The sequence below is a fragment of the Camelus ferus genome, chromosome 16 (assembly GCF_009834535.1).
Source record: "Camelus ferus isolate YT-003-E chromosome 16, BCGSAC_Cfer_1.0, whole genome shotgun sequence".
In the NCBI taxonomy this organism is placed as follows: Eukaryota; Metazoa; Chordata; class Mammalia; order Artiodactyla; family Camelidae; genus Camelus; species Camelus ferus.
The window spans coordinates 16,592,192-16,735,240 of NC_045711.1; the positions used below are offsets into that span (position 1 = coordinate 16,592,192).

The 143,049-nt window shown below is 49.0% G+C and overlaps 1 protein-coding gene and 2 long non-coding RNA genes across 3 annotated transcripts; 2 read left to right on the forward strand and 1 right to left on the reverse strand.

The window, feature by feature from the left end:
- Positions 1-966: 966 nt before the first annotated feature.
- LOC116669329 lies at positions 967-2,338 on the reverse strand. The gene is made up of 3 exons (XR_004326695.1): positions 2,273-2,338; positions 1,858-1,948; positions 967-1,422 (listed from the first exon to the last, which is right to left on the reverse strand). It is a non-coding gene; the product is annotated as an uncharacterized LOC116669329 (long non-coding RNA).
- Positions 2,339-13,412: 11,074 nt separating this feature from the next.
- Positions 13,413-54,008, forward strand: LOC116669330 (heparan sulfate glucosamine 3-O-sulfotransferase 3B1). The gene is made up of 2 exons (XM_032498838.1): positions 13,413-14,841; positions 50,207-54,008. The coding sequence occupies exons 1-2, from the start codon at positions 13,724-13,726 to the stop codon at positions 50,823-50,825; spliced, it is 1,737 nt and encodes a 578-aa protein (XP_032354729.1). The 5' UTR covers positions 13,413-13,723; the 3' UTR covers positions 50,826-54,008.
- A 45,540-nt stretch (positions 54,009-99,548) lies between these two features.
- Positions 99,549-127,884, forward strand: LOC116669331. The gene is made up of 3 exons (XR_004326696.1): positions 99,549-99,559; positions 113,580-113,588; positions 127,814-127,884. It is a non-coding gene; the product is annotated as an uncharacterized LOC116669331 (long non-coding RNA).
- The last annotated feature ends 15,165 nt before the right edge of the window (positions 127,885-143,049 follow it).

Sequence of the window (143,049 nt, forward strand, 5' to 3'; positions counted from 1 at the left end):
GAGTCCCAGGGACATTGGGAGGGGAGGGTGTAGCTTAGTGGTGCGATGTGTGCTTAGCATGCACGAGGTCCTGGGTTCAATCCCCAGCACTACCATTAAATAAGTAAATAAATAATAACAATAATAATAATAAATAAACCTAAATACCTTCCTGCCCCCCCCCCAAAAAAACCAAGGATAAACTACTGGGCTTTTAAAAAAAAGACCTTAAAAAGGACACAATGAAACATGAGAAATGAGTAACAGAATTAAAAAGGTTTCATTACAAAATCTAAATTTCTGAATACATCTATAACATGTGTAGGTTCATGGCAATACTGTGCAAATGTCTGACTTTATTTCATGCTTGGACCTACACTCTTGTCTTCCAAGTGTTTCATTCATAGAATTATCCTTTTTTTCTTTTTCTGTTTGTTGGCCCGTCTCCTCGTTTGGTAAAAACTTTATTTTTTGCTGAAATTTATTCCTTCCTTAAGAGAGGTATCGGTTTCCAATTGTTGGGATCTGAGTTTGCACCTAAGCCCTGTCTCGTGTCGTGAAGCCCTCTCCCAGCTGTGTGCCCCGGACACACTGTCACCTGTCCTCCGGCAGACATTGCAAAGTCCTGCGGGGCCTGTGGGCTCCATCCTGCGTCTTCTAGGCCCTCGGCCTCTTCCCCTCCAATGCAGAGTGCCTCAAAATAAGAAACCAGCTCTTGGAGCAAATCACCGTTGTCTGTCCACTCCATCAAGCCATCAGTAACGTTGCTGACTGGAAGGAAGGCTGGTGCACATCAACCAGGTGAGACCAGACTGTCAGTCAGGTATTTTATCTTTCGCGGCAGACTTGCCTCGTGGCCAATCAGTCATGCTGGGGAAATGCTCGTGGCCGCAACGTCTGCAGCAGAGGTGCTGACGGGGAAAGTTGCGGAACCCCCAGCCCAGGTCTTACCTCCAGGCCGCAGGGCCCGCCTAGGGCCGCCTGGCTCGCTCACAGCTGCCCTCGCGGCATCTTCTTCTTGATCCTGGTTCCCATGCCTCTTGCTTTGGCTCAGGCCCTCCCATGCCCCACATACCCCTCTTCTCTTTATGGGACAGTCTGGTGTCAGCGCATCACCTCAGCCGTGTTCCCGTGTCCAGAGGAAAGAGCTCAGGGTGGGCCGCCGGCCGTGAGGCCAGATGTGGGGGTGGGAGCAGAGCGGAGCGGGAGCCTCGGGTCAGAGGCCCGAGGGGCGTGGCGTGGCGGTGGCGGGGCTGTGCGGGCAGGGGAGGTCTGGAGCGGAGACTGAAGAAGCCAAGGGACCGGACGGAGCCCACTTCACAGGTGCCGGGACTTCATCCTCAGGGAGTGGGGGCCCCGAGGAGTCACTCAGGGCAGGAACACAGTAGGGAGAAGGCTCAGGCCACAGCATGAAAGGTAGTTGGGAGACTCGGGGAGACGAGGCTGGAAGGGCAGAAGCAGGGCAGAGGGAGGCCAAACGTGGGCTATTCTGGGGTCCTGGCGTGGGAGGCAAGGTGGTGCCTTCCCTGAGGGGCCTCTTCCATGGTTCACATCCCTTCCCCTCCTCTGCCTGTGGTCACTGGATGGCCACTCTCACCTCCTGTGGGGGACCCAACAGCCTCAGCCTGTCCCCCAGCCCCTTGTACACGCACAACCCGGCCCCCCAATACAGGCAGCCCACTGACCCCTGAGCTAGATAGGGTGGGCTGGGGTCTGGTGCCTCTGCCCGGACGTTTCCAGAGCGGGAACTATGCCCTCCTTCCCTGCTTCTCCCCACCTACTGAGTCTCTCCAGTCTGAATAATCCACCTGCCTCTTCACCCAGATCATCTAAATTAACTTTCCAAATAAGAATGGGATTGTTCACCCTAAAACCTACCTAAATTGTGGCTGAGTTTCATCCAGGCCTCTCTGACTGCCAATTGGCATTTGTTCACTTCCAAAATATGGATGATCTACAGAGAACCAGACTGGGAGAAAAATTCACAGTTAATTTCATGGCACAGTGCGTCCTCATTAGTTAACCATTAACCAGCCTTCCTGTACCAGTTTGGGTTCGTAACTGCAAGTGACAGGAAACCCAGGTGAAACTGGCTTATGAGAAGAAATGTATGGGTTCCTATAGTTGAAAGGTCCAGAAGCATCTGGCTTCAGGCACAGTTTGATCCAGGAGGCAGAGTGTTTTCTCCACTTGTTGTTGGCACCACTCTTGGCAAACTCTCTCCCCTTAAGAAGCAGACAACCCTTAAACAATGACTCATTCCTTTATTCACAAATATTTCATTACTACTCACCTTGGGCCAGGCGCCAGGGGTGCAGCAGTGAACAAGGAGTCGAACCTCCCATGCCTTCGTAGCTCTAGAAGAAAACACAAAGACCCTGAAACAGTGGTTGTCTCTGGGTGCGGGAGGGGTGACTGGAGACAGCTTGTGTTCAAACCTAGGGGGAGAGGAAGGCTTGGAACTGGGGTGCTGGCCCTGGTTGGCCTGACTTAGGGTTTGTGCTTGTTCTTAATGCAGCCAGCCTGCTTCAAGTCAGAGCCTGTGTGCAGGGGACAGCCATCCCCTCCCACAATGAAGGCTTGAGAAACTTGGTAAGAGGGCTGGATGAAGGGGAGACACCTTGTAGTTTGGTATTTCAGAGAGGCCTTGGGGTCAGGGCTTGAGGGCGTGGGCCCCGGGAGAGGGCTCCCAGCAAAGACAGCCCCCAGCTGCTGTGCAGACCCTCAGACACTGCTGCCCATAACCAGGATGGCAAGCCTGTCCCGACCATATGACACCTGTGGTCCCCGACTCGTTGTGAAGAAAGATCTCCTTTATATACAGGCCCTGATTGAGGTCAGTTCATTGCAAGGCCACTAACAAGGTGAAAACCCAGAACGTTTTACTGCCAAGGCAGCCGCACCCCGGGACTTCCCAGGCCGGCGCCCTCTTCAGGGAGGGCAGCTCCTCCCGCAGAGCCCTTGCATCCGCACCCGCCAACCCAGCGCTTTCTTCTCCAGAGAAAGTGCTTCTCGGAAGACACTTCCTCTGGAATCGATTAGGGAAAACTCCTTTGGATTAAAGACCCAGGAATGGGCCAGGCAGGTCCGTTTTCCATGGGACCCCAACCCTACGCTCCGGTGGGCCACGGGGGCCAGGCGTCTCCCCACCAGCCGGGGTCTCCGTGCCCCCTGGCCCACAGCCCGCAGCCCGGCTCCTGCCCAGACACCGAGGGACAGGGAAACAGCCGCACACGGGGCGCCCGCTCCAGGGCAGTGGTCCTCTCCCTGGAATTGTCCGTGCTCCCTCATCTAGAAAGGGACACTTGGCTTCCTCCGAGAGGCATTTTAATGCTAATTTGTTGAGTCAAAAAGAGGAGCCCAAACAGATGTGGGCCATTTGGTGGGGATGTAGTTCATTTGTCAGCCTGAGCGAAAGGCTCCTTGGCAGGATATTAAATATTACCCCGGCTACTCACGAACACTTCGTATTTCAAGAAAGGAAGGGAGGCTAAGGCTGCGTCCTATAAATCAGCCTTTCAAAGAGGCAGAAAGAGGCAAACATTTGATAAATCTACGTCACTGTGCTCAGAGATCAAAGGCACTAACATATGTATTCGCGCCCCCGGCGTCCCGGCAGACAGCTGTGACACACCGAGCCTGGGACGGCTCGGGAAGAAGGAATTAGCCGGTTCTGATCTGCGATTAGCCGGGTCTCGGGGGGGTAGGATGGTGTCAGTGGCTGAGTTCTCTGCGGCCACGGGAGAAGCAGAGGGCCACCCCCTTTGGGCCCTCAGTTGTGACCCTGGTCCATCTGCTCCCTGAGCCTGCTTCACTAGGAAACAAATGTGACCAGTGATGGACTCAAAGCCCCCAACATCGAAAAGGTGAAAATTAATTGGCTGTTGGGTACAGCAGGGAACCAGGGGGGCACCCCCCAACCTGTCCCCCTCTGTGGGGGTTCCCAAGCCAGCCCCAGACTCCCCGGGTTTCATGCTGCCCCCGCCACCCCAGGCCCCAAGTCCTCTCCTGTTTTCCACCTCTCCCACAGTCCTGCTCCCCCCAGGGTCACAGGTAGGGGCTACGGGAGACCCTGACAAGAGGCCACAGGTGACCCCAACCAGAGCCGTGGGTGACCCTGGCACCCATACCGACAGACTGGTCATCACCCTGAATGTAGCCGATTACGGTGGCAAAGAGAGAGGCCTAGAAGGTCTCCCGCCAGCACTCAGATGCTCCAGCTCACAAATCTCTCACCTTGTGTCCAGAATGTTCCACGGGGGGACCAGCCCTCACCGCCTGCTCTCTCTGAGGGCAACGCTGACAGAGTTGGGGGACAGCACCCCTGATGTCCACAGGAAGCCCTTTACTGCGATGTCGCAACTGGGAGCTTGTCAATGAAAGAAATTCGAGAAGTTCAAAGAGGCTGCCTGAAGGGCATTTAGTGTTGATCAGAGAAGAATTACAGAGCTCTGGTCTGCAGGGGCCCGACTTCAAGGCAAGATATTCAAGATTGGGACTAGATTATTCAGTGATTGGTAATAATAAAAAATTAATAAAGGACAACGAATTGCACATAAATGTGCTCCTTCATGAGGGTTACTGTTTTTCATTTGTGTTTGCACCACAAATGTGAAAACTTTTAGCTGCCAAAGTCCCTTGCTACGTAGTTTCCCTCATAAACTCTCCTGCCCCTGAAGAAGGTGGTGGGTACCTGGAATGGACCACAAACGACAGCCCCTCAAATGCAGAGTTGCCTGAACCAAAGCGAGCAGGGGTCCCTCCATCTCTGGCTGGGGCGTCGGAAGACTTCATTACATTATAGTGTAATGGCTGGTCAGGTGTCACCTTTGGTGTCTTGGAACTCAGCCCACAGGATTACGAGAGCTCAGCGTTTGGGCTACTTTCCAAAGACTTGCTGGACAGACAAAAACGAAGTTGCTTTTAACTCTGTTGGTCTTAAACATTCCGCCTATGCTCTCCCTTGAGGAAGCTCTTTAATAGATCACTACCAAGAGAAATGCCTGCTCAGCCCCACCCTTGTGGCTTGTCCTGAGCTGGTTCTTTATTTATAACCAACGATGGCTGCAATCCCACTGTGATCCCAACTCGCAGATGGTCTCGGACAGGACTTAGCAACAGTCCGGACCTGCTGTGACACCAGGGAGGGCAACTTCTCCTGGCAAGGGTCAGCGAGCACCCTCTGCTAACTGCGTACAGTGGTCACCAGGCAGACACCCTGCATCTGTTCTGCTCCAGGTGACTGGGCTCCCAAGCTGACCAGCGTAATCCCATTTCACTCGCAAGGAGTCAGTGTAGGGGTGAGCACGCGACTTGATCCTGACCAGTAAAACGTGAGGAAACCTGCAGTCTTCTGCATAGGTCTGCAGGACCTCTGGGCTTACTGTTATTGAAATAATTGTTGCCTATTGTTTAAAACAATCTGAGCACTGAGGTGCATGTGCCTTTTTGAATTAGAGCTTCCTCCAGGTATATGCCTGGGAGTGGGATTGCTGGGTCATGGGGTAAGTCTATTTTTAGTTTTTTAATGGAGTTTAGTTCTCCATATGGTTTTCCATAATGGCTGCACCAAAATACCTATAATGAAAGGAATATGACAAGGAATATATGCATGTACATGTATGACTGAAACATTATGCTGTCCACCAGAAATTGATACAATATTGTAAACAGACTATACTCCAATTAAAAAAAATAGATACAATTTATAAAATATTCTGCATATAGTAAACACTCAATAAAACTAGTAATTATTAAAAAACAATCTGAGTCAGGCTTTCAGTCATCTGCACTCAATAGCATCCCAGTTGACAACATGAGGGAAATCTCACGGTCCTTTGCCTGCCTTCCTGCGATGCACATCATTGGCACAGGGGTACCACTGGGAGCCCCAAGGGATGTGCTTCAGAAGCTCTGACCCTGGTGCCCATGTGGACAAAAGGACAGTCAGTGGAGACGGGTGGGCACCTTCGTCCAAACACTGCAGATGGAGTTGATGGGAATTGCTGAGCCACCTGGCCGGTTGTCACCCAGAGCACAGGCCGCTGCTCACCGTCTGGCGTGTTAACTGTTGCCCATAATCTAGAGTTATAGAACTTTCCCACTGAACTACTTTGGACCTAACACGGTCCCTTCAATGATTATAATTCCTGATTCACAGATGGAGGGGCTGGAAGGTTGGCTCCAGCCCCAGAAGAGGTAAAGGAAGCAGGGATGCCTCGGGGGCCTCTTACCCATCTTTAGGGGCCAACAGGTTTCTTAAGCTTCAGGAGCAGGAGTGTTCCCAGCAGAACTGGACAGAAATCTTTTTCTCCCTTTGGATGAGGCAGGTCACAGATCCCATGGCTGCATTCTAGGTCTTAGAACAGAGTTTCTCATCTTCAGCACCACTGACGTTTTGGGTCAAGTAATTCTTTTTTGGGGTATGGAGTGGTGTCTTATAAAATCCTAGGATCTCAGCAGCACCCCTGGCCTCCAGCCACTAGATGCCAGTAGCATCTCCCAGTTGTGAAAACCAGAAACGTTCCCACAAATTGCCAGTGTCCACCTGCGACAAAATCACACCCCAGTGAGAACCGCCATCTTAGAATTACTCTCAAATACGCACAGATTAAAAATCCGTGTAGTGGACACCTTGTTATTTTTGACATGAAGCCAACTGTTCACCTTTATTCCTTTAATGGCACCCTGATTCCCCGTGCAGGACCCCCTCTTCTGCACTCAGCCCACAGGGTTTGGATGGGGCCGACTCTAACCAGGTACTACAGGTGACACCTTACCTGGGCTTGATCAGGGCAAGGGCTGCATCCTTTGGGCCAGGACGGGTCCAGTGGTCCAACGCATAATCCTGAGCATCAGGTCTTGGACTTGGAATTGAACTCTTGGACTTGCCCTTATAGGGACATAAGCGCGGGATGGCTGGCTGCCGTCTTATCACCCCGAGGACGGCCTCTCTGAGAAACTGGCCACCGCAGGGGAAGGCAGAGCAAAGAGCGGGGAGAGGCCAGTTCCCGGCGGCTCTGTCTAAGCCCCTGACTGTAGCAGCGCCTGAGGCTGCCTGGACTTCCCACTTACGTGAGCCAGTCGATACTCTGGGCTCAAGTCGCTTTGTGCTGTGTCTTCTCTCATCTGCAAAGACTCTTCACTGCTGTATTTGATGAGGTCTGACCTGCTTGTGATCTGCAGTCCTGCACCCACTTCGCAGTAGCCGTGGCCTTTTTTCTGCCCGAGGGTCATAGACTACCCGGAGGATCGCACTTTGCCCTTTGCTGGTGTCATTGCCAAATCCAGGGTCATGAAATTTTTCCCCTCTGTCTTCTTCTAAGGATTTGATCGTTTTGAGGGGATGGTATATAGCTCAGTGGTAGAGTGTGTTCTTAGCATGCAGCAGGTCCTGGGCTCAATCCCCAGTTCCTCCATTAGAGTCAATCAATCTAATTACCTCCTCCACCAGAAAAAAAAAAAAGAATTTGATAATTTTAGCTCTTAAATTTAGGTCTTTAATCTACTTTGAGTTAATTTCTGTATATGATGTCAGGTAAGGACCCAGCGTCATTCTTTCATGGTTGTCATTTTCCCCAGAACTATTTGCTGAAAAGACTGTCCTTTCCATTGAACAGTATGGGACCCATGTTGAAAATGTATGACCACATATAAGAAGGTGGGCTCCCTGTCTGGGCTCTGTTTGATTCTCTTGGTCTGTTTGTCTGTCTTTATGCCTGTACCACATTGTTTGGATCACTGTAGCTTTCCAGTAAGTTTTGAAATCAGGCAGTTTTACATTTAAGGGGTGGGCAGACGACTATGGAGACAAAGCCGGCTTTTCAGTAACAGAACTAATTTTCGTGGGTGGCTGATGAAAGTCATCATCATTATTTTATACTCACGCCTTTAACTTCACAAAAAGTACCAAGTGTTCCTATTTCAGACAGGTTTCCCAAAAGCTCAAAGTTAAGATGTTACTTAAGTGCTGATGGAAGGCAACAGGAACCATCTTCCTTGTAGGGCCATGTTTTCCATACTGCACTTAGCAAAGCAAGGGGCGGGGCAGTGATTAGGATGCCGGGAAATTCACTTATCTGTTACTTCAGCCTGTTTGGTGACTACTGGGGACTGAAAATGAGGAATAGGTTACAAAGGTGATTTCCCAGAGAGAGGAAGAGTGGAAAGTGGAAAAGAATGGACAGAAATGAGAGGGGCGAAAGCATCAACAGTGAAGTGAATGTGGAGTCACGTAAGTGGTGAGAATAAAGGACAGCGGAGCAGAGCATGGAAACTTCTGGAACTTGCAGCCTTTGGGATGCGGAACAGATTAAGGAATAGTGTGCCTCTGCAGTTATTAAAAGCAGGTTGGAGAACCTGGTGACTATTCTCAAAAACAGGCACCTGGCTGTAGGCAAAATTCCAGGGTGAATGTGTCTCAAGATTTAGAAGGGTGGCAAGTTATATTTCAACTGGTTTGCTTTGAGAAAAATCCCCATGTGACTTTAGCCAGTCTGGGGCTGTCGGTCTGCACGATACTATGTCCAGTTTCTTCCTGCCCCTTTAAGAGGAATCAATTTGAAATATCTGCTAACTGTATACAGACCTTTGGGAGATAAGTTATAAGAGCCACTGGTGCCCACCCCCAGGTACCTGTGAAGATTGTCTCTTCGATTTAAAAAAGATTCCTCTTTAGCCAGTAAGTAAGTAGAACCTGGTTCGAAGGCTCTCAGACTGCCACCTGCTACTTCAAAATCTCCTTCAATTCCCTGGACAATTGACAGTAGGGCACCTGCACTCCTGGGTGTGGTTCTACCCGTTCCCGGCCCTGCTCTCTCTGCACGAGGGAAGAAGCAGTCTTAGAAGCCGAGTTTCAGTATAGACCCGTCCCTGTGGGTGTTTGTCAGCCCTTATGGCTGGTGGAAATGGGGCAGGGGAGGTCCCATTGTGATGGCAGACAGATACAAGTAGGTCAGGATTTTAAGGGCATTGATAGGGAATCTGGATTTTGGTTCGATTTTTAAAAGTAAATATTGAAGTGATGGAAGATGCCCCATCTGTGTTGCTGCAGGTGAGTCTGCCATCCTGTAAACTGGGCCAATAAACATGCACGTTTATAACAACTTTGTTCATAGTTGCCAAAACTTGGAAGCAAGAAAGATGTCCTTCAGTGGGTGAATGGATAAACTGTGATACACCCAGATGACAGAATATTAGTCAGCAATAAAAAGGACTGAACTACCAAGCCAGGAAAAGACATGGAGGAACCTTTCACGTATGTTGCGGGATTCAGTTTAAAATGGCAAAATACTGTGTGAGTCCAACTGCGTGACATTCTGGAAAAGGACAAAGCTCTGGAGACAGTTAAAAGATCAGCAGTTGCCGGGGGCTTGCGGGGAGGGAGCGATACGTAGAATACACTGAGGGCAGTGGAACTATTCTGTCTGGTACTGGAGGGTGAATACGCATCATTATACCTTTGTCAGAACTCGCGGACTGTGTAACGCAAAGACTGAACCCTAATGTAAACTGTGGGCTGTAGTTAATAATAACGTGTTAATATTGGCTCATCAGTAGTAACAAATGTACCACAGCAATGACATGTTAATAATGAGGGAATCTGTGGGAATGGGAGCGAGGGCATCTCGGAAAGTCTCTATATTTTCCCCAGTTTTTCTGTAAACCCCAAACTGCTCTAAAAAATAAATAAAGCCTATGAATTAAATAAAAAATGGGTAGTAAGAATAATAATTGTCTAAACTCTCAAAGAATTACGACTAATACAGTCCTTCTGAAAAACAAATGAGGACAAAGACAAGCTTACTGAATTTCCCGCAGCAGTGGTTGGGAACCAGATCAGGGGAAATAACGCAGCCCTGGAGTCAGGGGCCTGGCAGGAAACACATGGCGCACTCCCGCTGGGTGATGAGCCGAGAGTGCAATTAAAGGAGCTGCTCACAGGGATGCTGGAGGGAGAACACAGGGACAGCACGCGCCTTGGCGCCGGTAAGGGGAGGCGTCCTCACTACCCTAGGCCTGGGAGACAGCCATTCCAGAACCTGGTGACAGCGAGGCTGTGTGGAGAGGACTTCCTACAGGAGCTGTGTCTTGCCGTTGGTGACCCAGCCAAGAGGGAGCCAGAGGCGTCAATCCCTGTCCGCAGTCTTCCCACGACGCCCGCCCCCGTTGGCCAGCGGGCAAGGGAAGCTTCGGGTCCAGAGCAGTGGGCTACGTGGGCGGGCGAGGGCGTTGGAACCAGCGCACGACCTTGACTCCTGGGGAGTCAAGCCACCAAACCAGTCTGGGCACCAGACTTATTTATCCGTAAAACAAGAGCAGGCACCCCTCTTTGGGGACGCGGGAGCGCTCCTGCGACGTCGCGCTGCCCGGAGCCCCAGCGTCGGGCGGCGGGTCCAACCCTGGGCGGGTGGGTGCCCCGTCCCACGGTGAGGAGCAGCTGGAGCACGGCCTGGGAAGCGGTTTCCACGCGGTGGAGCCCTCCGCCCACTCCTACAAGGAATTTCTGATTTGGGTCTGCTGCCGCCCTGGGGCGCGCAGGAGGCAGGTCCCCTTCTCTGGGTGCTGGGACCCCCGCGACCCCACCCCACCCCCGCAGCCGTCGGGGCGCCCCCCTGCGGCCGGGCATCTGGGCGCCGCGGGGCTCAGGGCAGAGCCAGCCTGCAGCTGACAACCCAGGGGCTGCCTTGCAGGGGCACCTGGCGGGTGTTGGGGGGGGTGGGGCCTGGGTTCCGGTGACAGGAACGGAGGCTCTGGGGCCACTTCAGGTAGCCCGGGAAGGGCGGTCTTTGCAGGAACAGCTGTGGGCCTGGCCCTGGGGAGCCGGAGGGCGGCAGGGCCTCGAGCCCAGAACCAGAGAAACTTAAGGGGTGAAAGATCGCGGAGATTTTTTGGTTCAAGTGCCCTACTATACAGATGAGGGAATTTTAGGGCCAGAGAGTGACCCGACTGGGGTCGCACAGCGGGTCACTGGCAGCGGGACCTGGGGGAAAAGGGACAGGAGATGGCTCCTGAGGCGGCTTGTCCCTTGCCTGCCAGGTTAGAAGCCTCACAGGTCTTAGCCAAGCACCCCATTAGGTGAGCGCAACCAAAGTAAAACAAACCTTGCAAGTGTGCCGACATTCAATTCTCTTCTACCAAGGTTTCCTGAGGACAAAACTTTTGAATAAGTTTATCGAAGGGAAACCTTTCTTCCGGTCTGGGTGGCCGTGTTTTGCTGACGGCCAGGTTCGCGCGTGGGGGACCCCGCACTGCTGAGCAAAGGTTAAGGGCAGAGGCTCAAACTGTGTTCACGGTCAGACTCTCCAGCAGCTCCGTGCAGATTGGCCTCGGGTTCCGCATCCGCAGAATGGGACGATGGGGGAGATGGCATTGGCCGAGGGCGAAGCCTGCAGCGCCCGCCGCTCGTGGAGGTTTCGCGGCGCATCATGGGGCTCCAGAGCCCAGCGGGTGGAAGGGCCAAAGTGCCAGGTCATGGGCATGGCCCGCTCCGCCCCGCTGAACGGCCCACCGAGAGCTGCTTAGGTCCGGGTCACTGCGGACCTCCTACTGCAGAGCCCCGCGCCGCGCTCTGCTCGGTGCTCCTGACCCAGTACGCTCGGGTGGATTCGTCGGCGATTTGGCCCGGGGGCGCTGGGCTTGGGGAACTCCCCAGGCAATTCCTGATGCCCACGTCTTTGCTTCCACTCTCTCCCTCCTTTCACCCCGGAAAAATAAAAGTCCTAAATACATCCAGCAGACTCGCTCACTGTATTTCCCTTTACACTGAACTTTGCTAACCCTCAGGACAGGGGCCATTTTTACTAGAATCATCAAAACCCTTTTAAAAACAAGTGTAACAGTCACACCCAACCAGGCCTGAAGTCAGCCACGTGGGAGGTGCAGTTCGCCTGAACACGCGCAAATCGTGCGCCACTGCCACCCTCCCCCCAAGTCCACAGAAGTCAGCAAACCTGAAGCCGCCTCAAGACTGGAGACAGTGACTTCATTTCCCCCAGAAATAATACGAATTTGAAGAAACCCTTCGGAGACACTAACGTTTTCCCTCTCACTTTTCCAGAGTTGGGGGGGGGGGGGAGTCGGGCTAAGCTAATGGGCAGAAATGTATTCTCATGTTCTAGAAGTTTAAAATAAACTAACAATAAATTAATCTCACTAGAAACTAAGGGTGAACAAGTCGCTTCCAAGGGAGGGCCGGGGAAAGAGCTGGAAAGAAATTCTCCCCGCGAATGCAAATGGGGAGGAAGTTCTCTCCCTAAATTACTTCCCCCTCAGCCGTTCTGTAGAAAAGGTCTTGGGCTCAAGAGTTACCAGGAGCACAGCTGCGCACGGGGACCCCGTGGGGGCTGCAGGGTCACCCAAACCCCGCCGGATGGCCGCCGCCGCTCTCGGGCACATTTTCGAACCCGAGGCGCTCACGGCCGCCCGGCTTTCTCGGTGTGCTGCCCACGGAGGGGAACTGGACTCCCGGGACGGAGCTGCGAGACTCCGGACGCTTCCTCGGGAGGAGAGCGAGGCGCGCGGGCACAGCGCGGCAGGGGAACGGGGCTCCCCAGTTCCGCCGCCCGCCCGCGCGGACCGGGAGGGCAGCGGGGGCCGTGCTCCGTCCGGGGCCAGGCGCGGGGTCGGGATCGGAAGGAACGCTCTGTCCCGGAACCGCGCGGGGCCGGACGTGGGAGGCCCGCTGTCCCCGCCGGGGCCGGGTCGCAGGCATCCAGAACTTCCTGAGCGCCACCGGGGTGAACACCCGCGCTTCCAACCGGAACGCGGGGCAGGAACGCAGCAGCGCGGCCCCCGCCCCGCCCGGGCGGGTCACTTTGCAGAGACCCTGGGGGAGAGGCTCGGAGTGGACTTTGTTAAGTGCAACTCAGGGATCGATTTGCGAGCTGATGTTTGACTTAGGGGAAAAAATCAGTGGGAAAAAACGATACTTAATTCGCGTAACAGGTCAGCAAACCAAACCGTCTCCTAAATGAAGGTGAGTGTATTGGCTTCGATATTTATTCAGGGGAAAGGGAAGAGAACATTGTCTTCACCTAACGTCCCCGACAAACTCATAACCGGCCAAAACTTTCTGTACGTGACTTTCACAGTCACTTTTCGACCGAGAAACTTTCCCTTAGCTTTTATCTCCCCGTTACATTCTCCTTCTTTCCCCCGAACTTTCTTTCCTCGGGCAGTTTGGGAAGCGACGGAAGAACTTTTCCTGAGGATAGTTTACGCTGACCCCAGTTAACCGGCAGCCCGAGAGAGATCAACTCCTACAAAGACTGAGAAGGAAAGATTTTAAACGTTAAAAAAAAAAAAAAAAGTTGACAGCGTTTTCTACTTCCTAAAGAGGTGCCAGTCCCTGAAGGCGTGGGGTGGGCGGGCATCTCCGGCCTGACTCTCCTCCACCCCCTCCCTACTTCTGACAAAAACCCACCAGGATCCCGCCTGCGAAACATCTGGATGGGGACTCGCGTCCCCACACAAGGCCGGCTCCTGGGGAGCGAGTGCGGAAGTGCGCGCGGGCGCCGGAGCGCAGCACTCGCGGGTCGGTCCTCTCCCAGCGCTGGGTCTCTCCAGCATCCTTCCTACCAGCTGCTCCTGTCACCGACCCCGGGCTTAGTCCCTCTGAGCCCGCCCCTTGCCTCTCAGCCAATAGCAACCCCAGACTGCTCTCCACCGCCCCAAACCCTTTCCACACCCCCACATTCCGGGACCCGGTTGGCTGCCGAACCCTCAGCAAAGCGGCTGGAATTGCATGGCCCTCCGGGTTTCTGGTAGGTGGAGCGGACTGTCACTCCCGGTGTCCGAGCCCGCCCACTCAGCCTCGGCCTTCGGCTCTCTTCCTGCGCAGCTTTCCTTCGCAGCCTCCGCGGGGAAGCGCCGGGGCTGCGCTCAGCGCTCAGTTCGCAGGACCGCGGGGAGGCAGCCCCGGCGAGCGGCCGCGCGGTGCACACCGTCTGGAGGAGCCAGGACTCGGGAGTGCGGCTCTCTGCTGGCCCTAAGCGCGGCGTCGCGCCGCAGGAGCAGCCCCTGGCCGGCATTTGCCACCACCCGACTTTCGTTCCAGTTGCGGCTCCTCCGGGCATCATGTCAAAAGCCGCCGCCGCTACAGCTGCCGCCGCCACCTGGGGAAGAGCAGCAGCAGCAGCAGCAGCGGCAGCAGCAGCAGCAGCAGCAGCGGCGGCAGCAGCGGCCACGGGCGCGCGAGGGCAATAAACTGCACCTCCCGCGGTCCAGGGAACTCTCTCCGCGCTCACTGCTCCGGAGGGACCTGCGCCATGTGCTGAGCCATGTCCCTCGCCGCGCCCGCGGGCAGCGCATGGGGCAGCGCCTGAGCGGCGGCCGATCCTGCCTCGATGTCCCCGGCCGGCTCCTGCCGCAGCCGCCGCCACCCCCGCCACTGGTGAGGAGGAAGCTCGCGCTGCTTTTCGCCATGCTCTGCATCTGGCTCTACATGTTCCTGTACTCGTGCGCCGGCTCGTGCGCCGCGGCGCCCGGGCTGCTGCTGCTGGGCTCGGGGTCCCGCACCGCCCACGCCCCGCCAGCCCTGGCCGCGGGTCCCGAAGGGCCTCCTTCCAGGCTGCCGTTCCGGGCGGCGCCAGCCACTCCGTTGGCTGCCGGCAGGGAGACGGCGGTGGGCGCCGGGAGCCAGGAGGAGAAGAGTCCCGAGGCGCCGGACTCCCCCAGCCCCATCTCCAGCTTCTTCAGTGGGTCCGGGAGCAAGCAGCTGCCGCAGGCCATCATCATCGGCGTGAAGAAGGGCGGCACGCGGGCGCTGCTGGAGTTCCTGCGCGTGCACCCTGACGTGCGCGCCGTGGGCGCCGAGCCCCACTTCTTCGACCGCAGCTACCACAAGGGCCTCGCCTGGTACCGGTGAGTTTCCCCGGCAGGGCCAGAGCCAGAGGCGCCAGCCGCGATCCCGACGGGGAGAGGAGGGAGACGTGGCCTGTGCTGGGGGAGTGACGGGAGCACAGCTTCGGGCCACCGGAGCGGGGAGGGTCCGAGCAAGGACCGCGCGGTACGGGGTGCGCTGGGCTCTGCTTTCGCCACAGCCCAGGGAAACTTCTCGAGGAGCCCTGGCGGCTCAGTGGCCCTCGATGCCCTATAATTAATCAGGCAATCTCTCCCCAAAGAAGTGGGGCAGCGACTGGGACGGCGCTCAGGGAACCGCGCAACCCTCTGTGGCCGTGCCCCAAACCAATCAAGCCAGCGTTGCTCTTTTTTTCATTTTCCCTCTCGGATCCAGGGCGGTCTGCGCCTCGCCGGTCGCCCTCTCTGCTCCAGACCAACTTCTATAGCAGCTTCTGCTGCCCGAATGGAGATGGGGTGGGAGCGATGCCGTCCTGCGGAGCCCGGTGGAGGCTGTTCACTTTTCTAAGAGGGTCAGACCCGCTTCACGGGCGAGCAGCCTGGGCTAGGGAGGGTGAGCCGGCGGGCGGGCGGCGGGCGGCGCGCGGCGCGTGGAACAGTGCTGGTCCCTGTCGGGCAAAGGCGCGCACTGCAGCCGGCGGGAGCGGCGCGCGGCCTTGAAGGCTTCTCTGCGCCCGGGGCTCGGCCTGCCGGTTTCCGCCTCCCGGCCGGGGTACACAAACAGCCAGGGCAGGGGCGCGTGTCTCTGAGCGTACTTGACACTTCGGGGTTCAAAGAATAGTCGGGACCAGTTGATTGAGAAATGCGGGTTGCGCAGAGGTCCGGGCTTCTGGAAACTCAGTTCTCGTGTTGGGTGATGGGTCCGGTTCCAAAGGGACAGCAGCCCCTCGGGGTCATAATCACGACCTCTGCCCAGTACTTCCTGCTGTCTTTGGGCTGAGCTGTCGGTTGACCGAGTTGCTGGTAAGTTTTGCAGGTGGGCAGGGGGTGCAGATACCGGCCTTCGGAAATCTCATCGCCGATCGGCCCCTGCCCCTTGTCCCCGGCCACCACCTCCAATCCCCACAGTCATGACTCTCTGGAGTCCCGGGAACCCCTCCAGGCCAGTTAGCCTGCAGGATGCTGGAGACTTCGGAAAACAAAAGGTGAGGCTCCACCCGAACCCCATTCCCTGCCCCTATCCCCTCTTTGGGGACGGGGACGGTTGAAAGATAAAAGGGGTCCGAAGGAGTGGATTAAAACCGCTCTCTTCCCAGCCTCTCCCTCCCCTTCCCCTTTGTCCTAATGTTTTTATTATTGTCAGGAGTTGCCCAAGTCTTGAGGTTTAGCCAGCCGTGACAGTCACCCTGCCCACCGTCCCGGGGCCCTGGACTCCGGCTGATGCGAATGAGGGCTCTGGGGCCAGACGCCTGGATCCGCGTCCCAGCCCTGGCAGCTCGCTGGTCGCGTGGGCCTCAGTGCTCTCATCTGCGCAGTGGGCAGCATGTTCTCCGCGGCGCAGCCAGGTGCCCGGCGGGCAGATGCGGGCCTCTCTAAGTGGCAGCTGTTGTCATGGATTGTATTGTTGCCATGACTTCTGCCACCGCTCCTCCTCCTGGGGTGATGATTCCGGAGGCCCGGATGGTAGCCTGTAACTAGCGCGCTTCCAGGTAGAACCCACCAGAGGCCGGGATTGTCTGAGATCGGGCGCACTGGGAGCCGGGCTGGGAGGAACTGGCAGGAAAATCAGTTAATCCTGAGTGTCAGGCGGTTTTAGAAGCACCTGGGGCAGGCTGCGGAAATCCCCACAGGAAGATTCACGCCATTTCTTAGACGGCCGCCCTCCACCTGCCACGTTCCTCTTGATTGACTCAAAAACGTTGAATAAAGAACGAAGTCGCACTGGCAACGCTGGCCGCGCGCCTGCAGCCGGGAGCGAGCCCCGGAGCTTCGGGTGGGCCCGGCGCCTGGGGCTGGGATGCGCGCAGCTGGGCTTGGGGGACGCGGGGGCTTTGCCGGGCGGCGGGAGGCGGGAAGTTCGTCCTCCTCCCGAGCCACCTCCCTCCACTGATGAGCCGGACTGTCCGGCCCGGAGGCCCAGGGCCCGCGGCGGTGACGGCGCGGAGCGCCGGCGGAAAGAGCGAACTGCAGACACGGCCGCTCGCCCCAGAAACTGCGTTCCCGTGGCCACAGGGTTAAAGGATTTTTTTTTTCAAAGAAAAAAATCTTTTAAATACCATCTGCTTAATTAAAACTTTTAATTAACTTAGAATATTCTGAATGTCTAGGCGAATGTGTGGACTTAATTATTTTGAAGGCAGCCGTTTTAACTTGAAAAGCAGACCACACTGGGAGCAGAAGCCTGACCCTGAAGGCTTTTCCTAAAATCCGGTGTCCACCCCCCCACCCCCCACGCCCGTCTCCCCGAGTTCTGTCCGCCAGCCCAGAGGTGCGCTCCCTGGCATCTCCCGCTCCGTCTGTGCAATCAGGCAGCAGATTGCAGAAAAGCATAAACAATAATTAGCCAGAACTGCAGTTCAGAAACAAGTGGTTAAAACAAATCCTCAAAGCTAGAAAAGAGGAGAGGGGAGACATTCTGAAGGCATTTAAACATTCTGAGGGCGTTAAACAGCACAGGCACGGATGGTTGAATCCGAGGATCGTCATCGGAGTCGGTCGGAGGAAAGAGAGATTGGTTCTGTCCGAAAGAGTTGTTGTTGGGTTTCATCGACTGATACACGGCCCTGCCAGGGGCCTAACCAGTAACCCGGAGCCTGGGCGGATTTACACGTTTCCCAAGTTAATTGTAGTTCCTTCCACGTGGAGTAAGGGGAAGCCATCAGCCCCCACGGGAGGGACCCTGCAGGGATGGAGCTCACTGTGGTGGTGGCTCTGCCCAGCTGACCTCACTACCGGCCAGAGGGCAGGTTTGCCGCTCCCCTAAGGGCTGTGAAAATCAAATGGCTGGGCAGCGCGTCTGCTCTGGAACCCAAGTTTGTTTTAGTCTGGGATTAAAACTCTTCTGGATTTATTTTTCTGGTTCATTATCCAGCTCCCTCTTGAATCAGGCCTCCCCAACTTAGCAAGTGCTTGTGAGGACCCCATGGATGCCTGATCAGGACTTCTGGTGAAAGTAGCCCTTACTGTCTGTTGCACTGGGGTGATGGTGTCTGAGAAACAGGGGGAAGTGGTCCAGGAGAATTTCACACATGCCAGCCTCACCCGACCTGCACATGTAGGCTTTCAACGTGATTTAAACTTTGAATGATCAAAAATGAAGTACATAGATTCTTTAATAAGTTTCTCTTTTTGATTTAGTTTAAGTCTGGTACATTTTCACAAATTTTAATGACCTCAGTTTGGGATTTAAGTTAGGCAAATATTGTGTAATTACTATTTTTTATATAGAAATATTCCTTAGACTTTACAGTGTCAGAAACTCCTTCCCCACCTTGACTCTTCTTTCCATTTTTGGTTGTGCAAACTAAGCTGACACTTTAGTGCTGTGGCCACATGAAAAAAAAAAGTGCTCTTTGTGTGTGTGTGTGCGTGTGTGTATGTGTGTGTGTGTGTGTGTGTGTGTGTGGTTTAATAATGTTGGTAGCTAACACTTACCGAATGTTTTCCCTATGTGCCAGGCACTGTTTCCAGTTTTACAGGATTAGCAAATTTAATCCTCATTACCATCCTCTGAAGTAGGTACTTTTACAGATGAGGAAACACAGGCCCAGAGAGGTTAAGCAACCAGTCCAATGTCTCACAGCTAGAAAATGGCAAAGCTGATTTACCAACTCAGGCATGCCTCCTCCAGAGGTCACTCTGTGCCATTCTCACTCACTTAAGTGACAAAAACATGTTGTTGGTCTTATATGATGAGTTCAAAACTGAGTTTGTTTTTTAAGTTGGAGTGGCCTCAGTGAGGGTTTCACTCTTCGTCATTCACTTTAAAAGAAAACCCGCTTCAGAACAGGAGAGTTCGGACATCCGCAGTTGGTGATAACTAGTTGGGGCTGACTACATCACCAGGGCATCTTTCTTTCTCTGCCTGCACAGGACAGTTAGAATCAATGGAGTCATTAAAATGACAAAAATATCCTGAAGTACAAAGGCTGAGAAAACACAGCGAGGGCCCCCACTGAGACCAGATTTATTCTCTCCCATTTGTCCTTTTTAAGGCTGGGCGATGTGGGAGAACTTAGGGTTAAATAAGATGTTCTTAAAGCTCTTGGAGTGAACTTAGTCATTTAAAAAAGTACAGTGCTTCAAATCAAGACTGAAAACTTGTGCTTATTAACCAGAAGACAATTATAACTAACACTTTGAGTCGATGTTTTTTAGAATTAGAATCTAAAACCCAGTAACTCCATAAATCTCCTCCTTGAAAGCTAGCAGCAAGTTCTCCTACATTTTAAATTTAACAAATGCTGAGAAAACTAACTTCCCTCCTATTTCCCTACTCTATTTCTAAAAACTTGGTGGCAAATACTGTGTCTGTCTTCCCTAAGGGAAATTTAAGATAAGATCTGATAGGGGATAATCCTTTTTGAAGTAATTGCATTTTCTCAGTCCAGGAGTTTATACCAAGTATGCAGCTCACTTCAGGCTGCTGGGTGAAGATCAAAAATTACATTTATATGCAACAATTTGAAATACAAACCATCATGTTACAAAGCTGTCAAGATTTATTAGCAAGACAGTGTAGCATGTGTTGAGCTCTGTTTTCAATTAGGCACCTAAATTACACCATAAAATGGTTGATTAATCTTTTACAAGTTGAGGGGAAAATATAACATAAATTAACCTAATCATAAGTGTTTTCCCAGATGCTCTGAGTTAATAAAATAGTCAATTTTTAATAGCAACCTATTTGCTTTAGGTAAATAAAATGCTGAAATGCATGAATTAAATTACACTTATTATCTTCCAAATGATGTGCTATTATTATTGGACAGGTCTCTAAAAATTAGGTTGCAGCCCATGTCTTCAAAAATATTTATCAAAATAGAATACTATAATTTGACTAAACTACTAAACTAGATTTTGCTTTTTTAATGGAGCCTGATTATTGAAAATTTACAATTTAATATAGACTAATACTTATAAAAAGACATTCTTCCCAGCTAAAGTTATATTATTTGAAATTTTAAATGGACGTGTCACAGCTTCTGTTTTTATTTTCTAGTTTGATGTTTTTATTTTCGTCTGAAGAAAAAGCTTTAGATACTTTGAAAAATCAGTATGTCCCCCAACCCCATTCCAAATATGTATGCTGATCTACCTTGTTGTTTAAAACATGTTGTAGGATATCAGGTTTTCTGATTATAGAAGATGACCCTTTGTATCACTAAAAGTATTTAGAATTAAAGGCACACCAGGACTTAAAAAAAAAAAAATCAGCAGTCAGCTAGTGTCATGAATCAGGGAAGTAGCATTTATTTAAAGCTTTGGGACTGAAATACATGACCAAGGCTGCCTGCCCAGCGTTTTCTATGTCAGTGGTTTTTGAATACTTTATGCTCTCAACTCTATGAACATGGAAATGAAGTTGATTGACAGAAACACAAAATGTCCACTCCAAAGGCACAGCATAATGAACATTTCTTTTGCTGTGAATAGACTTAGTTTCCAAATAGGGAGCTACCTCTCTCATTTAGCAGTCAGTGATTTCAGACAGTAAGGGATATTTCAGCGCCAGCCTGTCGGAATAGTCAGGCATCCCAGCAAAATGAACTCCCCAGGTCGGTGGCGTATTTTCACGGGTAATGAATACAAGATGCTGTCTACCTCCAGTGGAAACATTTACCACGACTGGAAAGAAATGAGACACTGATATCTTTGAAAACTTCTCATGAGTGGAGCATGAAACTTTTTTTTTTTTAATATTTAAAAGATCTCCTTGTTGGAACTCTCCTATTCATCTCAAACTATACCAAAATAAAACTTAACATCACATAAAACTTAACATCACATAAAACTGATGTTAGGGTGTGTTGCTTTCTCTTTGTGATTTCAGATTTGGGGAAAAGTTTAGGAGGTAAGGAGCAATGACCACCTTACTAATATGATAATAAATAATTGTCATTGTAGCCCAGAGACTGTGTTAAAAGTACTGCCAGCGCTGATAAACCCCCTCCATTAATTTCCTCTGCACGTAGATAAGGGTGACATTGGTTTCTTTTAGAATATAGCTGAAATTCTTCCTTTAAATACACATTTCTGTGACTTGAAAAATATTAACAATTGCCTCAGTTTCTGGGGCAATAAAAAAAATGTGCTTCATTGTGTTGTGGATGAAATGTTTGTAAACAGCAAATCTGAAATGCAGACTGTTGCCTCCCGAAGAGAGAGGCTTTTACAAATCGAGTGCAAGAACTTTGGAGAGGGAGCTGGTTACAGAGCACTTCCAGCGAGGAATTTATGTTTTCTACCTGCATTTAAAAAGTATATATTGTGTATACACACATATATTCACTGTGACTTTAAGTTGATACATTTGTTACAAAACAGATAAATTTCTGGAATAAAATATATTTCTTCTAAATATAGCAAATGTGTTAAAAAATAAGACTCTGGTTTTGTAGATTGTATTTCAGCACAAGCTAGACTATTTTTTGCCAAGGGGTCACTTCTCTTAAACCCCTTTGACTAGATTGTGAATGAGTCCATGTGCGTTCATCAAGCAGCTTGGGGGCATATCATTCACAATCCCTGTTTTTTCCCAAATCTTTACCCCCTAATACTTAACATGGTTACACTTGCGTAGAAACCCACAAAATGCTGAAAGATTGTTCTGGACAAATGGGAGGCTTGTGGCAGCAAATGGAGAGCCGGGGGTGGGGAGGAAACCACTTCGGGAAGAGAAGCGAGAAGCAGCAGAATTTTCACCACGCACCCTCTTGATTCACTGAGTGCGGGTCAGGAGGGAAGGGCTGGTGACAGACGTGCCCAACATGGCCCCCGCAGGCCCCACGTGCCACGTGTCTGGCTCTCTGGCAGCTGGAGGGGCGTCGGCGCGGACCCCCGGTCTGGAAGGGTGGCCGCCGCGCAGCCAAGCGCACGGAAAGTGGCCCCGCGGCCGGCCGGCCTCGGGGACCAGGCAGCACGACCCCTGGGTCGCGTGGGATCCCCGCATCTGGTCGGAGGAGGCAGATGGCGGCGCCGCCTCGTGTCGAGGGCGGGGCCAGGGCCCGGCCCGGCTGCCCCTCCGCCCCGCGGGTCGCCGGCCGCGGCCACGTGACCAGTAGAGCGCCGAGCTCCCGCCTCACCTGTTGGGCTCAGCCGGACCGAGAGATGCGGGCTCGCCGTGGGTGGTGCCGGCGGGCCCCAGCCCCGCGCTGATTGGCCCGAGCGGCTGCCGGAAGACCAATGGCAGCTCGCCTGCGCGATGGCCCCGGCCAGAAGGGCGGGCGGAAGGGCGCGCCCCGCCTGAGCCTAGTCAGGCTTCCCAGCTGCTGCGCATCCTTTCTGGGAGGGGCGCGGGTCCTGAGCCGCTTTCCCAGCCCGATTATCTGCTCATCTCTGTCTCTTGTCGGAACGTTTGCCTCTGTTAAGTGGAGCAATGAGGATGGAGTCAGACTCCCTTCCCTGCATCCGTGGCGTCGGACGTGGGTTTGAATTAATTCTTCAGAGCCTTACGTGGAAACAGCCTTTTTAGGGCCTTATTTTGCGCGGGGAAGAGTGGAGTGTTTTCAAACATCACGTCTCTTTTCTTTCTCCTCCTGCTCCTCACCGCCCCCCCCCCCCATCCTTTTCTCTTTGACGGAAAGGAATATTTAATCCTTAGTTCACCCACTTCTGTAAATGCGATTCAGCAAATTCAGTAGATAAGCAAAAATAGCTTCTTGCCCATCATGTGACTGGTCAAGTGACGGGATGAAGAGAAAAAGTGAGAAAGACTCCGACAGAGAGGTGAGGAGGGAGAGGAAAAGCAAATCTCAGCCCTCTTCTGACTCCAGAATCTCCGCTGGGCTGAGACCAGGGGGCCGGTCCCCTCTCCAGCCCATCCCCGCTGCTCCCCTGCTGCCCTCGAGGACACTCACTCCCGGGGCGCCCTCCTTCCCTCTGCCCCCGTGCCCACTGTCTGCAGCTGCCCCTACCCAGAGGCAACCTGGAAGCCGCCCTTCTGCTCCTCCAGCCTGTGTGGGGAGGGGTCACTGACAAGCCGCCTCCCCTAGCGCTGCTCAGGCGGAATCCCAGGCCGAAGAAGCCTCCTCTTGGGGTGCGCTACACGGTGGCCCTGAGTTCTGTTGTGGGTTTGGATGAGGCAGCCTTGTCTTCTGGAAGTTTTTGCAGAGATGAAGGAGGTGACCTGTCTTTAAAGGGCAGGGAGCTCACTTAGGACATTGCTTATCGCTGCAGGAGGCGTTGAAGAAATGCAAGATTTGGCCGACGGGTCTATTAAAGTAGTCTCCCTGGGGGAGACGACACACCCAGCCAACAATTAGAGAACAGTAATTTACCCTCAGATCCCTCCTGGTGCCCTCCCCCGCCCCCTCAACAGCTGAGATGTCCCTCTCCCCCTCCCCTCCTCTCTGGCTGGAAACTCGTCCTGGCTCAGCCCAGCCACTCTCGCCCTGTGCTGTTGGGTCCCTGGTGTCCTCCCATCTGATTGTTCCAGTCTCCAGGCACTTAGCATATGCTAGTGCTGCCAGTTAACACAGATACCCGGAGAATAAACATCCTGTTACAGGGGAGAGCTCTTACAGATGCCCACTCGCGCGCGGGAATGGGTGGGAGGGGAAGGTAGGGGGTCTGACCATCACTTTGTCATTGGTTTGAAATACTTAATAGAGGGAGGAAAAGGTGACCATTTAAAGTCTTTTTCTAAGAGGGGAGGGTGTAGCTCAGTGGTAGAGTGCTTGCTTAGCATGCAGGAGGTCCTAGATTGAATCCCCAGTACCTCTGTTAAAAAAAAATGAGTAAGTAAAACTAAACCTAATTACCACCCAAAAGACAATGTAAACTAAATAACTATTTAAAGAAAAGAAACCCTCTACTTCATCTTAAAAAAAAGTCTTTTTCTATAGTCAATGAATAATACATTCTTATACATTGTGCTGACCTTTTTTTAACCTAACTAGCAAAGATTTGCCGAGCACTTACTTTTAAAATATATATATATATATAGACTTGACTTTTTAGAGCATTTTTAAATTCATAGCAAAATTGAGTGAAAAGATAGGGTTCCCATATATGCCCTGCCCTCACACAGACACAGCCTCCCCGACTGTCAACGTGTGGCCTCAGAGCAATGCTCCTGGTGAACCTACATCAACTCATCACTGTGGTCCAAAACCCAGTTTGCATGAGCGCTCACTCTTGCTGTTACACATGTTATGGCTTTGACAACTGTATAGTGACACATGTCCATTATTACAGTATCTTATGGAACAGTGTCACCGCCCTAAAAATGCCCTGTTTGAGCATTCATTTTTATCAGGTGCTCTTCCAGGCAGCGCTTGAGGTCCTGAGGAAGTGTAAGAGACACGCACTTGTCTTTGAGGGGCCCGTGTTAGTCAGGGGACTAACATCCACAGGCTCAGTGAGGTCTCAAAGCAATTTAAGCACTAGTTAAAAAAAGAAAATCATCAGTCCCGCCGAGCCACTTGCAAATCTAAAAGCCATTTTAAGGAGAAGAGGGAGTGTGTGATAAAATAGTAAAAATTAAGAAATGTGATTTTGCAGACATAGAAAACAAACTCATGGTTACCAGAGGGGAAGGGGTGAGGGAGGGATAAATGAGGAGTTTGGGATTAGCAGATACACACTACTACACATCAAGCAGATAAAACAGTAAGGCACTACTGTATAGTCCAAGAAACTACACTCAGTATCTTATAATAGCCTATAATGGAAAAGAATCTGAAAAAGAATATATATATGCATATAACTGAATCACCATGCTGCACATCAGAGACTAGCACATTGTACATCGACTGTACTTCCATGAAAAAAAAGTTTTTTCATGTGATTTCATATTTTACTTTTCCAGGACTATTCCAGGGAGAGCTAAGGAGAAGGAGAGGGAAGGCCAGTTACCAGGGGTACGATAGGAAAAAACCAGCTCCACCTTCGTGAGTGGGCCTGCTGTGTGTGTGTGGGCGAGAGGCTGCTGATTATTCAGTCTTTGCAGTGATATTTCCTGTGTGATTTCCCCCATTTTGCAGAGGAGGAAAGGGAGAGTTCACAGAGATGGCCTCACGTCCTCCAGCTGGATCTGTAGGGGGCCTGACCGCTTGAACCCAGTGCCTCCCTGAGGGCCCTCCAAACTCCACAACTTGGAGCACCTCTATGTGGCTGAAAATCGACATGCTATTCCTTCTGGACCAGTTTAAGCCATGTCTTTTATTGTTTCCTTCCCCCCACCCTCACCCCCCAAACACAGACTTTTCCACCTAAAAGTATCCCCAAGATTATATTTTTCCTCTCTTTTTCTGTCCCGACTTTCCCTTTTGCTCCCCCACTCGCTCGTCAGCCCCATCTCTGTTGCAAAGTCGTCTGCATTGATGGTGGTTGTTCTCATTCATGTCGCCCGTGGATGGACCCATCCCTCTGGTGTCATCCCTGGAGCCCCATCTCTGGTGATAAGATCTGTACGTTTGATGCCCCCACTTGCCGCCCACCTCTTCTCCCTCACCTGCTCCTCGAAGCCGCGCGCCGTGACCGGGACACTCAGAGTCTTAGTTCTTAAGATTATACCACGACATCTGTAAGAACTCCACTCGCTCACCTGTGTCTCAGCGTGGCCTGCATTTCTGCTTCACCCAAGACTTCCCTCTATCGGTTCCAGGAAGTGTGTTCTCTCTTGCCCTTGATTATTTGAAGCCAATCCAGATATATTATTTTATCTATACATCTGGCCTCTGTGTTTTTTAGTAAAACTTTTATTCATAGACCTATAAAAAAAGGTGTACAAATCAGGAGTGTGCAGCCTGAGGAATTTTTAGAAGGTCAGCATAACCCCATGCAACAGCAGGTCTCCAGTCCCCGGAGCCACACTCATGCTCCCTTCCGGGCCCTGTCCCTGTCCCAGGGATACTCACTGCCCTACCTTTTACTACCACAGATTGCTTTGCCTGTTGTTGGACTTAATAGAAATGAAATCCTTGAGTGAATATTTGTAGGGTTTGAAAAACTTGTAGACTCATTGCTAATATTGTCATATTTGGAGATTCCACATGCAAATGCAGACTTTCTGACAGATCTGACAGGCTGAGGCCTGTCTTTCTTGCATTAGCAGCTGCTGGAGCTGGAAAGCAGCTGCATCTGTGAATCAGGCCATCGTCCCTCCCGTTGGACAGACTCCCCACCACTCCCTATTGTCTCACTTTGGACCTGCTTCACTCCCTTGTCACCTGCCCAGTCCTGGGTCAGGGTCAATGCCAGTGAGAGGCTACAACCTGTTCCTCCTTCTTTCGGGTGTGTGCTGTTTCAGGATTGAATTTCCTTTTTAACGTTGTTGTCAGATTTGGGCATTTGCTTTTTTCCCCTATTTGACTTAGTTTTCATTTTACGCCTCTGGAGGGATCCCGGGAGAGGATGCATGGAGTCTGCTGGCTGGGTGCCATTTACAGTCAGAATCACCATCATCATAGCATTAACCATGGTATGCTTCTCCAATTAAAAAAAATTTTTTTTAGTTCTTTAAGACATTCTTCTTCCATGTCACCCCTGATGGCAACTCTTGGGGTCAGCTCTTTGCTGTGGACACTTTGTAACCTTGAGCAGGTCACTTTATCTCTTTGCTGTCAATACCCACTCTGGTCTGTCCTCTGCCCAGTGAGTTCATTGATCACGGCCTTGCATCGGATGACTTACTATAGCTTTAAACACTTAATCTCAGGTCATATCTTTATCTCCTTGAGGACAGTTTGTGGGTCGTCTGCACATCACACCTTGAGAAGCATTGTCTCAAGTTCCTTTGGTGAACAGAAAGTTCTGGAAAGATTAATGGGTGATATGTAGAAAAAAATGGTTCCAAGTCAGCACATTAAAGGCTGTGATAAGTACCGTAACCAAAGGAAAAACCCAAATCTGTTTAACAGTACTGAACCCCACATTTCCCCTGCGTACAGAATCCTCTTTTCATTCAACACCTGCTGATAATTTGAGGGGGGGTTGGTTAGTCAGAGGCCCACGGGGGGCCCATTATCAGAGCAGGTCTCCAGAGGCGCTTGAGGTTCGAGAGTTTGAGCCCTGGCCCCGTGCTCTGTCTGTCCACCTTTACCCCTTACTGAGAATTAGGCCCCACCCTTCTCCCACTGGGACATAGGCTCAGACCTATAGTGTCTGTACCTCCTCTGCTCCTGGGATGACCGCTGCAGAAAGTAAGTAAAGAACGGGAAGCGGAGTCGCAGGGAGTCAGGGACCCCGGGCGGTGTCGCTGAGGCTGAGGCCGGGGCAGCGGAGCAGATGGTGAGGAGTTCGAGCCCGGTGTTGCTGGAAGCTGCTTTAGCCGTCTCCCACTGCTGCTGTTCTCCCAGCAGGCTGATTGCCGGTTCAGCTTTCCAAGAAGCTTAGGCCTGCTTTCAAAGGTAAGTGCTCCGTCTCCATGCTGTTTACCAAGCACGGCCCCTGATGGTGCTGGGGAAAGGGGGTGACGCTGCTTTCCACCCCGCCCGCCCGGGTCGCCCCAGGGTCTTCGCCGTTATCCTCACACCGGGATGCCGGCGCCCCCGGGGCGGAATCCTGAGGTCTCGGAAGTAACAGCAGGGCCGCGTGTAGACACTGGCAGCCCCGAGCGGCAAACAGAGCCAATCGCTTTTTAAAAAAAAAACATGCATTTTTTCCCCTCTTTGTCTCGGAGCCAAGGGGGAACACTTAAGAGTGTTCTTTGGTCATACGGCACCGGAAACGGAGGACACTTTCAGATTAGGTGTCGCTGGGAAAGGAGGTGAGTGGAACCTTTCACAGGGAGAGATGGGGGATCAGTTTACCTGTTTGTACAAAACTTAAGTTGCACGCGCGCCTGGGTTGCTCCATTGGTCTGTTACCTCCGGACACATTTGCCTCGTATTTGGCGAAACCTGAACGCCTGTGGGGAGGCATCCGGCTTGGGCGTTTCCCACGGTCTGGAGGTGGACAGTTTCACACCAGAGTGGGCTCCTCGATGGCGTGTGCTTGGCTAGCTTTTCATTCTTATCTCCCTTCCTTCCCTATAAAGTTACGTATCTCTTAACGGGACACTTAATACCTACCTTGTCTTTCTACGGGGCCTGTGAATATCAGGCAGCAGCCGCGCAGCCGTATTGCCAAGTCGGGATCGGAGCGTCTAGATGGCCCTCCTGATGGAATGCTGTGCAATCTACAGTTCGTTCACCTGTGGCTTGATTTCATCCACCCAACAGTTCAGAACAACTAGGATGGACCATGCTGTATGAAATCACTTGGGAAAATCAGATGTTAAGCCGTTGTCAGGTGCCTCAAGGACCCCACCATCTTGCTTAAGGGGCTATAGTGAAAGATACTGTAGAATAAAGTGAGAAATGCCATGGGAGCAGAGAGAAGGCCCAAGGGAGATGCCACCATGGAGCTGGGCTTTGACGCATGGATAGGAGTTTGCTGGCTGATTGTCCCAGAAAGTGGATAAAAGCATTTAGGGCAGAACAGCTCTGTGGGAAATGTCCAGAATGTGTCAGGGATGGGGAGAAGGAGGGAGGATTCACTCAGAACCCACACACCCCTCTCCCTGCTGCCTCTGGGTGGCTCGGATGACTGTCCCAAAGGGCCTTCTCTCTGTGGTTTGAAGTTTTGTGGAAGAGAGAGCTGTTCTTCCCAAGTTCCCACTGGGCTGCAGAGGCCGGCTTCTCTAGCTGGATGCCGTGAAGAAACAGAGAGCCACAGGCCGGCAGGCAGGGCCACCCACCTCCTCCTCTTGTCCCCAGTTCTGCTGAGGGGGAGCCCTGTCATTCCTTTAGGGGATGGTGGCCACTGTCTCAGAATCCTGGGCACATCCCGAGAGCCATGCTGGGTTCCCAGTTCCAGGATTCCCACGGCGGTCCCGTCTTCCTTCGCATCACTTACTGTGGAGGAACGCAAGGAAGTTTGGGCGCCTTCCATGTTTGCATATAAAAGTGATCAGTTATTGATCAAGCCTGGCTTAGAAGGGCATTTCCCTGATCCCTAGGCTATTTCTATTTAAAAGAAGACACAGAGATGAGAGGCCAGGCTTGACCAAACTTCCCCCAGGCAGGGGCTCTCAGCTGGGGAGCTGCCAACATGAGCGGAAGGCAGACCCTGCACCCTGGCCCTGTCCCTCCCCATCTGTCCCCTCTGGCGGAATGTTCTGTCACTCACAGGTATGTTTAGGACTGTTTTCTTCCAGTCCCAACCGGAAACAGAAGGACAGAACAGGCTCATGGCTTTTTTTGTGTTCTGTCAAAAGAGCCTTTGCCCGGGAGCACGTGTGCCAGCTTCCTTGAGACTTAAACTTCCCTTCGTATTGAGGGGTCTGATCAAAGCCATCTCCTTCTACCCTGCATAGTGTCTTTGGGGGATGTCAATTTGGGAAGTACAAGGCATGACACATATTGGCATGTGTCCTCTGTGGTGGCTTGGCCCCCACACGTGGCAGGTGGGTCGTGGGCCCCCGACGCCGGAGGTGCAGACCTAGCGCGAGCAGACAGCAGCGGTCTGGGCTGCAGGTAAGGATGCTCCCCAAGTGGCAGCACCACACAGGTTCAGCGGGGGGCTTGGGTGAGTGGGCACCCCTCATTTTCAGCACGTGACCTCCATGAAGAATCTTCCAGCTGCTAGTTGCTGGTCAGTTACATACTAATTTGCTTTTGGTGCTGTTTTGTCTCGATCCTTGGCCTCTCTCTACTCAGTGGGGTCTATTGAGAGGATAATCTGGGGGGAGGCTGGCATCAGGGATGCCCCCCAAGACTGTGTCCATTGGAAACCAGACATGGGGACAGAGAATTGGGGAGGAATCCAGTTGAATTTCCCTTAGGTCTTGGTGTCCCTGCATTAGAATGTCTGCTGACGTCAGTTTTGCTCCATAGAGTTGCATGTGGGTTTTATTAATTTAATGAGCTGCCACTCTGTGCCGGGCTCTATGGATGCAGAGATTTGGTCATTTCACAAAAATTATTGAGCATGTCCCTGTGAGAAAACACTGTGGTCAGAGCTCAAGAAAGAGGGCAGGTTAGGGGGAGAGAGGAAGCTCTTTGTGTTCTTAATGTTCTCTGTGTGAAGGGAATGCCAGTTGGTGGGGTCGTCTTTAAATAGAAGGTGGGTACAGGGTCTGGCCCGCTTTTTTAGAAAACCTCTGGCTGCTTGGTAGAGACTGACTATAGGGTGTAAGAGTGAAGTCAGGGGGTGAGATAGCCAAATACAGTCACGCATGATGCAGTCAAGAGAAGGATGTGCAAGGCAAAGAAATGTTGCAGAGGAAGGAGTGAATAAATCTGTCTAGATCGGGGAGGATCTTTTCCTGGAAAGGCTTCAGAGAGGAGGTGATACTGAGCAAGGTTTTGATGGATGAATAGGAGTTCGGGTACAGATCAAGTGAGGAAGGAGGGCTTCTTGGCAGAAGAAACATATATGAGAAGACACAGTTTACATGACAAAGTGTTGGGGATGCAGGGAAGGACCAGCACGGGAGAAAGGAAGGCGAGTGGGACAGCAGCAGGGGGGCTGATGTCTCTTGTGAATGAGCCTTGAGCATCATGACTTACAGGGTAACTAGTACGGTTTATCCTGCGTCTTTCTCTTCCTCTCTCTCTCAAGTATTTTAGCTTGGAAGTGGGATTTACAAGGTGCCGGGGAATAGTGTTAAACAGGAGTTGCTTTTGCTGGTGATCAGAGTAGATGCCACCCAGAAAACAAGGCCAGTGCTGGGACCGTCTCAGGATGTGCTCCGGGACCCAGGTCCTCTAAGCTGGGTGCTTTTTGCTTGCCCGGATGGAGCCTGTCATTAGGATGAAGCCCAAAGCCATGTAATTAGAAATTCCACTTAACTCGTGGACCTGCAGCAGGAACAGCCCCGCGCACGCGCAGTTCCAGCATTCTTAGCCGCTCTGCGGCAGGGAGGGGTGGGTAGGCTGCCAGCGCCAAATGCCCAACCTGGTAATTACGACGTGGCCTTGCAGGTACACACCTGTCCTGAATGTGCAGGTGGTGCCTGCTGCTCCCTCACTGGAACCCGTCCCTCTGCACAGACCACTCCCAGGGATGTGGGGTCCACGTGTGTGTCCACCCCCCCCCCCCCCCCGTCTGACCATCGCTCCCTCTGTCTTTTTCTGAGTCACAGTTCTGGCCATTCCGTCTCAGGGAGCCACCTCTTGGGTTGTTTTACTAGCAGCCAGCCCGGTTAACTGTGCTTTTATCCAAAAACCAAAACCAGAAAGTCGTGCCGCTTTTGCTGTGCTGTTTTTCTTCTCATTCCGAAGAAAGACCGCACAAAAGAGCCCGGTTTGGGGGATGGAAGGATGGGGCCTGGGGGCTCGGGCTGGGGGAGGGGTGGGGTTTTTCCCCAGGATGGCTCAGCAGATACTTTCCACTCGACATTCCTGGTTTATAGCCAGGCTAATTTAATTTCCAGCTGAGAGGCGCCTCCCCGCATGATGGTAATCTCAGATAGTTAATGAGCTGGAAGGAGAGACAGCCTGTGGGGTTGGTTCTTGGGGCTCTGTTCGGTGGCTTTGCAGACTCATTTATCAGCCTGTTTTTCTTGGTTGGAGAGGCTTGTTCAGCCTGGTACAGCTTTGCAGCTTTGCGTATCTCCCCACTTTTAAAGATGGACTGAGCTGTGACTTCTGGCCTCTAGATGTTTAGAACCAGCTGGTGTTGTCTTCTACGCACCTAGTTTGTTTAAAGGGAAGAAGGAAGGCAGAGGGGTGGGCTCAGGGCAGCTCCTCTGCCCATGATACCTGCCTGGAAACACCTTGTGAGAAATTCTGATTCTTTCCTTGGCCCCAGCAGGGCAGGTATCACCAGCAGGGCCTTTTAGGTGAGACTCATAGAGTCAAACTGATCTGTGCTACTGGTCCTAGGATTTGGGGCAAGGGTTAGAACTGCTGAGAACTGGGGGGATCGTGAGATTCAGAGCGGAACGTTCTGAAGGCCAAGGCCCTGCTTCACCATGACCCAGTACTGGGGGCAACTCTGTCTCACCTCTGTCGGTCTCACTCTCCTGTCTCTAAAGTGGGGCAGACACCTGTCAGAAGGCTGGTGCAGAGAGCCAGGGATCCAGGATGCCCGTCCGTTCCCAAGTCCCGGGCAGGTCTTAGCGCTGACCTCATCATGGCCCAGGAGGAGAGAGAACCCTCTTGTGTTAGCAAAGAGGCCCATCTGTTCCTTCCCAGAGGTTGACTTACTTCCTGCTGAGGGACTTTGAGCATCACCAGGGCAGTGTCTTTGTGGCTTTATGGACCACGTGCAGACCATCATGCTGATGTCACTGAAATACAGAGGCAAATCCCATTTGGAGGTCGTTCAGGCAAAGCATTCTGGTTGGAGGGCGCAAAGCTGGGGGCCTGGCTGTGATGCTGACCTCACATGTGGACAGAGAATATGTGCCCGCAGGGCTGTGCACACTGACCACCAGCTCGGCCGGGCTTTTGATGGTCATTCAGCTGGCTGCTGGCTGGCGCATCACTGCAGGGCTGTCTTGGGGCTTGCCCCCTGGGCTGGGGATGGCCCTCGGGTGTCTGTGAACCCCCTGGAGCCGGATCCCAAGGCCCGTGTGCAGGTCACACACATGCACTCGCCACAAAGGGTGTCCCGCCCTTTTCTCAAATTCTCTGCAGCCCTAAAGGTGTAAGAGCCCTGCCCGGAGGGCGCAGGTCTGGGGTCGGTGGGCCCGTTTTGTGGTCAGTGAGGGTAACAGCCTGATGCGATGCTTAACAAGCCCCATTTCTGTTCTGAGTCAGAGGAGGGCTGTCTCTCTTCAGAGGAAGAAGGGGCCCAGGAAAGGGGGTCCTTTCTTGGACAAACAGTGTATTTGTATCTTAAAGAAATGTTGGAATTCCAGATTCGTGGAGACAGCTTACGAAGATGTGGTATATATATGCATAATGGAATATTACTCAGCCATAAGGAAGGACGAAATTCTGCCATTTGCAACAACGTGGATGGACCTGGAGGGTATTATGTGGAAAGCAGTAAGTCAGACTGAGAAAGACAAGTACTGTATGTTATCACTTATATGTGGAATTTAAAAAGTACAACAAACTAGTGAATAAAACAAAAAAGCAGACTCACAGATAACAGAGATCGAACTAGTGGCTACCAGTGGGGAGAGGGATGTGGGAGGGGCAACAGAGGGGTTGGGGTTAAGGGGCACAAACTCCAATGCGTAAAATAAATAAGCCACAAGCATTTATTGTACAGCACAGGGAACACAGCCAACATTTTATAATAACTTTCAATGGAGTATAATCTATAAAAGTATTGAATCACTATGCTGTACACCTGAAGCTAATATAATATTGTAAATCAACAATGCTTCAGTTGAAAAAAGAAAAGAAAAAGAAAAAGAAAGAAGATGGTTGGGGCACCAGCTTTAGGCATCTTTATGCAGCCAGCTGAGCTTCATTCTGTTACCTGGTAGTCCTGCTTGCCTGCAAGTGACAAGTTAATCTATGTGCATTTAGCCAGCCCAGGGATACAGTGTCCTTGGAGGGTTGGGGCCAGATTAATTTCCCAAACGTGCTAATGGGGCGGCAGAGAGAGCATCTCTTGTTCTCTCCTTTAGGGGCTGTTTGCTCACAGGCTTAGAGCTGTGTGTTCCCAGCCCCGGATTTGGAAGCGGATTCATTTGGGAAAGTAGCAGCTTAAAAGTCTTTATTTGGTTTGGTTGGTGAACGGAGAACACCGCTGAGCATCTCAGAGAGAGAGCCATTGTTCACAGCCCCCTGCCTCGGGCTGGCCTCCCAGGGAGGTTCCACCCCACCCTGGCCTGGCCTGTCTGCCCAGAATTGGCCTTTCTGCACCCAGGAAGCCTTTTCTAGCTTAGAATCTGGGGTGATACTCACCTTCTCCCAGTTTCTGTTCTTTACATATGGACACTCAAACCTAAGTCCTCATGTGTATATACCATTCCTGGGATGAGCACCTGCATTCTGCTCTGACTCCCACCCTGAGTTTACATGCGGGAGCTAAGAGCGCGTCAGTGCTGCGCCCTCAGTCCACCGCAAAGGTGTCAGCACCCTTTCTCGTCTCATCTCCAACCTGTGTTCAGTGTTTCTTTTTCCCTTCCTTCAACGTGTGTTTGAATGAGCTGCCCTGTCATTGCCCCCTCCCTCCCCACTCCCGTTCAGAGCCACAGAACTGCATTTCTTTCCTATCTACCTTCTTGAACACACGCCTAATGTGGTTCTCGAATGATCCCACGAGGGCCACAAACACATACAGTGAGGGAGTGAGAGAGGAGAATCAGTAGTGGGGCCCTAAAACGGGGCCGGGAACCCACCTCAGAAATGCGTCTCAAGTGGCAGTGGATGGACCCTCAGCTTCTGGCGGCCTTCACAGATAGACAAGCCTCCGAGACGCACAGCGCTGCAGCAAGCTGCGCGAGAGAAGCATGACTGTCCTTGGTACTAAGACGGGGCGGGTGGGGGAGGAGGCTGGTGCATAAAGAGGGTGCCACCGGGTACCCGCCTCTGGTGTGGGGAGCCCTCTTACAGAAAGCACGTGGTTAATCCAGCCTTTTCGGTAAATTTCTAAAAATTATTTTAGAAATTAAGTTTCTAAAAGCAAAAAGTAAAAATCATGACCCTCATCCAGTTACAATGCTAAGGAGTAGATTTCCTTAATGATCACGTTAAGGATTATATTGTACTTATTCTTAATGAGAGAACCAGACAGATATCACTGTTGGTACAAAGGAGAAATCAAAAGAATATAAGTCGCCTTGGAATAAAGGAACGTCGAGATGAATTTACCGAGAAGCGGGAAACTGACGTTTCTGTGTAGCGGGAGGCCGAGAGGGAGACCCGCTGGAACCGCCACCAGAAAGCGCTCATTTGCATGCTCGGGGCCAAGCACCGCATGGCACCGCCGCGTTGCTGTCTGTAACCTACAGAGTTGCAGAATACCTCACGGGCAGTAAAAAGGCTCCTGCCAGATTCGCACACCGCGCAGGTTTCTGCTGGAGACACCAGTGATCTGTTTGGCTTGTTCCAAATGTTTTTATATCTTCCTGTATCAGTCTTCCACCCATGCACCTCCCACGTTGGATGTGGCTTCTCGCTGCCTCTGAGATCAAATCCAAATTCTGTCTAGCGTTTGTTCATGGTTTCATTTACCCTTCATTCACCTAACAACCTGTTTATTTTGGCCACCACCCAAATAAGGTACCATCTAGTCCTCAACGTCCTTGAGGTCTGTAATAGCAGATGGAGAAAGGGTATGCGGACTTGTGTGAGTGCATGTGTGTGAGAGCTCACGTGTGTGTGAGCACGTGTGTGTACGCGTGCACGTGTGTACCTGCAGGGAAGATGATGTGAGGACAGCGGTCCTGAGAAGGGAGTGAGTATCGCTCACCCAGCTAGGGAAGGAGTGATGGCACATGAGTGCATTAGACGGAGGAGGGCTCTGTTTGCCCTGGCTGGGGTGAGCGGGCGCCACAGGGCGTCCCTGGGGACAGGCAGGGAGACACCCGGCCGGGGAGCTTGGACATCATGTTTAACGTGGTGAGACTGCTGGGAGGGCTTCTAGGCTTGGCTTTTGGAAAGAATGTCAGGGCGAGTCATGGGTGGAGGGCAGAGTGGAAAGGGGGCCACTCCAGCCTGTTTTCCAATCTTTCCAGCCTTGTTTCTCACCATTCCTCAAAACCCCCAAACTTCAGGCCAGGCTCACGGGTTCAGCCACTGTCTTACATTCCTACACGTGGGTATCTTTTATTCCCAATGGCTTCACTTGCACCTGCCTGGGGGGCCAGCCCAAGGGAGTTCCAGATGCCCCAAAGGACACAGCTTCTGGGTGCTTCTTTTCCACATTTCAATGCAATATCTACTGGTAAACTTCCTGCGTGTGGAATTTCTCTCCGAATGCACAGGAAGCCCCTGGAGGCCAGGAATCATCCCCATAAATGAGACCTACCTGCCGAATCACTCATTCCTGAATCCTCCTGTGTCTGCTTTCTTCTTGCTGCCCCGGAGACAGACATCTGGGGGTACCTCAGCCTACCATCACTTGAGGAATGCAAATGAATTTTAATAAGTAAAGCAAAAGAATAAATACGATAACCGTGAAGATACATGAGCTCCTTAGAGTCATTTCTCTCACTGTTGTTATCCTGCAACCACTTCTTGGTTTGCATAGAGAAGGTGGTCTATTACCAGCCACCGGAGGCAGAGTTCACTAGTGACAGGTCCCCCTCAGCTCGCTTCTGTCCCCCAGATGAAATAAGGAGCTTGTTCCTGGCTGTCGCTGAGCACTCAAGGTCAAGGCCTTCTTTATGTGTACGGCCTCTTAATGTAATTGTGTCACTTAACGTAATGGGTATGATGGTACGTGAACGTTGCTCTGGAATTAACGACTTTGGGTGTCAGGATACTGAGACCGTCAGACCATCCCCACTTCCGAGCCTGGGCCCAAATGGTAATTTATGACGCTGGCCTGCCCCCAATTCTCTTTCCATATTTGCACTGTGACCTCCAGTCATTCGCTTTAAGCATTGCCAGTTCATTTCCTCTCGTTCATTCATGTGTGTGTTCATTCAGCGTATTATTTTCATGGGCTTCCTCTGCTGAGTGTTTGGCTGTTCTCCTTGTATTTCTTTTGAAGATAAAATCTTTACAATTCACAGTCCAAACCAATACAAAACAAAGCACGGTGGGCCGTCAGATTCCACCAAATGTTGTGTCCTTAGATGCAGCTCTCATGCTTCAAAACAGTCGTAGGGTTAGTTACGCACTCGGGCTGACGCGGGGAAAAGGCTAATCTCGCCTGCAATTCTAAGCAGCTCTCTCACTGACCATTTGGTTATTTGATCTCCCTGGTGCATACAGTTTTGTTCCCTTGCAGCAGCTTGGGCGGGGAGGAGGCGGGGAGGGAAGGCTTTGTCTCAGGCACGGAAGAATTGCTGGAAATTTTCAGACTCACAAGGCAGGCAGCATCATCTGCCCAAAAGTTCTCACAGAATATGAAAAAATTATGATGAGACGTGCTCAAATAATTCAGAGAAGTTGAGCAGAACTTCCGCCTCCAAGACCGTCCATCTCTCCCATCCTTCGGCACGAGTCACACAGCCGAGTTGACTCTGTGTAGTGATCTGTTACGGGTTCCTTGAGTTTTCATAGAAACAGTTGACCATGACAGTGAATGGAGGAGACTTTGGAAAGTTGGTACTGACCTTTCTCCTCCTGAAAGCTGGCTCTGGGAAGCTTCCATACCTCCCAAGCTGAGAGTTCCAGAAAGCGGTGGGGGGCACTTTGGTGGGTGTCCTCAGAGTTTCCATCCTCCTGGCCGTGTCCCTCACGTCCCCGACGGCCCCTCCTGATTAGCTGCACGCAGGTCAGACCGACTGGGAAGAAGTGAGTGCCGCTGGTGTTACCAGTACAAGACAAGGAACGGGAGGCTTTCCTTTGTCGGCCGTTTCTCTGTTTTCTGCACCCCCGTGGACGTCCCTTCTGGGTAGAAAGTACCTCGTTCCTCCTCTAAAATGTTCTCCAGCTATTTAAAGCCTGTGATAAGGGAAGTTTATTTGCTCTCATTTCCCTTCAGTTTAGCTGAACTCAAACTTCTGTCCTGGGGTTTTTATTGACCTAATTGACTTTATACTGTTTTCAGTTGATAACCGTAAAATGGGGTTCTGTTTGTCGGAAGGGAAGTGGGCGGGGGAGCAGGACGGGGCCATTGTCTTGGACTGAAGTCAAGAGCTGAGTGGGGTTTCTCTCATCCCAGGCTCCTCCTGGCCCCAGTCAGGAGGCCGGAAGGTCAAGGACGATATCAAGTCTTCACTCCATGACTTTGGTTTCAGCCAGTTGAATGGTTTCTTTTCAGCAGCTTCAGATGGCCCCTGCCCCTAAACTGGCTGTTTTACTCCATATAAACAAACCTCATTCTCTCTCATGTGAGTGAGATAGAAAGGAAGGAAGGAAGGAAGGAAGGAAGGAAGGAAGGAAGATTGAAATTTGCAAATATTAACGATTATATATAAAAATAGATAAAAATTACTGTACAGCACAGGGAACCATATTCAATATCTTGTAATAACCTTTAATGAAAAAGAATATGAAAATGAATATATGTATATGTGCATGACTGGGACATTGTGCTGTACACCAGAAACTGACACATTGTAACTGACTGTACTTGAATTAAAAATTTTTTTTGAAAAGGAAAGAAGAGAGAGAGAGAAGGAAAGGAGGGAGGAAGGAAGGAAGGAAGGAAGGAAGAAGGAAGAAAGAAATTTCCCACTCCTCTTTGGCTTGGATCATCATGTTCAGTGATGTCAACTCAAGAACAACAAGGACCTACTGTCCAGCACAGGGAACTGTATTCGATATCTTGTAATTACCTATAATGGAGAAGAATCTGAAAAACAATATATATATATGTATATGTATATGTATAACGGAATCACTTTGCTGTACACCTGAAACTAACACAGCATTGTCAATCAACTATACTTCAATTTAAATAAAAGGAAAAGGAGACGAGTTTGGTTTTTCTTTGTCCTAAGGTCCTCCCAGGGGACTAAGAAGGAAGGTCCGCACGTGGGCCCCTTCATGGCACAAGTGAAGAACTTCAGGAAATGGAGACTCTTTCAAATCTTTATTTACCACTGAGCCTTTGGATTTAAGAACCAGTGTGGTATTTTTTTTTCCCTTAATGGTGTTTTCCCTGGAAGGATCCCTAGTATGCAGAGCCACAAGTCAAAAGGGAGAAGCAAGAGGGGACGTGAGGGGGGTTCATGTCACCTCGCCCTTGGGTAGGGTTTTGCTGCTTTAAGAGCTGTTCAGATATGAACTATATTTGAGTCTCACTTTTCTTTTTTTTTTGGTAAAATAGGGAGGACAAATCTCCCATTTTACAGACGAGAAGAGAGAGGCAGCTCAGAAATGTTAGGCGACTTGGCTGAAGACATGTAGCTTGACCTGGACCCCACTTTTCTTTCTACTCCACTAGGCACTGGGTGCCCGCTGTTAGGGTACCCTCGGCATCAACCTCCATCCGAATCGCACTCTTGGGGTTGATCTGTATGGTGCCCGAGGTGCACCTGGTTCAGAGTCAATCATCAAATATTTACGTAGGCTCTACTTGACCAGCTTGACCAACTGACTGCTGGTGGGGGAGGGGACACAGGGGAGACCGGGGTTGTAAGGGCTGTCTTACAGAATTCCAGAGCCCAAGAACATCCTTTTAAGCCAATCTATTAATTTTTGAAAATTTGTTTTTATTGAAGTATAGTTGATTGACAATGTTGTGTTAGTTTCAAGTGTATAGCAAGGTGAGTCAGTTATTTATATTTAAATAAAATATATATATATATATTCTTTTTCTGATTCTTTTCCACTATAGGTTATTACGGATATTGAACATAGTTCCCTGTGCTGTCCAGTAGAGCCTTGTTTATCTACTATTTATATATATATAGTAATGTGTGTCTGCAAATCTCAAAACTCCTAATTTATCCCTCCCTTTTTCCCCTTTGGTAACCATAGTTTGTTTTCTATGTCTGTGAGTCTTTCTGGTTCGTAAATAAGAAGCTCATTTGTATCTTTCTTTTTTAGATTCCACACATAAGGATATTATATGTTTGTCTCTGTCTGACTTCACTTAATAAGCCCATCTCTAGGTCCATCCATGTTGCTGCAAATGGCATCATTTCATTATTTTTTGTGGATTTCATTCATTTTTATACACAGGGAAACTGAGCCCAAAGCTTTTAGTGCCTCAGCCCAGGCCTCAGGCGTTTGTCAGTGACAAGGCAGGAACCTTCCCGTGCCCGGTGCCCCCTGGGTTTTCGCCGTGCCAGGAACCCCCCTCCCCTCGCCCTGCCGGTTCTCTCTGGCTTCCCTAGGCAGGGTGGGCTGGGAGGCAGGGATTTTCATCCACTCGGTGTTGACTGGGTGTTGACTGGCTGGGCTGAGTGGTTCAGAAGCTCTTGGATGAGGGCCTGTTTACAAACATTTGCACCTTGTTGCCAGGGCAGGCAGGAGGCAGCCCTTCTCGAGATGAAGCCAGTAGCTGGGAGAGGATTTCCAGGAGCATGTGAAACACACCAGCCAGTGTCACCGCCTGAGGGCTGGCCCTTTGTTGCCACCCTCAGGGTGGCACCCACGCAGAGCTGGGGCTCGCACCGCCCCAGGGAAAGGAGCCTGTTCCAGGCGGGGAAGCCCGCACTGACTGGAGACGCAACGGGGGCAGGTCTACACAGAGAAGAGTCTGCTGGGGCCGGAAAGAGCAGTACCGCTCCCGGGTTCCGGTGCTGTCCTGTCCTCTCGCTGGGCCCTCTGCTCTGCCTCCCACCCACTGCCCAATGGCAGGGCTGATTTTACTTTCTAAACAGTGTGCTTCCCAGAAAACTTTTTTTCTTTCTTTCCAATGATCAAAAAATTTTTTTTTCCTTTTTTCAGGAAACGGGACACAGATTGCCCTGATTTCACGTGATTCCTCCCGGCTCACAGTGAGGTCCAGTAAGCAGGAGCAATGCCCCAGAGAGCTCCTACACAAAAGGCTATTAGCCTTTCATTGAAACCCTCCCTCCACCCCCACCCCCACCCCCAGCCCCAGCCCCTTCCAGGAACAGGAACTCAGGCCTTTGTGAAGTGAGGATTCTGCCCAAATGAAAGGAATCTCCAGTTGACCCAGAGGAGCGAGATGCTCTTTTGAGCCCCACCCCCTTACGGCATTCAAAGGCTTTTCATTTTCTGAGCAGTATTGAAATTCTAGCACAATGGAGGCCAAATCCTTGCGGTGGGGGTTGGGGGCTGGGAGTGGAGAAAGGGGAGAGGGTTGGAAGAGGAGGGGGCCGGGGGAGTCCATCCTTTGTTATTTTTCTTCTTTCCTACCCATTACCTTAAAAAAAAAGGAAAGTAAAAAGACCCGGTAAACTTCATCGTGAATAGTGACATCACTTCCGGTAGCCTGAGGGCCCCAGCGACAGACACTGCGAACAACAGACTATTTACAATTTCATTTTACACTATTTGAAACCCTCCCAAAGGAGCCCTTTGATATGCAAACATCTCCCCCAAATGGAGATAATTGCTTACGGAGATGTGGCCCTCGGAGGGGAGCTCAGGTCTTGTGGGCTCCTAGACTTCCTGCAAAGGGAGAAGGTTCCAGATAAGAAGGTGCTGAGCTGACCCACCTCTTCGTCCCACCCCTCCGGCCTCCTCCCCTGGGAAGAAAGCTGCTTTAAAGAAGAAACTTCCCAGAGTTTCAGCTTAGGGTTCGAGTTACTAGTCGGGAGCCACTGGTGTCCCCAGGCAAGTTTCCAGGAAGAGGTCCTTTCCCATCCCCCGGTGTGGCATCTTTCTGTGGGGGAGGAGAGACACTAGGCTCTAGCTTTGTCTTTTCAGCCCCGAGGTCCACGGGAGAAGGGCACCAGGGAGAACTTGGGGTGCCCGCTGGGTGGGTGTTCAGGGCTGGTCGGTGGGGCCTTCAGAAAAGATAGACTAGCTCCCCCCACGCTTGTTACTATGGAGATGCCTCTGATTAGGGTTGGAATGACCCCGGCCTACTCTTCCTCTTCCCCTGGTTTTCCTTTTGAAAGTGCTTTCACTCCTTGGTCCAGAGCCCCCAGTGCTCACTGAAGCCTGGGGACGCACCCCCTTCCTCCGACCCGCCAGCCTGTCACCTTCGTAGTTTGCTTCTTGGAAGTGTCCCCTCCCCTCCGCACCCCCAGCTGCTCTTTCTGCCCTTTTTAAGCCGGCCAACGGCGTGCTTCCCCGGTGATGTGGTGTGTGATGAGCGTGTTGGGGAGACTGAGGCAATCAGCTGACCTCAGCCAAACTCCCTTCCCTGGGGACCGGGCCTCTGAGCCAAGGAGGAGAGGCTGAGTAGGGGCTTGGCTCGGGCAGCCCCAGTGCTGCAAGATGAGGATGCCAGGCCTTCAGATGCTGGTAGCCCAAGGGCATCCTTTCATAAAAGAAGACTGCTTTATGTTTTTTGAGGTTTCGGGGCATCCATTTTCCATATATTTGAATTTGCAGAAAGTTTGATAGGTAGCCCCTTGTCTTGCCTGCTCTAGGGTTACCAGGATGTGCTATGTTTGAGCACACTCACTTCCTGGCAGGAGAGGGTTTCCTTTTCCCCTGGGTGCTCGGGGGTGAAGGAGCCAGTGTCGCAGAGGCAAAGGCACTGTGACCGCAGCATCCCAGGGAGGCTGGGAGTTAGAAAGGCCCCTGATGCGCTGGTGCCGCGGCTGAGGTGTGTACGTGCGGGACCGTCTTCCCCAGGGAGGAAACCCTACTTCATAGCCAGGAAACCAAGGAGGAGTGGGATCTCAGGGGTTTTTTTGTTTTTCATTTTTTCTTTAGCAGAGTTTATTTTTTAGAGCAGTTTGAGGGTCACAGCGAAATTGAGCAGAAAGTACAGAGAATTCCCCTGTGCCCCCTGCCCACCCCCCACCGCCCCGACAAGCACAGCCTCCCCCATCCGAGTGGTCCACTGGTCCTCATGGGCCTGTGCTCACGCATCCTCCTCACCCCGCGTCCAGGGTTTACAGCAGGCCCTCAGTCTCGGCGGTGCGCATTCTGCGGGCTCGGCGAGTACAGGGTGACGTGCTTCCCTCCTGACGGTGTCATTCAGAGTAGTTTCCCTGCCTGACAATTCTCTGCACCATCCCTGGGGGCCTTGGGGTTTGAGTTTTGCTGCTGCTCCTTGCGGGTTCATCGGCTGCTCAAAAAGTGGCACTTTTTTGGTGTTAACCTTTTGAGGGGTCTCCTTATTCCCCACACAGATCTGGGGCTGTGGAGAGAGCTCTGCGTGTGCACACGCGCGTGCATGTGTGCGTGTGTGCGCGTGCGCGTGTGTGTTTGCAGGGTGAGGAGGAGGGCGTGGACTTCCTAGAAACCCTGATGCTTCTTTTTGTGAAGACTGCTCCTCGTTACACTTTTGCTTTTTGGCTTTTTGTTTCTTTGTTTTGAATTCTCTGAAGCTGGACTCGGGCTTTGGGAAAAAGCTAAAGATGAGGCAGCATTTCAGTTTCCTGGTCCAGTGCCCCAGGGGACGGCCCTCCGAGCAGTTTATCAGAACGCGACCCCTCTGAGCTGCTAATGCACAGCCCAGGAAGCCGAGCCCTGGGAAGGCAGGAATTCGGCCAGGCGGACCGGCCACCGGAAGTGGGACTGACAGCGACCTTTAGGAAACCAACTTGTCGCTTTTTTCTTTTTTTTTTTTAAGGAACGTAAATATAAATGTGGATGTCGAGATGTCAAAGTCCCTACTGACCATCTTCTAGTTTCGGTCAATATTTTCTTCCAAACACCATCAAAATGAGGATTTGGGCAGCCTCTGGCCATTTGTAAGGGGATTTTCCCTGTGAAGAGTCTGCTTTAAGATCTTTGTTGGAAAGTGTAGCCGAAGGGAAAGATTTTGGAGTGAGAACTGTTCTGTATCTTGACTGTGGTGCTTGCTTGTTAAACAATGCTATGCATTTGTCAGAATTCATAGACCTGTATGCCAAGAATGATTATTTACTATAGGTAGGCTAAAAAGTAGATTTTAAAGAAGAAAAAAGAAAAAAAATATATATATATACACACACACACATACATACATAAAATGAAATCACCATGCCATACACCAGAAATTAACACCACATTGTAAACTGACTATACTTCAAAAAAAAAAAAAAAAAAAAAGAAGAAGAAGAACAAAGATTGTAGTTGGAAGTCAGGAAACGTGGGGTGTTTCTGTAGCCAAGCAGGGAGGTCATTCTCCCACTGGGAGAGGGTTATGGGGCTGGGGGCAGATGTTCCCCTGGGTCTTCCCAGTTTTCCTCAGTCTAGGCAGGATGTGGTCCTGCCCCAGCCCAGTGTGGCTGGCAGCTTTGTCCCCTGGCTGAAGTTTGAGCTCCCTAACTTCCATCATCTGGTTTGTGTAACTCTCTCGGCATCTGTTTGGCTGAAGCGAGTTAGGTTACACCCACGTCAATAACCTTCCCCTTTATTGTTGTGTAATTTGCCACTTCAAACAATATGTTTTCTCGCTGGACCCCGGAGCAGGCGTGCCATCCAAAGAAAAAAACGAAGCAGGAAAAGAATCTCAGGGCAACATTTGTTATTGGAGAGCGTAAGAATTACAGGGCTTCGAGAATGTCTCTGGCTCATTAGGGTTTCCTACGCATTGAAACCGGAAGGTTTGTTATGTTAATAGTCTGCTTCCAGCCGTGACACGTAAGTGCCCCATTGAGACTTGGGACGTTCAGCTGTAAACGCTGGGCTTCTCCAGAGGCGGTGCCAGCCTGTCCCCCCGGGGCGGCGGCTCACCTCTCGCCTGACTTCTGAGTCTGTCGAAGGTGCAGGTGGAGGTGAGCGCTGAGACCTGCGGCGGGGACTCTAAATCCGCACACCTGACTGTGGACGCCTCCCTGTCCGCCTGCCCTGAGACTGGGGGAGAGGAAGACGGCCGGGGGTCACTGTGCCGTTAAGTCCTCTTTGTTTCATGGGATTTTTAATAAAGAGAACTTAGTTTTATTTTAAGCCATCAATTTGGTAAAATGTAAATCAGATAATCTGGGCCTTGTGTTTGCTTCACCTGTGTTTTCTCTTTCTTCTGTTTATGTTGATACTGTCTAACTTTCAACAATGAAGGAATTAGATGCACCTTTTAGTCTCTCGTTATCACACGAGGGGAGAAGTCCTCATGCTTCTTACGTTCCTTGGGTTTGCCTTGTTTTGTTTTACTGGTGGCTTGACTTGTGTTCAGTAATTAACTGTGTGTGTGTCTCTGTGTGTGTGTGTCTGTGTGTGTGTCTGTGTGTCTATGTGTGTGTCTCTGTGTGTCTGTGTGTGTGTGTCTGTGTCCCTGTGTGTCTCTGTGTGTGTGTCTGTGTGTGTGTGTCTGTGTCTGTGTGTGTGTCTCTGTGTGTATCTGTGTGTGTCTGTGTGTGTGTGTCTGTGTGTCCCTGTGTGTCTCTGTGTGTGTGTCTCTCACAGTGTGCACGCACACACGTGTATCTAGGGACAACACGTCCTTTATCTGCATGAGCCTGGCTGTGCATTGCTGCTCTGTTTGCTGCGTTCCTCCTCTGCAGTGTGTAGACCAAGAGGCATCACCCACTCTCCCTCTGGGGAGGGTATGACCTGAGTTCTCTAAACTTCACTCGAGGCCTTTGACTCAATACGCCTTGGATTCGCTGGGCAACTTTTGTTCTGGTCAGTGTTGTCTGGCCGATTTTTTCCCACTGAGATGGCCTCTGTCTCCACCCAGCGCCTCCACGTGGGTGCGCAAGGCCTCAGCAGAATAAGTGGCTGAAATGCCCAGCGGATACCAGGCCCACAGATGCCCCAGGATAACGATTTCCAATCCGGCTGTGCTGGGGCCTTACCCACTGGCCTGATTAGGTTGGTTTGGGGCCCGGCACAGGCGGCCAGCACCCCAGGCATCCAGGGTGCGTCCTGCCACCCGAGGGGCACATCACTTTCTAGTGAATTTCCTCAGACAGAAAGAAAGCCTGAACCCCCCCCCCCCCCCCCCCCCGCCCCCGCCGGGTTCCCAGGCACCTGCTCTGTGGCCCAGCTCTCTGAGGGCCCTGGTGCTCCCGCAAGGTCACCGGGCTGGTCATCCCCAGGCGTGAAGGGAGTGACAAGCCTCCCTCACCCCTGGAGGAGTGCGGTTTTTCTGCTGTTTGCCGCAGGCATCACTCGCAGCTCTGCTTAGCATCTCGTTGGCTTGTCCTAAGGGACACTTCGGTGGCGGGGTGTGAGTGTGTGTCTTCCTCAGACTGGCACCTGAGAGACCGATGGCCTCTCTGGCTTCACAAGCACCCCTTGGGGACCGTGCCAGGTGTGGAGGAGGTGTCCCTTCCTGCCCAGCTGGGAAAAGGGGAGGAAGTTTGGGCTGGGGACGCCAGCGGGAGGAGCCACTGACGCTGATGGTCCAGGCACGAAAGATGCAGTTAACAGTGGGTGTGTGTGAACCTAAGCAATCTATTGTTTTGAAATCTGACTCATCTTTAAACAATTATGATCGCAGTCATCTGATTCTAGCCCTGGAATACCTATTATTAAGATGCTAATCTCTGGGTGAGAGGAACAAAGACAGGTGTGTCTTTAAAGAGCTAACAGGTGTGTGGCTCTCTGTGACTTTCACCCTAGTAAGGAAAACAAAGGAGGCCGGGGGTGGGGGGTGCGGTTGTGATGGGGAGTCAGAGGGGCCAATGCTGGGTCTCAGCTCAGCCAGCAAGCTAGTGACCGGCCCCGTTGGCCCCAGCGCCTTCCTCGGTAAATTGGGGATTGCGCTGGATCAGATCAGATAGCGTGTGAGGACGTTTCTCTGGGCGCTCCAGCGCACCAGGTAATTATTAGCTGTGACTATCAGTTTGAGAAACTGGTTTTCCTAATGAGCTGCTCAATTAAGCTACAGCCTCCCGGCTGGATCCACCTCTGGAGGCCCTGGGATGGGTGTGCAGGGCCCACAGGATGGTGTCACCCGTGGCCACATCCCTGTCCTTTCTTCTCTGAGCCACTGCTGTGCTCAGAGAGGTCCTGAGTGTCGGGACAGGAGAGCCTGACCAGTGGAGGGAGGGGAGGGGGCAATTGGCCCAGGAAGTGGATGGAAAAGGCTTTGCTCCAGGATCAGGTGGTGGTGGTTCGGGGTGGGGGGAGACGGGAGAAGAGCAGCTGGAGGCGAGAAAGGGGCCGTAACCGGCTGGAAGGTTCTACCAGGATCTCCGTGCACACTTATCAGGCTGCGCTGTGTCCCCCTGGGTGGACCCCCGGGGCTGTGCTGGGGAGAGGCCCTGTCTGAGCGCAGGGCTCATGTAGGGGAGGAAAAGGAATTTTCCCTCTACCCTTCCAGGTTCCTGGCTGAGACCCCTCTCCCCCCACACCCTGCTCCCTGTAATAAAAGACAGTTAACAGGAGAAAAACAAACACGTTTAATAATGTGTGCTCCTGTGTACAGGGAAGCACCCAGGAAAACAAAGTAACTCTTGGAAATGGCCCAAGCCACCATCTCACATGTCATCTCCGGCCCAAGACGGAAGAAGGTGTGGGCGGGGGTGCCAGCTCTGGGAGGTGGCCTGGGAAAGCACAGTGGAGAAGAGTTGGGCCATTCAGCAGACTCTGTGGTGGCTTCTTCTCTGACACGAGTTTCTAGAGACTTAGCCATCCTTCTCTTCCTGGTACAGAGAGGAAGCTGTTCTTTCATTTGCTGTTTAAATGTAAGTGTCTCTGACAAAAGGGGGACTTCTGGTTTTCGGAGCTTTCCCGACATACTGTTTCCTGCAAATCATCCTTATGCCAAAGAGACATCTTCTGTGGGCGTGTTCTGCTCCCCTTCCCCCGCCATGGAGGTGCGCCTGGAAGCCAGGGAGAGGGCTCCGCAGACGTTTGCTGATGTGATGGGGGGCCCGGCCGCGCGCTCCCCGGGCAGCCTCTCGGTGTCCGCGCCAGCACGCCCAGGGCAGCACGGCCGCAGGGCTGCCGTGGACGAGGGCTGGGGTTCGATGTCAGCGGTCCCCGGCCGCGACTCTGATAGTCAAAGTCTCCAGGCCCCCTTCATGCTTTCTGACATACGTGTGCAACCTCCAGATGGTCCTGGGGAGACCGGGCCCCTGGAGCTGGGCCCCCAGAATGGCGAGGGTGAGCGGCAGGCAGTCAAGCCCTGGAATCTGCCCGTGGCTCAGGGATTCCCTGTTCACGGCCGAGGAGGCTGCGCCTTTGGGCTGGAGGACAGGGAGGCCCTCCCTTTCCTGTTCTGTGGGTCTCAGAATGCGCTTCTTACTTGGCTGTTTTGTTGTTACCGCCGGGCCCTTCTGGAGGGATGGGCAGCAAAGGTTCCGAGACGGCTTTGGACCCCACTGTCCCTGCAGCTTTGCCTCCCCCGGGGGCTGAGCCCCGCATCGCCCCTCTCGGGGGAAGGATGAGGCAGTGACTGGTCTCCAGGCGCAGACCTTGCTTCCTCACACCCTCCCCCAACGCTGGCAACAGAAGGGGACCGACAGCATTTCCTTGGTGCCAGCCAGCGCCCAGGCTCCGCACCAGGGAGAGCGTCACGGCCCTCTCGGAAACCCTAGGCGGCGCGCGGGCGGGGGTCACACTCCTCAGTCAGGGGAGTGCTGAGACTCAGACCGGTGGCGGGGCCTTAGAGCCCATGCTAGGTCAGACGGACCCCTGAAGACAGACCCCCAAACCCACCCGTCTGCCACGGCCCCGGAGAACCCTGAGAGCTGGCTGCTCTCTTTCCACCATGGTAGCACTTTGATTCTGAATATTAAACCCTTTCTTATAGACTCGGTCCAGATGCAGGTGGCTGAACAGAGGGAAAAAAGTTGGACTTGATCAGCTTCGACCTGCTTTTTGAGTAAAATGCAAAATAAGTTGAGAGCCAGGGCTCTCTTTAATCCTCCGTCACATTAGCCTGATGACACGGCTACATTCATCTAAGTGGTTAATGGGTAAAGTGGGTCAATCCAGCTTTGGCTTAAGCCGGGACGGCCGCCTCGCTGCCAGGAGGTCCTCCGCTGCCGGGAGAGGCCTGCTTCCCCACCCCGCTGTGAAGGAGGAGCCCGCTGCGCTTTCTGGCTCGTGCCAATAGAGTTCACATCGTCATTTCTATAAATGTCTCCATACAGGGGCTTTGGTCTCAGTAGATCAGGAGTGGCTTGAAGCTGGAAGTTTAGCTGTCCCACTGAGAGGTAAATATTTGGTCAAAAAATAATGTGGAAATTGTTTTCAAATTCCTGGGCCCAGGTAGGAATCAATCGGAAATCTCTATCCCATAGCTAATGGAAGACGGTACATCTGTGACCACTGCTTAGTGTCCAGTTAGGTAACGTCTCCTTTTTGAAGTCTGCACACCAGCGTGTGCACCCGCCTGCTCAGTGCGGTCCTCCTGTGTGCTGTAAACCGTGTACTGAGCGCCATAACGACAGCAAGAGCGCGAGCGCGAGTCGTCGCAGCAGCCTGTGTATGCGGAGTGTGCGGCGTGTGTCAGGCGTGGTCAGAGCTTCTCTCCGTCAGTAATTGTCTAAACCCTCCTTGAGCTCCCGGGAGGCCAGCACTCGTCTTCATTTTTACAGCTGAGCAGGGAAGCCCAGGAAGTAAGTTGTTTGAGGTGACGCGGCTTGTGAGTGGCAGGGCTGGGATTTGAACCCAGGCGGTCTGACATCCAAGCCCACGGGCCTGAACTGTTAAGCTGAATGCTTCAGTTCTGCAAACCCGCCGACAGCTGAATGCAGCAGGTTGAGGCTGCGGAGGCTCGTGGATCAAATAAGGTGTAGTGGGTTTTTCTCTTTTGTCCCTTTCCTTTCTTCCTCCCTCCCTTCCTTCCTCCCTCCCTCCCTCCCTTCCTCCCTTCCTCCCTTCCTTCCTCCCTCCCTTCCTCCCTTCCTCCCTCCCTTCCTCCCTTCCTCCCTCCCTTCCTCCCTTCCTCCCTTCCTTTCTTAACTGAAGTATAAGGCACGATCTTATATCACCGATTTGTGGGATTTTTAGTGCCAGTCGCCACCACAAGATGCTTGATGGTCCAGATACTGTGGCCTGTGTCTCCTGTAGGTTGTGGCCACTTTGCCCACATAGTTTCGTTTAAATTAATGCTGTGTTAGGTATCGTACAAGTCTTTTTTTTTTTTTTTAATGGAATCTGAAGTATTTTTAGAGGCTTCTAGACTTGCGTCCTGGGAATTTCCTCTTGGCAAGTTTGCATCGGTTTATACTTTATCTGATTTCACCGATTTTTTGGCTGCTACGTGCCTTGTGGCCTTCAGGTGTGCCGTTCACAGTGAAGGTCTGTGGTCACCGTGATGACGCCGGCACAGCCTGGCCAGGTCAGGGGACGTTTTCCTTCCAGTGTCCACTGTACGTTTGCCCGACTTGGTGAGCGAGGAAGGCAGCCTAGTGAGGCTGTGGGGACAGCGGAATCTCCAGGAACCCTGGCTGATTTTACGGAGGAAAGTCTCCTCTCAGGGGCCAGAGGGCTTTGTGTTCTGAAGTCAGGTCTTTGGGGCAGTCTAACAGCTGGATGCCCTGAAAAACAAGGGAGAGGTGACACCCAGGAGAGGATCTCAGAGAAACTCGAATCTTACTCTTTCTACCTTGAACAAAGGTGCCTTCACGTCGTAGGGAGACAGCAGCTGGCCTCCGGGCTTCAGGTGGGGCGTTAGCGCACCTCTCAGCTCTGAAATTCTGCTTGCATTTCTCCCGTGTTTCTCTGACTGTAATTAGAGGGAGCCACCAGGATTAGAAGCGTTGGCATTGAGACCCGCGGCCAAAGGGGTGTCGTGTCACCTTCTGACCCGAGTCTGGTCTGTTTGCTCCGCGCAGGGACCTGATGCCCAGAACCCTGGACGGCCAGATCACCATGGAGAAGACGCCCAGTTACTTCGTCACGCGCGAGGCGCCCGCGCGCATCGCGGCCATGTCCAGGGACACCAAGCTCATCGTGGTGGTGCGCGACCCGGTGACCAGGGCCGTCTCGGACTACACGCAGACGCTGTCCAAGCGGCCCGACATCCCCACCTTCGAGAGCCTGACGTTCCGGAACAGGAGCGCCGGCCTCATCGACACGTCGTGGAGCGCCATCCAGATCGGCATCTACGCCAAGCACCTGGAGCACTGGCTGCGCCACTTCCCGCTGCGCCAGCTGCTCTTCGTCAGCGGCGAGCGGCTCATCCGCGACCCGGCCGGCGAGCTGGGCCGCGTGCAGGACTTCCTGGGCCTCAAGCGCATCATCACCGACAAGCACTTCTACTTCAACAAGACCAAGGGCTTCCCCTGCCTCAAGAAGGCCGAGGGCAGCGGCCGGCCGCACTGCCTGGGCAAGACCAAGGGCCGCACCCACCCCGACATCGACCGCGAGGTGCTGCAGCGGCTGCGGGACTTCTACCGGCCCTTCAACCGCAAGTTCTACCAGATGACCGGCCAGGACTTCGGCTGGGACTGAGCGGCCCTGGCGTGCGGCCCGCCCCGCGGCTTCTGTATCGAGAGCGCTTATATGTATGTAAAATGTACAGAAATCTATTTTATAATAATTTATTTTTAATTCATAAGCAATTAATTCACTCAGCTGCCTAGCCACACTCTTTAGAGAGTTAGCTTCATAACCTGTTAACATTCCAAAGGGTTTAACTAAGATTTTCTTCTTTTCCTCACTAATGATGGTGCTTCCATTTTCTTTCCCTTTCTACTCGTATTTAAAAAAGAAGAAAAGCACAACTTGAGATTTTCGTTGTTACGGGTACGCAGCCTTCGATCGCTGTCTGAACTCACTCGCCAACCCCCGTGTCCTGGGTCCGCGCTCGGCCCCCACCTCCCTGCGGCCCATGCGCCCCGTGGGAGCTCCAGGCGGTCTCAGCGGTGCGGCCTCCGAGGCCCGGGCGCCTGTAGCAGCTGCCTCGCCCACGTGGTGCCACGTCCAAGGGCGTAGACCCCAAACCACAGGTTTTCCCCCAGGTCTGCTGGGTGCGTGGGGAAATCACTGCCTTTGCAGGGAAGACCACATCCTTTCAGAGCCTGCGTGTCAGGTCTGTTTACTTCCACTTTCGAGTTAGAAGGATGGCCCTGCGTCCTCTTCTGCCCTGGTCCCTGGTCCATTTACCCGCTTAAAGTGTATGCAAATATGAGCCCCCTCTTTCCCAGGTCACGTGTGTGAGATGCTGGGATGCTGCTTTAGAAATAAAGACGTGTGCTTCTAATCTGCATGCGGGCGCACCGAGCTCTGTTCTCCCGACAGACAGTTCTGCTTTGACACACCAAAGAATCCCCTAGGCTAGCGGAACCACCGGCACAAGCCAAGGCTGCCCGAGGTCGAGACCTGAAGGGGTCAGGTGCATCCCAGGCCATCCGAGTCTGCACAGGGGCCAGTAGGTGCAGAGCCAGCCCCAGTCTGGTGTCTGGAACTCCTCTTCTTGGAGTTCCTAGCTCATCTCAGACGGACAATGGTGTCTGTAGCCAACAGACAAACTGTAAGATCCAGGATGGCTCTGTAAAGAGCCTGGGAACCCCGGCCCCACGTTTCCTGTAAGCACTGGAACCTGACACTCTCTGCTGTCCCTTGGTTTAGCCAGGCCCCCGGCAGCAGGGGCGCTGGCACTGTTGCTGCTCACGCAAGGTGCGGGATGCCCTCCCACACCTCTCTGGGGGACCATTTCAGTTGACAGCTACAGGCAGGTGGGTCACCGAAAAGCAACTTCACGTAATGACATCTTCACTTTCTCCTCAGTTGTCTGAACCAGAACGCTTCTGCCGTCAGAACTGTCATGTGTGTTATACTTTTCACGAAGGAATAGGTGGGAAGATACTGTCCCAGTGGTGGGGTTATGATACTTACAAAGGACGCTTTTGTATGTCCTATGGGATTACTTGCTCCATGGAGTCACAGAACACTGGCCTTTAAGTGGTGTCGGGGGGGTAATCTGGTCTGTCCTGGCCCAGATGTGGCTAGCTCAGGCTCCGCGGCAGAACCCCCCCCCCCGGGGCTCTGTATGGGAGGAAGGGCACAGGGAGCTGAGGTGCCAGTCATTTCACAGCTTTGTTACCGCCTCTGCCCGCACTGAGGAGAACACCGTAATCGGAGCATGGGTCTCCCCTCTTGCTGCCTGGCTGTCAAAGACGTCTTCCTAAGGGTGCTAACTGGTCCTGCATTTCTCCAATCAGAAGGTTCATTAGAAATAAAGCTGAGAACACCTCTTTGCCGTTCTAGCGTAACACTGCTTAAAGTAAAAGTCAGTCCATGTCTTCCTCCTGGTCCTGCCGTGTCCGCTTTCTGGCCACCGTTGCTCTGACCTGGTGCATCACATAACATTGCAGAAAAGTTCAGAGAAGCGTTTGCCATGAAGCGGTGGAGAAACACGCACGCACTCTTCCTTCCCCCACGGGCCCCTGCCGTCTTTCCAAGCCGGAGAGTTTTTGATTAAGTTGTTTATTCCCTGCCTTACAACTGAAACGGGGCGTTTTCAGATAGGAGGGTCATTTAGTCATGAACACTGAAGTGGGGCAAGATTCTATTCTGGGTCCAATCCTTGAATCCAAACAGATGTGGATGATTCGCACTGAAGAGCTAGAGCAAGTATTTCTGGGGAAGGCGAAGAAGCCGGGCTTCCCGTGCTGGCCTTCAGAAGGCCTGACCGCTTACAGTTCCCGACCGATCCCGATGGAGCCCCTGCCCCAGGGTCACATCACGTCCCGTGACCCCTGCTGCAGAGCCTGCACCGCACGCCTTCCTCCTGCAGAAGTTAGGCAACACCTCAGATTAGGCCCTGAGTTTCTTCCTGTTCTAGCCATCTGCAAGGCCACCAACTTAACTTTTTAGCTGCTGGACGACAAACACCATTTCATGTTTTGGCCGTTTGTCCCAACACATGTTTTGGGTTTCTTCCAGTTTACCGGAAAAGCTCTGATGTTCTTGGGAGTACTTTATAAGTCTCAGTTTTATTTCTCTCATTAAAAACCAAAAGGTTAGCAAAAAAAAAAAAAAAAAAAAAAAAAAATGGAGGTTTTTGTGGTTCCTATCTAGCCCACACTGTCTTTGAGGGGTTTGTACAGGAGTCTTAACTTGGTTGGTGGTACCTGGAAAGGCATTTAGGGGCAGTGACTGCGTAGTCAACACTTAATTGAGAGAGGAGGGGGGAGAAATTGTCTTGTTTGTAGGATTGTTCTAGGAAGTCATTTTGAGTGACAGGTACATTGCAGACCTTCGGAGAAACACGGGTTCAGATCCTGCCAGGATATTCTCATAAGAAAGGAAAGTGGAAGGTTCCAGTAAACTAGAAACACTTAGGATCTGAAATGCAACACAGAAGTCAGTATCCTTTTTCTTTTCAGTTTATCAAGAAGGATGGTCAATAAAACTTCAAGGTGTGGTTAGATTTTTTTTTTCACTTTTGTAACATTAATTTATGACTGAGTTTCATTCAGCCCAATAATCTGAAATACTGTGCAAAGTCTAGCCGTGTCTTCTATAACCTGGATGTTAGAATAGCCAATATGTACAAAAAAATTAAATCAAGTATTTTGTCCTATGTATAACACAAATTAATTTTACACAGAGAAAGATGTTTCTAGGAAAATGAAATTCTGGTAATTCATACTATTTCTTTGTATGGACAAATAAAATATATTTTACCAACTCGTGGGTACTTCTGTGTTTTATTACCAGTTGCGATGGACAAGGAAGTGATACTTTATTCAATAATTAATCACATGCACGCACACACACAGAAAGGTCTTCTGAAGACACGTGGATCTTTCAAGTTTTAAGAGGTTCAGTCAAACATCCATGTAATCTGCAAATATTTGGGGCAGAGCTTTGTGAGAGATGCTGAAGGCTGCAGGATCGGTGAGAGGCCCCCGCCCCCCGGAGGAGTAAACGCGGGATTCCAAGAACACCGTCACCGTCACCACCGTGTGTGACAGCTCTCAGTGCCCGGGGTTCTGGCCGGGGTGAGGGCAGGGGATGGGGAGCGCGAGGGAGCCGCCGCGTGTGGTCACGTGTCCTATGACAGGTGTCATTTAGCAGAGCGTTGTTGGCTGGGTGATTTGGGTGATGGCAGCATTTCCTTCTCACGTTTGCAGAGTCTTCTCTTGTGGGTCATCTGGAGTTCCTTATCTTTGGGACAGAGTGGAAAAGGGTTTGGACAAGAGGGCGTGTCTGTGTCTTAAGCCCATAGCAAACCATCTTCCGTTTTCTTCTGACATAGCACACCATCTGCACAGTTACTGATCATCATTGACTGCTGTGAACATTTGATTCACTCTTTTATTTTACTTATTTATTTTTTTTCAGTTTTTGATAGAAATTTGTTTCAATTTTGTACACCTCTGGTCTGAATTTTAAAGTGGCCAACACTAAGTTGATAATTAAGGCTCAAACCCAAGAGTTCTGACTTCTTTTTTTCAATAAACCACTTTAGTGAGGTATGGCTGGCTTACACAAAGCGTACATGTTTAATGTAGGCCACCTGGTGGGCTTGGTGGTAAGCATACACCCATGAAACCAACGCCGCCATCAGTGCTGCAAACACGTGCATCACCTCCAAAAATTCCCTCCCTCCATTTGTGTTTATTCTTTTTTTGTGATAAGAAAATTTCGCATAAGATCCACCTTCTTGGCAAATTTTTAAGTATTCAATGTGGTATTGTTAACTGCAGGCACTACTGTGGACAGCAGGTTTCCAGGACAATTCGTTTTGAATAACTGAAACTTTTGTTTGCATTCTTTTTTTATTGAAGTACAGTCAGTTTACAATGTTGTGTCAGTTTCTGGTTGCAGCATCATGTTTCAGTCATACGTGAACATACATATATTCCTTTTCACATTCTTTTTCATTGTAGGTTACTATAAGATATTGAATATAGTTCTCTGTGCTGTATAGTAGAAACTTGTTTATCTAATTTATATACAGTAATGAGTACCTGCAAATCTCAAACTCCCAATTTATCTCTTCCCACCCCCTTTCACCCCCTGGTAACCATAAATTTTTGTGTCTGTGAGTCTGTTTCTGTTTTGTAAATAAGTTCATTTGTGTCTTTTTTAAGATTCCAAATATAAGCGATATCTTATGGTATTTTTCTTTCTCTTTCTGGCTTACTTCACTTAGAATGACAATCTCCAGGTCAGTCCATGTCTCTGCAAATGGCATTATTTTATTCTTTTTTATGGCCGAGTAGTATTCCATTGTATAAAAATACCACAACTTCTTTATCCAGTCATCTGTTGATGGGCATTTAGGTTGTTTCCACGTCTTGGAAACTGAAACTTTTCTTTTACTCAATTAAAAAAGACAACATATTACGGTCTTAGGTGAACAGCCATTATCTCTTGCCATAAAGAGGAGGTGATTTAAAAAAAGGTAAACACAATGAAAACAAAGCAATGCTAATAATTTCTAGATATATATAAGTCGAGCCACATTTGCCACAGGCTTACCTGCTTCTCCTGCCAAAGGTCACTCCTGTGGAAGACTAGTGCTTAACTGCACCAGTTAAATCCTTCACTGGGGTTTGCTCCCTGCCAAGAAGGCTGCAGGAGAACTGAAGAGAGAATGGTGTGCCCGTGCTTTTTGGGGTTTCCACAAATATCTAAGCCAGGAGCCCCAGCCCTCCTCCCTCCCCAAATCATCTCTGGAAGTACCCTGGGATTTCTTACACTTTGGGAATCACTGTGATTTACACTAAGAAAATGCCTTGGGAAGAGGCATGGGGTTTGAGGTTAGCCTAGCATTTCGGGAAGGCAGTGAAAAGAACGCTCCTGCAGGTAGGAGGATGCTTGCCGGTCGGTCAGGAAACAAGCCTCCGTGAACACCTGGTTTTCCAAAGCCAGCATCACAGAGAACTCGTGCCTTATTCCAGCCTGGGCGCATGCCTCCAGGTGATACACGGGTGGACCTTGAGTGCTGACCTGACTTTCCACCCCGTTCCATCAATTTTCCGCTTTTTGTACAGAAAGGTAATAAAACGGACCTAAAATCTACTCATTAACTTGACGGCACAGTTGAGAGCAGTATTTCTCAAGACTGGGCAAACACCCGAGTGACCTAGAGAGGTCTTGAACAACACTGAGGCCCTAACAGACCTCAGAGCAACTCCATTAGAGCCTCTAGGGAGTGAAGCCCGAACACGGGTGTGTTTAGAAGGCTCCCGAGCATGGACGTCGAGGGCCTTGTGCTTCAGTGAACTAAGTCGGCCGGAAAGAGACAAAGCTTGTATGAGCTCACTTACTGGAGGAATCTAAAAATGACAAACTCAGAGAAGCAGAGCAGAGTGGTGGCTACCAGGAGCTGGGGGGTGGGGGGTGGGGAGAGGTTGGTGAAAGTGTACACGCTTCCAGCCGCAAGGTAGAAGTTTGGGTGGCTAATGTCATAGCACTGTGCTTATAGCTTACAGCACTGTGTGATGAACGTTGCTAAGAAAGCAGATCCTAAAGGTTCTCACCATGGAAAAGAAATGGTAATTACGGGGCAGGATGGGGGTGTGGCTAATACTATGGGTCATCAATTTGCAATATACAGATGTATCCAATCAAGACATTTTATACCTTAAACTTACACAATGTTATGGGTCGATTTTCTCTTGGCAAAGCTGAAAATTTTTTCAAAAATAAGGCATATAAAATATAAAATGATGCCCCAAGTGATTCTAACACGGAGCCAAGACTGAGAGCCTCGGTTCCCAACGTGTGTCTCCTGGGCCCCTACGTCAGCACCCCCGGGAACCTGGCAGACACACAAAACCTCAGGCCCCAACTCAGACCTACTGAATCAGAAACTAGGGGCTTCACAAGCCCTCCAGCTGATCTGATTCCTGCGAAACGAGGGGAACCGCCAGGTGAGAGCACAGACTTCATGTCATTTTACAGCCAGAGAGCTTGGGCGCCCACGCGGGGACGTCTTCCTCCGGCCATGCCCTCCACAAGCCCGTGACTAAGTGGTCACCCCTTGGACCCTGGGCTTCCTTTAAGGGCAAGTTCGATCTCACAGCTTTGCGAACAGTTGCCATGTCTGCCCGACTTCCCTCGCTCGGCGGGGTCCTCTTCAATGAGCAGCCCCCACGCTGCCACCTATAAGCTGCTCCTGAAACTGCCCGGAAGTGGGAGCATGGACTTGAAAGGGCTTTTTTTTTAAGAGAGTGAAACCCTTTAAATCCCTCTGGCCACCTCGCCTTCTGCATCCCGTCTTCAGCCGTCCGTCTGCTGCCAGCACTTTGGATATTACGACGGGCAATTATTTCTCCTTACCCTTCATGACTGAATACACGACGGACCCCCCAAAGTGCGCTGACGGACCAGTCAGGGGTGGAGATTCCTGGAGGTCACATTCTCAGTTACAAGCTCATCTAAACCGGCGGTTCCGACCACTGGCACCTCGTTGTATTTTTCATTCTCACGCATGTTTGCAACTCCTGGGGGTGAAAGGCAACAGCGCAGCGGGGATACTGCCCCGAGGGCCGCTGCAGTGAACATCTGCGGGCTCCCTGCTGCACTCCCCCCGGAGAGCCCGGCACGTTTGGGTCCCGCCCGGCACGTTTGGGTCCCACCCGACAGTCTGTTTCATGTCATCTGAAAGGGGCTTAAGGGTGTAGTTTCCTGAGAAAGGTGCTCACATCCGGCCTTCACACCTGTGCGGGGGTATCAGAGGCTCCTCTACATCCTCGTAAGGATGAAGATGAAGCTGTTATAACTGCCCCACGGCATCCGGACCGTAACACCCAGGCTCGCGTGCTTCCTCATCCATCTATTTGGCAGAAGGAGCCTCCGAGGACAGCACATCTCTGCTGGAAGCAGCGACCACAGGAAGCCTCCGGAACCTCGAGAAGGGGGCTGTCTGACGGGAGGGACGCTTGGAGACGTTTGTTTTGGATGTGATCTCCACATGAATTGGAGCAAGAAGAAGCCGGAGTCAGAGATGAGTGCGCTCGCTCAGTAAATATTTACCGAGTGCCTGCCGCTGCTAAGGACACTGCTAAACAAGGCTCGCTTCCTGCTAAGAGGCACTCACATTCCTGGGGTCGGAGAAGAGGCAGGTTGAACGCAGTGTGACAAGGACCATGAGGAGGTGCTGTGGGGACCAGGACGGCTGTGCCCGGCCTGATCTGGGGCGGGGGAGGGGCACGGTCAAGGGCACTGCTCTGGGGGGAGCAGCCAGGTGACTGGATGGATGCTGGTCGGGAGGCAGAGGGAGAGATCTAGGTGTGCACACGTAACGCCTGCTGGGACCCGCAGACCGTCCAGGGGACGTGCACGGGGTGTGGGGGGCAGCGGGTTCTGAAGGGACAGCGGGAGACTGCATTGCCGGCCAGGTCCCCGCAGCCCAGCCGCTCCTCCAGCCAGCGGCCTACCTGACACCTCTTTGGACGTCTCCATGAGCATCTCAGATATAAACATGCCCTGAACTGAGCTCCTGGTTCTCCTTCCTAAGTCTCCTCCTCTAACCTCGCCTGCTTTGAGTGTTTTGGCTAGAAACCTCGGAGACCTTCTTGGCATCTCCTTCCTGCACATTCCTCATGTCCAATCCATCATAAGTCCCGTCAAGACAACTTCCAGAAAGCCTCTCAAGTCCATCCACTCCTTCCTCCCCGCTCTGACGCTGACACCTGGTACGAGCTACCGTCGGGCCCCGCTGGCCGCGCGGCAGCCCGCTGCCTGGCTGCCCCCACGACCCCTGCCGCTCCCTGCCACCCGTGCCGCGCACGGCACTCGGAAGTATCTTTTAAAACCTCAGACTGGCCTTTTAAAACCCTTAAATACCCTCCTGTTACGTTCCAGGTAAATCCCAACTCCTTGCTTTGTCTCGGACGTCCCTCCATGGCATAACTTTATACGCTCTTCCTTCTCTTTGTGGGTGCTTCCCCCCCACTCCTTGCCTAGGTAACTTACACTCACCTTCCAGATCTCAGCCCCGCTGTGGGCACAAGTTCCTCAGGGAGGCTCCTACTGCCTGTGGCAGCTGGTTACCCGGCGAGCCACGCCTCCTGGTGTTCACGCCCCTGGGGTGCCCTCTCCCGCCCTGACTTGGTGGTGTGACCGCTTTAACCATCAGGACACGACCGACACGGGGCCGTGCCCACCCAGGGCAAGCCCTGCCTGGCCTGGTCACCTTGGTGTCTTCTCTCTTGGGCTGCTCCCTTTGGAACCCAGCTGCCATGAACAGCCCCAAGCCACGGGGGGACCACGTGTAGGTCTTCAGATCAGTGGCCTCAGCTGAGCCCGCAGCAGAGAGCCAGCCTCGGCTGTCAGCCCTCCTAGTTGGCGTCTTGGGTGTTCCAGCCACCTGAGCACCCCCAGCCGTCTGCAGCTACGGCCGACAGCATGAGGGACAGAAGAACCTTCTGGCTGAGCCCAGCCAGCCAACACAATCAAGAGTGGTCATAACTGCTTTCTGTCTTAAGCCACTAAGTTTTGGGGTGGTTTGATATTCAGTAACAGATGATTGCATTGATCCCCAACCTCAATGGCCTTCTGCCCTCACTGTGGCTCAGCTCAGGGAATCCGATGCCTTTCCTTCCAGCACGTGCCGCCACTGATGGCGATGTTCGCGTTTGTTTATTGCATTTCTCCAGCGCTACGCTGCCGGCTCCGGGACAGCAGAGACCACGGCATCTTATTCACCTGTAAAGGGTCTTCAAAGCACCTAAGAGTTGCTCAGTTGCTGAATGAGAGAGGAAAAGGGGTTTGGATTCTATCCTGAGGGCAAAGGATAAGAGTTTTAAGCAGGTGAGTGACAACATAGTTCTACCTGGAGGGAAAAAGGTAAAAGCTGGCTCATAATGAGGACGGAAGGCTTCCCGCTGGAGAGCTCTTCGCATGGTTAAGAAACAATCAAGACGTGGGGTTTTGAAAAGGGAAGCCTTTGGGCTCGGTCCCAGTGAGAGAGGTGGAGATAAGAGAGGTTAAAAGTTACTGAAAAATAACGTAGAAAGCAACTTCCTCGGGCAGTGGGGGAGAAAGGGGCTTCATTTTTTGAGATGGGCTCTAGAGAGGCATTTAGGGAGACGGACGCCTAGGGGACAGACAGACATGGGGAGAAACTTGGTTCTGAGAACGCCCCTCAGGCCCTGGGATGGCCGGGTCCCACGGGAGAGAGGGGCAGACCCCCACGACGGAGTGAAGTCAGGTCTGTGTATTAGCACGAACCAGGGGCCTTGAAACAACAGAAGCGGGTTATCTCCCGCGCTGGAGGCTGCACACCTGGAGTAAAGGTGCGGGCAGGGCCACGCTGCCTCGGAAGGCCGTAGGGGAGGGTGCATCCTGACTTCAGGTCTGTAGCCCCAGCCGTTCTTTGACATGTTGCAGTAAAATTCCAACCTCTGCCCCTGTCTTCAGTGTGGCCCCGCCTTCGGCGTCTGTCACCAGGAGTGCTCCTCTCTGGGCAAGCCTGCATCCAGGTCTCCCTGTCTTTATGGGGACATCGGTCGTATGGGATTAGGACTCGCCTTGAAGACCTCATCTTAACTGACCCCATCTGCAAAAAGCTTCTTTCCAAACAAGGCCACATTCACAGGTACTGGGGTCTTAGGACTTCCACATACTTTTGGCGGGGACACAATTCAAGTCTGATACCCATCCAGGTTGTTGCTAGGAGATGCTCCAATTCCCCTCCAATAGGCAACCCCAAAGCCTCTCTTTACCAGGACAGCCCCTGTGAACCTTTACAAAGGACCAACGGAGGCCTTCGGAAGGAACATCAGCTCTGCCGCTGAGCGTGAGGGAGGGTCAGAGGAACTGGGGGAGGACGGCAGTGACACACAGCCAGGACCCTCGGGGCACGGGGGTCTCAGACGGAGAAGACAAGAGCATGGACTTCTGCAGCCCATGTCTAGTGATTTTATTTGGCGATGGAAGTGAAGTGTGGACCCAGAAGGCTGTGAAACTTGGGAGAAACCCAGGTTACAAGCAGGCTAGCACGTTAGCGAGGCGACGCGGGCGGCCGTGGGGCACGGGGGGGGGGAGGCCGAGGGCCTGTCAGGCTTTATGAAAGCAGACTGCTTTGTTCAGCGCGGACCTCCTGGTTCTCTTTCCTAAGTCTCCTCCTCCAACCTCGCCTGCTTTGAGTGTTTTGGCTAGAAAGCTTGGAGGCTTTCTTGGCATCTCCTTCCTGCACATTCCTCACGTCCAGCCCATCATGAGTCCCGTCCTGCCCAGGACCTGTACGGCAGTGCCCAGGCCACAGTCGGCGCTCAGAAAATGTGCTGAGCGTATGACGTTCACTTAACAAACTCTTCCTGGTCCTTTCAACAACAGCAACAACAAAAATAATAGTAACTCTGGTTGTTGTGAGCTTACTCTGTGTTTGGCCATGTGCTAAACACGGCCCAGTCCCTCACGAGGTAGGTGGTCTCACGGTCCCCATTCCACAGAGGCCGAGACCTAGGAAAGCGAAGTCACCCGCCCATGGTCACACGGCTCCGAAGGCCGGAGCCACACCCATGACTGGTTTCCGAGGCTGGGTTCTTATTCCGCACGATACCCGGACTCCCACCAGGCTAGTTCTCTCCACAGATGAGGTCCGTTTGGCCCACCAGGGTTTCGACACTAAAAACAAAAATCGATTGCCAGCCCTACAGACATTGGTGATTTTCCCCCACAGGGCCCGTCGCATACCTGGGGTGGACTCAGGTCCGCGAGGGGTGAAGCGAGTGTCTAAAGCAGTTGCTCACCTTTCAGGGGCTCCATCCAGGATCTCCACGCATGTCTGATTCTAAGTCTGTGTCCTTTCCAGTAGAATATTCTGCCTCAACTTTTTTTTTTTTTAACATTTTTAATTGATTTATAATCATTTTACAATGTTGTGTCAAACTTCAGTGTAGAGCACAATTTTTCAGTTATACATGAACATACACATAATTCATTGTCACATTTTTTTTCTCTGTGAGCTACCATAAGATCTTGCATATATTTCCCTGTGCTGTACAGTATAATCTTGTTTATCTATTCTACAATTCTGAAATCCCAGTCTCTCCCTTCCCACCCCCCGCCCCCTTGGCAACCACAAGTTGGTATTCTGTGTCTATGAATCTGTTTCTGTTTTGTATTTATGTTTTGTTTGTTTTTATCTTTTTTCTGCCTCAACTTTTAAAGCAAATGCGAACAAAACCAGTGCAGCCCGGGGGGTGCCAAGAGCCGTTTCCCCGAGGTGGCCAGCTCACCGGCCCCGTCCTGGCCTCCCCTCATCCACGGCCCTCGGGGCGGGGCTGCGCGCTGAAGCCCTCCTGCGGGCTAGGAAATCTGCCCCAGCTCTTTATGGGCCGTTAACATCTTTCCTCGCTGCATGGTGTTCTGTGCATGGACTGCCCTGTGTTCGAGGAAAGAAACATAAATACATCGCTGGAAAAATAAATTTTGACTTGAAGAGTTTGTAAAATTCAATTCTTTATCATCTTGATCATCTCTGCTCCCTAAGTTGGTGAAATAACATTTCAAAGTATCATAAAGAAAAAAGGAAAAGCGGTCTGGATACACAGTGACTGATGTGAGGGCCTGACAGCTCCAGTGCTTGGCTTGGAATTTATGAATCAAAAGCTTTAAAACTTAACCCAAGAAAGTTTTCTTAAGCACGACTATTTCCACCTAATTAAGGACTGTCATACAAATATGATTTATTTACAGTTATCATTCATGTAGAGTGTAGGATTAGCCAAGGTTTTTTTTTTTTAAATTTTTAATGACTTTTGTGCATTAACTCAGTCAAGAGACTTTCTAGCAGTATTATCTTTCCCCTTCTGGATAAAGAAATTAATGTCTGGGGGAGTGGGTACAGCTCAGTGTTAGAGTGTGCGCTTAGCATTCCTGAGGTCCCGGGTTCAATCCCCAGCACCTCCATTAAAAAAAAAAAAGAGAGAATGTCTAATTATCCCATGACATTTAAAAACTCCAGGAAAATATAATGAGAACTTTAAAAAAACACTTGATTCCTACCACCAGGAGTTAATCATGGTGAACACCTGTAGGATCTCATATTCCATTTTTTCTGTGCATAGTTGTGTATAAATTTATATGTGTATGTTATAAAAACCAGATAAAAATACACAGTTTTATATCCTGCTTTATTTATTTAACATAACATTTTTTTTTACTCATTAAGCATGCGCCTAACAATACACATTGTTAGAAAACACGATTTTTAATGACCTCAACGTAGTCCATCTTATGGATTTATCCTAATTTGTTTAGCTTTTTCCCTGTGATTGGAAATTCTGCTGTTTCCAATGTTCTATTATTCTAAACAATGCTTCGGTGAAAGTTTTGTACATAAATGCTTTTCTGTGTTGGATTGTAAAGACTTCAGAGATGTCCTTTTTCCTGTCTGACTTTTGCCCTTGAGGTGCCTATAATCTGAGAAGTCACCCTGGGTCGTTGGGAGGGGACATAAGTGTGACAGTGTTTTTTCCCCACACATTAGCTTTGTTTGAGAATTAGAGGCTCTTCCCAGAACATACATTTACAAATATATGTTAAAAATAGTGTATATGTTATTTTTAGAACAGTTTTGGCTTTTTCCAGAGTATCTAGTCACAAATCTTTCTACAGACCATAGAACGAAACAGACAAATTGCTATATGCTTCCCGCACAGATTCAAACAGCAAAGCATCACCGTCTCCCTCCAGTCTCTCTGATATTCTTCTGTACATACGTCTAGATGTGAAGTATATTCCACAATTTTAATTCCATAGAAGAATGGTCATTCTCTAAAAAGTACTCTGTTAAATATTTATTTCTGACTCAATAAAATATTTCCTTCTTTGTAACAACAGGATCGTTTTTAATGGTTGCCGAGAATTACTTGCTCCATGGTTGCACTTAACTCTTCTCCTGGCGGTGGACTTCTGGTGGTTTCCAACATTTTACCAGCATTAAAAAATGCTGCAAAGGATATGCCTTCACATGTATGTTGCATGGTTTCCAGCTATCTCTTTAGGATGAATTTATTGACGTGGGACTTCGATGAAAGGTGTCTATACACTGAGCTGCTTGGTCTACACGTGGAATCGTCCTGCAAAGACAGGACGCCCACGTTCCACCAAGAATGTATGAAGGTCCCTGTTACTAACTCGTATCTTCCCAAACACTGGGGTTCACCACTCTTTTAAACCTTTACCAGTCCTATTGATTAAAAATGATACATCTATTTTTTATCAGGACTCTGCCAGTGATAGAACTCTGGTTTGATTTAGCTTAGAGAAATGTAGGCATCTTCATTGGCTCAAGTATCAACACCAAGAGGATGGCAGAGATGGAACTGGACTGTGGACAACCAGAATCAGTGGTGGCAAAGGCATCCATCAGCCCCCGGCTCTTGTGCTCTCAGCGAGGCATCCAGCGGTGTTAGCTTCATTCTGTCCCGCTGCTGGCCAGGGAGCCGGGCGTGAACTTGCATGTGTCGGCAGGGAGGAGAGGGCCCGCACATGTGGCTGGGAGCAGTTCCAGACCCAAGACCTTCACGATATGAATGGAGATCAAAGGGTCCCTTTTTGCGCCAGTTGACATTAAAATAAAAATTCTTGGGAAGAATCTGTTGCACACAGCTTGGGTCGCATGCCCATCCTGGTGCCACGTGAGGGGCATGATGTGCACCAGCTCTACGTGGCTGGTGGAGCAATTTCCTGTCCAATTTATTTACTCCCCCTGCAGGCAAAACAACGTGTCCACCGTGCTTCCCTAGGGTTGATAAAGTGTAGGACGGAACACCATGAATGCCTTTCCTGTCCGTCTCTAGTTCGTCTTCTGTGACTGGTCCATTCGGCTGTTCTGTTCTTTTTGAAAATGCATATTTTTTTCATAGCTAGGTTTTAACAGAGCCGTACATGGGCTTTCTCATGGTGTCCGACCACACAGCTTTGGCACAGGACAAATCCCTGAGCCAATGTGCTTAAGCAAGGCATCCCACTGGCTCTCAGTCTCAAGGGAATTCATACCCCACCTACCAGCAGGTTGTTGTCAAGGTCTCCAGGGGCAGGGGCTGAGATCTCACCGCCCTCCTGCTGGTGCTCCTGTCAGCCTGAAGGCGAGGAGGAAGCCACAGTCGCCTCAGTCACAGGCTAGGAAGGATGTTCCTAACCACGTGTGTGCACGCTCGCCAGCAGGGGACACCGGGGCCTTTTTCAGAGAAGAAGATTAAGATAGTGTCATAGGCGGGGTCCTCACCTTCCATGACTCTCAGACGAAGTCACGCAGGGAAGCCCATTTCTGGGACTGCCTGTTGTAATGATCAGGGATGCACTGACTATATGGCAGCCAAGAGTGCTGATGCCACCACCCATAGTACGTGATTTTTAAGAAATTAGTGTTGAATGCCCCAGTTCCCTCATTTGAAAAATGAAAATGAGAAACATCACCTTAGCAGGGAGGGCGAAGTGTGCGCTCACTGACTGTTAGACAGTATTATTTTTTCTGGTTATTGGTCACCACCTGGAGAGGGTCTGGGATCCCAGTCTGTGTGCTCAAAACATTTCCAGCCACAGGAAGTTCCCTGGCAAGTGATGCCCTGTCACTTCCTGGTTCTTCTGGGTATTTACCTGTAAGCATTCTCCTGGGCGGGTTCACGATGGGCAGTTTTCCTCTGGAGGAGAGACTCCCGGGAGTACCGCCCCCCCTCCCCAGCCACAGGCCGTCCCGTTCGGGGGAAGTGCCCTCGGGGCCTGCAGGGCGCGGGCTCCCGGCTGGCGGCGCACAGGCAGCGGGAGGGGGACTCCCCGGGGGCACGCCGCCACCACCCCCGGGGCGGGCGGGAGCCCGACGGCAGGCCGCCCCCGCCGCCTCCCCCCGAAATGGCTGCAAACTGTGGGAGTGTGCGGGCGAGGGGTTGTCGTGGCCTTAATTATTTTTGAGTCTTGAGAAATGAATCGGTGTCCCAGTCGTTGTTGACATTAGGCCCTCGAAGAACCGGGCCCAGCCCAGCCAGCCCGTCCAGCTGTTCACAGATGTTGACAGCAGCCCCGAGAAAACTGGGAGGCTCGCGGGAGGTGGAGCCAAGGACGCTCTCCTGACCATGCGGAACCAGTCAAAAATGGCCTACTTGGTTTCTGCCCCAAATTTAGTTTAAACCATGACCTTTGTTTGATCAGAAAGGAGGGAGTTCAAAGATGCACTGTGACTACTTGAGACATGGTGGCTTTCCTCTTGCGCGAAATGATTATTTCCACTACCTGGAAACTACGGCCACCAGACCAAGGTCTGGATTTGGGGGGACCTGCTTTATTGAGTCACGAGAATAATGTAATAGCATCAAATTCTTCCACGGAGGGAAAGAGATGCAAGTTTGTCTTCAAGTTTCCTTTCATCAGTTCCTTTTACTGCAGGCTTCCATACGTTAATAGTTTCACAGTCTTTGTGAGAAGAGAGTTTGCGAGACACTGTTCACCTCAGACCAGGCACAGTGAGAATTTATTCACTCACCCATCCATTCAACAAACATTTATTGAAAACCTACTATGAGTCAGTCGTGTTGGTGGGGCTCACTTCAGGGAGCCTGCGGCAAGGATGTGGGTGTAGGTGGTTCATCTGGGCGGTCTCGCCCTAGGAACGGGAGTGGGGGATGGGGCAGGGGTGGGGGCACGGCCAGCGGAGGGCTCGCTGACCGGGGGGCTCAGCCACGCTGTGGGCACCTGAGAACTGTTCACGGACGGGACAGGAGGGTGGGGCGTTTGTTCCTGCCCCTGACCGGTTGAGAGTTATCCCTGGGGTCATGCATTGGTTTGCACACCTCCAGCGACGTCCTCAGTAAGAAGAAGCCGTGTCTTGAGATGGGGAGGTGTCAGCTTGCAGGAGCCTGGGTACTTAAATGTGAGCCCAGGTGACGTGGGGCCGGCCGCTGACAGCGCTGCGCTGGGGACGCAGTGATGCGCAGGATGGGCCTTCTCTGCCCTTATTTTGAGGGAAGACAGACATCTAACAAACACACAAATTTCAATTAGGAGTGTGATAAAAACCTATGGGAGTTTAGGGTAAGTGCATAATGGGGAGGCTGACCTCATGTGGAGATGATTTCAAATTCCAAATAAATGGAGTCTGAGTATATGATTCATTGAGTCTTTGTTTATATACTGTAAGAAAAGTTTTCCATCGAGCGTTGCGACCAACTCCTGTGAGATTTGCGATCACCCTAAGAGCTATGAAAGCCACAGGCTGCCAGGTGACGGACGAATTCCGGAACTTTTGTCGGTGCCGGTGGCCTGAGTGTGGCTAGATTGCTCTGACTGGACTGACTGAGAGGTTATGATGGGATAATTTACGCATGGGTACGTTTAAAAAATAACATTTATTTTCTAATTGTAGGAATGATACAGGTTCACTAGAAAAAACACGGAAATATATACATAATGTTTAGTGTCTGCTGTGCATAGTGGTTATTGTGTGTAGTGCATACATGTATTAAAAATAATTGTAACGTAGATACTTGTATGTATACATAAAACCACTCCAGAGAAACATGCATCGTTCAAGGGTAATTTTCTTCTGATTCTTTCTTTCTTTATTAATGTTCTTTGGGGGGACAGGTGATTAGGTTTGTTTGGTTATTTGCCCAGTGGAGGTGCTGGGGCTTGAACCCGGGACTTCACGTGTGCTAGGCGGGAGCTCTACCGCTGAGCTATACCCTCCCTCTCTTCCAGTCCTTTTTATTCACGTGTATTTGCGAAGTCTTTGAGCCGTCAGTCTAATTCAGGTTCCCTTATCCTTGGATATTTCTGAAAATGCATTGCCTGTGCTAAGCGGGGCTGGACCACATACTAAAGGAGTAAGCGAGTCTAGCCGGCCAGCCCTGGGCCCGTCTGGTTAGAAAAGTTCTGTTCTCTGTCAACAGACACGGCCAGGCTTCCCTCCGGTCCCTGTGAGCAGCACAGACGTGTCGTCTGTGAACGTCAGGATCACAGGTGCGAGCGTGTGTGTGTTGGTGTAGTTCTCATATATTTCACTGCAATTAGACCAACTGTGTAGTTTCACATCCTATTTTAACGTCACTGTTTGAGCATTATTACCATTTTTTTCATCAGGATAACTTTCAAGGCCGAGGGATAGTCTATAGCAAGAATGTATCATAATTTGCGTTTATGTCCAGTCCTAACTGTTGGAAAGTAAGTTGCTGCCAGGTTGGTGTTACTGTAATCAGTCATGCAGTGGATATCTTGAAAATTAACCCGTGAATATGAAAATGAATGTATGTGTGTGTGTATGTGTATATATATGGCTAGGACATTAGAGATCAACACATTGTAACTGACTATACTTCAGAAATAAAGGAAATTAACCTGTGTCTGATTTTTGAAAATTCCTTGGCATGGATCAATGTCTAAAATTGTGATTTCTGAATCAAAGAGAATGAATACTTTCTAAGGTTTCTAACTAATGTTCTCAAATTACTTTCCAGAAAAACTGAAACATACGTCTAAATTAAAAAAAAAAAATGACTCCAACTGTTCAATTACATTGATGAATATGTTTTGTGAAAATAACCAGTCTGCGTACTCAGAGCTTTAAACGCCTTTCCTTTCATTGTAATGGAATAAGAGTTCATTAAATAATATTGGGAAAAGAGAAAATGAAAAACATCACCTTAGCTCTACCCCACCAGACATAGCACCAAGATTTTTAACATACTAAACACTGTCTTTTTGCGGTGACCAGAAGTCCCAACTGTTTTTTACAATCACGGACGCAGAAGCCTTGTCCGCGGGGCTACAGGGAGCAGCCGTGGGCACGCGGTGTGCGCGGCCAGTGCGGCGCTGGACGCTTCCTCTGCTTTTTGCCTTTCACTGTCGGTATATTTTTCTTAGATTATTTTTTTAAAACCAGGACTTTAGAGGTAGTTTCAGGATGACCTGTTTCTATCCTCCCCGAGATAATTTTTGAAAACTTAACGTCCCACCCAAAGCACGGAAGCCTTGGGGAGAAATCTGCCTGTGTTTCCTAAAAGAGGTTTTCAGAAGGCTTTCAAAACCCCAGAGAAGATGAGTTTGGTGCGAGAAGTTGTGTTTCTTCGAACATGACCCTCTTTCGTGAAGTAAAGGCAGTCCGTTGATCGCACGAGCTCGCGAGCCCCCTTTCTTTGGTAGCAGTTTCTCTCCCTCCCAGATCAGGAGGAGGAGGGGAGGGCAGGAGGCCTTGACCCCCTCTGCTGTTTCTCCTTTATTTACCCAATTCTATCAGCTTGACCGTTGGGACCAATGAGTCGATGAGGTCAAATGGTTGACCAATGCAAGTTAAACAAGTTCTTCCCTTTAAAAAAAAAATAAATAAAAGCAACCTCTTTTCTTTTTAACCACTCGATTGACCGCATGAAATCCCCTCTCCCTCTGTGTTTGAGTGCTGTCCACGGCCAGCCTAGGCGGCCAGGACAGAGCGGGGACGGAGACAAAAGAGTGCGATAACACTCAAAGTTCTGGCCGTCAGAAGGGTCAGGGGCCAGAAAAGCAAACTGAGATCAAGGGACACAGATAGCTGGGGGCAAGGCTCACGCAAACCCGTGGTCACCGAGAGAGGGGCAGAGCTGGGCACAGGGCCACCCCGCGGGGCAGGCTGCTGTCCAGGGCCACTGCCGGCCCACCGCAGCCGCCCTGGGGAGGTCAGCCCTCCGTGAGTTCTGCCTGGGGACCCTGGAGGTGCTAAAAACTGGAAGCAGCTGGCGGGGAGATGTGCGGGGCAGAGGGGACACAGACCTTGGGCCGAGGCAGCGCCCTGATGTGGCTTTGGGAAAGAATGAGCTTTTTTGCTTCTCGTCCACCTTTTAGGAACAGTGTGATTTTTCCCTGAGAGAAGGTGCCGGGTGCTGGGAGCCGAGTTCTCGGTTCCTGAGAGGCTGCTGGTCCACATTCAATCAAATCTAAGAGGAACCAGAGAAAGAAAAAAAAAAGTTAATTGAAGACTCAACTTTGGACATGTGCTTTTTTTTTTTTTTTTTTTTTTGGTGGAAGTGTAGTTTATTTACAACATTGTGTTGGTCTCTGGTGTATAGCACTAGTGATTCAGTTATACATACGTATTCTTTTTCATATTCGTTTTCACTATAGGTTATTGTAAGTTATTGAATATAGTTCCCTGGGCTGTACAGTAGGGCCTTGTTGTATATCTATTTTATATATAGTAGTGTGTCCCTGCAAATTCCCAAACTCCTAGTTTACCCCTCCCTCCCCACCCTTAAATCAAGTCCTAGCTTGGTTTTCTCAGAAGCAGTTCCCTCGGTGAAGATTTTGTGGGAGTGGTTTATTTGGGAGGTGATCTTAGGAAACACAGACGGGATGTGGCAGACTGAGACGTGGCAGGAAGATGAGCGATCTGCGTGACTGAGCAGAGGCCCACGGTGGGCACCTGGGCTCAGCGTCTCGGGGAAACCCCAGGCGGGAGGATACAGCAAACTCCAGAGTTGCTCCACCCAAGGGGAAGGGGAACAGTCATTTACCAGTCAAGTCTGGCCAGCCCGGGACTGAGGACTTCCCAGGAGGTGTTTGTCCCTGGCTGGTCCTCACTCTGGGTGAGGGGCTCCCAGGGGCTGGGCAGAGGCCGGAGAGTCAGGGTGTGGGCAGCGGGAGCCGTTCCGGGCAGCACACACAGCCGTGGCTGATGCTAAGGGACACAGGCGGGACTCCAAGAGTGCATCCTGCAAAACCCGAGTGGGTGGGATCGGCCAACAGTCACGCACAGAGGCAGGCAAGAGTCAGCCAGGAAAGTCCTCAGCCCTTTGCTCCCGTCACGATGCACCCATCAATTTCACTGACCAAAAGAGGCAGGAATGCTCTTCGCCTCGCAGCCCCATCTCCAGCCTTGCTCTCTGTTTGGGTGGCTTTTGTTGTAAACCTCAGGGATGTGTCTCAAGTAATGAAGGTGGGTGTTTTTTGTGTTTTGGCTTTTTTTGTATTAATCACCCCTTTGTACAAATCTGGGATTATACTGCAACGCAATACGAATTGCAACAACTTCTAAGGCAGCAAAAATCTGGATCAAGCCTCCCAGGGGACAGCCGTGGAACCACACGTCCCTGTTTGCCAAGTTCGTAATTTGCGGGCTAGCAGCCTTTTGACAGTTCTGATGCATGTTTTACCATGATCCTCTATCATCTTAATTTGTAACATTTCTTTTAACCTCCCCCAACCTCCGGGCACATTCTTCCAGAAGCTCAATTACGTGCAGTTATTTGCTTGATAACACTTCGGGCACGTGGTCATTACGAGAGGAGGAGCTGTGCGCCTGACGGGCAGTAGGCTCCTAACAGGCGCCTCCGGGAGGGGACCCAGGGATGTGTGGGGATGGCCTCCCGCAGGTTTCCCAGGAGACAGACTGTCTCCATTAGCAGGGAGACCCTGACGTCCCGGCTTCTTAGTCGACTGGCAGTAGAGAAGGGAGTGCCGTTCAAAAAATGTTTGTTGAGCATTTTCTGTGGGTCTCAGGACCACTCTTGGAAAATTACTGAAGACCACACGTGCTTTTACTTATGCGGGTTATATTTGTGGGTATTTATCATATTAGTAGTGAAAATAGAAAAATGTTAAAAATGTATTATTCATTCATTCAAAAAATAGCCACAATGTAAGCATTCCATGTGAACATAAATAATGCATTTTTAGGGAAAATAACTATAGTTTCCAAAACAAAATAAAAAAAAAATACACAGTGGGGAGACTGGCATTTCTTTACATTTTTGCAAATCTCTTTTATGTCTGGCTTGTTAGAAGGCAGCTCTGTTTCCAGACCTGCTTCTGCATTCAGTTTGTTGTAAGATGTTGTTTTGGTTGAAGTGCATGAAGAAAATCTGACCTCACACAAGCACACAGTTGGGAAGGGGAGTATTTTAATAGCTTTTCATATAACTGTGGGTATTTTTCTTTGGTGCAGTACTCAAACCTGACAAATTGTAGTTCCGTTTTTCTTTTTTTTTTTTTTTTTTCTTTCTTTCCCTCCTCCCTGGCTTCCTTCGCTCTGACCGTTGTAACCATCTTTAGGTGCACAGCTCAGGGGCATTACGTTCATTCACAATGTATTTAATGACGGTGCAGCCGTCACCACCGTCCATCTTCATCTTGGAAAACTGAAACTTGGGCCCCATACACAATAACTCCTCATTCCTCTCCGCCACCGGCCCATGGAAACCACCATTTTATTTTCTGTCTCTATGAATTTGGCCGCTCTAGGAACCTCATAGAAGTGGAATCATACAGTATTTTTCCTTCTGTGACTGGCTTATTTCACTCAGCACAAAGTTCATCTGTGTTGTAGCCTGTGTCAGATTCTCCTTCCTTTTCAAGGCGGAATAACATTCCATTGTATGTGTAGACCACACTTTGTTTATCCATCCATGTGTCCACGGGCACTTGGATGGCTCCCACCTTTGACTATCGTGAAGAATGCTGCTATGAACACGGGTGCACAGATACCTGTTTGAGTCCCTGCTTTCGATTCTCTTGGGGTGCATACCCAGAGGCAGAACTGCCAGAATGTAGAGTGATTCTGCTTTTAACATCTTGAGGAACCGGCATATAGTTAAGTAGTAGTTTCTTATGGTTAATTTCAATGTGGAATCTGAAGTCACATCAGTGAACTTCTTGTGACCTGTTAACATTACAATTTATTAGTCTGCCTTGCATTTTGAATGGGTCTTTAACCAATGCATGATTCACAAAATAGTCTATGTGGGTCATTTGGAGAATATTGGTTCAGTGAGTTATGCAGATGTTCCAAATAATCATTCATTTTTAATACAAAATAAAACAATTACAGTAATTAATATCACTGCTGATGTCATCAGAAAAGTCTTTAAAGGATGGCAAAGCTGTCACGTTCATGGTGACAGATACAAGTTTTCTAAAATTCTAATTTTCACTTGAAAGCTTTGTGTTTTATCATCGGCCACTGACACGGTCAGTTGTTTTCCATGAAGCGACAGGCTCACTTTGTTCATTTTCAAGACCGTATCAGCCAAATCTATAAATTTGAACCACTGTGGACTTGTTCTTTTCCAAGTAATAATGAATTCCATGGGGGTGCGGGGGAGGGGAGAGCATTAGTTCAGTGTGCAACCCAAGCAACTGTCCAAGTACTTTCCTGGGAGATGGCTGTTGTCCTCACCGAGGAATGTTCTAGAACAAACACAGACAGCTGAAGTGGTTGGAGACCTTGGGGCTGGTGTAGAGCGTTCAACATCAAGTTACCAGAGAACTGAGATTAAATGAGAGTGAAAGGAGGCAAGGCAGTGCTTCCAGTGGTTACAGGATCTGACAGCGCAGGTGCGGACCAACCAGAAAAATAAGGGAGCAGGAGGGACAGTAGATACAGGATACCCTTGCAGCCGCTCCCAGAGACCCGAGCTGGCGCAGAGGACGAGCCTGCGGCTCTGGGGCTGCGACGCGAGCAAGGTGGGATGGACCATCTCCATGTGCCTACCCGCGGGGCAGACCGCCCGGATACGACGCTGCCTGTTTGCGTCTCTCTTACAGGTTTGTGTTTTTGGTACTTTTGCCAGTAGCCACGTTGGGAGGCTCACGCCACACCTGACAGCATTTCCCCTCCAGGCTTCCGGTCCGGGCTGGAGGCTTCTGCTCGCTCTCACCGACGTTCTCCCAGGCTCCTGACAGTCAGGTTTAGAGTGCGTTTACACCTCAAAGGCTATTTATCTTCAGGCTGGTGAGGGCTTTTTGTTTGTTTTGTTAATCTCTGAGCATCTGTCTGGACCACTGATAACTGTTGTCCATTTCCAATGAGGTGATGAACAGCATGAATTCATCATTCCCCTGGAAGAGTCCATTCTGGTGAAAATCCAGACTCCTCCCCGCCCCCCCGGGAGTTTATCCATCGTGCCGAGTGCTCAGCGTGATTCATTTCAGTGTCATCGAATGGCCAGTGACTAAGTTTCCACCTCCCCTTTTGTACTTTCCGTGGGAGAAAGGAGAGAACGTTGGATGTCCGTTACTCAGAAGCGTGCATTTTCTTTTTATTCATAGCACTTCGCACTGTGTGACTGTTACTGCTGTTCCCTGCTCTCCAAGGGTAACTGGTTCCAGGACCCCCTCAGACACGCAGATCAGGGCTGCTCAAGTCTCATAGCAAATGGCCTCGTACTTGCATGTAAGCTACTCCACACTGTCAATGATCTCTAGATTACTTATAATACCTAATAAAGTGTAAATGCCATGTAAATAGTTGCCTGCAGGAAGCAAACTCAAGTTTTGCTTTTTGGAACTTTCTGGAATTTTTTTCCTGACATCAGCGGTGTCGTAATCAATGCTTGTTGAATGGATGGACGCAGCGCCTTCGGATGTTAGGTTTTCTCGATAAAGCAAACATGTGTGTTCCTAAAGGAAGGCTCCGTTAAGAGTGCTAGGCTTTATCACAGACATTTAGAGTAGAAGAGGGAGAAGTACAGGGAGCTTTGTCAAATTCCAGAGAAACATCCCCAAAGTCATGCCTGGTACCTATTATTTTTAAGATTATCTACACATCTTCCAGACTTGAGGAGGCTAGTTTAAATTTTCTCCCCACCAAATAACCAGCTGTTGCATGATGTTCCACTTAAATAAGTAAGTGACTGAATAAAATATTAATTTTTTAATAGATTGGGGTAGGGCTATCATTCAAAAGTATCATTTACCATCACCAAGTGTTGTATTTTTAGTAAGAAAGAAAGTTAATTTTTTCAGCTACTAGTGAGCAATATTCTACATAAATTAGTGTAAAAACAGCAAAGGCATAAATTTTAGCTTTAAAAATAAATGAATGGGCAAACAATTTTTAAGTAAAAACATAAACAAAAGGAAGCAAGCTATGTGTTACTGTTTTCACCTTGATTCTTAAAAAAATTCATATTGTATCTAGGAGATTGTTCTGTACCAATGTATACAAAGTTTCCCCGTTTGTTATGACTACGTATTATATAGGTTTACAGTAATGTATTTTACCAGTCACCTATGGGCGGACATTTAGATAGTTTCCAGTTTTCTGGCGTTTGAGCAAAGCTGCGATGACTAATCACGTTTTCAAGTTCTTCCATAAGGCTGACGGCGTGTGTGCCTGCAGGACGAGCTCTAAGAAGCAGGCTCCTGGACAAAGAGCCTGTGTGTGTGATTTGGAAAGATTTTGCTGGGTCGCCAACTGTAGAAGCTGTATCAATTAACGAACTCCAGCGACTTACGAGGCTCCCCAGGCCCTGTTAATGGGCATTTGGGACCTCCTGTGTGTCCAGAAGGGGACTTAGTAAAGGCACCGAAGACGTGGATCCTTTCTGTACAGAGGTGACCATAGTTTTGGGGATTAAAAAAATGAGGTCTCAGACAAGTACGGTTTCGGGAAGAACAGGGCAGACAGTTTCTGCCTGAGGCGCTTGTGGCTTTCCCGGGCCACGTGGCCGCCGTGTCAGGCTCGCGACGCACGTCAGTGCCGCAGGAGCTCTGCTTCACTGAGTAGGCGGGTGTCGATCCTCTAAAGTGCATCTCGGCAGAATTGGTGCTAAGACCCCTCAGAAGCCGGGCTGCGCTGTCCTCAGGGCCTCTGGCCGGGGCACTCTGGCCCTTGGACCGATGGCTTCTTGGCTGATGTTATTTTGTTTGAAGAAAGGTGGGGGACAGCACACGTTGGGGAGGGACTTTTGCAATCAATGAACTCAGCAGTGGCCCCGGTCCAACTCCATCATTAAGGCCATGTGCGCGTGATGTGGAAACAACCTGGGAATTCCCTGTGTTCAGAGATTCGGTCCGTTCAGTGGGGGCGGGGTGGGGGCGGAATCAGTTAACCTGACTGTGAGATGTAACTGACTCGCTGCTTTGACTGATGAGGCAGTCCCATTAAAATGGTTGCTCCAGTGAGTCCTGTACAGTGATGGGAAACACTGGCTCAGTCGCCTCCGCTTTAGTGCTTTCATCTGCGGCAGGCTCAGGGTGGGCACCCCCCGTGATCATGCCCGGGCCCCTCGTGGAAGCAGCTGGGTGGCCCATGCCAGGACCTGGGCTTCCAAAGCGTGCCATTTAACCCTGGGAAAGCCCAGGCAATGCGAACAGTCGGCCTCCGTGGTGACAGCAATACGTCGTTTACTGTTGATTTTTGTTGTATTTTGAATCACAAGGGATGGGGGCAGTGAGCGCAATCTTTTTAAGAGTCTGGGTTCTCCAAAGGCCTTTAAGTCAACCCTGTAAAAACAGCGATGTGTGTGTTTGTTGTCATTATTTTAGGGGTACACCCTTGTAAGCTCAAGAAATTCTTGGTTAATTTCCTTAAAATGGAGTCACAAACTGCTCCCAGGGGTGAGGTGGGGCCCTGCCGTTTGTCAGGCGTTGCGTGATCTGAGAAGCAGATCAGAGCTGGCCTTTCCACTGCGAGGCTGCAGTTGGAAAATAGGGCCTTTGACTAAAACAGCTAATCTTAGCAGCGTTCAATAACATATTACACATCACAGCAATGCTCTCGCATCGTGGGAGAACACAGCCACGCCAAACTTGGAAAATAAAGACACAGGAAACTATATTCAATTTCTTCTAACAACACAAAATGGAAAAAAATCTGAAAAGAAAGAAAAATCATGCACGTGTGTAACTGAATCGCTCTGCTGTACAGCCCGAAGCTAACGTTGTAACTCAACTACACTTCAATAAAATTTTTTTTTAATTAAAAAAGAAAAGAAAAACTCTCCTGACTGTATTCCTCCAGCCAAATTATGTTGTTATCCGCTGCGAATTTTTTTTTGCGGGGGGGGGGGTGGAAGAGGCAGGCATAAATAAGTCCAATCAAACCTGTATTTTAGGATTATTTCCTCCCTGTAAGATGAGAAAATTAAGAGTAAAAGCCAATAAAAAAGCACCCAGGTACAAGTACGGGGATGCCTTTCTAGTCCTAATTGTACGCACGCGTATTGTTACACAATCTTTAATCTGGGGTAAAAGTTTTCCACAGCCTTTGATCTTCAAATCAAAATCCTTCGAGTTTCTGGGATGTCACTCTCTCTGAGGGATGAGAGCTTATCTGATGCTGCATTTTGCGAATGTGAGGGAAGACCCCCGTTTTCCTTGCGGATGCTTCACATTGCCTCGTCGGGCTTAGAAGGGCAGAAACCTGTCTCTGGGACAGGGGTCTGCGGGAGGTGGGCGGGCCGCATCTCAGCCTCAGGATCCCGGTGGTCACAACTGCCAATCAGACAACTGATCTGTCTTTGGGGCTGGGGGGGTGGAGTGACTTGCTTTTCTGTTGATGTTTCTTACGAACTGAATTCTAAATAAAACCATTCTCTTAGCAAGTGGCTATTTAAAAAGCCTGCTCCCAAACACTGACTGTGTCATGAATCCATCTCAGAGACATGTTCCAAAAGAACCAGACTCTCCTTCAGGAAAAGTCATTTTAAACACCTCTATTTGAATGAAAAATTAACATCAACGGGGGGAAGAAGGGACCGATCACAAACCTACGTCCGTAGAATCTCACCCACACAGCGAGCCGTGGACAGGAGGGACCATTTTGTTAAGCACCTACTATGAGCAGGCACTTCTGCTCCCTTCACCTGATTTAAGGACAATCTGTAAGTTAAAAGTTACATCAGAGAGGAGGGGAGAAATATGTTAAGACAGAAAGAAGTGAAAAAAGAGGAAGAGAGGTTCCCTGAAGTCCAGATTCCTTTATTTTGAGGGTATTCTTTTAAAATAAATAAGTAAAATATATAACATAACACATAACATAAAATTTACCATTTTAACCACTTTTAGGACCATAATTCAGTGGTTTCAATTACACTTATATTACTGTGCCACCATCACCATGCTCTGTTTCCAAAAATGTTTTGCTACCTCAAATAGAAACTCTGTGGTCATTAAGGGCTAATTCTCTGTTTCCTCTCCCTCCAGTGCCTGGTCACCTCTGTTCCTCAATGAATTTGCCTCTTCTGGGCACCTCATATAAGTGGAATCATATATGTGCCTCTGTGTGTCCAGTTTATTCCACTTGGCATAGTGTCTTCAAGGTTCACCCTTGTTGTAGCAGGTGTCAGAACTCCATTCCTTTTTCATGGTTGAATAATATTCCACTGCGTGACTACACCTCATTTTGTTTATCCATTGGTCTATTGATGGACACTTGAGTTGCTTCCACTTTTTCTCTGCTGTAAGTGCTGCGATGCACATTGGCGTACAAGTGTATCTGTTCCAGTCTGTTCTCAGTTCCTTGGCTGTGTACCTAGCAGAAGCAGTTTCCCTTTGAAGCCCCCTTCCTTGGGTTATCTCTAGATAGACTGGCTCTCTGTGGCAGAGGAGGGGATAACAGAGCCAGAATCAGGAAAGCAAAGCAAGAATTAGCAATGAAGGGTTTTTATTTTGTGTTTTAAACCGGAGACAGACTTTAAGGGGAAAAAAATCCAAATATAAGCAAGGGCTCCCACCCTTCCCCTTCTCTCCCCCTTCCCCCAGCACATTACAGCCCCCCTCCTCTAGAGCACATGAAGAGTGAGTGGCCGCCCGTGTTTATAAGGCCACTCTGGGATGCGATGGCTCCTCTAGGACTTTATTAATGACATTTACGATTTCTGTAATAACTAAACCATGCTGTTCTCCGAACTCCAGGCCTTGGAGAAGCCATTACCCTGGTGATCATGACCAAACTGAATTCTAACGGGCCGCCTGCTGGTGCAATACACTATGAGTAATTCCTCGTGTTTTGGCAGCAAAAACAAATTAAATTAAAGATCCCTGCTCACCAAAGGCCTAATTCTAATTTTTGCAAAGTTTCCATTAAACAATATTGTCTACAGAAAGTACGCCCTAACATTCTACCCTTGGGAACTAAATGGAGAGGAAATTCTAATAGGAGAATTATTAAATTTTCCCATTAATTTTGTGTTACACCTTCTTAGCATTTATTAATAATATTAGGAAGATTCGATGATTTGTCTGCTTTGAATTCTGTAAAGCATTTATGGAAATTAGATTTCGTTGGGGAGATGTGAATTGCTGAAAATCAGAAATGAACAAAGGAGTAGATGTAAAGGGCGTCTGCTCTGGTCATAAATATGCAATGGGGTTCTTTCCTTTTATTAATGGCATGGAAACATTTCAGGGAATACTTCAATATTGTTTTCCCCTCTAAGAATCTCAGTCCAAGCATTTTTTTCTTCCTCCATTTAATGACAGTGATTTCCACCTTGCCTTTGATTTAACGGTCCTTGGAAACGGTGCACGGTGTCTGGGAAAAGCAGGTGAGGTTTCCACCTGTTGCAGGGTGTGGATAAAATGGTACCTCTGGGAGGAGGTGTGTGGGTGGGCTTCCACACCCATCTGTCCGGCGGTCGGTTGGTTGGTTGATGTTCCTGCAAGACCAGAGTGAACTGCTGGTTTTCTTCCATTCCGTTTTATTTGAGACGGATTCCAGGGCTGTCAGGATTTCCCGGGTACATGTGAACAGTGCAGTGCTTACATACATTAGCAGAACAGTTGGCAAAACAAGAGAACAGAATTAACTGAGCTCCTGTCAAGTGCTGGGGACCATCCACTGGATGCGTTTATAGGTCCTTTTTAAAATTTGGACTCTCACAGCAGCCCTTTAAGGTTGGCATTTTTATTTCCTGTTATGGACAAGAAAACTTGCCCCAGGTCACACAGCTGGTCAGCGGCAGCACTCAGATGCACTCACTCCTCCATTCAGCACATTGTTTCCTGGTGCCCATCTTGCGCTAGACATGGCAGTTGGTCCTGAGGTTCAGCAACGGTGACCAGGACAGATGTTTAGGGTCCAGTGCAGGAGAATGACAGAAGGACAAAAGGACCCACAGAGAATGAGGGAAGCAGCTTCCTGCAGGGGGAAAACGACACGCACACACTCTCTTCGATGGCAAAGACGGTTTTCCATCTCCTATGTGGGGACAGGGGCGAGGTAATTAGACTGATTTATTTATTTATTATATTATTTATTTATTTATTTAATGGCGGTACTGGGGATGGAACCCGGGACGTTGTATGTGCTAAGCATGCGCTCTACCACTGAGCTACACCCTCCCCCAGCACACACATGCTTTGTGTTTGTGTCATTGATTGAGATGTTTTATTACCTTTTTTTCTTAAAAAAATAAAGCAAGTGGATTGACGGTTTCATATATTTTTAAAACACAAAATTTATTGTTGAGTACTAGTGTTTTATCTTCAACTGTCTTTCAGTTACTTGTTTTTTTCTTGCTTCTCCACGTGGCGTCCCAGGACCCGCGGAACCAGTATCCTGGGGGCACTTGTCAGAAATACAGATTCTCTGGTTTCACCCCAGATCTATTCACTGCAGAGTGGGACATGGAAATCCAGATTTTAACAGGATCTCCAGGTGGTCCTGACATTTCTTAAAATTTTCCAGGCTTAATGGACTGGGAAAGTCACAGAGACAGGAAAGGAAGGCACGACACATGCATTTATTCAGCCCCTACTTGATGCTACATAGAGTCCTAAGTTCTTTATAGTCATGACTTCACCCACTTCCTCATGACTCCTACCTCCTCTGGAGTAAATATTGTAAACTATTCACTAGCGAAGAATCTGAAAGTCAGGAAGGTCAACTGACTTGCCTGAGGTCATACAGCCAGAGTCAAGGTCAAGAATTTGAACCCAAGCCTGACTTTAAAAACCATGCTTTTTCTAGTGCGTTGGTGCTGCATCAGGAAAATAGATGCCCAAGAGTGGCGTTCATGGTGAGAAGTAGGGACTAAGCACAGACCCCTATGCATGGCCCTGGGGAGAACACAGTCTTGCCCAAGGCCCTGGCTGTGAACCCGTCTGCCTGCTGAGTGCAGCAGAGAGCAATGAGTATTTGTGGAGGAGCAGGCAGTGAGGATCAACATCACAATGTCGGGAGACAAGGAACACTTCCTCTCAAAGATTCTGCAGAAAGTTGAGCCCGAAAGGGAGTCAAGGGGAAGCTAACTGCTGTTATGAGAACAAAGGCTGTCCCAGTGGCGGACAGTAGGCTCTGTGATGATAACAAAATAATAGTCGTGTGCTAGTGATGTGGGTGGTGGTGGTGGAGATGGTGGTGATGGTGATGATGGTGGTGGTGATGGTGATGGTGGTGATGGAAATGGTGGTGGTGGTGATGGTGATGGTGGTGATGGAGATGGTGGTGGTGATGGTGGTGATGATGGAGATGATGGTAGCGGTGATGGTGGAGATGGTGGTGATGGTGGTGGTGATGGTGGTGATGGTGGTGGTGATGGTGGCAATGGTGGAGATGATGGTGGTGGTGGTGATGGTGGTGGTGATGGTGGTGATGGAGATGGTGGTGATGGTGGTGATGGTGGAGATGATGGTAGCGGTGATGGTGGAGATGGTGATGGTAGCGGTGATGGTGGAGATGGTGGTGATGGTGGTGGTGATGGTGATGGTGGTGGTGATGGTGGCAATGGTGGAGATGGTGGTGGTGGTGGTGATGGTGGTGATGGAGATGGTGGTGATGATGGTGGTGATGGTGATGGTGGTGGTGATGGTGGTGGTGATGATGGTGGTGATGGTGATGGAGATAGAGGTGATGATGGTGATGGTGGTGGTAGTTGTAATGGTGATAGCAGTTACATTTATCAAGCTCTCCTTAAATATCAAATGTTGTATTATAATGAAACTTACACACATTGTCTCTTTTAAACCTTACAACAACCCAGGAGCCCAGAAGCTGTCATTACTGCCATTTTACCGATGCAGAAATGGAGGCTTCCTAAAGGTGTCCTCTTGCCCAAATTTAACGTGCAAAAGCTAAAATGGGAGTGACAATAAGGGTCAGCCCTAACAAAGTGCTCACTCTGTGCCTGGCACCCTGCTTGGCATTTTCTCTAATCCTCATGAGATCTTGATTAGGCAAATATCGTTGCAGATACAGAAACAGAAGCACAAGAGGTAAGTAGCGTTTTGCTCAAAGGTCTGTAAGCAGCAGGGCCAAGAATGAACCCAGAGCCCACGCGTGGCCACCAAACTGTGCTCTCTCAGCATATATTCCACGGGGAGTTGATTCTTCAGAGTGAGCCTGATTCTTCGTGAGATTTCATGACAACTTACTGGCTTTCCTGGTGCTTCCCTGGAGGAATTGTCGCAGTTTCTGACTTTAAAAGCCGCAGGGAACGTGAGGTCCCAGCATCCAGTTGCATCAAAGAGCTGCATGTGTTTGCTCTTCTTCTCCTTTCCACATTTGGCACATGAAACTGCGCCTGTCCAGTCCAAATTCCATCCTAATTGACCAACTGAAACAGGATTCTGTTTCAAGTGTGCTTTGTAATTGAGCACTCTTCTCCGACTGTAGCTTCAGGTCATCCATATAAAAGAGAAGACGAATCTTGACGTCTTATCTCTTTCTGAGAGTCACCGTAATTTGGCTTATTTCGCATCCCACTTGAGTGGGTTCAAAGCTAAGCTAAATTACAAAGCGTTCCAGCTGCCGCTGGGGACGATGCCTGTTTGTACATCCGTCTGGGAAGGACTGGTTCCTGTGCAGGCGTCTGTATCTTACAGATATCAAATGCCGCTGGGATGGGTGAGGCGGGGCTCCCCTGGACTGCACGGTTATTTTTATAAGTGAACTTCTTATCAGATAACCCGTCTGCCTTCGCAAGGTCAAGTAATCTGAAACAACACAGCTGGGGGTCATTTTCAGCAGCAAAATCACCAACAAAAAGCACAAGAACATGAAAACGTGGCCCTAAGCAGACTGGGGGAAAGACGCCTGCAGCGGAGGGGAGGCGGGGAGGCGGGCGCCGCCCTGCGCGGCCTCAGGTGGGAAAGTGCTGGACGGGCAGCTCGGGTTTTCTCCTCCGCGTGTGTCTGTCAGTGACCAAGGGAGCACCGTGAGTGTTAAGCTGTGGTTGCAAATAAAATGTTATCGAGAAGGCGAATTCTCCAATACGGCATCGCGAAATAACGAGGACGGCCTGTAAATGCCATACACGACGGGGTCCCTCGGAACGACCTCTTTCACGAAACACGATGTTCTCAAGGCGCCTGTGGGCAGTATCGTGTGTCAGAACCTCGTTCCTTCTTATTGTCGAATACTATTCCACGAGCTGTTGTGAATAATGCTGTTACGCGCATTTATGTGCAAGGACCCGTGTGGACATGTGTTTTCACTTCTCCTGGGTGTATGACTCGGAGCAGAGTTTCTGGATCACGTGGAAACTCTGCGTTTAGCCCTTTGAGAAACTGCTAGACCGTTTCCCAAAGCAGCTGCAATGTTTTACATTCCAGGTAGCAATGTAAAAACATTCCGATTTCTTCACATCCTTGCTAAAATTTTTAATCTAACTTTTTGATTATAGCCATCCTACTGAGCATGAAGTGGTACCTCACTGTGGTTTTAACTTCCATTTCCCTAGTGACTGATGAAGGGACGTCTGGGTGCGCTGTGTGCCTGTACTGGCCGTTCGTGTATCTTCTTTGGAGAAACGTCTATTCAGATCCTTTAGGCTGAAGTTCTTAACCTTTTTGTGTCCTGCACCCCTCAGGCAGCCTAGTGAAACTTACAGACTCCTTTTCAGAATAAATCTAATTACAAAGCAAACCTGTTATATTGAAATAAAGTTATTAAAAATATTTTAGAAACCATTTTTGTCATATAATCATTTTAAACCTCGTAACTAACGTTAAATAAAATTAAGAGGCAGATTTAATAACGCATAATCTGAAGGGAGGGAGGAGCAGGAACAATGGAGATACTGCACCAACTGTGGAAAAACACAAAAATATATTTAATCTAGATTGGCGGCAGAATCACAGCACTGACACGACTGAACAGTATTACTCACCAATATGACTAAGGTTAGTTACCTGTACTCATAACTGAAGGAAATGCTACATTTCAGCTAGAAGTTAATGGGGACAAATGGTGTAATTCGCAAGCCCTTGGAATTCTGTCTGTGCTTCCCTGGTGGGTCCGCAGGTGAGACGCTTCTAGGGAAGGACGCAGGCTCTTGCACTGGGGAGGACCGGGGAAGAAACACCCCGGCCTCTCTCTCCGTTCACCCTCCGGTCTCCTGCAGTGCTCTCCATGGACGGGGCCAGCTGGAGGACAGAGGGCCAGGGGGTCTGCAGGGGTTAGACCCCTGCGGGGAAGGGGCGGGGGGTGGGTGGAAGCAGGGAGGTACCAGAGCGACGCTGAGGGGGAGAGAGCAGCGCTCTGGAGAAGAGCAGAGTGTGCAGACGTGGAGACGGAACCCTTTAGAGGAGTGAAAAGGAGTTGGCTTGAGTCTAGACAGGACAGGACCAGGGGAAGGTTTTGTTTTCAGCCCCCTCCCTCTGACTTACCTATTATTTTAGTGAATTTGATAAACAGGCAATCCATGCTCAGACAATACAAAGGTACAGAAGGGCACAGAATGACAAGTGAGTCTTATTTCTTCTCAGCCTCCAACCTGTCCATTTCTGCTTCTGAGGGACAAACAAAGGCACTGGTTTCTTGTTAATACTTTCAAGAATGTTTTATGAATTTCCAAGAATATGAATGTGTGTTTCCCTACAGGAGGCAATACCTTATATTCCATTATGACTTTCATTACTTAACTATATATCTTCAATTTTACTACTTAACCAAATTTCTTTAAGGTCTTTCCATTCTTTTTAATGGCCAATCTGAGAGCTGCAAAAATGGCATTATAATTTTAGTTCTCTTATTATAAGCAATGTTAAGCTTCTTCTAGTGTATTTCAGAGCATCTCTATTTAGTATTCTGTGAACAATCTGCTTACGTGTTTGTAAATTTTTTTTATTGCTTTGCCAGAACTTTTTACATATGGTGCAAATTAGCCCTTTACGTTATGACCTATGACTTACAAATAAGTTTTTCCCAGTTTGGCATTTTTCTTTAGGCTGTCTATGTTTTTGTTTTCTTTTGTTTTGATATTTTGTCATTCAGGCTTTTCCTTTTTGGAGGAGGCCATGTTTATAAATAATTTTTTTTAATGGCTGCTAGGTTTTATATAATATTTCTAGGAAGGTCTTATTCATTCTATGAAAAAAAGCCTTGTGTTTTATTTTCGTCCTTTTATGAGTTCCTTTTACATATTTCAAATTTTTGTTTATCTGCAATTTACTTTTGTGATAAAGTATAAGTTAGAGATCTAATTTTCTTTCTTTTTTTCCAAATGGCTATTCATTTTCCCCAACATGTCTTATTTTGCAATCTATCTTTTTTCCCCTCATTGCTCTAAAGTGTCATCTTCATCATATACTAACTTTCCAAATGTCTTTGGATTTATTTTTAGACTTCCCACTTAATTTCATTTATCTGCCTGCTCACTGCTGTCCTGGTACCATAGCATTTCAATTTAAGGTTCTGTAACATACATGTAATTAATATCTGGAAAACCCAGCAGCTTCTCTTTCAGGACTTTGTTGCCTGTTCTTGCTCAGAGGGAAACTTCCAAGAGGACCGATTGCTAGACAGTGTGATTAGCCTCACTCCATTCTCAGGTCCTAAAGTCTAATTTTCCTCTTTGGTTCTGCCCACCTCTGGCTGCTTCCAGGAATTACTGGATGCTGGTCGTGGACACCCGGCCCTGCTTTGGATCTGCTTTCCCGTGTCTTTACTGACCCTTCCAGGACTCTGGGATGAGGGGTTGGACAGATGATTCGCGGTCGAGCTAGGACTCGATGTATCCCTGACTCCAGTTCAGGACTTACTACTGTTACCACTGCTATGTGATGGCGACGTCTACAATTCCTGCCAATGTCCTCGTCCCCACCCCCTCTGCTCCCATTAAAACGCAGTGAGCCAGGCGCTGTGCTAAGTGTGTTAAGTACACTGCCCATCTCGTCCCCACACAGCGCCCGGAGGAGGAGGAAAGCATCGCTCCACCCACACCTAGCTGCCAGTGTCACCACTAAGCGCCTTCCGCCCCCCAACACGTCCCCGTTTTTGGCTTCTTCCCAGCTTCTGACCAGGAGCCCAGGCACTCAGACTTCCTAGTGCCACAGCAGACAGATGGCTGCATGAGCGTGTTTTTATTTCCCACGTTGTAAATTGCACCAAAATAGTTTTTATACAATTTACAATGTGTCTGACAAGAAAACAGGGGTGCTTGCTGCCAAATCCTGGCTTTTAATTGAACCTCTACTAGAGTTCAGGGCACAATAAATAGCTCTACCCTCGGGGGGCATAAGGCAACAGCAGAGGCATCTGAGAATGTCTCCCGGGACGGCCAGAGAGCACAGGAGCACAGGTTTCTGGACGCCTCCATCACTCTGGTTATTTTTAGAAATATCTCTTAAGGGACCACTGCTGGGGAGTCGATGGATTCACGGCCACTGCTGACAGCAGACAAGTAACAAAGCACACGATCAAGAGGGGGGGGGGGGGGCGTTGCCCTGACGGAGAGGAGAGACGAGCCGTTCTCTGAGTCTGGAGGCAGCACAGGCAGATTTGTTTGATCGAGGGGGACAGACAGCGGAAGGCGATAAGCTCAGTTTTCCTGATGAAGTGGGAGACAAGGCCCTCTTCTAAAAGTGGGAAGTTAGGTTTTGGGAGAGGGCCTGGGGCGGGTGGCAGCGTTCTTTAGATCGCCAGCAGAAGCAGGATAAGGAGGCGGCACACAGGGGCTCGCTGAATATCCAGTTGAACTTGGGGTCCAGAAGTGGGACTGGTCAGTTAATATTCTATTTCAGGGCTGCTCAGTGGCACCAGACCTGGAGCTGAGGAGGCGGATGGTGGGGTTGCCGTGCGGGTTTAGCGGAAGAACAGGGTGCAAGGGAACAGGCGATGGTGAACGAATGTTCCCAGTGTCACGGTGTTGTCTCGGCAGGCTCGGGAAGCAAGAAACAGTCCTGGGGCTGTAGGGGAGTCCTAGGACTTTTTTCAGAAAGGAAGGATAAGTCAGAATAGTTCGTCTAGAGGCAACCTGAGAAAACACCTGTTGTCCACCTGCCTCTTGGAGTCACTGTCAGGTGTAAATGCGTCAATTCCCACACAGACGTCTGACAGCTGCCTGGCACGTGGGAGGAGCCTGTAAAGGCTGGCTGCGCGGACCGATGCTGCGGGTGTCCCGCACCATCCCCTGGTCTCCTCTGACCTTGGCTGCAGGGTGCATGTCCCCTGGGCAGGTCCACGGCCTCTCACCTCCCACTCAAGGGCTGGCTGGGTCTTTTCTCCAAAACAGCAAGAATTAGCTCATCTCGTGCCTGGGTGCCGCTGGGAACCGGAGGGCCTCCTGGAATCGCGTGTGAACCGCCCAGCCTCGTGCTTTTCAGCTGGAGGTGCACCCTGGCGGGCTCCTCAGCGAGTCTCCAGCAGGGCTGATCCGAGCTGCTCCTGGGGTGACCAGCTCAACATCACACGCCTTGTTGGCTTTCTCCGTTTGTCTGTCTCTCTCTGTTCCGTCCCTGCTGCTTCCTGGGGTCACATTCCACATAATCTCCTTACACCCACCTCCATGTCTCATGCTGTTTTGGGGATGGGTAAGGCAGGGGACCACAAACTGAGACCCCTAGGAGTGTCACTATTATTGATATCTATGTTATTTACTATTATCATTCTCTTTTCCAGGCATGTAGAAATTAGTACAAAATTTCTGATTTCTTTTCTGGCCAGAAAAGAACTTAAGTCTGAACATCCAAAAGGCTCACGAAGTCTCAAGCAAAATTACTGAACGTGACCAGCCAGTAGACAGATCCTAGCGAACTTTGCAAGATCAAGGAAAAAAGAAAAAATCCAAAAGGCATCTGGGTAGAAAAGCCTGCTGACCACGTAGGAACCAACCTTAAACTGTTTTCAAAATTCGCCTCTGCAACACGGCAACCACGGACCCAGGCATAAAGAAAATTCAGTTCCGATGATTGTTTTATATACACGGTTACAAAACAGAATGGGCTTGTAAAGGCAACCCTTGAAAGAAGGATCATGTTCTGATTATAATAATGCGGGTCTACTGTGCGGTCACACGAAAGCAGAAGCCAAGAGACCAACGACAGGAGAAAACGCGTTTCCTCATTGCTCCCTGGGGGGTGTGATTTATTCTTAACAAAGATAACTGGTGAAATATATGTTCCGGGATGTAGTTTCTCAACCTCAAAATAAGAACTCGTTGAGATAAAAGCAGGCTGTATATTTTCCAAATCCTAAAGAGAAGGGTAAAGAAAACAAGTTCCACGTATCAGACGCGCTCATCAAGGCACTGATGTCCTCGGTCTCTGAGCTTCTCTCCGGGGACTCCTGTGACCGGTCGTCCGCCTGGATCTTAGCATCACCTCCGACGTCACTGACGCAAGGCCCCCTTCTTGACCAGTTTCCTCTCTCTCCAACTCAGCCTTTTCATTCCCGATCTCGTGGTGACCTCCAGCCCTTTACCTTCTGTTTTCTCTTTCTGTCTGTCACTCTGTTACCTAACCCCCTTAGGCGTTAGGGCCATCATTTCAGCGACCCTCCTGCCAGCCCCCTAATCTCCCCTACCCCTTTGGGCTTTTGTCAAACCCCACCCAGCTGACCTCTGACCCCAGAGCAACCCACTGCTCTCTTCCTCCCCACAGTCTCTCAGCAGACTTTTTTTTCACAGAGACTAGACACGATGAGACAAGAATCCCTCAAGAATGCTGCTCTCAAACCCTCAGCAATCCTGCTATGGACCAGGCCACTATATCTGCATTAGCACCTGCCCAGTCTTCCTTCTCGCCTGTTACCTGGAGAAGCTGCTTCTCTTCCCGATGGAAACCGGTTCCTCAAGTGTGCTTTGGTCTCCCTCCCTTCCTCTTTCTCGGGAACGTTATATACTACGCATTGTCTTGTATTTCCCCCGAATGCCCAATCTCTTTCTCTCCATCTCATCAGTTGTTCGACTTGTGAACATTGTTCAGAAGTTCCATTCTATTCAAAACATGTTCTCTCCCCCCCCCCCCCGCCCAGATTTCATTAGGAGTTTTCTGAACGTACTGTGTCGACTGACTGACCTCCCACCCACCTTCCAGCTCGCTTCAGCTTGGCTTCTGTTCCCATCCGTACACGATGACAGCTCTCAGATCAGGGGCAGCCTCCGTGACAGCAGATCCGTGGCCAAGTGTTTATGCCCATTCTGCTGAACTTCTCAGTGACACTAACATTCTGCTCCCAGTCCCAGTGTGTGGTTCCCCCACCCACACACACACATCACCAAGCAATTCTTGGACACTGGCTGGATGTCCTACAATTTAACTCAGCTGACACCCCTTACCTGGAAGTAGCATCAGATTCCACAGGTTAAGGGCGCAGTCTCCCCCGACGGCCTCCCCCCACCTCAAACACCAGCTGCAGATCCAGGCTGTCACCTGGGCTTCTGACCAACAGGCCACAGACAGGACGTTCCAGTGACGCCCTCCCTGGGTGTGATTAGATTGTAGAGCAGCTCAGAGAACTCAGAGGGGCATTTTACTTACTAGATCACTGGTTTGTTATAAAAGGATTCAACTTGGGAACAGCCAGACGGGAGGGAAGCACGAGGAAAGGTGTGGGGACAGACAGAGCTTCCCTGCCCTCGCTGAGCTGCGGCTCTCCCCAGATCCAGCCCAGGGTCTCCCTGGACCCTGCACTTTGGGGTTTTCCAGGAGGCATTATGACACAGGCATGATTGATTAAATCACCTGCCAGCCCCTCCGTCCCTCCTGGAGGTCAGGGGTGGGACTGAAAGTTCCTGTGCTCTAATCTCCAATCGCCTGAGGTTCCCCTGGTAACCATCCTTAGGTGCTCTCCAAAGTCACCTCATTAACATAATGAAAGACGCCTTTACAGCACTCACCTCTTAGGAAATTCCAAGGGTTGCAAGGGCTCTGTGCCAGAAACAGGGGTGGAGACCAAATGTGTGTTTCTTACTGTAAGTCACAACGCCCCAGACACTTGATGCTCCTGACCACGCCTGTCCATTCTTGTCCCTTGCCCTCTCTGATGCTCTAATCTCGTTTTTCCATCCTTCTCTGCGCTCACCATCTCTGTCTTCTCTTGGGCTCGCCTCTTCTTTCCCTGCCTTTTCTACATTTTGGACTTAAGTCCTTTGTATTCACTTTTGGTTGTGCAACAAAATCATCTGGGAGTTTTTAATAACTACTGACGCTTCGGTCTCACCCCAAACTGTTTGAAAATGAATTTCTGAGGGCGAAACGCAGCCATGTGTATTATAAAAAGTACCCAAGTGAGTTATCTGGCTGCACTGCCGGTGGGAACGCAAAATGGTACCACCTCTATGGTAGGGAATTTAACAACATCTAAAGAAACGTACCTGGTTACCCTTCAACCCAGGAACACTGCTTCTAGGAACTTACCCTGAAGACACACACCCAGCAATACAAAATATCGTGCACAAGGTTATTCACTGTAACCTGCGTTTACAAAAGCATTCTCTTACGTTGTCTTCTCGAAACGTTGTATTTTGGGCATTGCAGTTACGTCTGTGATCCATTCTGACAAGCACTTCACACACGGCGAGCGGAGTGGATTGAAGCTGTTTTGCATGTGGGTGTCCCGTTGTTCCAGCACCACTGCGTGGAAGGAGTAGTCCTTCCCACTGAATTGTCCTTGCACCTTTGCTGAAAGTCAATTTTCTGTATATGGATGGGCTTATTTCTGGACTCTCTGTTCTGTCTGCCTGCCTGGTTACCAATACCACACTGTCTTGCTAAGTGTAGCTCTGTCATGAATCCTGACAGCAGGTTGTTCTCTGACTTCGTTCTTCTTTGCCAAAGCTGTTCTGGCGACTCCGGGTCCTTAGTATTTCTATAGAGTTTTCAAATCTGCTCGTCAGTTTCTATAAAAACATCTGCTGGGATTTTTCTTGGGCTTGTGCTGAACCTGTGGGTCTGTGTGGGGAGAACTGACGTCTTAACAATGTGTCCATTTATTTAGGTCGTCTTTAATTTCTCTCAGCAAGCAGTTTTCAGTATAAACTTCTTGCACTTACTCTGTCAGATTTATCCCTAAGTATTTCATATTTTTGGATGATGTTTTACAGGCTGTGTTTTTAATTTCCCTTTTGATTGCTCGTGGCTAATATACAGAAACACAATGGATTTCTGTATATTGAGCTTATATCCTGCAACTTTGATAAAGCGCTAGTAGCTTTATGTAGATTTCACTGAATTTTCTGTGTAGATGATCGTGTTGCCCGTTAATAAAGACAGAGTGGCTTCCTTCAGTACAATATAAAACTTTTTTTATTTGTTGGTTTGTTTTGTGTTTGCTTTTATTGCACTGGCTCCAACTTCCAGTACCACAGTGAACAGAAATGATGAGGTTGGAAATTGCAAATGTATACTCTTGAAGAAAATGGAGCATCAAAAACGGATAAAGAAAAAAAGGGGCAGAACTTGAAAGATCAAAGAAGGTGTTCTCTAGAGTGGTAGAATCAGGTAACTGGATCTCCTGTAACCACTCTGCTGGTAAGTCTATAAAAGATGGTATTGTTACTATTTGGTAAGTAAGAGCTTTTGATTTGGAGAACACTCTCCAGGTCTTTAAAATGGGGAGGTGACTATTACAATCTCAAAACAGGAATGCTAGCATTTATAAGCTTTGATTCACTTCAAGTCACGTTGCCAAAAGAGAAAAAAAAAAATCAATCCTTTAAACCTGACTTCATAAATAGTCTTTTTGCGCAGCCTTGGATCCGGGTGGCCACCAGTGTTATGTTCACGTCCTTGGTGAAGAATGGAATGTGAGAAAGTTGGAGGAATTTCAGGCTGGAAGAGTTTTTGGCGAATACTAGGTCTAGTTACACCTGTCACCACACGTAGTTACAAACATCGTGTGTGTGTGCGTGTGTGTGTGAGATGAGAACCTGTAAGACCCACTCTCTTAGCAGTGTTTAAATAGCACGGTACTGTTACTTAAAGTCCCTGTGCTGCACAGCACGGCCCCAGGACTGACTTACCCTGACACTGGAGCTTGTGCCCTTTGACCACCTCACTCATTTCATCTACTCTCACTCAGTTTGACTCTCTCTGCTTACAAACTAGGGAACTGAAGTCCAGAGAGTTAAAATGACTTTTTTTTTAATCCCTACCTGCGAGATGAGGACATCCAGGTTTAAAGAAGTTTAACTTGCTCGGTGTCCAACTGGGACTCAAATTTAGGGCTCCCTGACTCCAGATCTCATGAGGGAGACCCTTCATTGCCGCCACTTGAATGTCAGTTGGAGGATGAAATCCTACCGAGGCTGGAGCCCTGGGGGAGACAGGCTTGACGGAGGGGGTGCAGGTGGGGGATGAGTCCTGAAGGAGGGTAGGATTCAGATCAGCAAACGGGAGAGCCCAGGGATGAAGGCGTGGCATAAGCAAAAAGGGAGTGGCATCCTTTTTGGTGATTAAAAAGTAACTCTTACGATACTGGAATGTCTTTGATGCACACCTGGCACTCCTCGAATGCTTGATGAATGAATGAGCAAATGAACGAATGAAGAGATAGCCCCAGGGGAAGGCATGGGAAGGCGGGGACGTGTTAACCGTGGACTTAAGTGGAAGCAGCCAGCGAACTCTCGCGACTAGAGGCGACCACGCCCAGTGACGGCTCTGGGCCTCTGTCCCGCCGTGCTGCAGAGCCCTCCCTGCCCATCTCAGAACGAGGTGTCAGCTCCCATGGAGCCTGGCCCTGGCTTCTCCAGCCCACGGAAGCAGCTGTCACTCTGCAGTACCCAGCCCTGTTTCACGACAGTGGACATAAACCATGGGCCATGAGCACAGCCCAGCTACGGAACGCCCCCTTTTCTTTCCTGGTAGCCAGATGGACTGAATCAAAGCGACAAGCCAAGTCTATGTGGGTGGCCACTAGGCCATTCCTTTGGGCACAGGTGTTTGCCGGAGGCTAGCGTGTGATCTGGGGGTGGAGATGGGGAGCTGCAGAAGGCCTTTCAAGGGAGCAGAATGCAAGCCCGCACTCCTGAAAAACCACAGGCTTCAGAGGGAACCATATTCAATACCTTGTAACAGCCTGTAATGAGACAGAATATGGAAAGGAACACACATGCATAGCGGAATCACTGTGCCGTACACCTGAAGTTAACACAGCCCTGTAAACCGGCTCGACTTCAGTTAAGGCAAAAAAAGACTGCGGGCTCCAGGGAGCGCAGAACGAGCTCCTCCTCCCCACGGACGTTAACGAAGCGTGCAGCGCCGCCAGACCGCTCCCACGCTGTGGCGCTGCTGCAGGACCGCCGGTCACGCGCAGGTAACGCGAGCCAGGTGGTTCGCGCCGGTGGACCCCGCGGGAGACGCACGTTTGAGGACGGCGGCTTGGCCATCCAGCTGAGTGAGGCACCCGGTGTGTGAAACTTGGGAAGGCCAGTGGGCTTCGTACCTGGCTTCTGTTCTCCGTCTGCGCCCTCAAGACGCGCCCGCAGCTGAGCCGTGACCGGCGTGGTGCCCTCTGGGTGGCACTCAGGGCCCGGCGCCGCAGCCGGGCTCGGTTCTTCCCCCGTTGACTCCATCTAGGTTTTCCACGGAACGGGGAGCAGGAAGGCGGCGCGAGTGGAGTATTTCAGGGAAACTCCTCCTTGACCCTCAGGATGAGGCTGTTATTTTCAGTGCACGTTAGGAGGAGAGACTCTGACCCCTGGCAGGACAGGGGTCTCGTGTCCTTTATGATTTTTTTCTCCAATCATAAAAAAGATACAGACTCTTGGCAGAAAATTTAGAAGATTAGGAAATGTATAAATTATAAATAAATCTATCCACAATCCCACCACAGAGACAAAAATACAGTTAACATTTTACGAGTATTTCCTAATAGACACTGTGAGAACATATATATAAGTGCACACACACACGCATACATAGAAACACATTTTCCCCTTTTTTTTTTTTTTTTTTTTTTTTGCAGAATCAGAATTGTATTGTGTTTATTTTTTATACTGCCTTTCCCATCAAATGTGCTCCTATGGACATTTCCCCATGCCTTTAAACATTCCACAGGATAAATCATTCTAAATGGCTGTAATACACCGTACAAACATCCCGTAACTTATTTAACTACTTCCATGTCGCTGAACACTCAAGACACCTCCTGTTTTCCCCCTTATCAGTGATGAGGCACGACTAACCACGTGTGCTCATCTTCACGCACACACTTGGTTTCCTGAATTATTCTCGGCCCGAGAACCTGTATAGGGGGAAATACTTTCATCGCAGCTTAAACCCCGCTTGGGGTCTGGTTTTAATTACGGCTCCAGATGCATATGGAGATGAGAGGGACACTTTGTGAGTGAAAACACAAGCCTCTGCGATGTTGGGGGTGACGCCTAGACTTGGGTGAGGCGGTTCTCGAGGTGGATGCTCAGGCTGCCCTGCGGTTGTGGTTTTTCTCCCCGGCAGCAAAAAAAGAGGGGAGCCCACGCCCTCCGTCTCCCGGTGTTGCCGTCTCACAGGCACCCAGCGGGCAGGAGAATGCCTCCCTCCCCGCCCATTCCGTCCTCCAGGACTGTTCACGCCTTCGCAGCCATCACTGTCAGGTCAAAAAAGCTCCACATCCTTAGGTTTTGTCCAAGGACCATGGCTTATCTCCTGAAGGAAAATCAGCAGATTTGTTTTTCCTCTTTGCTGACTGCTGGGAGGCCAAACAATGATGCTGTGATTTGTCCTGCTGAATGGAAACTCTCTCAGATCAGAAGACGGGAACCCAGTGGCTAAGTCCCCTGGTCTCACGAACACACTCAGTGCAGAGTGACCCCGAGTACAGGGTGTCCTGCAGGGGCAGCCCAGCACAGCCCTCCGCAGACCCCTCCTGTCCGGAGGCTCCGTTCTCTTTTCAGCCCTGCAAGATTTTCTTCTAGTATTTCTTTGTTAATTCTTTCCTTTCATGTCTTCATTCTCTGTCTTCTGGATGTGAGGCCTCCTGAATTAACCCTCTTGGTCTCTTTTCCTTCTTTCAGTCTTTCTTCTCTCTTCCTTTCTCTTCCCTACGTTTGGAGTCTTCCTCAACCATGTGCACACGCCCTCGCTGCACTTTAAATTCCCACGTTCGTATTTGCACTTGGCAGGCGCCCTTTCTTATTCCTGCCTATTCTTGCTTTAAGAACGCAATGCCGTCTCAACTTCTCTGAGCATACTCACAAGAAGTGGATTTTTTTTTTAAGTTTTCTTCTATTTTGAACAATTGTCTTTATTTCCTTTGGAGTCCGTTTTCTGTCTGTGGGTAGGTCATTCTCTGTCATACTGCATGCTGTTTGCTTGGTGGAGCTTTCAGTCTGTCCATGCCTCAGACACAGGGTCTGGGAAGCCTGCCTGGGAGTTGGGTGAGCCCGGTGGGCTTACTGGGCCTACTGTGTGGTCGGTCAGGCTTCAAACCAGGGCAAGTGGGCAGAGAGTAGGGGTCCAGTAGTGCCAGAGGGTCTGTGCTCTGGATGGTCAATACTCACCCCACCTGTCCTTACTCTCTCCGGAGACTAGCTTAATTTTTGGAGAAATGCCTTGAAACATTCAGCCTAGCGGCTGGCTATTCTTCAGGGAGGTGGGGAAGGCGGCTCTACACCTCCGATCACCACCCTCATGGCAGCCCCAGTCCTCGTTCTTCCCGCCTGTCTGCCTGAGCTTCCCGGGGCTCCACCACGCACGCTGGCTAACTTCTCAGCTGCGGCCCCTCTGTTTGCACTGTGGGCGTGGAGTTGTCTGCTGTTTCGTCCATCAAGGCCTCTCCATCTGCTTTTAATTTCAATTTAATTTTTTACAATCATGAAATATTTTAAGTACATGAAAAATATTAGGACACCCGGGTACCTACCACCCGGATTTAACACGTTAACATATTGCCATCTGTACTTCAGGGTCCATCAGCTTTCTATTTTTCCAGACACTGGTTCAAGCCTTTCACTTACTGAAGCCGCTTACCCTGTTTCCTTCTCTGCTTTGTGTGTGTGATTAAAAAACACCCGCGGCATTACTTGCGTGTTTCAAGGGGGAGGAGGGGCAGAGACAAGCACTTTGTCTGCCACCTTGACATAGTAACCCAGCCACACTTCTACTATCATAGCTGACACGACATTGATCCAGACTGGCACCTACCAGTTCTCATTTATTTATTTATGTTTTGGGGAGGAGGTAATAGGTTTATTTTTCTTTTCTTTCTTTCTTTTAATGGAGGTGCTGGGGGTTGACCCAGGACCTCGTGCACGCTGAGCACGTGCTCTACCCCTGAGCTACGCCCTCCCCCTCCTTCACTTTCAATACAAGTCATCCCATCAATTATGTTAAATTCCTACTATGTGCTCAGCATTATTTAAATCTTGGCGAAGGGAATACAAAAGAAGCAAAAAATGAGGCCCCTGTCAGAGAGTTAGGGAAACAAAATGAACAGGCGTGGGGATCCTTAAAGATTGCACTTATACGTTCTGCCTGTACGATGCCTTATGCTTTGTGAACTGCCTTCCAAAGGTTTTTGCTTTGTGACTAAGACAGCTAAGTCAGAGAGACAGGGACCAGGTTATGAGTCCCATTTTAGAGAGACAAGAAATCGGTGTTGGCCACAGGCGTGGGAGAGGCTTTGTGGCTGAGGCGGGACTTGGGCTGGAATTCGCTGTGTCTCTAATACCCAGGTGATCGCAAATCCTTGTCTTGTTAATTGTCTCAAAGTGAACATCCTTTCTTAACATAGAAGGAGACTAAACTGAGTTTTTGAGAGCGAGTGAATGTCACAGAGTTACTAATGGAAAGTTACTTGAACTAAAGTCGAGTGATTACTTCTTTCCTTCCTTTCCCAATTAAAAAAAATCTTTTTATTAAAAACATTAAGTGAAGGTCAGATTATACAGAGGGTCCGTCTACCACACACGCACCAGACAGTCCCACTGACAGCTGACTGCATGTTTACGGACCAGAAATACAGTGAAACAAGTATGGAATAGAGTCCTGGAATTTGTGGATTTCCATGGATTCTTTTACTAAAGGATCTTTTTATAAGTGAAATAGGGCTTTATTTCTGATTATAAAGAAGTTAAAAAAAAACAACACAGCCTCACTGTGAAATAGTCAGACACCATGGAAAACAGCAAAAAAGAAACTTTCGTCTCTAATCAAGTGCTCCTATTTCCAGTCGTGGTGGCCGAGGCTGGATGGACTCTCTCACTGCAGCTGTCTACACACGCCAGACAAATAAGAAAACAGTCCTCCTGAAGCCATCGGAGAACTAACAAGGGACTGCAGACCCACCAGGCTGAGATCCAGGGGGAAGACAAAAATCTAGAGGTGAGACTGCCACACGGGGCTGCTTGCTCTTGGAGACACTGTTTTCCGTGTCTTCCCTTGCCGGAATTTTCTCTCTCTTTACCCCATGTCACAACCTCAAGTGGAACCCTAAAAACGTGGTTTGTGGGACGGCAACCCTCTGTGGCCTTTGCTGTTAGAACATGACTTTGTACACTCTTTACCCCTGAGCAGTGCTTTGGCTTGGCTGGAAATCACACTTCCTCCCAAATCTGAAGACACCGCGTAATTGTTCCCCAGCCTCTGCTGGTGCGGATGTCTAGTTTGAGTCTCGTTCTTGGTTGAAAAAATGTTCTATTCTTTCTTTCAAGGGTTTGAATCTCCTTTTCACTTATGGTCTCTACAATAATGAAGGGCGGGGTGTGGTTTTAATAAAACGTAGGGCGCTTCTCCATCTTGGTTACTGTGCCGTTCAGTTCTGGGAAATACACTTACGTTATTTCTTTGCCAGGCACCAGGCTAAACGCTCCATCTGTACCATCTATTTTCTTCCTCTCCACAACCGTATAAAACAGGCGTGATTATTGCTCACTTTTTAATGCACAAACAAGGTGCAGAAAGTTTCAGTCACTTAGCCAACATCACAGAGCAGCCGGCGAATCATGGAGTCAGCGTCTCACCTGAGTCGGTGCGACACCGAAACTGGGGCATGAATCAGAAACGGCTCCAGCCTTTGAGGGGCTTGTGGTGTGTCACAGGGGGGGTAGAGCCAGAGATAATGATACTTTACACGATAGGGATCGACAAGCTAACTGATAAACCTTTTGGAATTTCCGAGGAGAGAAAGATCAATTCTAGCTTCTGTGGGTTATGCAGGGCTTAATGGAGAACAGGTTCACTGTGGCCTTTGACGACTGGATCGACAGGACTTACACACTCGGGAGGACGGTCGTCCCAGGCGAGCCCTGTCGCACACACACGGTGTGACGCGCGCCGAGAGCCACGTAAGGAATTCACACGTTTCTAGTAGCTGAGCTAAAAAGGAAAAGTAAACAGGTGAAATTAAATGTAATCATACGTCTTATTTAGCCCAATGTATCAAAAACACTATTATTTCAACACGTAATTCATATAAAAAGTACATTAGTGGGGTATTTTCACACTCTCTTTTTTGTGTACTAAGCCTTGGAAACCTTAGAACACATCTCAACTCAATATATAATCCATGTAAAAGATCGATAAAAGAGCGACTTTGTTTTCTCTCTTTCCCACTGCGTCTCTGGGACCTGGTGTGTGCTCTCCCTTCCAGCACACCTCAGTTCAGACGAGCCCCACTTCAGGTGCAGGACAGCCCATGTGACATGGGACAGCTCTGACTGCAGAGCAAAGCAGGGCAGAGACACAGGGGCAGGACAGCTTGGGGTGACTGCAGAGATCCGAGGACACTGGAGTGGAGTTTCTCTGAAAGAGAGCCGAGGGCGACACAGTGGAAATAAATGTGGGGCCAGATTATGGGGAGTCTGATACCAGAATAAAGCGATTCGACTTTAGAAACAGGTGGAGAGGAGCCACCGCTCTGGATGTAATTAGGGAAGGAGACGTCAGCATGAAGGATGGGCAGGCAGTGGAAGGGAGAGTGGAGGAGGGAGACAGAAAGCAGTTGCACCAGTTTCTGTCAGAGATGAAGCTGAGCCGAGGCTGGGGCCCTGCGGCGATCGTCAGCAGAGCAGGGTTTACGGGCATCGGCGAGGGCGAAGGAGCCTCGGCAGAAGGTGAAGGGGGGGCTCCGAGCTTTCCGCCCCGCGTGACTGCGAAGCAGAGCAGTGATACAGGCAGCCACGTCTCCCACCAGCGTCACGAGGGATGCCTCTCCTCCCACTCTGGGGATTCAGAATCAGCTTCCGGTCCTCTTCCTTCCTCCTCCTTGGGGGAAAGACGTCTGGTGTCTTGGCCCCTCTCCAGCGGGAAGGAGGGCGGACCATTGAACTCTTAAGAATGTCTCTGCCTTTTGCGGAGTTCCAGCCGTGCTTCATCTCGCCGGCGCGTCCCTGGAGCGTCCCTGGGTCTTGGAGTCCCAGCAAGGGCCGCGCCGCCCTTCCCCCTGCTGCTGCGGTTAACGGGGCGCCCGGGCCGGCGTCAGACGTGCGGTGGACGCTCTGTTGTTACAAGCTCCCTGCGCTTCTAACTGCTCTAATGAGCCGGAAGTCTGGCGGGGGAGCGGCGGGGATTCGCAGCCTGCACTTGGGAGCCTTCCCCGTGTCGGCGAGGGACCAGCCGGCCTGAGCAGGGCTCTCAGCCCGGCGGCTGCTGATAGCGAGTAACAAGGACCCTGAAAGCCTCTGTGATTAGAACCCAGCGCGATGGCGGGAGCTTTCCTCACCACTGTTTATTTTAGATTGTGGCCGTGCAGGGAGCCCGCTCGGTGTGTGTCAGACATACTTAATAGGGAGATAATTTGGGATAAGAACGTGCCAGATTGCGATGGGGCGACGGTGGGCGAGAGGGTCTGGACTCGCTCACGTGTTGGACAGCTGTGTGCTGAGGAGCTCCGGTGACCCCTGTCTCTAGGATCCCGTTTCCTTCATCCGCTCCCGGTTTCACCCGTGGTTGCACGCAGCGTCCCTCTCTGGGTTCCGGTGGTGCCGCTGGAATGACTGCAGTCTCCATCCTTTTCTTCTCCACGGCACCTATTATGTGCCCCTTTTCCTGTTCTTCTAGATCTCTTTTCAGCTTCCTTCTCTCCGTTAATTTTGACCTGAGTTAACCTGAATTTTCCACTCGCTTTTATCCCTGAGGCACATACATGGTAGAGTCTCTTTTCTCAGGATCTTCCCTGCTTTGTGTACCCTGTGTAGGTAACAATTTGCTCTGTTCCTGCGACCTTGAATACATCTTCTCTCCACCTTTTGCTTCTCAATTGTCCTTTGATCCAAAGGGGAAAAAAAATCAGTGCAGAAAGGTCTCCCTGGTGCAAAAAACTTAGATTAGATTATCTAAAAAAAAGGAAAAAGAAACTGTCCTTAGAGGAGGTGAAGACCCTGAGCAGGAGCCAGACCGTAGCGCTAACGGGGTCAGCGCAGCTGCTGGAGATGTGACTCACGGAACCATGCTTCGCAGTTTGTCTTTTTTTTTTTTTTTTTTTAAATTAGTCAGAAATGAATCAGTTCCAAAGGCTGTAGGACTCAAAAGTAGGAAGGGAAGAAAAGAAGGCACGCGGTAGGGAGTTTCTCGTCAACGTCGGCCCTGTCACAATGCCGGGGCGTTTTCAGTGCTTCCCATGGGACTGTTTATCAGAACCACAAAAACGGTCTGCACGGAAAACTCTGCTGTGGCTCGGCTCGCATCAAGTCGGCCGAAGGGTAGTGTCCGAGTTCCTTCTCTCAGCATCACCCCCAAACATGAGGGGAAAGTCCTAATTGTCCCAGCTCCCTTCTTAATGATCCGATTTGGATCCACTGACCATGTCTTCATTCAAAGCCTTCCTCAGCCTCTCAGCACTCGCCTCGCTCGGGCTTCCGGGATAACGAGCTCCACGGACCGAGGTCCCTGGGTCGTCCTCAGGTTTTTAGAGAAGCTCCAGCGTGAGCTGCTTCGGCCCGACAGGCGCCTTCCGGCCTCCGAATGCCTCCAGGGACCACCCCCTGTGCCCCCTGCGCAGTGTTCTCCTTTCCATGCCCCTTGTCACGAGGGGAGGCTGCCCCCGCCGGGCAGGAAGGAGCAATCCTTTCTCAATGGACTGCGAGACTGAGCGGAATCCGGAGCTGTTTCTCGTCAGCCCTCGCACTGCTCTCTGCGCCCCGGCCCCGGCTCTGAGGGGACAGCCGCAAACGGCACTGGGCTTTGCAGTCTCCGCTCTGCTCTCTGCTGGCCACAGGGCCTTCACACGAGTCACCTGACCTTTCTCAGCCTCAGTTTCTCATCTGTAAAATGGACATAACACCTGCCCAAACGACTTCTCAGAGCCCATGTGAGGAGCGAATGAGATGAGAGGGCGCGCTGAAAACTGGAGCGTCCTACAGGGAGGCATGGGTGGTTCTGTCTGCAGATCCTGTGAACGTGGCTGTTGCCCCCTGCTCCTGCGGGAGGGGGAAGGCCCGGGTCCTTCATCTGCGCGCCTGTTTCCTCTTGGGGTCTTGGGCAGTGGCCTCTGTTGCTTCTCTCTCCCCCGACGCTCACTGGCCTTGGAATGCCCAGGGAGCCTCCACCCCTGGGAACCTCTTTTCTCTTTAAGTGCGGGCTGGAGTAGTCGACCAAGGCTGATGTTTCAGTCAGTCGGGCATCTCCTGTTCTACCAGCGTTTCTGACCAGTGAAGCTTGGACGACACTGTCAGGTACACCGTGCAGGCTGGGAAGGACTTAAACCAGTGAAGAACGTGGGTAGGGGGCTAACTTCAACAGGAACGTTTTCAGAGCAACCAACAGGGACATCTGTCCAAACAGAGATGGGATAACTGTGCGAGGGAAAAGGGGCACCACGTTCAGTTCCTGGTCCCAGAAGGTGTGTCTCTTTTTAACGAAGCGCCACTTGTTGTGGTTATAACTCTACCCCCACACAGTTCCTGTGCTTTATGTCAGCCCTGACACGCTGGGAGGCTGGTATTATCTCGCCTCCCGTGTTACAGAAGAAGAAACCGACATGCAGAGAGGTGGGGCGACGTCTAAGCTTGCCAAGGGGAGAGGCTGGGATTCCAACGCATTTTCGTCAAGCCCTAAAGCCCTGTGTAGTTGCTCAAAGGGGCGAGGGCTGAGGTTTCCAGCTCTGGTAGTGATGTGCAGACTCTCCCCTGGCTCCTGTCACAGCTCCTCAAGTGTAGGAGAAGTGGCCAGAGGAGGACCGTCCGTATCCGTGCTGGAAGCTGGGGGCATGGCCATCCCATGCTGAGGACATGGAGGAACTGCTCCAACATAGGCATTAGCAGGACTGGGGAACCCCTCAGGGAGTGGAGGGAGGCCTGACCACTGCCCCATGTTACCCCAGGGGGCGCAGCCGACAGTGCCAGCAGAGAGCCGTCGCGGCGGGCGTGCGCGGCTGGGTGGGGCTCTCGGTGTCACTGCGGGTTCCTGTAAGACGTTGAACACAGCTCCCTGTGCTAGATGGAAGAAACCTGCTGTTTATCTGTTTTATATGCAGTAGTTAGTATTTACAAATCTCTGTAAATTGGGAGTTAGGCCAGTGTTCCTTAACCTGGAATGTGTGTAAGAATCGTATTTTCAAAATGCAGATTCTGATTTGTCGGCCTGAGGTGGGGCCCGAGGTTCTGCATTGCCAGCGGACTCCCAGGCGGTGCTGGTGCGCGAGGTGCTAGGAGGGAGGTCTGAACACTTGAAAAAGCCAAGCACGGGGGTATCTCACCCCGAAGGCACGCTCCAGCCCTAACTCTCCGCCTGCTGTGGCCCCACTCCTCCACCTCACGCAGGCTGGGGCTGACGTGGGCCTGGCTTCTTGGCGGTGCGGCATGTCCTGGCATTGCCTGTGTCAGGTCTGGCCCACAGGAGAGGGGCCCCACCAGGCCCTCCTGCAGGGATCTGCTGCCCGGGTCCTTTCCTGTCCCCTCCACCCAGGCCCCCCCGGGCCCCGCACGGCCTGCAGAGCAGTCCGCAGACCTACAGCACACCTCACTTGCCCCGTTGCTTTCTCCCTGCTCCGGCCAGTAGGGTCTCAGCCGGGCAAACAGAAAGAGGGAGAGGGCTGGCTCGATACAGCCAAGCAGCGCACATCCCAAATCCGAAACTATCACCACGGTTCTCTCGACACAGGAAACCAGCAGCATCTAATCGCAGAGCAGAGCAAACAAAGACGGAGTTTGTTTGCTTTACATACAGAGCAGAGAACGAAGCCAAAGTGACCTAAGGTGAAGTCTCCGGATTCGCATTTGCTGCTTTCATTTGCCTAATGTAACCCCCCTCCTGCTTACTCAGTGGGGATCTCATTTGTCTGATGTGGTTTCGTCAGAAGCAACAGAAGTGGATGAAGGAGAAAAAGGAAAAGCCGGCTTGTTCTATCTAATTTTGATTTGTTTGCAATGAATGTCCTGAGGTTTTCTTTTTAAACGCATTTTTTTTCCCCAAAAAGCTGAAATGAACTTGAGAGTTTGAACGTTCTCTAGCCTGGATCAGTTCAGAGCGGATTCTTTCCAGATGTGCTAATCAGTTAGGGGGTACCTAGCTTCTGATTCCCTGGGGATGCCTGCGACATCCTGGATCTTTGCCTCAATACTGTCAGCGGGGAGACCGCAGGCAACTTCAGGGATGATGTCTTATTAGTGCAAGTGGGTCACGGTACCGAGCTCTCAGCCTCGTGTTGTATCAGGCCCAACCTCCTGCCAAAACTCAGATACAACTCAAAAGCGATATTCAGCGGCATCAACAAAACCAGCACGTGTGCGCTTTGAAGAGCTCAGCACTGGGGAAACCCAATGCACCGCTAACGTCGGCGCGGGGCACGCGACTCCCCTTCCCATTACTTATTCCACGCAGGGCAGGAGAAAGGGACCCGGAGTGAGGAAACGGATGTATCGTAATTGGCTTGCCCGTTTTCTCACTGTTATTTGGTACAATATTAACATCTCTTTATGTTCCTTGAGCATCTGCCTGACTGTGTTTTCTCAGCAGGGCGGGTGGGAAGGCTGGCGGGATCTCCAAGCGCCTGGCTGGATGTGGGAGTTGGAAGCAGCTATAAATGGGCACATTTGCTTGGCTCACTGGCTAATGACTGAAAGACCGCCAAGAGTAATAACGTTTCGGCGGAATTTCCTTAATGATTGGCACAGCTCATTAAGAGAAGCAGCAAACACGATGTCCCCTTGGGAGGGGCTGGGGGCTGGGGTGGTCCGATCACAGATGTGGGGGCCATGGCTGCAAGGAATGTGGCTTTCACACAATTAGGTGTTTTGAAGGAAGACAGAGCCCGGACAGAGTTGAGTAATTCTGGCTAATTGAGATTTGCATGGGTCAAAGACCAGAGGTCCTGCTGCCGTGAAGGCAGGTGGCATCCATTCTGGGTCCCTGGATGAAGGCGGGCCCATGTGTGCCTCCGGACGGTGAGAAGGGGCGCCTCCCCGACAAAGAACGGCCTTCATGGGAGATGGCCTCCCACCCTTGTCCCAGCTGCTGGCACTCCGTAGTGGGTCTGGTGGCCTCTAATTTACCCAGGTGGAGTCCCGTCTAATAAGTCTCCGCTGCCCTCCTTCCTTACGAGTGAGAACTAATGAGGCCTCTCCAGCCCCTTCTGCTGTGCGTCTACCAGGGACGCTGCACCACGTGCTCCTGCGATGTGGGAAGGCTCAGCGTCCCGTGAGCGGGATGTGAGAAAGGGGGGCCACCACGTTAAGCATAGAGAGGATAAACTTCTGTCTTCCACAGATGTTCCACTTCGGTGTTTCTTTAAACCACCTCCATCTGGCTGCGAGCCCCTCCCATCCTACTCTGGTGAGGGGAAACTGAGTCACAGGCATTGGAGATGTGCTCCCTCCCGGGCAGGGATAAGGTCCTGCCAGGCCACGTGGCCCCTTTGTGCGAATCGGGAAAAAGCACCCCTCCTGGAGGAGGTACAGCTGCATCGTGGCGCAAAGCTTGGCGAGCTGAGCGCTGGCTGGATTCCAGCTATTTCTTCCCGCCGTGGCCAGGCGCCCACGTGTAGGACACCGATCACCCAGGTACGTACAGTAGCCCTGGAAACCCCGTCTTCTATGGCATCAAAGTGTAGAGAGGCCCCTAGACTCATGGACCATCAGTCCCCATAAGATGCCCTTTGTCCCTGCCCCAAGTTCCCTTCGGGTGCTGTGGCCAGAGTCCTCCTGTGTCTCACGGGGGTCCGCTCTGTGCTCTGACTTCCCAGCGGAAGACTGCAAAAGCCAGTTCCAGGTTCTGGGAGAAGGCACACCCCTTCCTCTCTAAGGGGTACCCAGCACCCTCTTTCTCCCATCTCGCCGTCCTCAGAGGCACTCCTTGTCTTCCTGCCTCTTTTCCGACACTTAGCTTAATCTCAGCAACAACTTCAGGCTTTATAAAAGACAGGAAGGACCACAGCTCTAGATTTTTCCACTTTCTAAAGACCCAGAGGCAAAATGCAACACTGGCTGCCAATTAGAAAGGGAAGAAAAATACAGAGAAAGCAAACATAAATTAATATTTCCGTATGTCATCCTGCCTCATTTACCGCAAACACTTGAGTTCCCTGAAGGCCGCCGTGCACTCTCTTGAGACAAATGAGCAGACAAATGTGCTCCGGCCTCACCCAGACTTTGAAGAACACTTGTTAGTGGTTCCCAGTGGCTCTAGAGAGCTGCGAAAACCCTCGTACTTGGTAAAATTTCACCTGCCTCAAACTTACTAATGTGCTTTTTAAAAAAAAAAAATTCTTAAGACGGATCAGGACACTGTGTGATTTGTTCTGATTACCCCTTGAGGGTCCTTCAATAATTCAACTAAAGGTGCATCCTATTGGGTTGAGGAGACAGAGGGAGGGGCATCAGCACGGCTCTGTCGTTGACCTTGTGTGACCTTGGACAGACTCCTCTGTGAAGAGGAGATTGGGCTAGAATTGGGTGATTTCTTAGGTACATCTCAGCATTGCTATCATAAAAATGCCGTCACAGGAGACTCCTCCTCGTGTGTCGGGGAGAAGAAGGAAGGCAAGTAAAATATTTCCTTCTTTTTTTCTCGCGCGTTATTCCTCCATTACTTGGGTCCATTACGTCTGCGTCTCTCTCGCTCTCTTGTTCTCACCCCCTCCTTCCATCCCTCTTTGCTGTCGTTCCTCCTACTTTTCTCCCTCTTTGGCATCTGCTTCGTGTTTATATCTATATTCATTGTATTACGTTTTATAAGCTCTGACCTTCGATGTCGTCAAGTTGAATGTTTTATACATACATGTCAACACAGAAAGGTCACACCAAAATCTGAAATTGTTTTCAAATTGATATGTAATCCTCAAAGATGTTTCCTCAGAGGACCTCAGGAGAGAGAAGTTTCCTCCCGCCTCTCCTCCCAACCCCCTTGCTAAAAGGAGCCAGCGGAGAACGTGACCTTGCAGTGTTGTTAACCTCCGAAGGGGACCGTAAGCAGGAGATGTTTGGCTGGTGGTGAGTGAGGCTACGCTGCGGGAAATGCCTCATTGCCTTGGTCTTCGATGAGCGGTGCAGGAAGATGGGCATGCTATGAAAGTCGTTCCAGGCTGCAAGGTTGCTGCGATCGCACGCATGTTCGCAGGCAGATTAGTCAGTCTCGGGCCGTTAACGCAGGCGGCTGCTCTGGAAGATGAGCTCGGCCCGCGCAGGAGTTCAGGTCCAGCAGGCTAGCTTTCTGCAGGTCAAAGGAAATGCTCGGATTGGCACCGAGCCGCCCTGGCTGCCCCGCAGAAACGCTCTGTGACTTTGACACTCACTGAAAAAAATGCACATCTGGAGTGAAATCAGAGCTCAGGCCTCGCGAGCTTCTGCTCCGCGGTACTTAATGATTATGACTTGGATGTGGCTCAGGGTAAGAGGCTTTATTTTTAGCAATGATTAGAACTGCTTTTGATGAATAGATCAGGAATGCTGTTTATTTTTTTTTAATGGGAACATGTGACTCACTGTATTTTTCAACTCTTGAGTGAACAAATCTGACACTTAAGAAAACACATTAAAAATGTCTGGCGCTCTGCACGACATGCAGCTCTGCAGACTGCTTCGTGTGGGTTGCCGTATCTGTCCTCTGGTGCTCTGGTGACTCGTGCTGCTACTCAAGTCTTGGGTCCAACCTGGAACAAAGACGGTGAGGACCAGAGGGGACCTCGGGCATCATCTGGTTCAGCCTCCCTTTGAAAGAGGAGGAGACGGGGGTCCCTGGGCTGAAGTCACGTGCCAGAGTCACTCACTAGGGATTGTCCAAAGTGGGCCTAGAAACTCTGTAGTTTCTAACACTAGCCCCCTGGCCTTTCCACCCTCCGCCTCTCCCCAGGTGTGGAAACCATTTTAGATGGTGCAAGAGATTGGATTAAACAACTAGACCACGGAAGGAGACAGCCTTTCCAATTCTCGTTTTCTCTTCATCCCATGGGAACTCAGATCTGGTTCCGAGCACCAGGGTGGCGAGAAGGCAACCGGTGATGGACCTCCATGTGGAAAAGTCTCATGCCAGCAGCGGTGGTCCCTTCATCCTTACGTAGAGGTGCTCTCCCATCTCTGACGCACTTTTTGCCGTCACTGTGGGCACCCCAAGGCAGGACATGGAGTCAGGACCTGGAGAGGACCGCGGTCCTCGTGCCTTGTCTCTTCTTCGCGTGCTTCCACCTGTCTCCGTGCTGCAGTGAATCTGCTCAAAGCCAGATCTGACTTTCCAAGGCATGAGTTTCATTAGGAAATGAGCTCTAAGAAGGGTCATTAGAGACAGTAGACTGGTCCTAGTTTATTCAATAACTTCTACTTATAAATTTCTGTCTATGCACCTTTGACGTTTATTTTGTCGAACTTAGCTTTCTGTATTTCAGAAATTTCTTCACCTAAGACCTTCTAGATATTATGTGCTCAAGATCAGGCAGGCTCTAAATTCCAGGTCACTGGGAACCCCCGGCTCAATCGTATTCCCCTTGGTTTTTAATTGCTTGGTTTTCTTTGCATTTATTGCTGATTTCCTCTCACACTTTCCCAAAGATTCTCAGCGAAATTTTCTACAAGGTCAATGATATCAGAGATGTATCGGTGACAAACTGTTTTCTTAGATACATTTCTCATTTTTTAAAATCCGAATTTCACACAGAAAAAGGGACTTTTCTGTCATGATAGGAATTCTTCGTCTTTCTTCTGGGTTGAATTCCCTGGTCCTTGGATCTTATGTATTAGTTCCTTTCTTTTGGTGAAGGACAGCTTGCGGTAACTGCCCAAATGAAGATGATGACAGCAGAGCTCAGGGTAACCACAGCCTTCAGTGTACCTGTCTCTTAAGTCTGCTCTGCTTTGGACCAGTTGTCATCCGCACGTGATGCACAGCTGTTATCCTGGAGTCTCCTTTCCCATCATCTTAGCACGTGCCGTCACTTCTTCACTGTGTTGTATTCCCTGCTCCTGTAGCCTAGATTCTGTATCTTTGTGTCTGTATCTACATACATATCTATATGTAGCTCCTTGTTTTGGTGGAGAAAATCCTCTTAAGAAGAAATTCCCTGGGAGTTAAAGTTTTTGAAACATTTCAAATCTGAAAATGTCTGTATTCCACCTGTTCTTGATGACCAGTGGCCATGGATGGAATTCTAGGGTGGAACCGACATTCCTTCAGTGTTTAGGGGACCTTGCTTTACCGTCCTCCGTCTTTCACTGTGGTTGCTGAGAAGCTTGAAGCCCCTCCAAGTCTGCCCCTTTGGGGATGTGGTCTCCCTCCTTCTCTCTGGAAGCCTGTAGGGTTTGTCATTTATGGTTTGCAGTTGCATCATGGCTTGCTGGGGTGCAAGTTTAGTTTCTTCAAGTCTACCCTTTCTGTTTGGATATGGACACATTGGGACCTGTCCTGCAGCAGACGCCGTAGGTCTCTTCTCGGCTCTCTCTTTCTGAAGCTCAGTCATTTTGATGCTGGCCCCCACGGACTGCTCCTCCAATATCCTTACTTTTTCTTTCCTGTTTTTCTTTTCTTTGTCTCCTTTCTGGGAGATATCCACCCCTTTATCTCCTAACCTACTGACTCTGTAATTTCTAAACTACGTTTTCGTTTAAATGTTCCTTCATTTAAATACAGGATCCTTGTCTCCCTGTTCATGGCCCATAGACGTAATCCTTCCCCAACATTCTTCTCTGAGGATGTTATGCCAGTCTTGGGGCTGCCCTTTTCCTGCAGTTTGTCTCCTGCAGGTAGTTTTTAGCTGTCTGTCCTAGTCTCCATCTTAAATGTTTGCCTTGTTGTCTGTTCAACGTTAAGAAGGAGGAACTAAAAAAGCTAATGTGAAGTTCTGAGCAAGTGGGGACAACCTCAGAGAAAGGTGCTTGAGCTACACGAGAAGGCATCTAAAATACAGCGTGATCGTTGCTGCACTTGGGATGACCCCGGGTTTTATGGGGACAAAATGACACGAGTGAGTATCTGACTTTGACCGATGGCCAGGGAGGGTTGGCTGCACGACTGGGCATAAGACTTAGCCAGCCGGCGGGGGAGGGTATAGCTCAGTGGTAGAGTGCGTGCGTAGCACGCACGAGGTCCTGGGCTCAATCCCTAGTACCTTCCATTTAAAAAAAAACAAATAAACCTAATTATTCCCCCCTCAAAACAAAACACACAAAAATGTAATACAGTAACAAAATTAAAAAAAAAAAAAAAAAAAAGACTCAGCCAGTCAAAGAGCCTTCCAGGCCCAAGGAACAGCAATTCCTTGTTCATTCATTACGTGATTAAAAAAAAGAGATGTGGTTCCTACTTTCTTGCCTTCGAGAGGGGAGGGCGGACAAGTAATCAAGCCATTAAAACACAGCGCGAACACCTATGAGGAAGCCCCGCATCACACGGCTTTGGATTAGGAGTCTGGATGCAAGCTCCCTTGCAAGCCAGGGTCAGAGAGGTAGTGGTGTTTCAGGTATCCGGTGGGTGAAATCGGATTTTATAGACTAGCCTAGAAAAGATACCCACCGTATACATCATAATTTTCAAGGAAATGCATTAATTTTCAAGTGCCCACTGTCCTGCCTGCTCTAAGGGCATGTTGTACATGAAGAAGCTGACTTAAAACCTGCATGTTTGGAGCACAGAGCTTTTAAAGTTTGGGCACCGCCTGTAATTCCGAGAATGGCAGGACGTGGAGCTGAATTAATACCAGATTTTCTCTTGTTGGGGACGGTCTCTCCCTCGAAAGCCTTTGATCCTCCGGGCACTGGCGCTGAGTTCAGTATGTCTTTAGCACTATGGTTTTGGGGGAGTCACTTAATTGCTTTGTGTATACGTGTACGTGTGTGTGTGTGTGTCTCAGTTTTTATTTAACGTGTAAAATGAGTGGAATGGTTCTTTCCCGCTCATCTGGAAGAGCCATGTCCCTGCCCACCTGGAATACGATCAAAAACATCTTACTTATACTCACTCCCCTAGGACCCAAAAGGGCAATGAATTGCGGCTGGGAAATTCATGCAGTAAGAGTTGAGAAATGGTTTTTCACTCCAGTTTTGCTGGCAGTTAGATGAGTGCCCTGTTCTCTATTCTCCCCTGGTGTGGTTTTTCTCATTTGTAAAGGGAGTCATTCATATCTGACCTGCTGGGGTCCCCCAGGCACGGAGAGGCTCAGAGGAGGCAATAAAGTGGAAAGTCAGAAGGGCAACTCAGATCTGAGACATTTTTCTGGCGGTGACCACACCAGGCACATGGAGATTCTGCGGGGAGGGGCGCCCTGTACCCCCTGGGTGATGACAGCAGAGCTAGGCTGTAAGAGCTGGCTCAGTATAAACCTGGGGTGCTCGGAGGATGCCCCTGAGTCTCGTGCTCACTCTTGCTGCCTCTGGCCTCTGGGGGGCCAGGTTCCTGGCCAACTTCTCTGCCTCGCAGAGACCTCCAGCTGCCTGTTTGATAGGCCAGTCTCCTTCCCTGGTGGAGCTGACTGTCCATAGCAGAACCTAGAGGTTCTCAAAGCGTGGTTCTCAGATCGGCAGCATCAAGTCACACCAGGGCTGGTTGAAATGACAGCATTTCAGACCCCATCCCACTTACTTAATCAGAAACTCTGGTGGGATAAAACAGGAGTATGGTTTTCAGGGAGACACACCACTATATAGAAAATAGTCAACAAGGACCTACTATATAGCACAGGGAACTATATTCATAGCTTATCATAACCTATAATGGAAAAAGAGTAGACATATGTATATTTGAATCACTTTGCTGTACACCTGAAACTAACACAATATTGTAAATCAACTATAGTTTAAGAAAGAAAGAAAGAAAGAGAAAGAAAGAAAGAAAGAAAGACAGACAGACAGACAAACTCTGAGGGTGGGGCCCAGTGGTCTGCATTTTAACCCGTGTTCCGTGGAGTTCTAATATTTAAGAGGCACTGCCTCAGAGAAGCCCTTTTCAAACTTTAATGCAAACTTGAACTTAGACCTGTATCCTCCCCCTTCAGTGTCATAATTTTTAAAGGCCGTGTAACATTCTATAATATGGGGGTACAGTAGTTTTTAGAGTAGTCCTCTGTTTTTGGTTTTTGTTTTTAATATTTGGGCTGTTTGCAATTTCCTACTGCTGTCAGCTGTGTCTGAGGAACACCCATGATATTTTCATTGGCATAAATTTCTCAGTGCCTGTTGGGATAAAGGACATGCACATTTTTCAAGGCGTTTGGAACATCTTGCCAGAGTGAATCCAGAAGAGCTGTAACAATTTACGCTTCGGCTGGCAGTATATAAACACGTCTGCTTATCTGTACACTTGCCAACTAGGGATCTCTACTCTTCTTAAAAGTTTTTTTTTTTTACTCTTGCCAAGTTAACAGGAGAAAATTGTGTTTTACTTAAACTTCTTTGGTTACAAACAGGTTCAATGCTTTTCCACACCCACTGGCCATTTGTATTATTCCTTTTTTGAATTGCCTGTTCATATCTTTTGCTCATTTCTTTTTCAAGTCTGGTAGCTGCCTTTTCCTTAGTGAGATATAAGGATGCTGTAAACGTTTTGTGCATTATATGAGTTGCAAATATTCTTCTCATTTTGGTGCCTACTTTTTTGTATAACGGATGGTGTTTTGCAATGTGGAGATACTTAAAGTTTCACGCAGGCTACTCTATCCGCCAGCCGTGAGATCTGTCTTCCGTAGGTTTGCTTCCGAGGTGTTTTAGGCACACATGCTGGACCTTTACAAGTATTCAAAACACCCAGCCTTCTACCGTTATTTCCCATTCTGCTTTCTTGTCCTCCCTCTCTGGTAACACAAGGGCCTCAGAGGACAGAGAAGCCACCTTTTACTTCTTTGAATCACGAGTGCCCTTCACTAGTATGGGCTCCAGAAGACAGTTCATGGAAATTTTCTTACTAATATGTCAAAGCCTTGCCTGTTGCGCCCTCAAAAAGTTAAATGTAGAATTATCGTATGACCCAGCAACTCCACTTCCAGGCACATACCCCAAAGAATTGAAAACAGATGTTCAAACAAATACCTGAACACAAATGTTCCTAGCAGCATTATTCACGATAGTCGAAAGGTGGAGACAGACCAAGTGTCCATCAACAGAAGAATGGATAAACAGAATGTGGTCCATCCATACTCTGGAATATCACTAAAAGCCTTACAAAAGGAGTGAAGTACTGACTCATGTGACGAGGGACATGGGCTTCAGAAACGTCATGCTAAAGGAAAGAAGCCAAACACAAAAGTCACCCGCTGTATGATTCCATGGATAGGAAATATCCAGAACAGGCTCTCCATAGATCTGGGAAGACCCTGGAGGTGGCTGGGGGCTGGGGGTGGGGGTGGGGGTGCGGAGTGCTGTCTGACGGGTGCGCGGTCTTCTTGGGGGTGATGAGAAGATTTCAGAGCTAGGAAGAGGTGCTAGTTGCACAACATTGTGAGTCCCCTAAATACAACGAAGTCACTCACTTCACAAAATGACAAAGTGAATGTCACCTCAATGGAAACAGAACACCAGGGAGCAGGGAAAGCCCTGCCCGTCGCTGTGTGGGGTTAGAGGAGCGGACGACAACTGCCCGGCACCGGGGCTTCCAAGACCTGCCCCAGTCTCGGTGTCCCGTGAGCCTTCCCAACGTCTCACATGACGGCGAAGCGCCGGGGAGGGGGCCTCGGGATGCTGTGCCTCCCCTGTTTGTTAAATAGCAGGATTCACTGCATCGGCATGCCTTGTTTACCCCCCAAACAGAACGTGTTGTAAATGTGGAAATCCACCTTTGATGTTAAATTATGAAAAAACTATCTTCCAATTGCTGTTCTCAGGGAAGAAGAGCAGGCCAAGCATGACTTTGTGGGCTGGGTTTCCAGCCAGCGGCCCGGGGGTCCCACTCCCGCCCCTCCTGGAGGCGGTGAGCACTGCAGGAGCCCCGACTGCAGCCCTGACTGCTGTGACCGCCTTCCCAAGTGCTGCTGTGCCCCTGTTCCGCCGTGTTTCCCTCTCCATTCCCACACCTCAACCCCTTCCTCCCCGTCCCCTCCAGGACAAGGAATATTTTAAAAGACTTGTTAAGCTTGAAATAATCAACCTACAAGGGGACGAGCTCTTCAGAGTCCAGGGAAACTCAGAGAAACGGTGCTTTCTGCTCTACTGAAATGCAAATATGCAAACCACAGCCTCGGGTGTTCTAAAACCTGGAATGAGGTGTTTCTGGAAAGCCCCGCTTCCCTCTGCCTTTCTTCCACCTTCCTTGGCTGACCATGGGCTTTGGGTTGAGGGCAGGTTTGCTGAGTCAATTTGAACAGGTCACAGCTGAAGATGTAAATTAAAAGTAAGTGTGAAAAAAAGTAAGCGATTGGTGTTGCATGATGCTGTCGATAAAGCGCAGCTCCTGCTCTCAAGGAGTTGGATTTTTCTTTTTGTTTTTTAAATTTTTTAAATGGAAGTATAGTCAGTTACATTGTATCAGTTTCTGGTGTGTGGCATAATGTTTCAGTCATACATATACATACATATATTTGTTTTCAGATTCTTTTTCATTATAGGTTACTACAAGATAGTGAATATAGTTCCCTGTGCTCTACAGAAGAAATCTGTTTTATCTAATTGATATATAGTAGTTAGTATTTACACATCTCGAACTCCCAATTTATCCTCTCCCAGCCCTCTCCCCCAGCAACCGTAAGTTTGTTTGCTAAGTCTGCGAGTCTGTTTCTGTTTTGTAGATAAGTTCATTATGATTTTTCTTTATTCCAAAAAGATGCAATCATTTTTAAGCTCTGACTGCTGTGAAAGCCATGGGTCAAAGTGATGTCAGTTTTCTCTTCCAAAATACAGAGCCTCAGCCTCCCAGTGCCCTGTTTTCTACACTCATGTCTCCTTCCCTTTATGGGTTCTCAAGGCTCGTGGCCCCTGAATGAGTTCTGGGGATGAGACCTGGTAATGGGAAGAAATGGGGTAGCCCCAGTGGACTGGCCTTTCCAGCTCCAGAACCCTCCAAGGAGCCCACACGTGGGCAGGAGGTGGTGGCTCCGGGGGGGCGCACCCCTCGTGTTGTGACAGGCAGTCTGGTGACGGCGTGGACCCTTCCAGGGCTCGCCATGTGTGGGCTTGCCCGGCTCCGACGGTGAGGACTCCTTTGACATCTGCTGCGGAACAAAGCCCGGCACTTGAGAGGAAGCCGTCCTGGAGTCGGCACCAGGGCTGCGGTGCATATGTCTGCCTTTGAAGCCCTTCCAAGACCACAGTCTGCTTGTTTGCACAGCGTGTTGCTGCCATGTTCACTTAGGGACCTCAAAACAACCAGAGCTCAGGAAAAGCGGCTCCACCAGCCACAGTTTAGAAGACGTGATCACAAGCCATCCTTCCCTCAGTCACTTCCCCTGTGAAGGCTCCATTCCAGGCGCCTTCCTGTGTCCCCAGAGGCTCCAGCCCCGCATTTTCACAATGTCAAATCCAAGGGAGGAGAGAGCCTGCTCCGCCTACACCTCAAAGGCCCAGAGTGGAGGTTCACTGGCCCAGACCGGCCTCTCTTGAGCCAGCCACTGGCCAAATGGTAGGAAATCTGCTGACCGCTCTAGGCCTGGGGTTGACCAATGGCGCCATTTTTGCAAATAAAGTTTCCTTGGAACACAGCTGTGTTCCTCTGTCTGTGTATAGTCTAGGCCTGTGTTGTGCCACAATGGAAGATTTAAGTGGTTGCATCAGAGAATTTATGGCCTGCAAAGCCTAAAATATTTACTATCTGGCCCTCCGTAGAAAGGAGTTTGCCAACTGGCCTTGGTCAAAGTAATGAATTCTACACTTGGAGAGTAAGGCTGGACTCAACCCCGCCCGGGGCACATGGGCTGAAAGTAGTAAGTGTTCCCTAAAAGGGTCCCCCAGAGAACACGGACTTGCCACAGGGAAGGGAGGAAGATGCCAGGCACTTGTCTGACAGGTGTCACAATGCTATGTGTTAGCAGTGAGGGCTGAGGTGCAGGGCTCCTGTGTGTTGTCCTTGGCTAGCAGTTTGTTGGATTTTACTTCTGGAGGAGCTGGTATGGTTGCAACTCCTTGGGAAGATCTGCTTTCTGGACTGTGAGAAGATATTACTGTGCTGCCAAATGGCTACCTGGATGCTGTTTTGAATGTTAGACACTGATTTTGGGGAGGAGTGTGGGTGACCTGAAGCAGATCTAAGAGATTAGATGACCACAGAGATGGTATGGAAGACAGGTCAAGAAATAAACACGCCAGATGATGTGCAGACAACTTGCTGATCATCTGCCAAACTATTGCTGAAATCAGTCAGTGCTTACCTAGAAGACGTTCGTCTTTTTTAAAAATATAATTCTTATTTTTTGTTGAAGTATAGTCAATTTACAATGTTAGTTTCAGGTGTATAGCAAAGCAATTCAGTTATACACATACATACATACATATTTCAGATTCTTTTTCATTACAGCTCATTGCAAGAAATTGAACATAGTTCCCTGTGCTATATAGTAGGTCCTTGTTTATTTATTTTATATATAGTAATGTATATCTATTAATCCCAAACTCCTAATCTATCCCTCCCCCTACCCTTTTCCCCTGGTAACCACAGTTTGTTTTCTACGTCTGTGAGTCTATTTCTGCTTTGTAAATAAAGTTTGTATCTTTTTTTTAGATTCCATATATAAGTAACATCATACGAGATTTGTCTTTTTCTGTCTGACTTCACTTAATATGATAATCTCTAGGTCCATCTATGTAGCTGCAAATGGAATTATGTCATTCTTTTTTATGACTGAGTAATATTTTATCCATTCATCTGTCAATAGACATTTTAGTTTGTTTCCATGTCTTGGCTATTGTAAATTGTGCTGCTGTGAACATTGGGGTGCATGTCTTTTCAAAATTATAGTTTTCTCCAGATATATGCCTAAGAGTGGGATTGCTGGATCATATGGTAAGTCAATTGTTAGTTTTTTAAGGAACCTCCATACTGTCCTCCATAGTGGCTGCACCAATTTACATTCCCACCAACAATGTAGGAGATTACCTTTTTCTCCACACCCCTAGAGGACATTCTTTAGTGGCCTTATGTGGGTATAATGTAAGGCCTGGTCCTCTTCAATATTTTAAGTATTTTGGTTGAAAAAAAAAGAAAGTGCATGCTCATGAAATCTGTTGATGGTGAGATGAAATTTTATGTTTCCTGATCCGCAGAAATAATAGGTTGAAAAGAGTAAGAGGAGATTTATCAGGAATAAACATCAAATCCCCTGTTTAGGTAAAACAAACACAGATAGAAAACGCTTGTGCAGTATGCGCAGGATGGCGGAGACCTGGTTTAATGCAGTCCATATGAAAAGCACCTGTATGGTTTGGCTGACCACAAATTCAACATGAGTCAGCAGAATGAAAATTAAAAAATAATGGTGAGGAAAAGGTGGTCTTTCAAAATATGGTGCTGGGTCAACTGGGTAACCATATGGAAAAAGAAAACTGTCTTGACCCCTGACTCACACCATACACAAAATCAGTTCCAGATGGACTACGGATATACTGAAAGGTAAAACAATAACGCTTTTAGGGAAAAGCAACTCAAGAGAACACCTTCATGACCCTGGTGTAGAAACTGTGTTTATTTTACCAGAATACGAAAAGTACTAGCCCCAAAGAAAAAAACAGATGAAACTATTTTAAAAAGTAAAAACTTAAAAAATAAAGAAACCATATAAATGATGAAAAGGCAACTAATAGAACGAGATGAAATTCTCTCTTTCTTTCTCACTCCCTCCCCAATTTCTGTCCACCCAACGAAGGACTTTAAGCCAGAAAAAGAAAAAGAATTTCTATAAATCATTAAGAAAAGGCCAGAAAAACCAACAGAAAAATGGGCAAAAGACTTGGCCGGATAATTCATAAAATGGAATATCCAAATGACCACTAATGGTTCAAAGGGCGCTTAATTAACTTCATTAGTCAAAAGGAAAATGCAAATTGAAACCATTATGGGTTGTGGTGACACCACCCCCTCCAGGGCTGCTAAAATCAAAAGGACTCACACCACCAAGTGCGGTGAGAACGTTCAGCAGCACTGCTAGCTGGAGTGTGACTTGATATAAGGGTTTCATAAAATATTTCATAGTATCAACTGAAGCTAATCATATGCTACGGTGATGAGTCAGCAATTGGATTCACAGGACTATACACAGCAGGGAGGGGGACACAGGGTCACCAAAAGATACAGAGTAGAACGTTCGCAGCAGCTTTGTTTGTAATAGTCGGAATGGAGGAAGAGCCATGTCTACCTTCAATGGGATGGATCCAGAAATTGTGAAATATTCACACAACGGGATATCACAGAGCAACGAGCCTGAACCACCTACAAGTGCGGCCAAATCTCACAAACGTAACGTTAGTGCAAGAAGCCAGATGCAAACGCCTATCCGCTGTGTGATTCCACCTACACAAAGCGCGCAACAGACAAAACTAATCCAGGTGTAAGAAGGCATAACGGGTCCATCTAAGTCATTTGTACAATAATAAAATAATGATAATATTATTATTTGTGGGCATTTTGCTAAATAAATCAGTTAACATTGTCTTTTGTGCTATTTGTTAGATTAAAAAAAACAATTATTTATTCTTTTAAGGTAGATGGTGACTTGGAAGGTACTATTTTCTGGCGAAATGATACGAAGCTGGGAGGAGAGATGGGATGAAAACATCCTGTGAAGAGAATTTTCCAGACCCACTCTTCTCGACTCATTAGTTGCTAGATATTCCTCCGAGGGCCTTATATTCTGTTGCTTGTCCATTTTGGTTTATTAGTACTGTGAGTTTCCTGCTTTCTCTTGCTTTCAAAGGCATTTTAATGGGAAACTGGAAACAATTTAAAACTGGAAGGCAGGAGGTGAGTTCTAAAGAAATTTGTCGGTGGAATGTTAACTGAAGGAGCCCCGTTAGCTCATGAGGACCAGGGTGGTTAACGAGGTTGGGGATGGAGCGGTGGAGGGGGCAGGGGGAGACCCATGTAAACAAGCCTGGGAGGGAAAAAGAGCCCAGTCTGGAGTAAGGACCACCCCCGGACCAGAGGTTAATTGGAACAGTCATGGGATAGCTGGAGCCTAGTTAAGGAAATGAAACTGTAACTGGGTTAACAAGAAATCCGGACGTTGCCATGCATATGTTGACTGCGGCTCCTGAAAGAGGCCTTGGAGTGCTGCCGCTGCGCCAAGGATGCTACCCCGCCACCCGCAACCATGAAGAAGCCTCTGTGTAGGATGAAGGAAGCGAGAGGTTTGGCGATAACAGACCTCTGGATTTTGTCAAATCTCAGAATGCTGACCTGGGCAGGGCACCCAGGGTTTGAGGGGTCCTGACTGACCACAGATGATTTGAAACAGAACCCCATCTTTAAGTAGCAGACTGAAAGTCAGTGCAAATGTAGCGACTACAGTTCTGGTGTCTTGTAATGGTGAGAATTTCTTTGCTTTTTTTTTCCCTTCATCTTTCTTCAACAAGTATTTATGGAGTGTCTGCAATTTGATAAGCATGAGGACTGGTCCATGTAAACAAATAATTAAAATAATTGCAGACAAGTGTGATAGCAAAGGTCGGAGCAGAATGCCTTGAGAACACATACCACTTACATTTATCCCTTATTTTCACTTAGCTTCTGATGACTGTGTGTACACAAGGCAATCTTTTCATAAACCAAGAAATGGATTTTTCTCTTAGGTTCTTTTTGTGCCTCTGTTTCAAATAACACAGGGGGGTCTCGGCTTCTTAGTGAAAGTCACCTACGGGTCTGGCACCTGCTGGCATCTGGGGTAACGGGGCGGGGAACTTGGGAAGACTTTTCCAGAAGTATCCAGCTTTATAAAGGTATTATTACCTCAAGCCTTTTTCCAGCAAGGAAACAAATGGCACTGCCCACCTCACGTGATGGCTATGAGAGGTCATTCCAAACCACCCCCGGTGACTTCTCCTTGGGATTTCAGTGGAGGTCACAGGGAAAGTCACACACCAGCTTTCTTGAAGAGATCCTTAGTTCATCTCGACTTTTACTCATGTTTCTTATTCCATAAAGATGATCTGGTGCTTTTTCTTTTCTTCTTTTTTTTGCCCCAACCCAAAGCATTAGTAATGCACTGTCTACCAAATGCAGCTCAGAAGTTAACGTCACAATATCGCTATCAATTAAGTCCAGATCAGTATTTTGAGAAAGGAGAGAAGTGCCAATTATCTACCACAAGGAACACAAGAATACATTCTCTTTCTAGCCGACCCGAGCCAGATGGAAGCATTCGAGGAAAGCAGCTCGTCCTTATCCTCCGACGCTAGCACAGCACCGGGTGTGCCTCCCTGACTGTTTCGATCCATCAGCATTTCTCTTGGCTGCACCTGCCCATTTTCTCTTCCTCGGGAACCTAAGAATTTGCTTGTTACATTCCCTCAAGTTCCACAGTGATTTAGACAGGAGTGATCTGAATTTGTATATTAATTTGGGCAGCCCTTACACTGTCACAGTACAAATTCTCATGTCCAGCAAATGACGTGTCTCTCCATTTACTTCACAATTCTCTTATGAAGAGAATTATGGTGATTGGTGCTCTTATAGTTTATGCATATGGGTTTTATGCATTACTTTTAGATGTTTTATGTTTCCTGTAGTTATGACAAATAAAGTGCTTTTCTTCCCCTAACACGTTTTCTAGCAAGTTGACGGCTGGTGTCTGGGACTGTCTGTTCACACCACGCCCATCCGCTCTGCCGAGCCCTTTCATCGGTCTAGTAGCACAGGGCAGCGTCTCCTAAATACGCTAAACAGGTAATATTATCATCTGAAAATGTGGAGAGTGTTTTTTTTCCCTCTCTGTCCAATATTTAGATCTCTATTTTTTCTTCTGTTAACGCACTGATGGGACAGTACATTAAGGATGGTTTTGGGTGACGGTGGGAGCTGACATTCTAATTTTATTCTGATCTTAATGGAAACTAAATTTGATATTTGTTGTAGTTTTCTGATGGTTACCCTTTATTAGATGAGGAAGTTTTCTTCTATTACTAGTTTACTCAGGATTTCCTTCCTCCCTTCCCCCTCCCTTCCCCCTTCCTTCCTTCCTCTCTCTCATTCATTCTTTCTTCCTTACTTTCTCTTCCTTTCTTCCACAGCTTTATTCCAATCTGATGCACCTACCACACAATACATCTATTTAAAGTGATCACTTCAGTGGCTTTTCGTATATTCACAGAGTTTTGCAACCATGCCACAATCAATTTCAGAACATTTTCATCACCTCCCAAAAGACACTGCATCTTCCTTAGCTGTCACCCCCAGCACTGCTGGGGGGTGGGTACTGATGGCTGCGTCTCCTGTGGGCACTGCATGGGGCTTTGTGCTGTATTTCTGTCCCTGACACCCTTACCACGGTGACCTTCTGATGAACACAGGAGAGGAAGGAAGGGAGAGAGACCGTCCGGATGGGGCTGCGACATCAAGTATGCTGTTCCCTGGCCCTGGCTCCTCTCCTGCTTCTCGTGGCCCCTGGCTCTGGCTCCAAGCCCTTCAGGACTGCCGCCCCCTCTTAGGCGGCTCCTTCTGCGAATGTTCTGAGCTGCAGTCTCCTCCTTCGGTTGCTGTCTGTTTGCACACATTAGACCTGCTTCTGCTCTGTGTCGTTTCTGCACTCCCGAACGTTTCTGGCCCACTGATGCACTGGTGGCTTCCTGTCTCCTCCAGCACCATCAGAGCTGTCCCTTCTGTTCTGTCCTCTCCTTCCTTTGGAAGTCCTCCTTCACTAGGGCTGGGGGAGGGTGGGTGATGCTCTGCCACCATTTCACTACTGATTGGCGTTCTGAAAAACGGAGTTTTTGATCACAGTCTTCTAGGAAATTCTCATGCACTGACTTTTCAGCTGTATTTGAAAGAAGCAGATTTATGTATTGCTTCACCAACTTTGACTGATTCTTCTCTGATTCTTCCACTATGTTTGCTTAAGAGTACAATCGAGGAATATCTCTCATGATTTAATTTTTTTAGTGTCAAGGTCTGCTTGTAAGGGTGCTCTAAAGCATGGACAATATTTCCTATCAACATGAGTGCACCGAGGACAACTGTCAGGCCTCTGGGTGCAGCTGGACTTGGAGACCTTGACGGCGAGCAGGAGAGTCTCATAAGCGTTAAGGTCCTGGTGCCAGAGGAGGAAAGCCTTGCCATATGCCGAGCGGTGTTCCCCGAGTAGAGACGGCAATCCCCACGTGCGGTGGTGGCGCCAGGTGCTGGGAAGGCTCCTGAGCTTCAGTTTATCAAACGCTCGTTTGACTCTGCGGTGTAATTAGAGGGCTAACCCCAAAGCCCTCGGCGAGCACGTTCCACAGGGAGCTCAGTGACTCCTCCCGCCCGGCTTCCGAGTGACCCGCACTCCCCAGCCTTGCTCCTCTCGGCCTGTTCCCATTTGTTGAAGAACCAGCATGTCCAGATGGGCTCCTGCTCCGACGGGTGAGAGGCTGTTGTTTCAGAACCGCCACTGCTCTTGTGCAGCAGCTCCACGCCCCCGCGCACTCCAGTTTCCTGGGATTGCTTTTCCTTCAAAATCAAAACACCAGGAGCCCGTGCCCATCCTGAGAGAGCTCAGCCTAACAGTCGTGAGGTTTCTTGAGGAAAGCAGCCATTGCCCAAATCCGTCCTGACTGCCCCTCGCTCACCTCACCTCAACCGGAGGTCCCCCCACACTTTGTTCTCATCAAGTCATGACTAGTCTCTCAGCTGCTTTTTCATCCCCATCACTCTTCCCCTAATTCCTCAAGGCACAGATAAACCATGCGGCACGTGAAGTAAAACTGCCAACGATGTCGTGTCAGAGACTGCTGGTTTTCCCCGATGTGTGTTCTCTCTTCTTCACTTGAATAACAAAATCACAAGTGCTGGCTGGATACGTGGTTGGGAGCTAAACTCTACTTCCCAGCCTTGCTCTCGGTTTAATTCTGGCCAGGAGAATTTAAACAGAAGCGATAACATAGTATATACAACATCCAAGCTGTGTCGTTGAAAGAAGAGTGATTTCTCTTCCTTCTTTGTCCGCTGGCCGGCAGGTGGATGTGTTGGCTGCTGTTGGAGCTGCCATCTTGGAGGACAAGATGGAAGTCATATGTGAAGAAAAGAAGAACAGAGGGACAGAAGGACCTGAGGTCTCCACATTCTGGAGTCAGTGCGTCAGCCTTGGATGCTTAAACTTGAATGGAACGAGGGAGAAATAAATTTCAGTTGGGTTTCAGCTACTTGTCTTTTACACTTTGTTGCAAAAGATGAACCATAAATGTTAAGATATTGAAAGAGAATCATAAAAGCAGATTTAAAGCTGGTTAGAAGATGTTTTAAAAGACAGAAAAGTGAGGAAAACATGGGACTGATATCCTTGGAAAATGACGAGGATCAGAGTTAGGCATCAGGAACCCCGAGTTGCTTAGTTCTTTGTGATTAACCCCAAAGGGAAGGATTTCTGATAGCCTTCTATATGTTTGCTCTTATTAGAGTCACAGACAGACTGTAATAGTAGGTAATAAAACATTATTTTTAAGCAAACATTCCAGAATTTAAACGTTCAGATTGCTACAATATAAGCATTATTAAAAAGAAAGGTTTGGAATTGCTTTAAGACCATATGTATAAGCCATACAATAAAACGCCCCTCACTAATTAAAAGTCACACCTCATTCTGACATATATTGATATCACCCAACTCGATCCCCTCCCTAAATCATCAGGTGTAGCTCTGAACAACCCTTGGCTATTTCTACCCTCCAAGGATACAGCTGTAAGTCTATTTGAATGATTGGCCACAGTTTTCTGAAAATAATGCCAAAGAGAGTTTCAGAAGCTGTAAAATTACAACCTCCCTAAAGAAAGTACCCCTCTTTCCGAGACAAGACAAAGGGGTCTTTGGGGGCTTAAGTGATCGTAAACTTGGTAGGTTTTAATACATTTGCCGAGAACCGGTTACACTGGCCCAGCAGCTGGATTTTGTTGTAAATTCTACTTCGGTTACCTTCCTGGTATCAGCGCTAAAGCTCACTGTGTACAAAGGCGCTTAGGCCTGGCTGCGCTTGAAGTTTCGGCTTCAGCGGGTGGCCAGCGGGCAGAGACATTTCACACCGGCCCTGAATCGGTCTGTAACCCTGCCTTAGGACGCAGCTTGCCTATAAATATTTCACTCCGCGTCAGACAAAAGCTGGGTAGATGGGAGGCCACTTCAGACAAAAAGCAGATAAGTTCCTGCTTCACATGTACCTGATGCTTTATGATTTCTGCCCAGGTTCAGATTTCCCGGATCAAATGTTCCCAAGGCCCGTGAGGTCATGTGGTTTCAGAGACATAAGCTAAGCTCGGTGTATATTACAGAGAAGCCATCCCGTCCGGGTGTGACCGCTCTGAAGGTAAGTGTTAATCCCAATCGGATTTCACGTGTGCGCAGCAGCTGTTGGGAACATTAGGACAACCATCTGTGTCCGATGGAGCGATTTCCTACCACTCAGCCTCACATGGCTCAAAAGTTAATTTAGTGCATATTGGGAAATTCCTGAAACAACATGAGACTTAACACCATTTTTCCATCAAATCCTTGGAGTTTTTGTTGATGTTTAGAGAGCCATCGGAGGTGTGAAACTGTAGGACTGGGGAATGCAATGGTTTACTCATAAAATCTGGGACCCTTACTGTTCTCCAAGTTAAATGCACGTGTTTTTCCAAGAATAAACCCAGGGCCATACTCGGAGTAAAACTATGACCCAAATCCTGTGTTTTCATTGATGATTGTTTTCTGTACCAACCTGGTGATGCAGAAAACTTCTCAGATGCAGACTGTCCATCTGCATCCGAAAATCTCACAACTTGGATTTACGGTCAACGATTTTACTCATGGATGGCAAGACTAAACAATTTATGGAAATCTTGAATCAGAGTGTTGCCCCACCTCCCCTCGGGCAGGGCCCAGCCCTCCAAAATTGTTTTCTTTGTTTTCCTCATCTCTCCGTCCCATTATTCCTCTAGCATAAAGAAGACACCTGTTTTCAGGCGAGTCAAAGCCACGTGTGAGTTACAGGAGAGCTGATCTTAGCTGCGAGCCACACGGAAGGGATGAATTTACATGTTTGAAAGTGATGTTTGCCACTCCAGCTGAACTTAGCAAAAGTAACTTGCCTCTGTCTTTCAGGCAGCAGCTGAGATACCCATTCTCTGAGGCTCTGCAGCAGGATCGGGGCAGGATCGTGCTGGTGACTTCCCTCATTTCAGCTGTCCTCCTTGACTGATCAAGTCATCAGCTGTTGCGTCTGTTTGAGTGATAACCATGACTTGAGATACACATTTTTAAAGATACAACTGCAGGTGGAGTCCACTCGTGGATGGCTTAGTGCGTCTGCAGCCCTTGGAAGGACTGTGACAATGCAAACGACCACCTACCGTGCACCGGTCAGGCACGTGCCTGTGTATGTCTGCTTCTCTGTGGAGCTCTTCCATGAGACTGTGTGATATTAAATATCCACTAACACATCTGAGGGGGATGGAGAACCACTGGCCTTCACCTGGTGTCTGTCACTTTGCCTTCCTCTCTCATTTCCATGGGTCCTGCTCTTCCAGACCCTCGGCTTCTCGTGGGGATACCCTCACTGTAGTTTCCTGGTTGATTTTCTGACTTCAGATCATGTCGTTCGGGACCAAGTTCACTGTTGTTGACACTTTCCCTTGAAAGATATTCCCCAACGGTATGGTTCATACATGGACCATCTCGAACCTTCGAAAACAGAAGCCGCAGCAGCAGCAGCCCTGAGGTAAGGGTCGCCTCACCTCACCTCCCCGTCCCCAGAGTCCAGCGTCGTGCCTGATGCAGATGCCAGTGGGCGTTCCTTGTTCGTAAGTTTGTTTCTCACCTTGACTCTTACCCAGTTTTATTTCATACTTCAGCCCTCTTATAATTCATTTGCACCAACTGGGGTTACAAGGCCAATTTACACGATGCTAAAAAGGATACAAATCTAACTGCTTAAGAGAGAAAGATGAGTTTGTTCCTTCCTCACTTCCGTGTTCCTAAGCAAAGGGCACCCACAGATGGAGAAACTCATCAGGGTGAGCTTTCCAAGTCGGCAGGTCAGCACAGCCAGCGGGACAGGACAAAGGGTACATTTCCGCATCATTTTCCAAATCAGAAGACTTTTCCCTACTTGACGAAAGTGGACAACGTGGCGCGAGACCAGATGCAGGATGTCGGGGGATGAAGATGTCTTCACTTTCTCCCCCAAGCATGTGGTGCCTTCAGAATCATCGAGATGCAGAAAAGCAGCGGGAGGGAACTCTCTCTCGTGCCCAGAGTCTGGGCATCACATGGAAAATCAAAGGTGCCGACGAGCATTAAATGAACCCGCCTTCCCAAGTCCTAGCACCAGCAAAGGTACGTGAACGACAAAGCTTCTTGCTGCAAACAGTCTGTGAGGCAAAGACCTTCATCCTGTCCATCCATTCATTGAGACATTCATTCAGCTCAAATTTACTGAATGACCACCAAGATCAGGCACTGTGCATCTTTGGAATCTCTGAATGTGAGCCACAGAAGCATGCATTTTTCTGGAATTTTGGCTGAACATAAATACTGTGGCTGCCACGTGTATCCACTGACATCTATTTAATAAGCCTTGAGGGGCATTCTAGCCTGGTATTCAGTGCATAAACTCAGAGGTGGGAGCCTGGGTCGTGCACTTCGTAAATACGTCATCTTGGGAAAGTTACACGGAGCTGCCTCAGTCTCCAGCTACTGACTAGAGTTATTAGGACCCACCTCCCGGGGTGTTGTGGGAATTAACACTGTGAAAACACGCACTGTGTGTAACAGTGCGTAACACAGCAGGCGCTCACCTTTGTGGGAAGAGGTGCGCCCCACGTCCCTCTAGTCCTCCAGTGCGCATCTCCCTCCTCACAAATGCTCCTAAGTGCTGGTCACCATCAGAGCAGAATTTAATAGCAAAACAGCCCTGGCACGAGGAAGCTGAATAAACTGCTTAAACTTTCCAAGCATCAGTCTGTGCATCTACGCAGTAAGGATAATAGCACCTACCACCTCCAGAAGTGTGGTGTCTCCCAGGAGACAATGTACAGAGAAGCATTTTGATAAACAGCAACGTCTTCTGTGAGTCCAAGCTACTTTCATTACGTTATGCTCTTAAAAGGTCACTGTCCCGGAACTTCTTTGTTTGTTCAGGCCTCCAGGGAATTACACCTTGTGAGTAAAAACACAGAGAAGAAAAGCAGGCTCAGCTCTTTGGCGGAGGAGCGAGAAATTCTCCATTACAATTCCACCAACTTTATAGAGAGGGGAAAAACAGAGACTGGGGGTGACATTAGGAAGAGACGGCGGGCGCTGGACCACTAAAACACAGAGGAGGGCTGAGGGCAGGCATGCGACCCAAGCTAGGCCAACTGGGTCTCCCCTGGTGGAATTTAACTCTTGGGGAGAGGAACAAGAAAACGGAGAACAGCCGCGTGCTGTGCCCCCGCAGCCTCCTGACCTCGGCGCCAGCCCCGTGTGTGCGGACGTTGTGGTCTCTGGCCCCGGCCTCCAGGGCTGCTTCGTTTCCCTCCATCTCCCAGCCTGCTCTTCTGGCCTCTTGTCAATTTGGGGAGCTCCTGACCCTTTCCAATAAATTACTTCTAGCGAAAGCCAGATTAATTTCTGTTGCTTGCAACATGGGAGCCCTGACTGATACCTGCTCTTCTAAGGGTGGCACCGAAATCACCCATCTTCCTCCAGACTCTCCCTCGCACCATGCATTCTGCTGCATGTGTGCCCCGTGCACCTATGAACGCTCCTTTATCATATAACACTCTTGGAAGTCTCTTAATTTTCGCCCATTGGACAAATATTTATTGAGTATCTAGGCATTGTATGGGGTGCTGGGGATGCATCAATGAACAAAATAGACAAAACCCTGTGCCCTTGTGACTTTACATCCTCATGGGGGAAGAGAGATCATAATCAAAGTGTGTATATATATTGTCAGATGATGGAATGCCTCAGAAAAACACCAAACCCGAGAGAGGGAGGACAGAAAGAACCCAAGGCGAGGGGTTGTTGCAGTTTTGAGTTATTAGAGAAAGCTCACTGACCAGGAACACTTGCAGGAAGAGATAGTGGAGAGAGAGAGTCATGTGGATATTGGCTGGAAGGGCATTTCTGGCAGAAGGAACAGACACTGTGAAAGTGCCCCAGTGGGAAGTTGCTTCTACGGTTGTAGGGACAAGAACGTGGGTGTAGCTACAGTGGAGGGAACAAAAGAGAACACGGTAGGTGTTGAGGTCAGGAAAGTCACGGGAAGTCAGGGCCAGACAAGGCCAGGCCATTGTTAGGACTTGGCTTTACTGCAGGTGAGTCGGGAAGACAGTGGAGGGTACTGCCCGACAGACGACACGTGGTCACTGCACGTTTCCCTTCTGCACCAAGGACCTTCACCATCTGGGCAGGACCCATGCACTCCACCCTTGGCTTCAGTGCCCTGCTCTGCCTCAACCAGACCGCTCTCTTCCCTCCAACCTGGACACTCTCACATTTCCACATCGTGATCCATTGCCTACCCAAACCCCAGTGTCCATCAAAAGCTGTTTCTAATCTCATATCTTCCCGACGTTTTCCTCCATTGGCCACGGCAGTCTCGCCCACTTCTGAACCTTTCACGGACCAACCTCTACACCCTCCAGCAGAGATTCAGCACCTCGCCTCTGGCACTTTATGGAATTTTTCATGTACGCCTGCCTTGTCTATCCCCAAACCGGAGATTGTAAGCTCTCGGAACAAAAGTGCCACGTCTTTCCCCTCTTTGTAACCTCTCGAGAGCATGATGAAAAGGAGTTTCGTGTTACTCGAGACAATCTCCAAGGCTCTCAGCATGTCTGGGTTCTGTTTCAAAGGTTTACAATGGCCCCTTCTTTCCTAGGGGGTCTTGAAAAGTTACACACGAATGTGTAACTACAAGGTTTGCTCAAGTAACAGAACAGAGTTACGGTGTACGACCAATCATCACAGTCCATTAAATCTGGGCTGTTCAGGGAAGGGGACCCAGCAGACCTTGCTCGGGCAATCAGGGGGCTCGAGGCCACGCAAGCCAGGTCCAGGGGGCTTTGTCCGGCCCCGAGAACAAGCCGCGATTGTCCACCCAGCGCCGGTGCGCGTGCTGGCGCGGACTAGCGTTGAGCTCTGCAGCTGAACGGCACACACAGCCTTGTGATCCCAGATCTCGTGCAAGGTTAACTAGCCTTCTATAAACATTAACACCCATGGGAACGGCGCGGCGTAATTACAGAGGAGCGTATCCCGGCCCCTAAGCACTCGTCCGTTTACAGAACTCACGCTACAGGCCAGAGTGCAGATGTAATTTGCACGGCAATGTTTACAGCAGCCACAGCTCTGTAAACAGGCTGCCTCGGCCTCGGACCCGGGCTTTGTGTCTTAATGAGAAGGCACCTGCAAAACCAGGGTGCGGAAGCTTCCCCCAGACAGACGCCTGGGCTCAGAACCCCTCCAGATCCTTTGAATTAACTTTCCTCTACTGCTCACCCAAATGCCAGCGGTGCAAACAAAAATGTCCGACTTGGGGTGAAAAAAAAACAAACCCTAAAAACAGTCACTTTGGCCAGCTCTTACTCCCTGGGGATGTCTCCTGAAGTCAGAGTCAGAAGATAACACCTATTTCTCAAACTCTTCTATTAGAAGTGATAGGGCCAGGAGACCCAAATTTAGTTGCTTCTGTGCCAGTGAACAGCTGCGCTGCGTTGGCCGCGTTCAGCTCTCGGTGCCTGAGTTTAGGCAGGAGCTGGGTGAGCTCGCCGACGTCCCTTTTTGTTTTCGCATTCTGTGACCACGCGTTTCTTTGAGCCTCAGGGATGTGTCTGTCTTATAATAAAGAAATGGAGATTCGCATCCTGGTCTCCAGAACAGAACAAGAACCTTAAAGATAATCTAGTCCTTTTTCCTTATTGTAAGAGTAGGACGCTGATACCCAGAGTCCGGGAATCACTTCTCAAAGTCACGTGTACGGCGAAGCCTCACAGCCTCATCCTCTGACCCTCAGAGTCTTGTTATACCCAAGGCTTTTTAAAAGTGACATGTCTAAAAGATTTAAACAGACACTTCCCAGAAGAAGCTACCTGAATGATCAGTAAGCAATCAAAAAAAAAAAAAAATACTTAACATGATTGGGCATCAGGGAAACACAACTTTAAAACCACAAAGACACCAGCTCAAAGAGGAAAAAAAGACTGCCAAGACCAAGCGAGGATGAGCACAGGGAGCAACCGGAACACTCATCCAGGGCCAGGGAATGCAAACGGGGCAGCCGCTTAGGAGAACAGTCCTCAGTTCTTACAAAGTCAGACACGATCTTAGCACATAACCCCCACGACTCCACTCAGCTGCTGACTCAGCATGGAAAGGTGCACGGAGACTTGCACACGAATGATCATAGCAGCCTTATTCAATAACAACCCCAACTAAAAACAGACTTACCATATGATCCAGCCCACTCCTAGGCATATATCCAGAGAAAACTCTAATTTGAAAAGATACACACACCCCAATATTCATAGCAGCACCATTTACAATAGCCAAGACATGGAAGCAACCCAAGTGCCCATCGACAGACGACTAGATAAAGAAGATGTGGGGTATATGTACAGTGGAATACTACTCAGCCATAAAAAAGAATGAAATAATGCCACTTGCAGCAACAGGATGGACCTGGAGATTATCAAACTAAGTGAAGTAAGTCAGGCAGAGAAAGACAAATATCATATGATGTGGAATCTAAAAAAATGATACATTAGAACTTATTTACAAAACAGAAAGAAACTCACAGACATAGAAAACAAACTTATGGGTGCCAAAGGGGAAAGGCGGGCAGGGATAAATTGGGAATTTGGGGTTAACAGATACACACTACTATATATAAAACAGATAAACAACAAGGACCTACTGTACAGCACAGGGGACTGTATTCAGTATCTTGTAATAACCTATAATGGAAAAGAATCTGAAAAGAAAATCTACATGTATGTATAACTGAATCAGTTTTCTGTAAACCTGAAACATTGTAAATGTAATATAAAAATGTAAAAAACTATACATCAATTAAAAAAAAAATAACAGCTCCACATTGGAGACAACCCAAATGGACATCGACAGGTAAAAATTCGGGTACATCCATCCCGCAAAAAACTACTAGGATTAAAAACGGAAGCACTACTCTTATAAACAGGAGCACAGATGAATAAGGATGAGCTAATGCAGTTCGACTTAAGGAGTACATACTGAAGGATGTCATTTGCAGGAAGTTCTAGAAAAGGCAGATACGGTGATTGCCAGGGGCTGGAGCTGAGCTCAGGGGATGGCAAGGGGCAGAGGAACCACCCAGGCCCTGGAAATGCTCTCTGTCTGGATTATGGTGCTGGTAACACAGACACATGTTTGTCAAAACTCACCCCACCATATACTTCAACTTGGTCTCTTCTATTGTATGTAAATTCCACCTCAGTAAAGTTGACAAAATCAAACAGTGATTTTCCCCCCGAATCACCGTGCATCCACATGACTGTGTAACTTTGAAGTTTCAGTTCAGAGAGTGTCTCAGGGGTTGCTGCTGTGGGGCCAGGGCTGGGCAGGTGACAGGGTGACCAGGTGACAAGGCCTGCTCCCCCGGGGACCCTCAGAGGCCTGCGTGTCCTCCAGACCTGGCCCAGCCACCACTTTTGCATGTCCCTTGGAGCAGAGCTGGCTCCAAGCCAGGGCAGAAGTGGAAAAATCACTCTGCCCCATTTATCTCTGATGGAAAGCCTCGTTTGGCTCGCCTGAAGATGTGTTTATAAATCCGAGTTCTGGTATGATTTAGATTTGCAACCAGGAAGGGGACATGGCTCTTTTTAAAGGAAGCAGGCTCTCCAGATAGCAGACGTCCCCAGAGGAGGCTGGGCTGACCCACAGCACGCGACTGTGGGGTGTGCATCCTGGGTGGGGGGGGGGGGGGAGAGACCCTGGGAGGGACTGGAATCCCAGTGCAGGGATTTGAGGCCAGGGCCAGGTGAAGGGACAGAGCCTCCACAGTGAGTTCTGACGCTGCACGTACTGCCTTGACCTTGAACCTCCTTTGGTTTCTGGCCATGGAAGAAAGAGGCTTTTTAATAAAATGTAACTGATATGCACCAAGGATCTAGGTTTGTGAATCGATGTGCCAGATGCTCAGGGAGGCAGAGGTTACTTTGAAGAAGTGTTCAGTCTGGTCCAAAGAGAGGTATGTACAGAAATCCTGACTTAGCCCTGCCCCAGGCCTCTGAATAGGTGGAGCCCTCGGGGGCTTCGTAAAGCCCAGCGCTAGCAGCAGACCCCACCCCACAACTGCTGGCCTAGCCCGTCCTCGGACACGCAGGTTTGGCCAGTGTCTCTCCACCATCACCTGTGCTGCTCGTCCTCTACCCTGGCCTCCCTTCAACTCCAGGCTCTGGAGCCCCGAGCCTGCCCAGCCCAGAGGGTCCCCTACCAGACCAGCCAGCCCGCATGCTGTGCCTTACCCTGGCAGGGACAGGAATGGATGGATGCTAAGGGTGGACTAGATGCCTCTAGTTTCCAAATCAAACTTCTCAAATACTGCATGTATATTGTCTAGGATCCCTTTTCAAATGTAGTCCCAGATCTGTAAACAATTAGTGCTCAAAGTTTGACCAAGGGATGGAGATAGGGTAAAGCAAACCACAGTCATTCCTGACACTGACATCAGTGTCACATGGGTTACATCTTTATGACAAATGAAAGGGTTGTAGCAGGCAAGAGTAGGATAGCCAGTTAGTCATATATCTGAAGTACCTCTCGATTGATTACTCTCTTTCTCAAAAACCTTCAGTAGCTCCCTATTGCTTCCTGAAGATAAAGAACATCTCTGCACAGAGCATAAGGGATCCAGTGCAGCCTGGCCCTAAGATGACCTGAGCCTCACACAGCCCACCCTGTGTCTTACGGGAGCCGCACCTGTAACCTGGATGCCCCTGTGATGTTGCCTTGTAAGAACCACCAGTCTCAAGGGAGACTTCAATCCCCTCTGTCACCAAAGAGGACCTTCAGAATCCTCTTTACCTACACCATCCCCTCCTCGCCCCTGCCTACACACACATTCAGGGAGATTTACTGACCTTTCTCCAAGTAATGGACCCCCCGCCTCACCTGGCACAAGCCAATCAGTTCAGCTTCGATACGGACATGTTTTCGTCTCCAGATAACTGGGCTACACTGTTTTTCAAAAATACCCTAACTTTCCCCAGCGAACCGGATATCCCAGTGCTGTCCCAGGTGTGTGTTTCCTTCAGCCGATGATCAACGCTCATCAAAGCTTGTTGGTTGATCATTGATTTGCTTTCCGTTTACAGAACAGGACTGGAATACTACTGTTTCCTTGAGATCCTCCGGCATCTGCTCACCAATTCCAATCACTGCTCAACGAGCCAAAAACGCTCGGAGTGCCGGTATCTGGTCGCAGCTCACCGAGTGCTCCTGGTGTGTCAGCGTCTCCTCCGACATGTGGCGGGAGCCGCCCTGTTTCTGGCCGGCAGGCGCATGAGTGTGTGGACCACATTTTAGGGGGTGTTTTATGACGAAGCCATTGTTGGCTGGCACTATTTGCTGTTTCCATCAACTGCCTTGTTTTCCAGCAATGTGACTGCGGTTAAAAATTCATTGTGCTTTTTTTTCCCCCAAAGCCTGTAACTTTTCTTTAAGCCCTGCTTTTGTCTTTGCATTTCCTACTGTAGCTCATTAGCAAAGTACCCCCTCTGCCTGGGACATCCCTGCATGTCATCAGTGGGAAGTCCCAGTTCTCAAGAAGGAGAGGCACAGGGGTGATGAGGAAGGTCATTACTGTGGGCAGCAGCCCTGGGGCCTCCAGGACAGAGGCGCAGGGTGAACTGCACAAGGCGCAGGCCGTCTTAGGGCTGCGCTGCGCCTGATCCCTTACGCTCTGTGCAGGTGGATTAGGCTCAGGAAGTCAGAGATTTGGTCTAGATTGCCGTTTGAGAAACTGTAATACTCCTAGAGACATTTAAATGGAAAGAAAGCTTCCAGGGGATACAAATGTATCTTAAGAATACTAAATATACTTCTGGAAAAAAGAGGCCACTAATGAACTCACCTACAACACAGAAACAGGCTTGCAGACATAGTAAACAATCTTAAGGTTACCAGGGGAAGGGGCGGTGTGGGAAGGGGTAAATTTGGGAGTTTGAGATTTGCAAAGGTTCACCACTATATACAAAAATAGATAAAAAACAAATTTCTTCTGTAGAGCACAGGGAACTACATTTAATATCTTGTAATAACCTTTAATGAAAAAAAAATATGAAAACAAATACGTGAATGTGTATGCGTGACTGGGACGTCGTGCTGCACGCCAGAAACTGACACGTGGTAACTGACTGTACTTCCATAAAATAAACAAGTAAATATACTTCTGCTAGTTAGCATCCCATATTGTGTTGATTTACTAATTTATCAAACTGGGTCGGCCCCTCCCTTGCAGCCACTGGCACAGTGACCTGCTGTCCCTGGGCTCCAGGAGGACAGGGCTCCCATCTCCATCTCTGTATCTGCAGAGATCTTGACTTCACAGTTCGATCAAAGCAACCACCCAGCCAGCTGTTGGGAGAAAGAGCCCAGATGCTCCTCTTGTTCCTTCTGAGTCTTACTGTCAATGAAGGGGAACATTTGTTAAATCAAATGTGTCCCTGTATCTAAACATGTCAAACTCTCTCACGCCAATCATCACACTTGTTAACCTGATGACTTTCTATTCAGCTCTTTCTACAGATTCTTTGTCTGCTAAAGGCCACAAGTGTAAGGCCACTCAGGAGACCACTTACAGATGTATGCAAAAGAATGTTCACTGTAATCTGATTTATACCAGCAAAAATTAGAAAGGACCTTGATGTCCAACAACAACAAAATAATAAATTATCGACCATCCATGTGATGGAAAATAGACATTATGCTATTGAAGAATGCACAGGAATAGTGAAATGCTAATGTACCAAAATAGATGACTGAGACAGATGAGAAAAACATATTTAACTGAATTCCAATTCTGGAAGAACGTATGCAAATAGTATTGGTGATTATTATCAGTATTTGGCATGAGACGTGACTTGTGCTCTCCTTTCCATAATGCTTAGTGTGTGTGTGTGTGTTCGTGTTTGTGGGACGTTGCTGCTGCTAGACAATTTCCTTTTCTTTGGCATCTTTCTGGTGTGTTTTTGTTGTTGACGGTGGAGTTTTTGTTGTTGTTGTTTATCTGTTTGCTTTGTTGAATTTCTCTGTGTGCTGTATTTCTTCATTCTTTTATTTTAGAAGGGCAGGTGTCATTTTTTAATAGGGGTGAGATGCTTCTTAGAAATACCATATATCCTTTTTATTCTTTTTCAAATCTGAGAATCTCTAACATATGAATTAAATCTACTCATATTTAGTTTGATCACTTGTATTTTTATTTTGCATTTTAATTAACCTGCTTTTTCTTCAGTCTGTTTTTGATACTCTTTGCCTTCTGTTGAAGTAATGAAGCCTTTGATAGTTTCTCCTTTTCTCTTTTTTTCATTTAGAAATCAGACCTTGTATTTCTACGCCTTGAGCTGTCACCCTAAAATTTCTAACACTTGCCCTGAACTTTATGTTTTGCTAACAAAGTCTAAACTTAATTAATATTGCTATTCTCTCCCCAGCACATTATGAAATAAACATGTTTTCATTTGTTCCCAACCTCCATCTGCTCATCTTTCATATACTTTTATCTAGTAGTTTACTTCTGCTTTGTTTTATGACAAATAATTAATCATCATAATAAATATATGTATATATATTTACTGTCCATGGTTATTTAAATTTTCTAACATGATCTGGAATGTTTTTTGTCCACTTTTACTTCATATTTCATTCCTTCCTTGCTTTTTTTTTTAAACTAAAGGACATAAATCCGCTTATAGTATGTTAACCAGGGTCCCTAGGTTGTAAATTCTCAGTATTTGCAGACCTGAAAATGTCTTTATTTTGCTCTCCTTTTTGAAAAGTTATTTTGAATTATTAAATATGTTAAAGACACAGAAAAGCACACACACTAATACAACTGACTTCAAGAGTTAACATTTCGCCATTTTTGCTTTATACATTTTAGAAGTCTGTAAAAACAGAGGAAAACCATCCCACTTCCAGCCTCTCGCCTGGGATAAGCGCCACCCTGGAGGAGCGGTGCATCGCCCTCATGCGCGTTTTGGCTTGTTTACTGCACAGGCGTGTCCCCGTGAACGACGTATGCTGCTGTTTTGTGTCATGTCTCACCTAGCTGCATTTTTTCACTCACCTGTGTTTGAAATTTTCCTTACTGATAACACACAGGTCTAGTTCGTTTATGTCACTTGCTGTGTAATAATATCCTGGTGTAAATAAACCACCATTGAATGGTAGATTCCTGCTTGCACACATTTCATTACAAACGTGGCAACCAATTTTGCTGGAAATGTTCCCCTGGACATGTAACTGAGAATTTCTCTAGGGGAGAAACTACAAGCAATTTTTCCTTCTGTTGCAGGGTGACTATCTTTAGTCAGACCACTTAATGGCAAAACTAATCGTTCTAAATTATAGCCCTACTTGCAGTGTATAAAAGTTGCCATTTTCCCACACTTGATGCTATCAGTTTATTTAAGTATTCTCAATCTGATAAGTAAAATATAATATCTAATTACTGTTTTCAATTGAGTTTTCTTGATTACTAATGGGCCCAGCATCTTTCTGTATGTTAATTAATCCTTTGGGTCTTTTTCAGTGAGTTGCCTCTCAGTAGGCTTTGCCGACTTTTTTCCTCCTGTTTGTTCATCTTTTATACATTTTTTAGGAGCTCTCTATACATTTTAAATACTGGAAGCTTACTGGAGAGCATCCTTTTGAATATTGCCTTTGTCTCATTTTTTCTCTTTTATTCTTCTGGAGTCTCTATTAAATACATGTTGGAAGGTTGCTTTCTCTTGTCCAGTTCTCTTAACTTTCCTTCTTCCTTTTTTTAATGTTTTATCTCTTTGTATGTGTCTTGTGTGATTTTTTTTTTTTAGTTCTGTGTTTCAATTCGCTAATTTTCCTCTGCCATTTCTACTAGGTAGCCTACTAATTTATTTATTCAGTCTTTCATTTACAAATACTTACTGACTGCATATATGTATGAGATACTATTCTAAGCGTTAGGGCTTAAACAGAAACAAACGAAAAACACACAAACTTCCCCTTCATGTCCATTATATTCTCTTAGGTAAAATTCTATTGAGCTTTCAATTATACAGGTTATCTTTTTTATTTGCAGGATTTCTACTTTGTTCTTTTAACACTATTTCTCAAATAGTCATTTTTAATGTTTTTTTAAATGGAAGTATAGTTGATTTACAATGTTATGTTCAAATAGTCATTTCTCATTGCATAGAAGAGTCACTTCTTTATCTCTATTTCTGTCAACAATTTTAACGTATGGATTCAATATTCTGTGTAGGTTGTTTCTAGTTCCTAGAGTGTATTGTCTGGTTTTTTCTCTGCTGACGCTCCTTTAGAACTATTTCCTTGTGTGTTTTGTAATTTTTCACCACGAGCTCATCTTCAGCGGAAATCCAGCCTGTGAACTAGATTTCCAAGGCAGTCCGTGTTAGGGGATGTTGGGAAGTGTTGCAAGGCTGTCTCTGCCTCTGCACTGAGGGGGGGCCACTAGGAGGTCCGCACCTGTATTTGAGCTGCTTCTTCACTCAGGGTTCCATTTCAAATGGCTCAGGGCCCAACTTCCTCCAGTAACTATTACCACCCATGGTGTGGGGTGCGGCTCACTCCCCGGTGCAGGCCCCAGGCCAGGGGGCAGGTGGATGCTTACAGGTGTGCTCCTAGGTTTGGGGAAGTGCTATCCTGTGTTCACAGCGAAGTAAAACTCCGTCCCCCGAGGCACTTCCCCTGAGCTCCAGCCCAGGCCTCTCGGGGGTTACGGAGCGCTCTGAGTGTGCGCTCTCTGATCCTGGACTCTGAAAAGTTCCCATTTTTAAATGTAAATATATTTTTTAAATTAACACTTTTTTTATGCCAAACGCACCTGTTCTGAACAATGCGCTGAAGGAGGAGAATGTCAAGCTTGCTCAATCTTGCCTGGAAACCCCTAAATTTTCTATAAATAACATGTAGTATCTTTATAATTAAGAAAAAAGCTATCATATAAAGTCTAACCACGCAGTTAATTTAAAAACGTGAGCTTGGGGAAAGATAATTTAATAGTGAGTTAGAGATTGTTTGATTGGAAAGGAAACAGTAGGAGCCATAGAAAGAATGAGGGGTCCAAGGCATCCAATGGGCAGCTACACCCCATGTTCGACTCTAACAGGGTTCTAGGTAATACACATCCTCAAGTACCGCAGCACCGAGCTCAGTGCCAGGCCGGCAGGCACTCTATGCCGCCTGGCTGAGTGCAACTGAGTGTTTGGTCACGTGGCTGGAGATTCAGGGATGAAGAGGGACTGTGTGAAAGCTGGCTGAGGGAGGGTACCGAGAAGGAGGGTCTGCTCCTTGGTTTGGGGTTTGGCAGAGGGAGAGCTCTGAGGCTCAGCCATAATCTGCAAGGGGCCTCTGAGGAAAGTGTGTTCACGTGGGCCCGACTTGTGTTCCTAGTTCAGCTGAAGGGCAGGGATGCAGGCAGTCTAGGTGGAGTGAAGCAGGGAAGGAGTGAAGAGACGGAGGGAGGGTAGGTTAAGCCCCAGGACTTAGCTGTTTACCTGTAAACCTCTCGTAGTAAAACACACTTAAACTCTAAATGGCTGCTGACCTAGCAGGATGCAAATGGCTGAAGGAGGGCATGAACCGACTCCGGGCCTTCACACTCACCTTCTAACAGGGGAGTGGGGGAGCTCAGCCCTCAGGAGGAGGTGACAGAACCGAGGAGCAGCCTTCTGAATGGAGGTGTCCCTGTTCATCTCACTGGAGAGCTTGCATAGCCTTAATTTGTTATCATTGGCCAAAGCAAGCAAGTCCGAGATACCATGGTCACTTGGTGACAGACTCCAGCTTACAGCTCAGTGGCTGGACCCTCTCTCTGATGGCCCAAGCAGATTATGAAACTCACAGTTGGCAAGTGGCCAGAGAAACAAACACAATAATTTAACCTATGTACAAAATGACATTCTCTAGATTCAGCTTCTAAATGCTCAGAACACATTCCCAAGTTTCTGTCTATGTGCTGCCGAACTACTAAGGCAACTGACCCTAGAAGGTCCTGGTTCAGTGGACATTTCTTATTTCCACTGAATAATCAGAAGTAACCATTTATGTTGGCTTTGTGTAGTAGGGTACTTTCAGTACTAACAGAAAATGCCACTCAAATTGGCCTACAAAATAAGAAATTTGTGGCTTACGTGCCTGGAAGTCTAACAATGGGGAACGGAATCAAGGATTGGCAAACCCAGTTGGTCAAGAACACAGGTTCTTGTGGCCCCTTTCCTTTCTTGTCCATAATGCAGGTTTCTGCCTAGGGCTGGCTTCCCTCACAATTGCAGGATTTAGTGGTAGAAGAAAAAAAAAAGCTATCTTGCAATCATGACATTAAATTTTTCCTTCCATCCGAGGGTCACGTGTCTGCTCTGGACCAACAACTGCTGCTGTTGCTAGAAGAATCCGTGCACTGATTGGTTCCTGTGCAGGTTCCGTAAACAATCTGATGGGATGAACGTGCCTGGCTTTGATCAATCAATACTCCACTCATTCCCAGAGCTGGAGTTATTTCCTGAAACACCATGGGTATTACAAAATGAAACAAGGGTGGGAGGCATGGCGGACAACGGACCACAATGTCCACCATACTGTTTAAAGTCATTCAGTTAAAGGGGGTGGAGGTGGGGAGGAGACAGACAGAAGGGAAACCCAAGCCGGACTGAGCAGTCTTTTGGCCCCGTTAACCATAGACTCTGTGATGCAACAGAGAATATACAGCCTGGTATGTAACTGATAAGGAGACAACACCTTTCGTCTGGTTGTTGGCCGAACACCAACCAGAACGAGCAAAAGAGCAGCAGCATTTCAGCTGTGCTTTCTCCTTGTTCTTCCTTTCCCTTCACCTTCCTACTTCCCTCCCTCCCCCTCCTTCTTTTTGGCTTTTTCTTTGTTTGTTCTTCAAGAGATCATGACTCCTCCCCTCCCCTCTTTACTCCTAAGACAGCTGCCTTCTGGTCCGCCCCCCCCCCCCCCCAAAGAGCAAAAGTTTTAAATAGAATGAAAACAAGCTTTCTCAGGCGGAGCACTTGTTTGGAACCGCATCCAACTGCTGCTTAGTCACCACCAGGAGCCTCTCACCCCACTTTGAAAACTACATTCCTGCTGGAACCTAAGAGTTTAGGAAAGCGAGCGAGTTAAGTCTAAACACATACCAGAATAAATTTAAAGGAGTTAAGGAATTTAACTAGGGCATGGTCTTGCAGAAGTGGTAAGTGATGTTTTAAGGTAGAAGTCTTTGGTTCAAGTGTTTGGCAGTAATCTGGAGAAGCAGCCTGGGCTAAAGGGAGGCTTTTTCAGGCAGGGAGAGGATGAATTTGGTGCTTTTGGATTAGGTGGTACAGGAGGGCTACTAGCAAATGGATCCTTTTTTAAACCTGGAACGTTATACAAAGGGTGCTGCATAATTGAGTTTACAATGATGTTCAGATAAGAGTTCTTGCAATTACTCTATGGGAAACGCTGATGCAATATTCTGATTAGAGACAAAGGGAGTGAGATGAATAGATAACTACAAATGAAACTTCCAGAAAGGTCAGTTGCCGTGTCATCTGAGTGAGGAAAACAGAAAATGGTTTGGTTGTGGCTTTCAATTTTAGATTTTAGTTTTGACTTATCTCCAAGTCTTCTGCAGACTCCGGCTAGTTTGGTATTCTCAGCACACTTCAGTTTCCTCCTGGGGGTGATATTTGCAATGCATCCGGGAAAGATTCCATAAGAACTCCTGGGAGAGGCCTCGGTAGCTGTCTCGGTCTCCTGCAGTTGTGGTGTGGCATACTCCCCGCCCAGCCCAGTTTCCTGCTAGGACGCCTGCTTACAGTGGGGATAACTTGGAGGCATGTTTAGGGACCACAAAGGCGATAGCCACCTTGACCGTGTGCCCAGCTAGGCAGTCCTTAGAACCATTCCTGTCCCCACGCCCCACAGATACATATGGTGGGAATGTAAACTACAGGGACAATCCCACCAATCTGTGTGGGGCTGAGGACACAGGGTACCCAGTAAGTGATGTAGTTTGCTCTCCCACTAAGTCACCCTCCCTCTCCCGTGTCCTAATCCAGGCTCAGACACATGAGTTCCTCTTTCTGTGAACAGCAGAAAGTAGAATTCAGTCTCTTGTCTCTACTGTTGCATGAACCGAGTTGGGTACTTCATTAGTTTTTTCTTAATTTTTTTTAATTAAAAAAATTTTTTTTTGATTTACAATGTTGTGTTCATTTCTGGTGTACAGCATATTGATTCAGGTACACATAAATCTACACATATCCTTTTTCATTACAAGTTACTAAAAGCCATTGAATATCGTTCCCTGTGCTGTTCGGTAGCGCCTTGTTTATTTATTCTGTACTTAGTAGTTAGGGTACCTCACTGAATGCTCGTATTCCAGGAATGACTTGCTCCTTTATTTATTTTATTTGTTTATTTATTTATTTTTTAGTTGCTGTAGTGTTTTTTTTTAACATTTTTTGATTGAGTTATAATCATTTTACAATGTTGTGTCAAATTCCAGTGTAGAGCACGATTTTTCAGTTATACACGAACACACATATATTCATTGTCACATTTTTTTCCTCTGTGAGCTCCCATAAGGTCTTGTATATATTTCCCTGTGCTGTACAGTATAATCTTATGTATCTGTTCTACATTTTGAAATCCCAGTCTGTCCCTTCCCACCCCCCGCCCCCTTGGCAACCACAAGTTTGTATTCTATGTCTATGAGTCTGCTCCTGTTTTGTATTTATGTTTTGTTTTGTATTTTTTAGATTCCACATATGAGCGATCTCATATGGTATTTTTCTTTCTCTTTTGGCTTACTTCACTTAGAGTAACATTCTCCGGGAACATCCATGCTGCTGCAAATGGCGTTACGTTGTCGGTTTTTATGGCTGAATAGTATTCCATTGTATAAATACACCACATCTTCTTTATCCAGTCATCTGTTGATGGACATTTAGGCTGTTTCCATGTCTTGGCTATTGTAAATAGTGCTGCTATGAACATTGGGGTGCAGGTGTCTTTTTGAAGTAGGGTTCCTTCTGGATATATGCCCAGGAGCGGGACTTCTAGTCTTTTGAGGAATCTCCATACTGTTTTCCACAGTGGCTGCACCAAACTGCATTCCCACCAGCAGTGTAGGAGGGTTCCCTTTTCTCCACAGCCTCTCCAGCATTTGTCATTTGTGGACTTTTGAATGATGCCATTCTGACTGGTGTGAGGTGATACACCAGTATCACCTGTAGTTTTGATTTGCATTTCTCTGATAATTAGTGATACTGAGCATTTTTTTCATGTGCCTATTGATCATTTGTATTTCTTCCTTGGAGAATTGCTTGTTTAGGTCTTCTGCCCGTTTTTGGATTGGGCTGTTTGTCTTTTTCTTACTAAGTCATACGAGCTGCCTTTGTCGGTTTCATTTGCAAAAATTTTCCCCCATTCTGTAGGTTGTCGTTTTGTTTTACTTATGGTTTCCTTTGCTGTGCAGAAGCTTGTAAGTTTAATTAGGTCCCATTTGTTTATTCTTACTTTTATTTCTGTTGCTTGGGTAGACTGCCCTAGGAGGACATTTTTGAGATGTATGTCAGATAATGTTTTGCCTACATTTTCCTCTAGGAGGTTTATTGTACCTTATGTTTAAGTCTTTGATCCATTTTGAGTTCATTTTTGTGTATGGTGTAAGGGAGTGTTCTAGCTTCACTGATTTACATGCAGCTGTCCAGTTTTCCCAACACCCTTTGCTGAAGAGACTGCCTTTATTCCATTGTATATTCTTGCCTCCTTTGTCAAGATGAGTTGACCAAAAGTTTGTGGGTTCATTTCTGGGCTCTCTAACCTGTTCCATTGGTCCATGTCTGTTTTTGTACCAATACCATGCTGTTTTGATTACTGTGGCTCTATAGTATTGTCTGAAGTCTGGGAGAGTTATTCCTCCAGCCTCTTTCTTTTTCTTCAGTAATGTTTTGGCAATTCTAGGTCTTTTGTGTTCCATATAAATTTTATTATGATCTGTTCTAGTTCTGTGAAATATGACCTGGGTAATTTGATAGGGATTGCATTAAATCTGTAGATTGCCTTGGACAGTGTGACCGGTTTTAACAATATTGATTCTTCCAATCCAGGAGCATGGGATACCTTTCCATCTTTTTAAGTCTTCTTTAATTTCCTTAATCAGTGTTTTATAGTTTTCCGTGTATAAGTCTTTCACCTCCTTGGTTAGATTTATTCCTAGATATTTTATTACTTTGGGTGCTATTTTAA

Coding starts and splice junctions, on each gene's coding strand:
- LOC116669330 (XM_032498838.1), top strand. CDS start 13,724: ATGGCCCTCCGGGTTTCTGGTAGGTGGAGCGGACTGTCACTCCCGGTG. Junction 14,842..50,206: donor AAGGGCCTCGCCTGGTACCG/GTGAGTTTCCCC, acceptor TGCTCCGCGCAG/GGACCTGATGCCCAGAACCC.